Source organism: Leuciscus leuciscus (assembly GCF_965113295.1).
Source record: "Leuciscus leuciscus genome assembly, chromosome: 10".
NCBI classification, from domain to species: Eukaryota; Metazoa; Chordata; class Actinopteri; order Cypriniformes; family Leuciscidae; genus Leuciscus; species Leuciscus leuciscus.
In genome coordinates this window covers 8,721,754-8,865,932 of record NC_138734.1, presented here as the reverse complement: position 1 = coordinate 8,865,932, position 144,179 = coordinate 8,721,754, and the positions used below count along the sequence as shown (strand labels likewise).

Genomic DNA, 144,179 nt, shown 5'->3' with positions numbered 1-144,179 from the left:
ACCAGAGGTGGCAGGGTTGGCAGAACGGTCCCCTGAGGGCACCGAAGAGAGACGGGCACCGTAAAAAGAGGTGTTAACCGCTCTGCTTCGGGGGGACTACCCTCATTTGTCCTGAGCCCTCAGACATCAGGACTTTTTCCCAGCAGCCTTCTTGGCGGTAATAACGGTCCGCAGATCCGTTTTACCCCTCGAAGACTGCTGGGTTTGAGAGCGCCCTCCGTGTCCCCGAGATTTTTGTGGGGGAGCACGAGAGGACACACTCTGTTTTTGAGTGGCACGATGTTCAGCGCTCTTTTTAGAGGAGTGAGGCTGCTCCCGCTCAGCAGCCTCAATGAAAGAACGGCGGGGGAGAAGTTTTTGTAATGCAGCTGCCTGTTTAGCAGCTTCCTGAGATTTAGCTACCGCACTGCCAAATAACAAGGACAGATTCAACACAGAGCGCAACTGAAGACTCAGAAAGCTTTCGTTTTCTGTTTCGGGCCGGCTTTTATAGCTTCCTGGTACGTGACGTCACCCGCCTCTGACGTTCCGCCACATCATTGGACTGATTTTACATGTGCTTCAAGACGTCATCACGCAAAGCGTTCCCATAGCGTCAGCTTTTCGACGCAACGGGAGTTCCCTTGAAAGGGAACATATATACTGTACCTGTTTCAAACTTTTTTGTTTGCCGTATTTCACACATTATTTGCTTGTTTTACTGTTTTAACTTTTAAATGTAAGAACCAGCTCTCAAGGATACACATGGACTTTTTCCAAAACATAAAGTGATTTTACCCTAAAGTCACTGATGTTTGTTTCTACACAAAATACATTAAAACATTTATGTTTGGTGATCTGTTCAGCTGATCTGTTATGCATGCCTCTGGATCACACAGAAACCTTGTTTAAATGTTAAATGTTTAAGTGTTTAAAAAGCTTACTTTTAAATGAGCAAGCATTCAACATTACCCGCATTACACCTTGAAACTATGGAGAGAGAGATTTGGTTCTCACAGCTGAGCTCCAGATGTCTTTCTGTTGTATTTTTGGACTTTGTTTGTATATGTTCAAGTGCCGTGCAACGTTACTGTGATAATTTATAATGTAGTGAATTGCAATATGTTCACAAATGGAGGTAACAGTAAGTTACTAGAACATTCTGTCCAGCTATGTATGGCTCTTTTAACAGTAGGTACTGTATTACCTTTCCAGGACCGGTAAAAGGAAGGAAGGAAGGTATGTCATGGGATTTTAGACATGGCCTGGAGATTTATATTGTCCAGAAAATTATTCTGGAACACAGTTTGGACATGAGTCAGATGGAAGAATTGTTCTCTATCATATTTTTTCTTGTATATTGCACCCATGATGCAAACCTGTGGAAACGGTGAGGTTATTTGCCTTAAAAACACATCTTTGTCCACAACCTGTTTGTTTTTTTTTTTGTTTTTTTTGTACCAATACATGTTTACCGGTGCTCCTGGCCTGCCTGACATCAGTCAGATATTGGTAGGCATGGCGGTGCATGTAGTGAGTGAAGTTACTGCTGACAGGGTCTAACCTCTCCACTTCACCTGCAGAGTCAACAAGCCCACGATACTGATTAAGTTACTAGCATGGATTTGCCAAGCTGCCCTTCTGTGCTGATTCCTGCAAAATGCAAACAAACTTCAGCCCTCACAGACTCCGGTCCCTTTGTTCCCAGAGAGCTCAGGGACGCTCAGTACATACTGCATTATTAACTGTGGTAGAACAGCAAAATATAAACAAAGTTTATCATAGAGCTCATGTACACGCTATGCAGGCTAATTAAATGTATTGTCTGTGGAAATTGTTTCTCCTGTCTGTTTAATGCCCAGAGACAACTTCAATTTAGTCATAGTTTGACTTTGTGAAGAGTGGAAACACTGTGGCTCACTGTGGTGCTTTCTAAGCATTGGTCTCTGTGTTAGAGCGTTCTGATATGTTGTTAATTTGGGGCAGAGCTAATCCAGAACTACTTTGTCTGACCAGTGGACCATAATAATAATAATAACAACAACAACAACAACGGCTAATGCATAATTTTTTTTGAAACGTGTGAATTCTCCCAGCCCCATATGTGAATATTCAACCGTCAGACAGTAGGCCCTACATGTAATGTATTTCAATCAAAACTATGTTTAAAGTGAAAATTAACAATACATGATTTTTTGTTATTTCTATAAAATTCAATTATGAATAAGAGTTATATATAACTATCAAATATAATGTGTATACTAATAAATAAATAAATAAATAAATCCACAATATCGATAATAAACTTTTGAGTATTTTTTAATACTTAGCTTACATCTAGATGATCAGGTTATTATTATTATGATCATCATTATTAGTAGTAGTAGTAGTATACATATTATTTGAACAAATACCATAAAACCAATATATTTTTCATCCATCTAGTTCTGCTGTGCAGCCCCTAACTTGACAATTAAATAAAACTATAATGTTGTTTGTTGTAAATTAATTGGTTTAAATTAAAACAAAAATATTTAATTGTTAATCTTATTAATTTATTTATTTAGACATTAATTTTGATGACACATCTGTAATCATAAAACAGAAAAAAAAGAGAAAAAAAAGGAAAACAGAAAAAAAAAATACATATATATATATATATATATATATATATATATATATATATATATATATATATATATATATATATATATATATATATATTATGGAGCCCTAAATTAAATGGTAGCTTATTCAAGTTATGTTTCCATTCATTCTTGAGGTCTAACAAACATGTGGAAGGCATTTTCTTCGCCATTAATGGTATAAAATGAATAATCAATGTTGATACATTTTTGGCCATATTGCCCAGTCCTACCAACCATCATCATTTTCTTCAGAAAATGAAAAATCCTATTGGTTTCACTTTAGATTAGGGTCCAATTCTCACTATTAACTAACTACTATCTACAACTTTTGCCTCAATAAACTCCTAATTACTGCTTATTAATAGTTAGTAAGGTAGTTATTAAGTTTAGGTATTGGGATGTAGAATATGGTCATGCAGAATAAGGCATAAATATGTGCTTTATACGTACGAACAAACAGCCAATATCCTAGTAATATGCATGCTAAGCAACTAGTTAATTGTGAGAATTGGACCCTAAACTAAAGTATTACATAATACAGTGTTATTTAACCTCAATGACCACGACGCTGTTAAATGAATACAGTTGTATGAGTGTTATGTATGGCGATCGCACTTGACAATGTGACATGCAGACATGTGTTCAATAGTTTAGACAGATTTTGAAACATCTGCATGGACCAATATTCACGTTCCAGATTTTCTTCTGGAACTCTTATGTGTCGAGTCAGAGAATATGTTTCCTCTTTGTGGATTACAATTGTATTAAGTTGACATGGTCTGATCAGAATCCCTCCAGGGTTGTATTTTTCCAGGCTACGCTGCACAAATAAAAGCAGTCAGGAAACCTCTAAATGGAGTCCCTGGGCGAGGGAGAGCGCAGAGAATAACAAAACAGATAGCGGCTTTTTAGCTTAGACCTTGATAAACCCCAAAAGACCTTAAACAGGAGAATATTTGTTTCTGGTGATTTATGAGGATTTTGACCTGTTGTGGCTCTTAACTCTGACAACAAAGGGAAAAGGATATATTTGTTTTTAGCCGCTTTAAAGGATAAACCGAGCTAGCTAAAAGCCACCTATTTTCATGCATGTCTGAGTACAATAGTTAGTGTCCATCAGTGAATGGAGATCCGGTCTCCAGACTGTGTTGTTCGGATCTATGAGTGACACAAGACAAATGCCGCTCTTGTTAAAGGAATGTTGAGCTCGGCTTTTAACTTAAAGGTGAGTTAAACAATAGAAGAAGGGGTCAAAGGTCGCTGTGTATCTTGTTACGCCTTTTGTTGTCTTTATTTCTGTTTTGACTGGCTTTGATTATCTCTTTATCCTTCCCTTCATTTCATGTGCCTGTTTTATGATTTTTTTAATTACTGTTGTAGGAAATACCTATAATGTCTATCAAACTTTGTAAGTCGGAGGTGATAAAAACCTATTTGAATGTATTTTTCCTTGCTGCAGAAAGATTTTTGGCTTCATCTCTGCTGTTCTTTATTACGATAAACACAAGCCGTAGGAGGCGATGGCAGAGCGGGGCACGCTGCCAGAGGACAGGCATGTGTGTTAACATGCCATGTTAAACACAGCAAACAGACTCTAGACCTCCTTGTTCCCTTCTTACTAAGCTCTGCATGTCCTAACACACCTTTGCACTAAGATCAAGGGCTAATGCTATGCATGTGTGCTAGCAGGCTTATAGCTGGATTTGTATGTATACTAATTGTTTTCCACTAAGAGTATTACTAGTCCCATGCCACCACACTTTTGACCTCTAGCATGAAGTCTTGTCCACATTGCAGCCACTTAAACAGAACTGACTGACATGTCAAGCGCTAGATGATAGTTTATAGGTTATCTGAAATAGCTACAAAGTTTTATATTTAAAAAACGCCATAACATACAGATAGATAGATAGATAGATAGATAGATAGATAGATAGATAGATAGATAGATAGATAGATAGATAGATAGATAGATAGATAGATAGATAGATAGATAGATAGATAGATAGATAGATAGATAGATAGATAGATAGATAGACGGATACAGTAGATAGATTGGTCGACCGATTGGTTGATCGATAATTGATATTGGATTTAATTCAATGTGTTATTTTCAGTTTCTTTGTAATTATTTGCTAAATTTATGGTAACACTTTATTTCGCTAGTCCACTTCTAGACATTATACTAACTATAAGTAACTATGCAACTGCATGTCAACTACCAGTCGTTAAAATATTAGTAGACTGTCTGTTTAATATTTTCTAACACTTTATTTTGATGGTTCCCAAACAGACATTCTACTGACTATAAGTAACTTATATAGTTCTACTATCCTCAACCCTAACCCTAACCAGTCTACTGATAAGCTCATAAAAGTTAGTTGACATGTAGTTAGTTATGTAAGTGGATGATTGAAATAAAGTGTAACCAAATTGACTTGTAATTTCTGAATGGAAATTGTTTCAAAGTAAATCCTTCATCATTTCTTTTTTTTCATTTTTCTTTTTTTTTTCTTCACATTTGAAGGCAAATATCATCAATATTGTCCAGTCTTGAAGCTCGGTCACTGACCTGAACAATTAACTTATTCCTCACAGAACTATTAACTATCTTCAGATGAGCTATATGAAGGACATAACATGGAAAAAATACTGTTATCAGGTCTTTTGATGATGTGCTCTTTCAAAGCACTGAATCCAATCAAAACCACAGCACTTTTAAAGAAAGATTTCAGGTAGAACTGTCCGATGGACGTCGAACAATCTTTGATCCAATTGTGCTGATTTGCACCATTAGCCTGTAATATATTATCTGAGGTATATGGCGGCTCTTGTCTGTTTGAAAGGAAGACTAAATCAGCCTCTCTTTTCCTCCTGCTCTCCATTTTGACAACTGACAAAACTCATCTTCTACGGGGAATTGAAATAGAGGGTCCTGTTCTGTTCTGGCAGTTCTTTCAGGAGTCCCATCAATCAGACCTACTATTGTGCTAGACAAAGAGACCTTTTCTGTATTGAATTCAACGGAGGCTCCTTAAAATTGATAAAATACAGATACTGAACCTTTGATATACAGAGAGGTCAACGTAATCTCTGTACTATGATGGAAGCCAAGGGGAGTCTGTGTGCAGTAGAGCGGAATATCAAACCAATGGCTTTCTTAACATATGTTGATGTGAATGATAGTAAACATAATGCATATTATGTATTTCATTGTGTTTGTGTGTGTGTGTGTGTGTGTGTGTAGTAATGAAACTCTGATGGATATAATGTATGTTTCACAATCAGAATTAGCCTTAAGCAATGCTTTAAGAAACAATATTGAAGAAACATCACTATCAGACCACAGAGTGCCAAGAATTCAAAATTACAAGCACCCAGACGTCTTTAATCATATTATGTCGTGATGCAAAAGATACTCTCTCCTCCGTGGTTGATTACATCAACTCAAAATCTACGTTCTTACAGAGCCAATGAAAATATTGGCAAGATACACCTAGAGCAATGTTATATTTTATCATGGCTCATATCAACCTCATATAATCAGCCTATTAAACAGGCAATTTCTTATCACAGTTTTCTAGCGTAATCAAAGAATGATGCTTTAGGGGAGATTTTGATATACCCATACTGTAAGTCGCCAAATACACCAGTGATATGGAGTTCATCAAGTGGCTGTATTGTTGGTCACAGTGGGCGTTCCTATACTGCTGCAGCTGCACAACTGGCAATAACTTTTATTTAAATGATTAAAAATGGCAAATATTGCTGGTTAAATGTCATAATTTTTTTGAGCAATCATTTTTATTGCTACTAAAAATTAACTGCCTCGAATGGAAAGTATATTACTTGTATAATGGATGTCAATGCATGAATCATACTCTCTAAGAATGCAGATGAATGCATTTTGGTTTTACTCAGTATGTGCAAGCTTTTGTTGCAATAGTATTTTAGGACTTCCGATTCCATTGGCCCAAATTTAGTGGGTTTTTGGTTAAATGCCTGAAATAAGGTCTGTGGTTATAACACAAGCTCACAATACTCTCACCTAAAGTTGTTTCAAACCTGTATGAATTTCTTAGGAAGTCAATGGGGTACATCAACTCTTCAAACAATTCTTAAAAATATCTTCCTTTGTCTTCAGCAGAAGAAAGAAATGCATGAAACAACTTGAGGGTCAGTAAATTATGACAGTATTTTCTTTTTGAAGAGAACTATTCCTTTTAAGATCATCACACCAAAGAGGTAAACTCATGTAGGTAACACTTTATTTTAAGGTGATGTAGTTACACATTACTATATGTACATACTTAATTAATAACAGTAAATGATGCATAATTACCTACTACCTACTACCCTAACCATAACTCTATAGTAAGTACATGTAGTCAATTAATATTACTCAGTACTTATTTGAGTAAGTACAATGTAACTATGTCACCTTAAAATAAAGTGTAACCCTCATGTACTCACTAAACTCTTGTTGGTCACAGAGGTTATTTTCTGTAGCAATCCAAAAGGAAGTGAAAAAAACCTCTTAGGTTTTTTGTTGAGGGAACAAGGGTGATGCTAACTTCCGTGTTGGTCTACAAAAATACATCATCACTGCAGCGCTCTAGGCAATTGCAAAAATCAAGAATACCCATATAATCGTTTTGAATATGGATACCCTGCCTTGTGAAAAAAACTACTTTGTGTCTGTTCCTCTGTGGAACACAAAGTAAGAAATATCTGTTCCACAGAAGAAAGAGGCTTGGAATGGCATGAGGGTGAAAAAATGATGGCAGAATTTTCCTGTTTGGGTGAACATCCTTTTCATTTCTTCTTATTGCTGATTTGGATAAATGTAATCTTTCCCTAAATTTGTTGCATCTCCGGATATCCCCACATCGCATTGCCAAAGGTTGCTGACGCTCATGCCATCTGAAATCTCTGATTTATAATGAATGACTTGGTCACTTTGTTGCAACAAATCATTGTATATGTGTGAAGAATTGTAATAAGTGCACATAAAGTGGGCTGCTTTTAATTAAGTTACTTTCCTCCGTAATCTTTAGCACTGCCTTTTCTCATTCCCAGCCGTTAAACATATAAAGCTAAAGACACTGCTTCCAATTATGGCTGCCCGATTATTCTACCACTGTGGAGTAGATTTATTTCATTATTTTAGGGGAGAACAGAACCGGCACTGCAGCCCAATATTACAGCTTTACGTTGGCTTTTGGTGACGTGCCACCAACCACAGAGCAGGAGAAAGCAGATAGAGGTGCTTGGCTCGAAGGTGCCATTGATCGATGAGGAGCCTGGAGTTTTGGAAACACGTGACAGCTTTCGAACCCTGTCTGGTGAAGCTTGAAAAGAAATCAGAAGAGAGGCACTGTGTAAGTCTTAATTTGCTGACAGTGTCAGATGCTGACCGAGGGCGCTACTTTGCATTTGATGGATGATAAACAACGGGCATGTATTGCTTACGATTCCTTGGACTCACTTACATGTTCCCAACTGCTCCGTCTTAAAGATCCCAAAAAGGCACAGAACACAGCCGAGTCTAATTACTTTTTGTGCTGAAAATGAGAAAAAACAGTAAGAGTTTGTCAGCATGGGCTGCAATAGCAAGTGATCCATGCAGAGACGGGTGTTTATTTTTGCAGGTAGCAAGTGTGCAGTTTGATTAATTGTATTTAGAATGAGGCTTGTATGATTAAAATGTGCTTGGGGACCGAGGGCATAATATTTTGTTTTCATCCCAGAACAGTGACTCTAAGCGCTCAGCTGGTTGTCATTAGCTACAGAGATCTGATGTGGTTTCGGCAGTAAGGAGATGCCGCCATGGACTCCTAATATTGTTTGTCGTAGCCACATCTGTTCATGGAAGAGCTTGGACCCCTATCTGTGCATTTTGGAGCTCACAGCAGCACATTTGCAAGGTACTCCTAAAGGGAACAACAGCTGTACAATACTTGAGGTTTTAAACCCAGAACCATCTGCTCTTGTTTTTAAGATCTGCATCACACCAATCAAACTGCTCAGTTTTCCTGCACTTTCTCAGGAAGGAGGAAATACATGTCATTGCCTTTCCTCTATCCATTGTTTGGACAAATAGGAAGTCCCGCTCCACTCCATTTTAAGTTATGTTATTGTCATTTTTATTAGTTTTAATAAAACTTTTTTTTTTTTTTATCTAATTAATTACACGATGTGGAGATTAAATCACACATCAAATTTGGCGGAGAAGTTACCCCCAATATATCATTTAAAGTCATGATTGTGTTAAATAATAAAAGCATCAAATATAAATGACAAAAAGTAGCTTTAGAAAGAAATATTAGATTTGATTCAACATAGATTTTACTACACATAAACTTTTAGGCTACAACGGCCACGAGGGTGTGTAAATGATCACAATCATTTGTGTAAAATACGTAGATGATCTTTTTTTTATTTATGTTTTATTTTTTTTATTACCCTGATATACTCTAAATAAGAAACAAGTGCCAGTAGGTGGCGGTAAATGTCTTAATGAGTAAGTCATTGAGTCATTCATTCATTTGATTTGTTCAAATGGTTGATTCATTCAAGAATTCAGTAAATGGCTCTCTTTATGAATGGGCCATTGAATCATTGGTTCACCCGATTCGTTCAAAACGCTAATTCATTTAGAAACACTGCTGTGTGTTGCTTGGAGATGCACAAAAGTTCTGCTGTGGCTTTAAATGCTTTAAAAACAGACAATATTGTGTCTAAAATATAACAATATTATCCTAACTGAATCAGTAGCCTATCACATTTGCACTCGAGCTAATTGGGACAAAAACAACACTCGTGTGATATTGCACTCGTTGTTCGTGTGATATTGCTTAACTATATTGTGATGTAAATATGAGACAAAACTCATAGAGGGGCATTTTTGCCCTAACATCTTGAAATTAAGGTGCATATAACTGCATTATATAGGCTACAACACACAGTGAGTTGCTGCCCTGCTTCATGTTCCTCACCAATCAACTAGATAGAATAATCTAAAAAGATTTGTATATTTCACTATGTTTTGAATCTTTTTCAACTTGTACTTGCAGCACCCCGATGCATAATAATTGGGGTGGTAATGGTTGATAATGTTTACTCTTGACAGTTGCCGGAAGGAAAGCGCTTTCATCAAGCCTTATTAGGATTTGTGTCTCCATTTTTATAGTTCAGTAATTACGCACAACATCATCAAAGCCTCAGCGATGAGAGACAAGACAACCAGGTTCCATCTCATTATTGGCAGGCAAAGGCGTCTCTCAATCCTCACTTGGTACTTTAAGTACCTTTACAGCACACTCTAGATTCCAGCCCATCAAAATTCTACCCAAGTACCTCGAAGGCAGAACATTCTAGCTCACCTTGCGTTTTCAGTTAGAACAAGCTGCCCATTGCCTTATTATGGGAACTGGCTTTCTTGTTCTAGCTAGCGAAATTTCAGTGTAATGGAAGGTTTCAGGCAGGCAGCGAACATGGAGCCTACTGGGTGTCTGCTTTTATCAACTCCATCTGTCTATAACAGCTTTGTCAGCACCACAGGGCCAGAGTCAGGGATGACATTTCAGCTATAGTGCAGTGGCTATAAAAACACAAAAACGCTGAGATCTTAGCCAAACATGAGTAATGTGTTTATTCATTCATTGACATGCCTCATTTAAGAGGAATTATTGTAGCACACGCATACATGATAATGACAATGAGGTTTAGGACAGTTAAAATCCATACACCGCCAAATGGAAATGAGGATTTACACTTCGGCGTCAGGTAACTAGCTCAGTGTAGAGTATGCATTCATCACTCAGGGCTGTAAACAACCTTCTGAGCAGTGCTCGTGACCTTTAAAAGAATGTACCTCATTTCACATTCAGCATCTGCCACAATCTACAGCACATCAAACATCAAGAGCCCCGTCGACAACAGAAGAAGGTCTGTAAGCTTGAGAGTGACATGACGTGTGCTTTTTTTTTTTCTCTATTAAGATCAAAAGCTTGAGTGTCTACTGTCATGTCAAGTGTGTTGTTTCTGTTTATTTCTTGATTTTGATGATTGTAGTGGTGGGAATTTGAGAGTGACTGAAATATAAAGGCCTGATGCACACATGCCAGACTGAAAATTTAAAGGAACCAGTCCAATGCACACATTTATTTATTGTTTTTTGAAGCTTATGTGACAAGATAAACAAATGTATTCTAGAACGTCACACAAATGGTACAGACAAATGGTTAGTGTTGTGCTACACTGTAAAAAAAAAAGAAGAAAAAAAAAGATTTTGTGCAAAGATGTCTCTGGGCCAGTAACTTTAAAGAAACATTGTTGTACCTTATCTACTCCAAAACAGAGCTTATTAACACCTGTCCCTTGGAGTAATATAACTCTTAAGGTGCTATGGCTTCAGGATTAATGAATTATAGTGCTCTTTTTTTTGTCTGGATCTTTAAATTTAGAAATCAAAATAGATAGATACAAAATACAAATAAAAGAAAATACAAAATGCAATTCCCACAGAGACAATATGTCATAATATGTTTTTATTTTCAAAATTAAAATTGATATTTTGGGGGCAGACGTCAAAAACAGTCCTGTTATTTCTAAGACAAATGTCTTGTTAAAAGGACTGGACAACTGTATAAAGTTTAATTTATACAGATTTAAATGCATTTATTTATTTATTTTTCAAACATTAAATCAGTGGAGAATTGTACACACACACACACACACACACACACACACACACACACACACACACACACACACACACACACACACACACACACACACACACACACACACACACACACACACACACACACACACATTATTTAAAAATTACATTTAAATATTATGTTTTTATATTATAGAATTATAGCTATAACCATTGCTGCAAGTATTTTACTGTGGAATTATAGTACATCTGTTAAACATAAAATGGTATTGGTAATGTTGAATTACGTTAAACAGCTGGAATCATTGCTGCCAGTATTTTACTGTGAAATTACAGCACAGCTGTAAAATGGAATAATGGTGTTGAAACCGTAAAAGTACAGTAAATGGCTGGAACCACAGCTGGCAGTATTTTAGTGTAAATTTACGAATACATTTTAAGGAAAATATGTTTGTTTGTTTGTTTGTTTGTTTGTTTGTTTGTTTTTTCACATGTGACATTTAGCATTCCATTAAATATAAACTTGAAACATAAAATACAAAAATATAAAAAAAGTTTGTCATATCAAACCAACATAAAGCATAAGACATAAACCACATTTTCCAAGCTGTGTTTTTCACATAAAATCATTCTGCAGAATCTTCCCCAAAAACAGCACAGAAAATATTGGGGGAAAGTACATTCAATCTGATAATAATGCAAATGATAGTTGAATACGCTGTTAGATGTCTTTGGCTAGCAACAAACCAGCTACCATTTAGTCATACCAGTTTAAGGCGGTAATGAAAACAAAATAGCTCACTGATACCAGCTAATAACCAGCTTGAACCACGTGCTACCATTTCCCAAAGCATATCCACCAGCTTAGGATGGATGGATCCAGCAGGGTTTTAAGTTGCACGAACCCCATTTGGGTAATTAATTTGCCAGATTATATTAATTTACCCTCCCAGAACATATCCCATTCTATTACCCCCAACACGCTTCACCTCAGGTCACCCCATTCACCCATCATCCCCAGCTGATGTGACTGTGACATCCAAAATGGCTGCTATTCAAATCTGGCTGCATCCCAAATCTGCAGTGGTGACAAAGTAAATATCTTGTAGCTGCCAAGCAAGCATTACGCTGGTTACATGGTTAGACTTTCAAATCTAAAGAGATGCCAACCCCCACCTCTCATTCTCTATTTCAGTCTCTTGTCCTTCTCTAGCCTGGGTTTTTTCTCTCCCCTCTCACAATTGGTTATAAGCCCGGCAGGCTGGCAAAGTGATCATGATTAAATGTGAGACACAAGCCGCCCTGCCAAAGAAAAGAGTGAGGGAGGGGGATTGGGGAAGGGGATAGTTGGGGTTAGAGAGACTTGAGTTTGGAATTTCTTCGCTGTTTGTCACACATGCAGAGAAAACTGAAAACAGATGGGGATGAGGAAAGAGAGAGTGAAAGAGGGAGAAAAAAGAAAACAAATGCTGCCAAGTTTCGAGGTTCTCTCCGAGCAGGCCTGACATACAGGCACATCAGGCAGAACAAGATCTTGAAATAATACGGTGGTCATTGTTTTCCTTCATAGTTTTTCTAAAAAGGTTTAAGAATCCTTCTTTGTGTTTCATAAGCAAGCCTAACTTCTCAATTCTTCCGGAGTACCGCTCTCAAGAGATTTGTCCCTAGAAAATCCAATAGTGGTCCTTGGCTAAGTTTAATTTGCAGAGAGTTTGATAAAACTTCTCCAGCCGTGAATGTTTCTCATTTTAAGATGTTTTGGTTCATCTGTTCTCTCTGAGGAAAACATACCGAATGCCTGTAGATATGCAGAACAATGCTCTTTACCCCCTCGGAGGGAAAATGGAAAAGAAAGTCCTCTTTTGCAATATTGCTGACTTAGAAGTAAACTATATGATTCATATCCACAGATACATCTTTCAGTTAAAATGATAGTGGGTTCATTGAATGTACTTTTTGTCTTGTGTTTTAATATGAAAGGGATAGTTCATCCAAAAGTGAGAATTCTGCCATCATTCCAAAACCTGTATAACCTTATTTCTTCCATGAAACATAAACGGAGACATTTTCATCATAGGGTCATTGGAAAAATGTACAGCAACCAAAGTAATAAAATGTTGCCACATTCATGTTCATCTGTTTCACATAAAACTGAACACGCTTTTAACGCCACTCACTGGACTTTTCACTTTGAAACATGCAAGAAGCAATATAATATCATTTTGTGTAAATGCCGCTATAGGCACATTTTTACAACAAGGACTCTTGGTTTGAATGTTGCAAGAAGTAACATAATATAATTTTGCAGAAATGTCGCCACATGCAAGTTTATCCAATAAGCCTGGTAAGATGTTATTTTCCATACATGCAAAGAATATCTGTGAAGCTAAAAAAAACAAAAACAAACATAAAAGTAGTTTTCTGAATCAGTTTAGTTTGAGCAACAGATGAAATATATTAGCTCTACAAACCTTTTTATCTTAAAAATGAAGACAGTCATCAAAATAAAAATACTTACATTTTACATCTAAAATGTACACCTAAATTAAATCTGTATAGGCTACTCTGGGCATTCATTGCTTATATTTTTTTAATTCTTTATTTACTATTATTTTAAATAAATGCTGTATACTTGGAAAATACATGGAATTTAACCTGTCCTCATCACATATATATATATATATTTTTTTTTATTATTATTATTTAACAATGATGAGGTCTCTGCGGTCACATATTTAACATGTCAACTCCATCTTCCTAGTATGATCATTTCTCTTTGTAGTTGTGGGATAAATCTTGCCATTTTTGTTATGTTTATTAAAGCAGCTACAACTGAGGGGGAAAATGTTCCACTGTTAAACACATGGTTTAAATATAAAATAAATATACACTTGTATCAACTCCGACAGATGTCAACTCCGTCAGGTTTTATGTCTGACAAAGTTGACACAAAGTTTTATGCTCACAAAAATTATTTGTATAGTGATATAATTTTTTTTCATTTGTGGAATTAATGTAATTTCATGTATATTTGATGTAATGAACTTCTTCATTGAGACCGAACATGTCCGACGCCAGCTGCCCACTGCTTAAGTCATGCAGTTCAGGCACAAATAAAATGTATGTCATTAATTAGGTTTAAATATATCTTATAGTTAATTTATGGACACGATTTACATATGTTTCCCCTGCATGCCATGTGCAAAACTCTGTAGAGGTGGAAACAACTTACATACTAATCAGAAAAATAAAAGTACACCTTTCCTCACCAAGCTGCATGATTTAATGAATCATTCAGGTCAATTGCATAAAAAGTTACACGTTAAAGTTTTGTCAAAGACAAATAATTTCTTTTTCTTGATTTGTTGTCTTGTCAGTTGTTTGAAATTTTTTTTTTTGCCTTTTTCAACTCCGTCAGAATTTGTCAACTCCGTCAGTATTTAACAAATGAAGGTTTTTGTTCATTTCAAAATAAATGTTTTATTAATTTTTAAATGTATTATGTAAAAAGATGAAAACATCAACTTAACTACATGACATTGTCTTATTTACCTAAAAACTTGTATTTTTGTGTAATATGTATTTTTATCTCCTTTACTGAACACCATTATTACATTATTTAAAGACTTTACACAGTTGTTGGATGGATCAAATTAAAATAGCATGCTTTTTTAGTGTGTCTGACAAATTATGAAGTGAATAAATGCTCATTTAAAATAAAACAAAATCACAAAAACCTGTTCCCTTATATGGTTAGCATTTGGCTGATTAGCTTCAAACAAGGAGTCAATATAGGTACACTATGTGCTAAAACACTATGTACTTATACACTATGTACTCAACCATGAACTTTATGATGTTATTTTGTCATTCATCTTCAGAGTATGATACGCCCACCCACCCCCTTTTCGCAGTTAAAGCTGTGACAGTTGAGTGCATGAAGTGTCCAACATTCCACACTTCGTTTGTTCGGTTAATTAAGTGCATCATCCGGGTATTTAAAGTGCACTTTTTCTTTTTGGAAATTTCAGTGTGAACACACCACTCGCACTATTTGTACTACAAAACGGCATAGAATAGAGCATAAGTATGCAAATTGGGATGCAGCTAATGTTTGGTTAGCAGGGCTTCATCAGCCCCAAGTGGCAGATGTTCCTTCTCCTCGGATGGCCTTTGAGAATATTCTGAATATTGTAACACTGTATTCTGAGGTTGCCAGCTTGGACAAGTTAATAACTAGCTTAGACTGATAGAAACTAGCTACCATGTTTCAAAACACAGCTGCTAACTTAAGCTAGATTTTCCTTGCAGGAAACACTAATGAAAACCTGTTATGTAGAATCAAAATCTCAGTCATCAAAAATAATATAAACCGTGGTAACACTTTATTTCGATAGTCCACTTTAGACATTCTACTAATTATAAGTAACTTTGCAACTACATGTCAACTAACTGTCATTAGAGTATTAGTAGACTGTCTGCTTAATATCTGGTAACAGTTTATTTTGTTGGTCCCCCAACAGATATACTACCGACTATAAGTAACTTGGCAACTAAAGTCAACTTATTCTACTAACCCGAACCCTAACACCTAACCATAACCTAACAGTCTACTAATACTCTAATGAGAGTTAATTGACATGTAGTTGCAAAGTAACTTATAGTTAGTAGAATGTCTAAAGTGGAACCTAAACGGTTTAAGAGAACTGTGTGCTTTCAAAATTGACAGCCATTTTGCTGCATAAATTTGTGATTAGCATTTTAAAATACCTTGGTTTGCTTGTGTTTAGAGCTTGTGACTAAACCTGTGTGTGCGCACATTGTGATGTGAGTTTTGATCTTCATCATGCTTCTGGTGAATCTTTGCAACTTTGTAGAAAAGCTACCACCATCGTGCAGTTGGAAGGGAGGAGGGCTGGTGACAGGGGCCATCTCTGAAGAGCCTGATTCATTTGAGAAATAAATGAGTTCTGTGAGTAATTTGGGAGATAACCTCAGCAGTGGCCAAGAGTAAAGGAAGATAAGAAGCAGCCTCAAAATGAAGACAAGAAAACGAGACAATTTTTCACCTTGCCTCCTCTGAATTCAACTTCTCCCAGTTCACATGTAACTTTAATTAAAACACACACACATACACACACCTACACACTAGATTATCCAGCAGCAGCAATCAGTTAGAGTGCAAAAAGCAGTCTGTCAGAAATAAACTTCACATACCCTCAATTTAACAACACATCACATTGTTTGAAGGATTAATTGTTATTTTTGCTGCATTGCAGGCTGACAGAATTCTGACTGCTAGAGGCCCTTGATGTTTGAGAGCCTGGTTACTTCAGGAACTACTATCAAAAAAAGTAGAGATACTTGGGAAAAAAATTCAAACAACTACATCTTTAGAATTTTCTGATGAAAATGCTCTGCTGACAAAAACCATCGTAAAGGGATAGTTCACCCACAAATTTTTATTATCCCATGATTTACTAACCCTCAAGCTATCCTAGGTGTTTATGACTATCTTCTTTCAGACGGACACAATCAGAGATATATTTAAAAATATCCTGGCTCTTCCAAGCTTTATAATCTCGAATGGGGGGCAAGATTTTGAAGCCCAAAACAAATGCACCCATCCATCATAAAAGTAATCCATACTGCTCCAGGGGGTTAAAAAAGGCCCTCTGAAGCGAAGCGAGGCCTTTGTGTAAGAATTTTTTTTGCTATAATAACTAGCTTCTGGCAGATGACCGTATGCATAATGCGCAACCCAGAGTAACCCCTGACGCGAAGAATGATGTAGGAGTAGCATGAGCTTTGACGCTTCTTGCGGTTTAAACAAATAGGGCTGTGCAACAAACTCAAGCTCCTCTTCTCTTATATCGAAATCTTCCAACATTTCTCTTAAAGATTTCTCGTTTTAGACTTTTAGACTTTTGAGACTTTTAGACTCTAATTCGTGACCGGTGTTTTGTTTTGCTCTATCCTCTGCGATTCTGCGTTCGTCATTGCTTTATGCGTCGGTTCAGGGGTTACTCTTCTGTCGCAAATTGCAGTGTACAGCCGTCTGCTGGAAGCTAGTTATTATAGCTGATAAAGTTTAAAATATGGGTATTTTTCTTACAAAAACCCATCGCTTCACTTTAGAAGGCCTTTATTAACCCCGTGGAGCCGTATGGATTATTTTTTATGGATTATAGTTTTACATACTGTCTTATAAATTACGCTTTTGCATCCAATACAATAAATATTGATTTATAAAGAAAACAGATATGTACCTAATTATGAGTATGAGTTTTTGTGTAGACCACTGGTAGTGGACATAGACTGCACATATACATTTATTAATTTTTTTCACATGTTGTGAGCAAAACACCATAGAGGTGGAAACAACTTCCATACTAATCAGAACAATTGAAGTCCACCTTTCCTCACCAAGCTGCATGATGTAAGTTATCATCCAAGTAAACTGCACCAAAAGTTACAAGTTAAAGTTTGATACTCAGGGTTAGCACTTGTTCAAATCACTTACGCTAACTATGAGAAATAGTAATAGTAAAGCTTGTCTCACTTGTTCCTTTATTAAAATCCTTCAAGATGAATTACATGTCTGCGAATTCAAGTGCCGAAAAATGAAATTTTGAATCATTGCTGATGTCCTTACTTTGACTATTATACCTGGACCAATTTATTTTAATATGAAAATCAGAGCACGTTGAGAAATGAAATATTAAAAGCGAAATATATGATGATCAGTTCTCAAAGGTTGGATGCACTGAGAGTTTCCATGGTCACATTAAGCATTTACAGACAAAGGGAGAATGTGAGGTGCACATAGTGGTATTTTGTTTGGACGTCCTTGCCATAGCTCTGAGGACAAGGCTAAACCGCACTATTGGATTCCAGTGTCGCATTTTCATCCAGGCATTGCATCAGGAATTCATCTAAGTGTGTGCATGTGTATTTGTGTTTGAGTGATTGTTGTGTGTTTTTTGCATGTGTGTGTATTAGTTTAAGTATGTCTGTCTGGTTCCTGTAGGAAAGCTGAATTTGTTTGCACAGTGCAGATTCCACGCTGACAAATCAGGATGTGAATTCACTCAACTTCATTCAACTCAAGAAGTTTTCACGGAAGCCTAAACATTAGGTCCTTTATGTATAAAATGAATCTGATAGTAAAATGTCAAAACATAATGTATATTGTCCGGCTGTCACTATAAAAGGTACTGAGAAAGTATATTATTCTTCCACGGTGGTCTCTTTATTGAGGAAAAAAAGAAAAATGTCATATGTTACATTTTCAGGTTTCCCTACATGATTTCTATGCCCGATAAAAACGATTATTTTCTAAAAAAAACATCCTTACTTCCAGGACGAAAGCCAGTAATTTGCCCATGTTCGTTCTCTCTGTTTATTTGTGTAAGGTGTGTGTGTGTGTGTGTTCATGTTGGTCTGCATTGAGTTCTCAAACCCATAAGCCAGATCACAGCACTTTATGTTTAAAGAATGATTGCAGGCCTGGCATCCTGTAAGATTTGTCATAGCTTCCCAGCAGACTTAAATGAACGCCTGGAAAGGGTGTTTTTCTCATGTGTTTTAGCCATTTATACATGAAGTAGCTCTTATTGTTAATGTTGGGTCCAGCTCTGGAATTATTGGTCTATTTTAAACCGAAATTAATGGAATTTCCATATTTCTGCACCATAATAAAAACAAAAGCACTGATGAAAAATGCTTGTATATCCCAGGCACCTCAATTTTCACACGATAACATTTGAATGGCTTATGCGTTTATGTAAGGTTCATTAATTCAGACGGACCTCTCTGTGGGCATTTCCATCTGTATTAAGATGACTCTTGGCAGTGAGAGTTTTCAGATGCCACAGTGAAACAAAAGCCAGAATTTACAGATTTAACAGTAATTACATAAAATAAAATAAAATACTTTATTCATAATTTTACTGTGAAATCCATGTAAAAAATTATTGTGGAGCATCTTGTAAATAGCTGATTTTCATATCATATTTCACAAATATAATTAAATGTGTTTTTATTTAATATTATAGAATGTTATAGAATATACATGGACTAAATAAGAATAAACAATTTCAATAAAAAATTAAATAATAAAATCTAAATATTACAGAACAAGTAACCTAACTAAAAACTAAATCAACAATAACAGACAATTATTGTGATTCTACAGCAAAATGGCGTTAAAGCAAGTCATTTCCAGGTTCAATGTGATGTCATAGGACACAGTTGTCAAGTACTGTAAAGTACTGTAAAATTACTGTGGAGAGTAAAGGGACTGGATACCCTGAATAAAACTGTAGTGTTCATGCATTTGTGTGTGTGTGTGTGTGTGTGTGTGTGTGTGTGTGTGTGTGTGTGTGTGTGTGTGTGTGTGTGTGTGTGTGTGTGTGTGTGTGTGTGTGTGTGTGTGTGTGTGTGTGTGTGTGTTGTAACTGAGCAGCCTCCATGGCAAGACTTTTGACATTTCCATATATGTCTTGGCAGTGTGTGGACAGGGATTGGACAATCTGTGGTCTAGGCACCTGGTTCTACACATGGGATGCGTGTATAATTGCGATTGTCATCATTATTAAAGAGACCAGAGGCAGATCTAAGCTTAGACTCCCTTTTATTCTGACAGCAGATTCCCCTCCTCATTGTTTAAGGATGACCTTCTTCACCTCCCCATCTTTAAAGTCAGTGCACCGACAGCAAGCTGTGAAGTGAAATTAGGACGTGCATTAAATAGCCTCTCTTCACCTGCCCAAAAAGCATCAGGCAAGAAGAGAATTCCCAACAGGAGACCTTATAAACAATACGCTTTGTATTTGACTTTGCTAACTCATTTACATGGTAAAAGTTGGTATTTTTAACTTCTGAGTGAATCATCATCTGTCCTGGTAGGAAATGTATGGCCCTCTGCCATGAAAGTATCTGATTGCTCTCAAATCACCTGGTCAATTTATCAAGGATGTGGTGGAATTGATAGTCTATTACCCTCACTATCACATGTAATCGCTCGAGGCTGATCTTTTGCCCTGGATGGTTATTACCTGTCTTCGTGTGGGCTGTTCTTCTTCCTCTATTGTATTTACTCCCTGAGCACTGGGATTGTATGATCTTATGCTACTACCATGTCCCCTACTGAAATTTGCACTTTTGTCATTGTGTTCAACTTTAAAATGAAAGCCTTACATGGAAATGCTGTCATCATTTACTCACCCTCTTTGTAGTCATGTTGATTTAATATGGTTTTTTATACCATTTTCAACAAACATGTATATTTAAACAACTAAAATACCATGTAATGACCTCAAACACTTTTACCATCATGCATGATTTGCAAACTAATACATTTTGACATTTGCATCACATAACCAGCTCCATATATATGACTTTTCTGATGTTGTAAACTTGCTCGGGAGCTCAACTGTACACTTGTGGTGCAAAGAGCTAATGTACGAGTCCAACGAAACACGAGTCAAGATAAAAAAAATTCCAGGGCTCTCAAGTTTTGAAGACAAAAATACTTTTTGGACTTGCTGCCTTCCACCTGCACTGTCTCTTCCTCTGTCTACTCCTCTAATGGGCCTACCCTTTTCGCCACCTTCTCTGGGCCAGCATCCTCTAACCTGGCCTTTTTATGGGGGCTTTTCTCTCCGGGCGAATGAGAGGATGCTTAATTGCTTTTTACCTCACATCTTTGAAAGACAGATGCAATGATTAATGCATCCATGGGCAGGATATAATTATAAAATATGACATGATTTTAAAAGTGACCTAAAACATCGACTATGCAATACACTTTAATTTATTTAGTGCTAATACAATTATTAAGCCTATTTGGAGAGAGAGATGTTTATAATGTGACAATATGTCAGTCATCATGTGATAATGAAAATATGACTAGGCCTAGACTACTTGTTCTGAGCAGGTGTTGTCAGTGAACAGGCTGTAAAACTGTTGGCTAAGTTACAGAGACTCATGAAAAACTGATGCTAATTATCTGGGAAACATTATCTAACAGCAGTCAAGTTGTCACTGTTTGTGTCAAACAAGTTGTGAATTTTTTGTAACATTAAAACAGGAGATCATGGCTTACTCTGTGCTCAAAGTGATGAACGAAACTTTCGGAAGACGTTGTAGCAGAATCACGTGAACAATTCCAGGATATGCTTTTTTTTCATTGGTTGTTGCGTTAAATCTTACCCAGATACAATAGTGCTATTTTCTGATTGTCTATTGTGTAGCCCCTTTCTTTTTTTTTATTGGCTGATAAGTGGCAGGCTCGACTAAGAATTCCATGGGAGACGCGCTTGATTCCTGCCGGTTCCATAGTGAGAGCGGAGCGGACAGAGAAATTTTGGGCGCTGCGGCATATTAAATATATTATAAATAGTTTTTCCGCGTGAGAAATACAATGTGTGGTGGGAGTGCGTGACAAAAGACTGAAATGAGTGACTGTCACGCTCAATGCGTGATACTTGAGAGCCCTGAACAATTCAAAGAAAGACTTAGACTAAAATGGCATGTTTGCTTCAGCAAATGCAGTTGCTTTTGTTAAAGTCACCCTGAAGTCAATAATTGTATCCCTTCATCATTGATCAACAAAATTACATATTTAAATGTTTTTTTCCCTTGAAAATAAATTCTTCATGCCTTAAAATAGCTTGAAGTTAACTCTATACCCTTTCCTCATTTAGTCTACACTGACTACGTTTACATGCAGCCAATAACCCGTTCAAAACCGGGATATTAGCAATAACCCGGTCGCGCACGGCCATGTAAACACCGGCAAAAACCCGGATATGCTCATATCCCGGTTTTTAAAAACCCGGATATTATCCCTGGGGTACCCCTTTTCTAACCCGAATATTTGGTCATGTAAACGCGTATCGGCATATCCCCATCAAAAGGAACATTGATTTGTGTTCTGCACATGTTCTATTCGCAAGGAATCTTGGTCTTTTGAGTAGAGACGGCGCATACAAAAACCCACTTGCAGTATACCGGAAGTAAACAAGAAGTAGAGGTAAACATGGCGAGACGCAGCACAGCACCAGACTTTTGGAGCGAGGAGGAAAGCGCAAACAAAGGCGATCGCTATCTGCCCCGAACTATTCATTATCCGCGTGCTGCTGCTGTTGTTGTTGTCTTTGGGTACAGGAAGAAGAATCGGAAATGACGCACATTGCGTCTTAAGGTTGTCCGTACGTCCAGACGCTAACCGTGCGTCGCCGTTTACATCGGGATATTGCCAATTGATTACAAATTCCATGTATACAGGAGTAACTCTCTCTACTCACGCATGTAAACGGGTTATTCTGAATGTTTCAGAAACCCAAATAGTGACCTTAACCCGACCATAACCCGAATTTTAACAGCTTGTAAACGTAGTCAGTGTTCTGTGAATATGCAAATTAGCCCCGCCTCCACTCACTCACACCAGCTCAGAGATACACTCGTTGACGATCACACGTTGAAGTGATTGGTTACAAGGTAGTTTGTGATGTGTATGTGTCTTTGGTTCACTGCAGTTTTTAGGAGTAAATACTCTACAATGGTTTTGACTTTTGAATTTGTACATGGTTTGTCTTAAAACAAATTAAAAACATCACATAGACATATAAACAACATTAAAAGCTTGATGTTCACCACAGCGGGACTTTAACACTATTAGGTTTAGGGTACGGTTTAGTGTAGTTGGTAAGTTATTTTCAAACACGATAAATAATTAACCTTTAGTGCACCACTTACTGGACATTTCCTTTCTGAACTGCCGTGATACAACATTGAACAGATAAAATAAAACAAAACACTACCAGGTTCTCGATCATTTGTTTTGGATAATACCACTCACATTCATTTCTCTTTTTACATTTCAAGTGTCGCAAAACTTGCAGGAAGCAGCATACTATCATTTTGCAGGAATCTCGCCACAGGCACGTTTTTTCTTATTTTCTGTACACATAATGAACTTATGCAAAATTACTTTTATTTAGAACTGTAAAATGTGTTAATCATCATCCATCTTTTCATTTTTGTGTTTCCACAGCATGGAGGTAAGATCTTACAGATTTATGAATGAACCATTCATTTTAAAATATTCCCGGTCTACTGACATTTGTCAAGATATCCGCTTCAAACATTACAATGCTTATAATAACTTTCGTTAACTCTACAGTAAGCAAATCCACTTTACCAGCTAATTACTCTTCGACAAGCCATGCCATAGAAATATACAGAGCTATCGTAAAAACGGATGTTGAATCACAAAATTCTAAACATGGCTGCACGCCTGTTTCTCTGGTGCATAAGGTCTATAAGTTAACAGATTTTTTTTTAAGGAATACATCATGACAAAAACAATAACATCATGTAACCCATAACCCATCATGTAACCCAAATTGACCCATATTCATGACAAGTGATGTCAATGATCTCAAACACTATTGGTTCCCAAGTTGTTGATTCCCAGTGAAAATTACAGAAAGTCATAATGGGTTTGCAACGACACAATGATCAATGAAGGATGACAGAACTTTATTTTTTTGGGCGAACTATCCCTTTAATCGACAGACGTGGATGACATGCAAATTATGGCATTGCTGGTGCCCTTTAATGGTGTTGCAGCTGTTGTGAACATTTGCTTAACTCTGTTGGGCCATGTGTTCTGTGGTGCACAATTGCTCTTTTGTCTTTTGTGTTCCCTGGGACTCCACACCAACCTTCGGCTCATAATGTTATGTTTTTCTTCTTGCCACAGAGCCAAACTATTTCTCACATTCGCTCTCCTGCCTTGGCTTTAAGATCCATTCTTCTCTACTTTTCAACAGTCTCCCCACACATTGGCTCAGGTTGCAATCTTTGGCTGTGGACAGAGGGAGGGCTCTAGGGGAAATGCATTCTAGATTGGAGAGCACGCTCCAGTGTTTCCTTAACAATAACAGAAGGTGTGGATCAACCGTAGTGTTCTTAGGCCGGGGGGGAAGGGGCGCCGAGAGAAAGAGAGAACCAGGGTGCGCTAGTGTTTCACGCCATCAATGAGACGTCTAAGAGTGTGTTATCTGTCTCACTTGTGTTTTTGGAAGGGATGAAAGACCCCACACTCTTACTATGAATAGAATTCATGGCAGGCATTCTGAGGTTTGCCAGCTATATGAACCCTGTGAACAAATTGCTTCATAAACCTCAGTCTGCACTTCCCTTACGATTAAGGACATCTATATCACTTCAGACACAGGGGGAAGTCATGTGCCTCAAAGTTTGGCAAAGCTGTAAAAAAATTGCACTCAATCTCTTTAGTGCTTTATGAAAATACTAGGCAGAGTAGAAACTAGAAAATACACAAATCATTCTATTTCCATCATGAACTGTATGAGAGAATCCAAACTGAAGAATTTATTCAACATTGCAATGTGTTTCCACTTGAGTACCTGCTTAACCTGAGTGAGTTTGCTATATATTTCCACATATGCTGAAAAGCACTTCCTGTGTTGACATCTTTATGTATTTTTTTTCATCTTTAAGATAGCTGTTGGATCTGCACATGCATATTTTTATTTTTATTAACTTTGATAGAAAAAAAATTGGTTTGCAGATTTTTTTTTTTTTCAGTCTTCTGCTTACTGCCCTTATAAAAAAGTAGGCTACTATGGCTATACCATGGTACAGTAATGGTATCAGATTATAAAACCATAGTATATTGATATATATACAGTCCCTGCTTGAAAATCCTGCCAAATCAAGCCAGTCCAAGATGGTCATTAACTGGACTACCAGCTGATGGGGATCTGGCTGGACTGGAGGACCATGCTTGAACTATCAACAATGTTCCAAAAGAATCCAGCTCTACCGTCAATGGGATATTCACCCAAAATGTTTTCGTTCTGCCGTTATTTTCTCAATCAATATATTAACATTCTGTCATTATTTGCTCAACTAATATTGTTCCAACCCCCCAAAATAATTAACATTATTAAAACATGTTTTGCTATGGAACACAAAGGGATTTTGAAAGTGTTCTGATATAACAACAACAACAACAACAAAAAAACACAAAGCTCCGTTCCGAACACAAAGCTATCATATGTCTTCAGAAGTCTTGAAATGTATTTTTATGGACCACTTTATGGTGCCATCTTGACTCACTGATAGCCAGCTACCATATTTTTGCTGGATATTTCCCAATGTACTGAATGATTGCTACTGATTTTTCCCAGCAAGGTCACTGTGATTTTGCCAAGTAAGACATTCCTGTCCAAAAATGTTGTCCTAACCATTTCCCTACCCCTAAACCTAAACCTATTATTCCAAAAATCAAAGGGAAATGATAGGTGAATAATACTGATGTAGAAGCACCTAACCCTGGTTGTAAGCCTAAACTTGATATAAACTGTAAACTTGTCCCTCAAATCTGATTGGTTGATTTGAATTTTGCACTTGGTACACGTCTCAGGTTAGGCATGTAACTATGGTTCCCTGGGAAGGGGAACGAGATTGTGTCCTCTAGAGGTGTTCCCCTATAGTTTCCTCTAGAGGAGGCAGTGCGAGTTCCCATTCGAAAGGGAAATTATGTTCACCTCCCAACCAAGGCTCATTGGAAAAGGTTTTGTGATGTCCAGAGAGGGGCGCTAAAATCGTGTTCGTGTTTTATACAAAACAGATGAAAGTGAATCTGGCACATTTTATTACAAAGGTTGTTGTAGCAGTTTGGAAATGAAATGTCCAGTGAGTGGCACTAAAACGTTAATGCTCTATTGTGTTTGAAAATCAGAGGTGGAAAGAGTACTGAAAATTTGTACTCAAGTACAAGTACCGTTACATTGCTGAAATAATACTCAATTACAAGTAAAAGTACTGGTGTCAAAAAAGTAATTAAGTAAAAGTACAAATTACTCTTCTCAAAAACTACTCGGAGTACTAGTTACTAATTACTTTTTAGCTGGCGATAGTTAATGCATTACCAATAAAAATATACAACCAAATCATAGATTTATGTAGAAAATAGCTACTTTTAACACATTTTTACCTTATTGTCGAAGGACATTAATTAGTGGATACTGGAATTTCTAACTTCAATATGACACCTTGAAATATTTCAATATTCAGTAGGCCTAGCCTATAATTTTTAATACCATCGGGAAAACTACTACATACTAAATATTTTAATATCTACATTTTTGTCCATCCATTTTGTCAAGGCAATCATTATTTTCAAGCATTGAAAAGCACAACACTCATTGTAACAGTAATCTATTTGAATGGAAAAGTTTAATTCAAGTCTTCTGAAGAGACACGTCCACTTTATAAGGAGAGATTTTAATTCAGGCTTTTGTTTACATATTTAAACATTGATCAATAACCATTACAATAATCTAATATTTACTCACTCAGTGTATTTGTCTTTACAATAGGGTAACGTGAACTGTTGCAATAGCTCACACACAGCACGAGGAAGCTTGATTTCAATTCAAACTGAATTTAATTTGCAAAAAGACTAGATTTTTCATAACTTTTGACAGCGTTTAATTCAAGAGCATGGAGAGATTGGAGCTGGACGTCATTTGAGTCTGCAGTGAGAACCACTTGGAGAGATTCGCGATTACACATGATATGACACAGTCCGAGAGCGCACACTCAATATCCGAGTCCAGTTCATTCGTAGCCTACATTTGAGAGCTCGCGTCCAGTTTTCTGCGATTACATGAATGTGCCCTCGCGTTATAATATTGTTCGTGACATTTGCCATTAAAATATGCCATAGAAACTTGCAGGTATTAATAAAATTATGCGTAATAGGCCTACCTGCAATCCCGCGCTGAGGGGAGGCGGGTGTGTCAAACTCGCTGTCGTTGAGATGAGAGAATGAGAACACGCAGCTGGTATCGTATTGGTGTATAGGCCAAAATGAGTATTGACAGATATTTCAGTATTGATATGTATCAAAATATAGATATTTTGACAGTACTACTATGTAGTTTGTTGTTCCAAACTTTCAGTCCAGCCATTAATCACTCTGAGCTCCTCGCCTCCTTCATGATCAGCTCTTCAAAACCTGCTGCGACTGCGGCGGCTTTCATTCAATCCAAATATCAGGGGTTTTATTGGTCCGTTTACGATCGAATATTTTTATTGGCTACCGAAATGCCATTCAAAGATTTGAATATCAATTCAAATTGTACTCAGTAACGAAATGTGACTTTACAAGTAGCGAAGTAGATTACTTAGCTTAATATGTACTTGAGTACAAGTAAAATTACAGATTTCAAAATATACTCAAAAAAGTACAAGTACCCAAAAAAACGACTTAATTACAGTAACGTGAGTAGTTGTAATTCGTTACTTCCACCTCTGTTGAAAATAGCCTAAAACCTACACTAGACCCTACACTAAATCTAACCAAAAGTGTTAACAAAAGCAAACGTGAGATAAAAATGTATTTGCTGAAGCAACCATGCCATTTTAGATTCTTTAGAGAATGTTAGAGACATTTAGAAGTCTATGAGCTCTTTTATCACGACTCGTGTTTCACAGGACTCATACCTGAGAGCTCCACTTCGCAAATGCAATGCTGTACCAGATAAGCTACCAAGCAAATTCAATACACCAAAAAAAGCCATAGGGTAACACTTTATTTTGATCGTCCCTTTTGAACATTCTGTTGACTATAATCAACTTTGCAACTACATGTCAACTAACTCTCATTATAGTATTAGTAGACTGTCTACTTAATATCTGCCAACTCTTTATTGTGATGATCCTCCAACACACATTCTACTGAATATAAGTATATTTGCAACTACAGTACATGTCAACTTATTCTAACCCTAACCCTACCAGTCTACTAATACTCTACTTACACTATAATGCAAGATAGTAGACATGTAGGTGCAAAGTTACTTATAGTCAACAGAATGTGTTAAAGGGACCATCAAAATAAAGTGAAACCAAAGATATGGCTGGTATTAGTGTATTAGCTTGCAAATCGTGCACTATGGTAAATGTGTTTTGAGGTGATAATAGTGTACTGTGTGAGACACTGCACAAAAATAAGCCATTATTAATCATTAATCTGCCTCAGTAATCATAATTGTTGTGAAAAGGAATACTGAATTTTACTGAACATTTTACTGAAAATGGCAATGCATTTTGTGTACGATTTGGGTGTTTTGCAAAAATGTAGGTAGAGCCTATGTCACATTCCATTTCCATATTATAAATCTGGCACTCTGAGGTACTTCAGAAATGTATATGGTAATACTATTTAATACTTTTGTAAGTATGTACTGTATGTGAGATCTGTTAAATAGTGGAAAAGACCAAATAAAGACATTTCAGCTACAGGAAAGGATTTGTAGAAATTTAGAGGGCAAACATAAGTGAAATACCATTTACAAAGTCAGCTGCCTCTATGTAAGCTCATAATATTATAATATAATGAGTTCTGATTATTTGAGCTTGCAGTAGGAGTGCCACTACTCTACGCGCACTGTGAAGAAAGCAAGCATGCCTTATCTAGCGTATAGAGACATTGAAAACCCACACCGCACATATACACGGCACCTGGGTCTTTGTACAGCAAGCTGTTAACTGGAGTCACAAATTAAAGCGTTGACCTCTTGATGCTTACCGTGGAGACACTTGGCTTGCAGGAAGAAGTATTTGAGAGAGAGAATCAGAATATACCTAAGAAATTTGGTTTCCCTGTTTTGAGCTGATACTATAGATGCCCTAAATTAAACATGCGGCCCGGCACGGTGAGGGAAACGGCATTGCATCAAGGTAATACTAAAGCAAACTGTTTTGAATGAATTGAATTTTCCTCAATCGTATAAAAGACAACTGACCTTGGACCAGGAAAGTATTAAGGAGACGTATCAAAGCCTCTCAAGAACAGGAAATGGGTCTCACCTTGGAACATCCCATGATGTTGTAATATTTTCCCATGGTTTTGTGAAAGGTGTTACTATTACAGCACTTTATAATGACATGATTTTACTTGTGCAGAGCATAAAAGCATGTGTAACAATTCAATACAATCCTTTTAGTTTTAGTAAGCTTGTGTTCACTGCATTTCATTGGCTGAATTCATTTATGGTTCTTGTACTTGCTGCCAATTCGCTTTATATTGTATGCATATGCCTCATGACTCAAACAAACCAAAAGCTACACCCTCACCACATGTGTGCAGGCCATTCATATTGAGTCAAATTTGGACAGGAGGAGGCAAGACCGATTTTTTAAGGGCAGGGGTGTCCAATCCTGCTCCTGGAGGGACACTGTCCTTCAGAGTTCAGCTCCAACCCCAATTAAACACAATTGAACCAGCTAATCAAGGTATTACTAGGCATACTAGAAACTTCCAGGCAGGTGTGTTGAGGTAAGTTGGAACTAAACTCTGCAGGACAGTGACCCTCCAGGACCAAGTTTGGACATCCCAGGCTTAGATCATTCCATTGAAACACATTGCAAGGGTTCTGCCAGTAGTGGGCACTCATGCAACATAAGCAATGACGTACATCCGAGTGAGCGAGATGGGCGGAGGGAAGTTAGCGAGGGAAGGGCATAAAAAAATGGACTCAGCCCAGAACGTTACGAATGAGCAATTGCATCATTAATTGATTCAATCATTGAAACATTCAGGAACTAAACACCACTGCTACTTCACTTTTTATTCTGAAATGTTTTTGTTGGAGAAGCAATAACAAGCAAAGCAACTGGCTATATTGGGTCTAAAACATGTTACACCACAATAAACTTCATTTTTTATTGCACTTTTGTAGGCTATATAAGAAATATCACACAATCATTGCTAGTTTTCACATGACACGTGAGCAATGGCAGATTTTGAATATGTTGTAATAAAGAAGTTCAACACAAACTGAGTCTTTAAGACAATCATTGTTTTGTTTTTTTCCCTTACTTATTTACATGGCTGTCAACTGTACTGTATTTGCCAGGATGTCCTGTATTTCGAGCAACAACGACAACAAAAAAAACGTCCCGCATTAAAGTGGCAAAACAATAAATTGTGCTTTAATAATAAAATATAAATAAAATATTGCTTTAATTATAGATATTTCTAACTCCACTTAAATGGCATAGTAAGATCTTTGGTAAGACCCAAGACTATTGACATGAAATTCAAATAGTATTGTCAAAAAGTCAAGCAAGCTTTTGCAATGATGTTGTTAATGTTTTGACTGCAAAAGAAAATTTCTGAAACTATCAAAACATGGCAAGATTCACCTCATGGCTGATTGATTGGCTGGCAATGAGCATGTGAAACTAAAGTCAAAACTGTGGCAACAATCGTATGCAGTATGCAATATGCACTCAGCTATGTGCATTAAGACTTGCATGTCTGTTCATGAGGATATAAGCAAACCCTTTTTGTCAGCACATCTGAATTATCACTCTGTCAGGCTGGCGATGGCTGGTTAGATGTCTCTCCTTTGACAGCTGAAATCACACATACATTTAGCTCTAATTAAACCACCAGAGAACACAAGGAACTGTCATGTATTCAGCTGGAATAAATTGAAAGGCACTGCATAAAGATTATAATTTGATGGGGCAAATAATACTGTCAGGAGTTAATAAAGTATCGATAGACGTGCTACACTTCATTGTCCATACAAGGTGTATTAAGAGTTCAAAGTACATAAACGATCAAGCAAAGTTGTATGTACAAGTGGAAAACTCAGAATTCTAGATGATACACGAGTTGCAATGTTGAAAGGGATAATATAGATAACATCATACATTATTTCAGTAACACTTTATTTTACAGTGTCCTTGTTACACGTTACATGTAGTTACTGTAGTAATAACTAGTAATTATGCATGACTAACCCTAAATCAAACCCCAATCCTAACCTTAACCCTTTAGTAAGTAGTTAATTATTATTACTCAATACTCAAATGTATAATTACACTGTAACTCAGACACCTTAAAATAAAGTGTAACCATTATTTCTTTGGGTTTGTTGTTACACAATATAATTATTTTGTTTTGTTTAGACTTCTTCCACACTCTTAGAAGAAAATATCATTCAAGGGTTATGTCAGTTGCTTCATATATAGAACCTTTATAAGATACTTGTATGGATTTTGTTTTAATTTATTAATTTTGTTAAAAAAAATAATAATTCAATAAAATTTTATGATTTATAAATAATATTTACACTTGTAAATATGCTTTATCAAGAAAAACATTAAATAACACGTTAAACATGAAATAATTTGACATTTATCGTTATATAGATCCTTTTTGGCATGAAGGGTTCTAGAAACCAAGGGTTCTATATGGAACCCCATTGAACCTTTTTTTCTAAGAGCACATGTTATTTTTCCAACTTGAGTGAGTGACTTGTCATAATAACGAATGCCTGACTTGTATGTACGACTTTACCAGGCAGCAGTATTGCACAATCTGATAAGCAACAATTGTAAAGGACAACAAATTCCTGTACGCTCGGCTTTAGGAAGAGTCCAACCATTCTTGCTATTCCTCTCCTGCATGGACATCATGCTAAGGCTTGAATGGAACTCTCATTTTGAGCTAGTTAGTTGCACCCAGCCTGCTGGAAAGCCTTGGGTTGCCCAGTTTGTGGTATTTTAATGATCTATTTTATTTGGGGGATGATTACCTGTAGACAGAGATCTCCTGCTGGACCTTACTGGACTGACAGGAAACAATGGACACAATGGTCTATTTTTGATTGTGTGCCCGCATTATAGTGGTCACGCAGCTGTTATTTATTTATCCATCTCTGTTTTGTGGGAAGGAATGGGTTGTTCATAAGCTTCAAGTACGGATTTAATTACAAAAGTGTTACTCATTGTGAACAGAAAGCCCAGAAGCACTGTCGGGAAAAAAAAAAACACGGCTATGGTGCGTCTTTGTACAGTGTGTTACTGGAACAAAATGCCTTCATATTAAAACAAACTTGTAAAAGAAAAATTTCCGACATTATTAGAAGCCCTACCGTCTCGTAACAAGGGTATAGCAGCTGGGTGGTTCTTTTATTGCGATTTATTTGTTTATGGGCCGCAAAGAGGCTGAATGGCCTCAGGTGCTTCTCCCCTTGTACCAGAGGATTCAGAAGCCAATAACGTGGCTGGTTTTGTCTTAATAAACACATACCAGGTGTTAGCAATTTGTCCTTAATGAAGTGTTGCCCTCTGCAGAGTAGTGAAGAACAACTATCAAAAACAATCAGAGTCGCTCTCCCAGGAGGCCTTAGGAACTGAGACCGAAAGGGCAGGATGGCCAGGACGAGTCAGCCTGTCTTACTGCATGGAGAGTTAGTGGGGAAACGGCAGTGGAAAACAGGATGACATCAAGATCTTGTGGTTCTGAAGGAGACAGGCTTGAAAACGTGTAACTTTAATGAGAGCGTGGATTTAGCATGGGGTGAACGAGAAGGGAAGGATCTGCAGACGCTTTAAGTGGCGCTCAGAGTTGGCAGCGAATAACACAGATTTATGAACTTCATTAAACCACATTTCTGTTTCTTTATTGGGGCCTGTGGTATTTGGCCCACATGGGAAAAAAACAAGGGGAAATAAAAAGGAGCAATGCTACTCTGCATAAATTGCTTGCAGATCTTCTTCGTGCCCACACGATTCCTCACCCATGCTTTTTTTTCCCTCTCTTGAGACGGTTCTGTTTTTGATGGAGTTCTCATTGTCTTGGCACCAGGAGTGTGAGGTTGTAATAACATACCCATCACTGTAGTCTTTGGAAGGAACAGGTGGCTATCATTGGCAGACATATTCTCTTTTCATTGCCATGATGGCATGACTAAGTTACTAAACTTTCAGTCTGTTCACTCCAGGTGCCCAGGAGCTCTGGAGTGAGGTATGGAGAAGCCATTGGTTTAGTGTCTTGTGGTAAGCATTGGAGACGAACACCAGGTTCACCCTTTGGAAAACAATTTGAGCCAGCTGGAGCATTTTCCGTTGGCGATGTGCATGGCGCAGTATTAAAAGCTCAGAAAAAGCTGTTTTGTCTAATGTGCACCACATTAATCCAGATGGAAGTGTGTTTTTACACATTTGTAGATGCACCCTGCTATTTGATGGTGCATCAATGGAATAGAGCCATCTTGTGTCAAATATTGTGAAGATAGAATACAATATGCAACATACACTACCAGGCAAAAGTTTGGTATAATTAAGATCTTTTTTTTTTTGTTCTTTTTTTTTTTTTTTGAAAGAAGTCTCTTATGCGTTTTAATATATTTTAAAATGTGTGTTATTCCTGTGATGTCAATGCTGAATATTCAGCATCATTACTCCAGTCTTCAGTGATCCTTCAGAAATCATTGTTATATGCTGATTTGGTGCTGATTTATCAATAATCGTTTTTATTATCAATGTTGAAACTGTTTTGTTTGCTGCCTAATATTTATGGTAACCTTGATTGTTTTCAGAATTTTTTTATGTTTGAAATAGAAATATGTTGTAACATTATAATTGTTTTTACGGTCACTTATACGCTACTGTTCATAAGTTTGGGTTACTAAGATTTTTTTTTTAAAGAAATAACTTTTATTCAGCAAGGATACATTAAATTGATCAAAAGTGATTTAAATAATAGATAAAGGCATTTATAATGTTTAAAATAGATTTATATTTCAAACTAATGCTTTTCTGGATCCTTTAAAGACTAAAAAGTCACATATAATGTAATATGCTCTATGTGTGTATATATATATATATATATATATATAGTGCACATTTTACAGTCATTTCATGTTACAGTCAACATTTTGATTTCTGTACATGGACACAAATGAAAACATGTGAGAAAATAACATTCAGTAGATGAACAAACCGGTTTCCATTTAAGTCCACTGGCATGCCAGTCATGGTGACAGACTGTTAGTCAGTTGGAAGAGGTCTGGTCCAGGTGGGCCAAGCTGATTTCTGGGCCTCTCATTTTAATGCGCGACTCATACTAGAATGTGTGACTAACATGTTACAGTGGAGCCTTGCCACTTTGAACCTTTAAAAAATGTTAGCACAAGGGTAAAAGGCCAGGATGGAAAATACCCAGATGTAGGTTGACAGAACTCTTCACATAACAATTTAAATGCCTTCCTCCTCTCATTCTCACACCAAAGGTACATGCTCTGCATGAGATGTACTGACAAGGAAGTGTGCCTAATAATTCAAGATGTTTGCATGCATGTAGTGCCTATACTTAACATGATCTGACACAGTCCTAGGAAGAATAATAGCATTCCAAAGCCATGGCGGCATCCATGTCTATTATATAGTAGGCAAAAAACAGTATATAAAAAGAGTTATGTTCGAATTAGTATTCATAAAGCAGTAGGCAAAAAAACACGGATGACTTACTATTAGATTCTGAAGTGTGCATCTTATGGACACTTTACTATCCCATGAGGCCACAGGAGAGGATTTGTGAATGGCAGTGAATTGACGCAACTGATCCTGGTAGGTCACATGACAATGACAATGTGACGAATGTTGTACATCCAGATTAGCAGAGGTGTAAAGATAGGGTACAACGGGGCTAAAGGCGCATTTGACTTTATTCTCTTTTAAACCACTAGATGGCACATAAATTCATTTCAGCACTTTTGCACATTGTGCACGTGAGAATTTGGCTGATCCTTGACACGATCACGGACAGCAAAGCAAAGTTGATATGTAATAATATGTAAAAGTATTGGGGTAAAAGAAAAAAAAAATAACATGATAATACATAGCTGGCTGACTTTTACATTTGCTGGCATGACATGTTAGATTCAGATGGTAAATATAATATATCATATTGGGTGTCCACCTTATGATTTATGTCATATTTTTAAATATGATGGTTTCATTAAAAAATGGTGATTATCTCTATCACATAATAAAATATCATATTTATTGTTACTACTGTAAATCTATATTAAATTATCATGGTATCTCCTTCAATGCTTTCAGAATCTTTGCTTTTTTTAAAATTTTGTTTCTGTATTTTTAACATGGGCATATTTTAATGAGAGTATATTTATTGAACAAAAAGGAATTATTTTATTTATCTAAATAAAATGAAAACACTACAAACTGTGCTAAAGTGATCGTTTTAAGCAAGTATTAAAGGGTTAGTTCACCAAAAATTAAAAAATTACGTTAGTTCTCAGTAATTACTCACCCTCATGTTGTTCCAACCCCGTAAGTCTTTCGTTCATCTTCGGAACACAAATTAAGATATTTCTGATGAAATCTGAGAGCTGGCTCACTCCTTCATAGGCTGCAAGGTAATTGATATCTGCCAGCCCAGAAAAGTTAGTAAAGACATCGTTAAAATAGTCCAAGTGACTACAGTGGCTCAACCTTAAGTTTATCAAGCGACGAGAATACTTTTTGTAAGCAAAAAACTAACAAAAATAACGACTTTATTCAACTATTAATTTTCTTCCGTGTGGGCCTCTGAGTGAGTTCACGAGAGCGCCAGGACACATGCGCGAGAACTGAGAAGATGACGCTCATGATAATTTGATGGGAAAGTGTGAAAGGTAAGCCATTCATTTTGCGGCATTGGTAAGACACTTTTACGTTTTCTCGTTGGTTTCTCACGATTCGGACATCCAGGAAATGCACACTTTAGAACCATTTTAAACACTACACCAAGACCCATCTGCGTCATCTTCTCAGTTCTCGCGACGTGAACTCACGTCAGAGGCCCTCACAGAAGAAAATTAATAGTTGAATAAAGTCGTTATTTTTGTTAGTTTTTTGCTTACAAAAAGTATTCTCGTCGCTTGATAAACTTAAGGTTGAGCCACTGTAGTCACTTGGACTATTTTAACGATGTCTTTACTAACTTTTCTGGGCTGGCAGATATCAATTACCTTGCAGCCTATGAAGGAGTGATCCAGCTCTCAGATTTCATCAGAAATATCTTAAGTTGTGTTCAAAAGATGATCAAAAGTCTTACGGGGTTGGAACAACATTGAGGGTCAGTAATTACTGACAGAATTTTCATTTTGGGGTGAACTAACCCTTTAACTTAGACATTATGCAAAACATATTATTTTAGCTAAAGTATTTGTATCAATACTTTGTGTCTTTTACTCCATGTGTGGGGTAAAAAGCTCACATTGCCACCTCATACATTTATACGATTTTTAAACAAACAAACACAGTTTTTACAAACACACACGGTGATGCCTTAGAATGCAGCTGACTATGAAGGCAGTTGCAATAAGCCAGCTTACTAGGTTTTGAAAAAGGGGTAATGTGTTATTCATTAAGGATCTAACGGAAAAAGTGGTTGCCCATGATTATCTCGTTACGATCGTAATCACAGATATAATACTAAACAGGAAATACTGTTTATGTCAAAACCATATGATATCATCAATAATCAATCACAACTTGAAGTGGTCACAAACAGGAACACATTGCTAACCAGTGGCGGATTCCTTGCAGTGAAGTGGGATTGAGAATGACGGCAGAATTAATAACGCAGAAAGTTCAAATGATAAACAAATGCAAATCTGCTTGGCCCAGCCTTTGCCACCCTGGGAGAACTGTGACCGGCACTGGGGCCTGTATCACACTGAAGGGGAAAGAGCCTGCTGTGACCATCATACATTAATATACCAGCGTTTCTCCCTTGATCCAACTCCGTCGCAATCTGATTCTTCTCAGCATGATGTAAGATACAGAGCACAAGTTCACATCTGCAGAGTGAGAAACTGATAGGTCATGTGGTGTCTAGAAGCTGGATCTCACATTGATATCTGGCACACTGTGTGCTGTACTTGAAAGTGCCATTAGAAAAATGTTCATCTTTTAATATCTTTTAATAAACTATTTGTATCCGCATTTTTGTTGTTCATAGTTAGTTTTTTTTGGTAGCATACATCTACTGTGTGTGTGTATATATATATATATATATATATATATATATATATATATATATATATATATATGTCAGCCCAGGCTCATTAGAAAAACGTACCTGTGCTGTGGCAACATTTTTGCAAAACGCAAAATACGTTGTGCACGTTTCGCCACAGTTTCAAAGTGAAATGTCAACGTTTTATTACGATGGAGTTTATATGCATCACCTCAGTTCTGAGTTGAAATGTCCGGTGAGTGACGCTAAAAGCTCAATTATCCGTTATAAAATGACGTACTCCTACACTAAACCCTAAAACTACCCGATAGTGTTAACAAAAGCAAATGTGACATAAAAACGCAATCGTAACCATGACATTTTAGCTTGTTTTTGAACTCTTGTCTTCAAGCTCTTTTATCGTGACTCGTCTATCACAGGGTTCGTACCCAAGCGCTCCACATCACAAGTACAATTGAAACTACATACACTCGAAAGAAGGACATAAAGAAAGATCAATCACTCTCCACTTGAGATGGATTGACCTTACTCCGTATAACAAAGACTTGAATCTTAAAAATATACATTGTGTATTCATATACCATGTTAGGTACTTCAAAGAATACATTTGTCATTGTAGCTCATGTCCAAACATGGTATTACCATAGTATTTTTCTGGTAGTTTAGTCACACATGGACTAATATATCCATGAAACAATTCAGCCATGAAAACTATATATGTTGTATATACGAATGAATGTTAACTTACAAAGGGCCTTCCATGACGAAATGTAAAGGAGCTGAGGGCAGGAAGCAGCTCCGAGGGGTTTGACATGTGATGGAGGTGTCTACCATCCAGGAGGAGGCGGCATCACTAATCATCAAGGTCAGAGACATCACTCTGCTGCCAGGGACTACACAGGTCTATATATGGGTGAACTCTCTGCTCTCATTGAAAATCAATGGCAATTTTTCACCCTCTGAGACCGGTCAGAAGTGGCATTTCTTTTCTTTTCTTTTTCTTAAATACAATTATTTCTAGGAAAACAAATATTGGGTACATAAGTTCTTAGGTGGGTTTCTAATATTTACTCTCTTTTTTAATCTTTTGGTATAGCTTAAATGTGTCTTGAAAGCACAGACTGGGAATATTGTTAAAGCCTAGGGCGATGTAGAAAACATGGATGAAATCACGTAATTTACTGTATAATGCAGCTATTCACAGAATTTGGCAACATTTGGATGAGTAATTTGAAAGTAGGGCTGTACACTTAATCAAATTGCCATTATGGACTAGTGTCTGTGAGTATTAACCTGCAAAAAGACTGCAGTTTATATATGAAGTCTGCGTGTCTCAGAGTGAATGAGCGGCACAGTTTGGTCTGCTACTCATACTCATGCATGCATGATGCTTGTGGTGTTTTTAGCATCTGCTGTCTCACTATATGAGGACATGAACACACAAACTTTACCTCTACCTTTACCTTGAGATAGCACTTTACATGAGCATTTCACCATTTTATTTGATAAAACTATCATCAGATACACAGAAACTCATAGGCCTTCACTACAACCAAACGCCAAAATAAAGGTTTGATAATTAAAAATTAAAACAAACTTGAAGAAATGATGACAGAAATATGTTAATATTGTAGAATATACTACACAATGTAATAAGAACAAAAATAATAGCATGTGCAAATATCACACAATTTTCCAATCCATGTTTTAATTTAAACTTAGTTTATTACTCACTATATTTGCTATACAAAATGAAAGGAATTGTTCAAATTTCATTTGAATACATTTTAAAAGTTCCATGTATTAATTCGATTACCACTGTTTTGATAATACATTTGTATTACATCATAACACACAATCCGTAAAAATTAAAACAGACAACACAAATAAATAAAAAACAACTAAAAAACAAGTATTTATAAGTGAAATAGTGCCATATACCATTTGCACCTCAGTGTATTGTAGTATATTATAAAACAGTATAATAACATATTCAGTGTATATGATTATATTTGTTAAAATCATAAATGGATGCTGCCTCATTGGAACATTACTTGTCCTTGTCTTTGTCCCTGTCCTTAAAGCCCTACCCCTAACCCTACCCGTTTTATTCCCTCTATTAAATACTAGTTAGGCACTTGTCCACTTTCTTAATTATATTTATAATAAATGATTCTCCAAGCTGATATGCGATGGGAAAAGGAGGAATGAGTTTAGAAAAAGGCGGATTCAAACTCAGGTCAGTTGCATCAAAAGCTTACGTCAATCGCCTTACTCTTCACACCACTGCTCCAGTACCCAAGTGGATTTCGTTTGTAATTTTGTTTGGCTCAATAAGACAATGGTGGACAGAATTAGTATATATAGCCTCTGCCAACAAGACTGGATATTTGGTGGGCTGTAAACAGACAATCCCAGAAAAAAATACACTTTTCAAAGGCCATGTTATTGTAAAAAAAATTATAAATTCAATTGTTAAAATAAATTCAATTGATTAAAAATCCCTTTTGATTATTAACATTTAATTAAACCATCAAACAGAATCCAGAAATATTAAAGCGGAAAAAAGAGAACAGAGAATTTTATATATTTTACAGGGCCCTATACACAATAGAACATTTATTCACATTAAACCATAAAGGTTTTATAGAACTTTAAGAGTGTAGAAGAATTGTGAAGTGTGTTCCAGTAGTGCCATTAAAGTTCATCAGATCCTCTCTTGTGGTAACTCAGTTGTTACCACAAATGGACTTTCTATTGTTGTCTCATGGCTACAAATGTCAAAACAAATAGAATTTTCAATTAGTTTGCTCACCGAACGCCCATAACTGAGCAATCATAGCAGAAAGGCTGTCAAAAAACGGCCCCTGTGATTCTTCTTTTATGATCGACAAACAGGCTGTCGTGCTTTGGAGATGGGTGGGAGACCATTGCACTTGCTTGCCAGCGGCTTTTGAAAGTTTATAGCACATTACAAACCTATTGATCACAGCTCTGGGCAGGCCTGGTGCTCTTACAGCAGAAAAGAGAGCCTGTTGTCTGTAATGCAGTTGCACTGATAGGCCATTATTTAACTCCAACATAATTCAATGCCCTTTATACCGCATGCTATCACAACAAAGAATAATATTGAGTCCCTGGGGTTTGGCCTTAAAGTATTTGCAGTGTCATTTCTGCTGCTGTGAACTTTATGTATCTCTTCCTAGATGGCACTAAAGATTCAGGTTATGTGCTGATTAGAAAAGTTAAGTCCGATGTGCCATCCCATAGGAAAGCTTTATTGCTCAGAGATTTCATTGATGTGAAGACTTGATGGAGTTCTCAGCTGTGTTTTATTTAAGCAGCCACTGTGTTTCTCCTTAGAAGTTTAAATGATTGCTGACATGGAGTTTCAGTTCATAGGCCCTATAAATCTTTTGTTAAAACTTTTGTTTTAAAGGTACGTTTACACGACAACGATGTACTAAATACGGAAAAGTGTTTCCTTCTCATAAAGACGACACCATTGTCAAAACGATCCGTTTGTCATTCACACAGATCCGCAAAAATGACTAAAATCGCTGTATAATACTGCCAGGCCAGTAGTTGGCGATGTCACTTTGTAAAGAAACATTAAACACCTATAGACTGAACACGTTACACGTGTGCGCATGACTTCACCGTATTCACAGATTAGCATTTTTGTAGTTTACATGGGAATGATAACGTTGATGATGATAACGTCGTTTTCAAAAGGTTGCGTTTCCAGGCCCCAAAAGGCTGTTGTTGTGATTAAACGCTCAAAACGCATACATAATTTTACGTTTTTAAGTTGAAAACAGTGTCGTGTAAACGGACCCTAAGACTTGGGTCTCTTTCCATTAGTAAAGTCTCAGCAAAAAACTCAATTTTGCTCTACATGCATCTTATTGCTGTCTCGGAGAAGATTGGAGATATTCAATTTTAGATTCCTGGATCAATTACATAAGAGAGTGTCCATGATAAAAAAAATATATAAAAAAATTCATAGCAATTTCCAGGTTAAAACACACATTATTAGTTCTAAGTTTTAGTTCTCTTTGAATTCAAGTCGGTTAAAATAAAATAAATTAATGTAAACATCTTAATCATTATTCTCAAAAAAATAAAAATAATAATATATATATATATATATATATATATATATATATATATATATATATATATATATATATATATATATATATACACTTTTCAAAATATACTTATTATTATTATTATTATTATTTATTTTTATTTTTATTTTTTACAAACGTCAATAAATAATTCACAAATATTATTATGTTTTTTAGGGAGCAATATGCTATCATCCTGCTCATCATAGAAGACATCATTGTATGTATTAATTTCATTGTTAATGTATTTTTGAGTAGGAGAATATGAGCAACATATCACTAACTCTTTTTTGGGATGTCCCGCCTTATCTGAGGCAAGAAATCCCATAAGAAAGAAAAATCATCTTTTTAATATCTCGCATCTTCAAACCTGAAGCACAGGTGTTCCATAATCCAGATCCTCAGGCATTGATCAAAAAGATCATACCTTAAAGTTTAATGGAAAAAGTTGTTTCAATATATCCTGCGTTCCCTCTCCCAGCAATGCGTTCCCAAGTTTAATTGAATCTTCCAGCATGCATGGCTTTGCCACTGTAACACCATCCTGCAGGGGCTAATTGAATTTCCCTCTGTATGCTTAGCTATACATTTTGAGAACTGGATCGATTTTTCCATCCCTCATAGAGCTAGGTGTTGAACAAGGTAATTAATAAGAATTGCCGTAACAAAGCCTTGCTCCATCTCTCGCCAGGATGACAGAGTAATTTCAGCCTTTTCAGGACCATACAACTCTTTACACAACTGGACTTTTTGATTTGATATTTTTATCTCTCTTTAAAGTGAAAAGTTTATTTTGGGAATTAAAGGAGGAAAAGTTTACAAGTAGTGTTTAATTGCAAAAAGTAATTTCCTTAATGACTTACAATACTGAGTGCAATTTACTCTTAAAACAAGATTAATGATAACAAGTCTAAATACCTTATATAATAATATTTTAATTTATATCTAATACAAATACAATTTGTTACAGGTTACATTAAAACACCCAAGTATTGTCAACTTATGTTTGCCATTGCAAACATATGTTTGCTTATGTTTGCCATTATTTTACTAATACATTTAAATACCACATTATAAAAACCCTTCTCGAGGGAACCAGTGGCGGCTTTTGGCATCATCCCTGCACCACTCTATTTTAAAAGAGAATGTCAGAAAATCACAGTATCCACAGTGTATCTGAGGTTCCTTAACAGGAAAACTGCATTTGGAATCTTTTCTTCATTGTGTGTGTTGTGTTATGTAATACAAAATGATGTCTGGCTGCTGCATTAAGGCAATTGAAAGCAAGCCCAAAGGGCAACTACAGTTTTAGGAATAAAACTCGTTGTAGGAAAGCACTTTCTCTTTCCTTACTGTATCTTTTATGCCCTTTTTTCTCAGTATGTTGCCTTAAAATGATCTGCAGATTGGGTAAATCAAGTGCCAGGAAACAGAAATGAAAAACTCAAGTAATTTATTTACACAGACACACACACACACATGCACGCATGCACAAAAAAAAGGCCAGTGAACACACATTATTTATTTATTTTTCTTTAAAACTTCAGTTGAATGGTTGAGCTTTGTCAAAAACAGTATTTTTTAAAAACATTTATTTTCCCATCATGCTGATGAAAGGGTCCAAGTTTTCCTGATAAATAATGGCATCCAATTGCAACCAATCAGAATCAAGCATTCAGCAGATAATTACAATTTTGACTGTGTTTTATGGTTTTAGTTGTTTCTGTTGAGAACATCAAGAGGACAGACCATAATCGTCATTTTAAGGGGGGATAAAGACATTTGATATGTTTAAAACTATTTACTTTTCATAATAAGTTAATGTAATAGTGTATCTAACATATCTACACTGTAAAATATGACATCATTAATAAGTCATGAGGACATACATAAGGGATAATGTACATCCAGCTGGTTGTTATATATATGCACAGAATAAACCCAGACTGTGTGAACATGGTCTTGCATCACTCTGAAGGGGTTCATTATCCGATAACAATCGGCTGGATGTACATTATCCCGCTTATTATACGTCTACTTGCCACATAAGTAAATAATTAGACATTAAATATTGATCTGAGTCAAAATATTTTATTAGCTCTTTAAATGCAAAGCTTCCACAGACAAAGCAGTTGCTAAAAGAAAGTTCAAACTAGACTGACATTTAAGGGATATGGTACAGTCATACCACTTATTACATGGTATTTCACCATATAAATAATTATGGGGATGAGAGATATTGATTTGAGATGAAAATCGTTTTAAAATTGTACCTGTTTGTTATCTTATCTATTGCAGTGTACAAAACAATCGGAGCAAAATGGCATCAGCTTATTCCATTACTTTAACTCATCAAAATAATTTAACTAATTTCGGCGTAGTGTTTTTAAGCTATAAAAGATCAAATTAGGCAAAAAAATAAAAAAATTAAAAATTAAGGCAGCAGCTGCACTTTAAGTTGAATTAGTATGTCTCAAAAAATAAATAAATAAAACATTCATGATTTCTGCTTCCGATGCTGTTAAAAAATATCTGAAGGACACTGAAGTGTGGCATATTTGCGGAAAGTGGCAAGCATTTTTCCCTCCAATTGGAGGTTTCAGACAACATGACTTTTAAGTAGCCAGCAGGAAGCACAGCGTCTGAGGTCAGCGCGGGCCCCAAAAGCAGTCCTCCCAAAGTGACATGTAATTGCTTACACTGTCCGCGCTGAGTGTCAAGCACAAAGTGTGCGCCGGTGTGGGGCGGTTTGCGGGTTTGGGGGCATGTGCTGCCATTGTTTGATGTTATGTGAAGTGGTGCTCCGAATGTCCATCATTGTGTTCTAGAGAGAGTCAGCCAAGCGATCAGAGGCTGTTGGGGGGGAAAAAAACACCCCTGGGACAGATGCCTCGTCCTGTCAGGAGAGACAGTCATGGTCAGATAATAATGAAGACATCATGGGGGTTATAGATAGGAGTCTTACACAGTAGAGTCTTGGAAGTGTTTAGAGATTCTCACAGCACTAGGGGAGCAGCCATTGATTCTGCCCCAGGTTTGCATTATTGAGGTTGGCAGATTCTGTTTGAGGTTGGAATCCTAATGCAGCTCTGCCATTCAATTCGGGATCTCTGGAAGTCATTGTGCCTTGATGTTTGATGGAGTACTCAGCAGTTAAAGATTCATGAGAATGCATTATTCTATTTTCTGCCTGCCTTTCTAGTACTATTGAATCAGCGAGTATGCATACACATTTTTTGGGCAAGTGTGAAACTTTATAAATCTGTGTTCATGATCTTGGATCAGCCAGTGATTGAGGATTAGAGTTTAATGAAAAACACTGATTCATCCAAGGACAGATCCACCATTTCTTAGCAACAATGGTAGTCATATAATTAGATCATATCATATCTATATTTCATATCACATATTTGGGACATGCCAATTACTTGTTGAAAGGCAATAAAACCTTTTTTTTTTTTCTAGACACGTAATATTAGATCCAAATGTCTTTCTTGGCTTGAACCCCAGAGTTGGTCGCTAGACTTGCAAAGATAAATTAACTTTAACACCAGTCTTACATTTAAAACCAATAGAGTTAGAACTTGTCAATTGTTTCTTCTAGACAGCAATGAGAATTCAAAGAAAATGCAGACTCAAGTATCTAAAAAAACAAAAAACAACTCAGTAATCCCAAATGTTTCTCCTCTACAGCAGGGTCCCTCAAATCCAGCCATGTCCTGCAGAGTTTAGCTCAAACCATGATTTAACTCACCTATCTGTAATTTTCTAGCAATTTTGAAGACCTTGACAAGCTTGTTCTGGTGTTTTTGATTAGGGCTTGAACTTAACTCTGCAGGGCAGTGGCCCTCCAGGACTGGATTTGAGGAACCCTACTCTAGAGTTTCAGAAGAGATCTCAATAATGCTTCAAACTCTGCTCATATTTGCCAAGATACCAAATGCTACAATCAAAAGTCAGAGATTACATTACGAACTCCAGTGTTTCTCATCAAATTCTTCCCGAGACAACCATTTTAATTTTATAGCTCCATACCAGGGGTTCTCAACTCTGGCCCTCGAGCTCCACTTTCCTGCAGAGTTTTGCTCCAACCCTAATCAAACACACTTGAACAAGCTAATCAAGGTCTTCAGGCTTACTAGAAAGGTACAGGCAAGTAAATTTGATCAAGGTTGGAGCTAAAGTGGACCTAGAGGGCCAGAGTTGAGAACCACTGCTCGATACTCTCTTTCTGCGTGTCTTAGGGTTATGTTTAGTTCTGTTCAGTTTGATTGTGTTTTAGTTTGGTTCTCCCTGTTCCCGTTTGCCTGTGTTCTAGGGGTCGTTCACACGACACCGTTTTCAAATCAAAATGAATAACTTTTTTAATGTGATTTCATTAACTCGACAACGGCATTTTGGGTGTGAACCAAAGACAGTTTAAAAAACGGGGTTTGAAATCGCTGGTGTTTCTGACATCACAAACTACCTTGTAACCAATCACGTCAACGAGTGATCGTCAACGAGTGGATCTCTGAGCTGGTGCAAGTGAGTAGAGGTGGGCCTAATTTGCATATCCATATAGTACCACGTATACTAAATTAGGGAAGGGAGTAGAGTTAAATTTGAGCTATTTTAAGGCATGAAGAAACTGTTTTCAAGGAAAAAACGTTAAAATATGTCCTTTTGGTGATCAAAGATGAGTTTTAAGGTATTACATTATTGACTACAGGGGCCCTTAGTTCCCTTTGTTCAGTGTTCATTCTCTTAATAAAATTAAGAAACAGTGACAAATCTGATATTTCAGTGAATTGTACCTGAGGCCTCCATGAAGTCTTCTGAACTATGAAAGATCAACCACTGAGCAATACAATTTCCCTGGCTGCAAAAGCACTTGCATGTAAATCAATCCAACAACCCAATCGATTACACTCAGCACTCAGTGTATGACAGCACAATCACCCAGAAAGCCATGGAAGCACACAAATTCTTGCAAAACAAGCCAGAATACCATTAAACAGCAAGAATTAAAAGTTATTTATGACACGAGCGATAGAAATATATCACCCCAGCCACAAAGAGCTTTTCTTTCGCTTATTGTGTTCAGTTATATTACATTTCTTGGCCTGGTTCCTGTCTACAATAATTCTGTCATCTCCTGTATTTAGTGATTAAATCTAAGTTTTGCACGTCTGAACATAATTTGGATCGGTAGTCTAGTCTATGTAGACAAATTATGACGTGATTGACTGTAGCACATATGGTGCCACTGTGAACACTCTCACCCCCTGCTGGATATCAATCACATTGCACCACTTTTGTGATACCCTTGACAGTAGAATGTTGGCATTTTCTGCCAACATTGACTTTTTTTTTTACACAAACTAGAGGCCAATCATAAAGTCAGAAACAGCTGCCGCAGTCTTCACAACATATTTGCCCCAATATTCTGCCCAAAAAAAAAAAGTGGCTTAACACCCACGAACAGCTGCTCAGTTGGGTTACATGAGAGAATGTGCATTTGCTGGAATGCATTATGTCTTGATTGTTTTTGCTGGCATTTTTGCATAAACAGTACGAACTAAAAGTACAGTCCTATCAAGGGGAGCAAGGTAAGTTCATGCACTTTTACTGAGCCTACATGCTAAAAATAAAAATTCATAAACAACATGATTCTTTTAGCAGATCTTATACAATATTTATGTGGTTGGTTGACTGCATTCTCATAACAACCTTATTTACTTAGGAAAAAGTTAATGGTCCAATCTAGCTAGAAGCTAATATTATTAACCTGTGGGGATCACTGCACTGCAGTATAGCTTTTGTGTTTTATCCGCTGAATACAAAGGGAACTGCTGCTTTCAGCTCTGATGCAAGGATTACAGAAGAAACCTTTTTAGCTTCACACCTCAACAGCATTGACTGAAATTCACACATATATTTGCTCTCAGTCTCTAAGGTTGTGAGAACATAGCCTCTTGCAACCTTTGAGACAATGATGTTTTAAAGTGGTATTCATCTTGCCTTGCACACGTAAAACTGAAAATGTTTGTGAAAGGCGTTTCTTTTTGTAGCGCTCTGTTGCTGCATGCTTTACTTTCTATGGATAACTGGTTGAATAGTTCACCTATAGTTGTCACCCTTATGTTGTTTAATGACTTTATGAAGAATACATTTTTGAGTGCAACATTCACATCTTAAATTGCATAGAATCAAGTCCTTGCCCATTTTTTTCTCTTTCAAATAGACTAGGATACACGTCAAAATTCGGAAGAAAATCTCTGTCGCTATACTTCCTTTTCATTGTTGTGCTTCTAACACTGCCATCATCTTCTTTAAGTTCTAACCTCAAGTACCAGTTTTTGTATAGCATTGACTTGTATGCTGCTTTCATTGTGGAATATGTTGTCAATTGTAGGTCTAATTGTTTAGTAAATTATGTATCTGAGTAAAAGAAGTAAACAGAGAATTCCACCCTGCGTTTTCTTCATGCTGCAGTGTAAACACCGTGATGTTTTCATTATCTGTGGTCAGCTGGTGCTGTGTCCGCATGGATCCTCTTATATTTGTGATTGAAATGGTTTATTTCTGATGGGATGAATCAAGCACTAATTGAGATAATTCACAATTCTCTCTCTTTCTGTTCTCCTGCAGAAAAGCCGATGCCTCAGGGTCCTCCTGGCGGTATATTTGGCGTCTTGGGAGTGGTGGTGGTTGGCGGTCTGATTGTAGGAGTGGTGGTCACAATATGTATGGTGTACAGGAGAGGAAAGAAGCCCCGTACAGAAACAGACAACGATCTGTAAGTACTTCCCTCACAGGTGACATTGATTGTGGGCACTTTTTGCAATGGCCAATTTTGTCCCCACCACTTAATAAAATAGCTTGCACTGCTGCAGGAATCTATATAGTAACACAGGGGAAGCATCAAGTAGAAGTTGGATTTCATTTGTGGGATTTCAGTGAAATCACAAAGAAAAATGCAAACACATCTGTGCCTGATGCTGATCTAAATCCACTGACATACAGCTGCAATCCTGGTTTATAATAATAATAATAATAATAATAATAATACAATTATATAATAATTATAATAAAAAATATAATGTACATCAGAACTTGTACTTTAAATGATTTTTGGGCATTTTTCTAATCATATGTTTTTGTCTATATGGAAATTTATTTTATTTTATTTCGAAATTTTGATCACATTACACACACACACACACACACACACACACACACACACACACACACACACACACACACACACACACACACACACACACACACACACACACACACACACACACACACACACACATTTGTATTTGCTTTTGAAAAATTAAAAAGATCTGATCAGGATAGAAAAGCTATTGTTACAATGAACATTCAAATTGATTACTGCAAAATCAGCAGTAATGATAATCAAGTTATCTCGACCTCTTACTGCTTTTTACTATATAAACACAAAAGAAACATTTAAAAATCACTTAAAGGTAGCACAATTATTATAATTATTAGGCAGCAAAAAGAAAATTATACAACAAGTGCAATATCCCAAGACTTGATGCACGGATCTATTTTGAAACACAATATATAATATAATTTTTTGTCCCATCCGACATTTTTTGTCTCATCATCAAATTTAAAGAAAAAAATTGTCCAAGTCAAAACTGAAATATAGACAAAAACATATGATTAGAAAACAAGTCCTAAGGTACATTTTATTTTTTTATGTGGTGGATCCATTCATCACAATAATTTGATCATAACTGTCAATTATCGTATTTAAATGTGGTTGTCAATATGAGTGAAACTTATGAGTATATGATATGAGTGAAACAATTATTTGAGTGAACAATATGAGTGAAACTTTTAACATTACTATAAACATGATATAATGGAAGCTTGTTTCCTCATTAACTCATAATTGCTAGAAATAAAGTCAGAATTGTGAAATATAAACTTGCAATTGAGAGAAAAATGGTCAGAATTGTGAGACAAAACAAACAGTCACAATTACCTTTTTTTTTATTCCTTAGCTAAATTTTATATCGTCAGCAAAGATATTGCAATAATATTGCTAATATTTAATGTCAGACCTACTTGTACAGATTGAACCTGTTGGGTTCTTGGTAATTTCCATCACATTTACTATTTAACAAAACAACAAAAATGCATTTTAAATAATTTGTGGATAACCTTAATGAACTTTTATTGATGCAGACTGCTTTTGAGGGTTGAAGAAAGAGAAGGTTGAAACAGTAATGCAGAGCCTGTCATTGTCGCTAAGAAGATTTACACTCCAGAAATGCCAGTGACATTTAAGACTTCAGCGTTTGTCTCGGAAAGTAGGCCTATTACTCTGCATATCATCCTGCCGGGCTACTGGGTACCATAATGAAATAAATACCTTTGATACTTTGAGGTCATCACACTTACAATATTGAAGAAAGAAGCATTTATGAATGCGTCTCTCATTTTGCTATTAGTGGATGCACTTGATTGCTTAAGAGCATGTTACCTATTTGTTAAAGAGGCTTCCTGATTGCTATGTAGACCTGATTTGTCCATTTCTTGGTTTGAGAGACAGGTGTTTCAATCAGGGCTGATTGCAGGAGGCACATCAGATTAGCACCAGAACCTGTCAAATCCCAAAGCATGACAGATAAACAGAACACTTGACAGTCTGCGGTTTTTAAGCGCACACTTCACAAAACTCAAGGCTACATGGGAACTTGGAAAGACCGAAAACTTTGGCCTTGATGATCTACAGTGATTACCAGTATCTATGGTTGAGAAGGTTATTGTTATGATAAGTTACGATTCTGGGCTGTGTTTCCCAAAAGAAACTACTGTACAAATCATCTTAGAATTGCAGGCTGTTTCCCAAAAGTAAGTTATTAAAAATTGTTGTATCTCTTCAAGTGATCTGGAGTAATCGTAGAGCGCTGAGGAGACAAAAACATATGGGACATCTGCAAAATTGCATCTAATAATATTGCATTTGTTATGCATAGATGTATCAATTTATCTAGGCAAATTAGCAATATCTTACATTCTTACAGTATGTAAGATTTCAAATGATATTATTAAAGCAGTACTGACAGCAGATGTTGAATCAATCAGCAATATGTGCATCATATAACACTGACTTTTGACCTGATGTGGTCCAGGGTAACTCATCCCAAGGCGTCATATACTGACGCTTTTGACATTTCGTCTACATCGAACGCACATGGCACCCTTTAGCGTCAATATGAGACGCAGATAGATATGGGCCAGAAGGCGCCTCCTAGCGGTCTAACCCTAACCCTACCCCAGACCTAAACCTACCCATAACCGAACAAAGCTCTGTGCGTCTCATATTGACGCTAAAGGGTGCCATGTACGTTCGATGTAGACGAAATGTCAAAAGCGTCAGTATATGACGCCCTAGGATGAGAATGCGTTGCTCAGTCCTGACAATCTTTCCTACTTTTATTGTTTTAATCCGAGACTGCTGAAACATATGGCACAGGACTTGCAACCCATTCTCAGCTAAGTATTCCCTCTGAGACCCTTCCTAAAATGCTCAATTAGCCAGCCAAAATCCAATGTGGTCACTCTTCTTATATATAAAAAAAGAACTACAGGAGATGAATGTGTGGACATATGTCTTTCTTCTCTGTCATATTGAGACGTGGACACCCTGACTGCTTCCCGAGTGGGTCACATTAGCAACCTTCTTTAGTCATGCTTCAGAAAAAAACACTGAATCGTAGGTACAAATTTGTAACCCATACTGAGTCACTTGGATCAGCAAAAGCACCATATTACAGTTTATCCCCATTTTACTTGTGATTATTAAAGTTAGTGGTAATCTGTCCTTCTGAGAGGATAATTAATCCCTCGCAGGAGAGTGTTGGCTTCTGTCCTTCATGGGAATATCGCCCTGGCAAACCAGTGTGAGGGTGCATGAAATCTGGCACAGGATCCACCTGAGTTCTTAATTACATCAGTGATGAAATTATGATGCTCATTTGAGAGACCCTCTCAAAATCCATGCCATTTCATTTTGTGAATTATTTTGGTTTGGAAGCAGAACTAGGCATCAGATGCTCTGAAGAGCGCTGGTCTGTTCAAATGTGCGAAGCATCCTAACCATCCAGTTATTCAAGGACGCTTGGAATTAAATTACATGCAATTCATTTCTTGACTTTTCATTTTTTTTCAAAATACAATAAAAATGCATTTTGAGGGGCATTTAAATAATAAACCTTGAACAGAAACAAACTTAGGTTTCACTTTATTTTGATGGTCCCTTTAACACATTCTTTTGACTATAAGTAACATTGCACCTACCTGTACATGTCTACTAACTCTCAATAGAGTATAAGTAGAGTATTAGTAGACTTGTAGGGTTAGGGTTAGAATAAGTTGACGTAGTTGCAAAGTTACTTATAGTCATGTTCATAAAGAGTAATCAGATATTAAGCAGACAGTCTACTAATACTCTAATGACTGCTAGTTGACATGTAGTTATGACGGAAGTCATTGTAAGCTTTTGAGGCTTTTTTAAGGTTTTGGATAGTAATTGCTTCCGACATATTTAGTAACACTTGAGTCATTACTTGTGGGTTACCATGATCTTCACTGATACTGATCCAAATGACCAGTAATCCCTTAAGAAGAATGTAGTAAAACTTGAGTTATTACTATCCAAAACCTTACAAAAACCTCAAAAGATTACACTGACTTCAGTCATTACTAGAGTTATCATGCTTTTCACTTTAGAATAATGTTACAAATAATAAGTAATCCCTTTAGAATGATGTAGTAACATATGAGTCATTACTAGTGGGTTACCATGATCTTCACTTTAGAATGAATTATTCATTATGCATTATTCATATTAATTATGAACTTGTATATAGTAGTTCTCAGTAGTCCTCTGGGAGGTATATTCAGAAAATAGTTCATGTGTTTTAAACTAAATGGATGCCTTAGTTTCATCAGCCATTTGCTCCTGGATAACCAGCCTGATCTCATGAAGGGCGTATCTATACCACGAATTATATTTCTCGTGCCATTTATATCCCAAAAATATTTTTTGCTTGCATATGATACGCAAATTTCGCATGCATATGATACGCACTTTATGCCGTGTAATACGCAAGCACTCCACACCCCTAATCCTACCCAAGGGGTTTACAGTGCGTAGCATATGCACGCAAAAAAAATGTTTTGCCGTATAAATGGCACGAGAAATAAAATTTGTGGTATAGATACGCACTTTCATGAGACCGTGTTGGGATAACAGCACATGTAGGACTCTTAGCTGTTTGTTTGCTTCCTTCTGCTGTCCCTCTGTGATTTACTCAGGATGTGTTATTTTCCCTGCCTAAATGTAATTTCTTTTGTTTGCCATGACTGTCATTATTTATGAAGGAAAAATAAGGGTTTTTTCAAATCATCATAATTTAACTTGTGCTTTTGTTTTCCCACAAGTATCCTGAATTTACCACCCAGCAGTAAATGGAGCACTTGTGTTTGTCGGCAAATGTAAATCACATCGTGCAGCTGCAATAAGTGTCAAAACGAAGCGCTCTGCTGTAGCTCTAACACGCACCCAGTCGCACCCTTTATCTGTGTCAAGAGCCAATCCGCTTCAGCCGTCCCAGTGAAACGACACCTAAGATCGAGTAGTCTGCTGAAGACCTGGCATCTCTCTCGCAATCAATCCACAGGCCTAAAGAGACAAATAAAGCACACTGATTTTGTCTCAGAGGAATGAATTAGGAACAAATGAGGCTCTCTTTCTCTCTCTCTCTATCGCTCTCTCTGCCTGTATCGCTGTCTTTGTCTGCTGCTTTGCTTCAGTAACCACTCTTTCTCTCTCTCTCTGGATCCTAGCATTGCAGTGGCTGATAGCTGTGTGACAAAGCCAGAGGCCCCTGGGACTGAGGCCCCAGAGAAGCCTGAATCCCCCACCAGGAAAGTAAAGGCCACGGCCTACTAGTCAACCTCCTTTCCGAATTCCCCCTCATAGAGTCTCTGTGTGGCATGATGGCCTAGCAGCGTCCGTTGAGCTCTGTGTGAGCAGCATTTGAGCATGATTAGGAAATATTGTGATGAATTCCACAAAAGACCAGTGGGGGAGAGTGGGGAGTGTGGTAACAAGGGGTAATTCATAAGATCATCAGATGAACCAATTAGAAATGAGCTACTGCCGTGAAATCACTACTGTACGTGAGCATCGCCATACTGCATGGAGCGACAATAGAAATCGACAAAAGAGTCTTCGTACAAACCCAAGGATTTCAGGCCAAAAACAAAACAAAAAAAGATTTTGCATCAGCAAAGTAAAATTTCTAACTTTATAGGTGAGATAAAGTTTAAAAGGTTTACTCTTTACAATAAGGTTCATTAGTTAGCATTAGTTAACTACCATGAACTAAGAATGAACAATACTTCTTCAGCATTTATTAATCTTAGTTAATATTAATTTCAACATTTACTAATACATTATTAAAATAAAAAGGTTGTATTTGTTAACATTCATTAATGTTCTGTGAACTAACATGAACAAACAATGAACAGCTAGATTTTATTAACTAATATTAACAAATATTAACTAATAACAAAAGTATTGCTCAATGTTAGTTCATGTTAGTTAATACATTTGCTAATGTTAAATTAATTAACCTTATTGTAAAGTGTTATCATTTAAAATAAGAAAGTCACATTGCGAGATATACAGTACAACTGTGATTACAAAGTCACAATTGCAAGAAATAATCTATCTATCTATCTATCTATCTATCTATCTATCTATCTATCTATCTATCTATCTATCTATCTATCTATCTATCTATCTATCTTTGATGTGTGGTGACATAATGATTTAATTAATTTGCTAAATATAATCTGACGTTAAAGGTCCCATGACATGCTACTTTTTGTAGGCTTTAATATAGGCCTTAGTGGTCCCTAGTACTGTATCTGAAATCTCTTTCCAAAAATTCAGCCTCGGTGCAGAATTATAGCCACTACAAGCCAGTCCCAGAATGAGCTTCCTTCAGACAGGCCGTTTCGGTGTCTGTAGCTTTAAATACTAATGAGGAGGAGAAAGGCGGCGCGAGGTGGAGGGTGGGTGTGGCCTTGACCATCTTGCGCAACGGGAACGTGGCGTGCATGTTTACGTTGGATATAGCAATGGCAAGAAGACACGCAGTCTTTCAAGCATTTCAGTTTGACCCAGAATCTGATCCAGATGGAGAAGCAACGGATGAAGAAGTTGCAACTCAGCGGCTCCAGCAGGACGTTTCCGAATGGTCAGTTTAAAATATTATGTCTGGATACGGTACTTTATTCGGATGGTTTAGTTATTATCATGTAGCTAACGCGAACCTACTGTTGCCTTTTCATGAGAGATCTGTAACGTCGGTATTTATCTTATTACAATATCATCAAGCTCTGCGATCTTGAAATGCGGATATCGCGCGCGCCATATAACCAACAGGAAAACGGTTATCCAAATAACAAAGACGTGTACAACACTCGCGTTACAGTGTGTGTATTCACACACATAAACTGCATAGCTAATGTTACAGCCATATTCTACGTGTAAAATCTAGGTAACGTTAACCATAAACAGTAAAGCAACACACTTATATATCATTAGTTGACTTACTTGTCCGAGGTGTGTAGCTGAGCCAAAGAGAGTGATCCAGACTTTAGTTTCAGACGTTCAGCAAGCCCAGCTCTGTATTGACCCTTCGGTGTTCATTTGTACATCCAATTATTGAGCAATTGTTATGCTTCGCTCGCTCAAAAGCCATGATATCTCTCGTCTCGTGGACAAACTAAAATCGCGCGCGCGCGTTCCTACTTCCTAGCGCATTTTCTCATGGGCGGAAAATCTCTGGGCGGGCAAAGCAGAGACAGGAGAGGTAACATTTCCTCCTTATGACGTCATAAGGAGGAGATTCAAGATCAGCGCGTATGAACCTCCATTTTCTCAAAGGCAGAGAAAGATAGCAAAAGCTCGATTTACACCGATTGAAATTTTTAGAAACTTGGGGACCATATACAGGCTAGGGGAACTCATATTAATGTTAAAAAACCTCAGAAAGTGAAAATTTCATGTCATGGGACCTTTAAGGGATGAGTTGTAGATTTTGGTTTGTATCAGACAAATCAAGGAATTATATCATAGTCACCAGGCACAAAATTATATATAATATAATAAATGTTGATAAGTCTCAGAAGTTATTCCTTATACTTTCAACTAATATTTGTTCAACTTAAGATTTTACTGTTTTGACCAGACCTCAAACACAGTAGTTTTTGGATGACTTTGCAGTGACCAAAGACGAAGAAAGGCCTAAATGATGTGTGCAAGCTACAAAATTAAGCTTTTTGAAGTGTGCACTTTCATCATGCACTCTTTTGATGAAAAGTTATTTGTCTCACAATCATTTCTCGTTTAGTTTTACTTCTAAAACAAAAAGTACTTTAGTAAAGTACCTCACCCACACTGAAAACTCTGCTCAATATGCTAAAACATGTCTCCCTGCCTCCGTTGGTCTCTTTTCTCTCCTTGTGTTGCCTTGCAAGCATGTATTTGTCTGCATGTTCAGAATTCGTGTCCCTGGTGAACAGTAGTCCTCATCTGCTTGTTGCCGGTGTTTCAGTGATAGAGATGTTGCTTCAGTGCTTGTCTATGTTTGTACTTCTGTTAGGAACCTTTTTAACTTCATTAGATACAAAAAAATAAATAAAAATGAAACTTGCTCAAAAGATGTTTCAAAACATTGATCGCAAGTACAGTAGATTTTGGTGTGATGGTAAGGATATGAATGGTCGTGACACTTAAAAAAAAAAAAAAAAAGTTAATTAACCTTTAAATTATTTGAATAAAATGCAAATATTCTGATATGTTTTGTAATGACCTAATAAAGATTATTATCATTATTAAAGATCTTACAATACGTTTCTGATCTTCAAACTGTTACGTGGCTGTCCTAGTAGAAATGTACCCCCTTTACACTTCCCATGTTAATTAAAACAAAATGTATTTTTGGGGGGTAATCTAAAATGATTGTCTTAAATGTAATGACAGAAGTATTGGGGAAAGAGGCTATTTGTTAATTTTTTTAATAAATAAATGGCAAATTAACATTTATACATTGAAATATTTTTAAAGTAAAACTTTAAAAAAGTACAACTATTTAGAAAGTTTTCTCCTCTAAGTGAGACATTTCTCCTCTTCTTTATCTTGATCTTCTTTATGTTTCTTGATCATTTAAAATTAAGAGTTAATTCTATAGAGAGTATTGTGTCATTCAGTGTGATGTTTATGCACTGATTCAAGTTTAATAGAGTGGTCTTGAATCAAGGTGAAGTACAAATCATAGCTTTCCAAAGTCTTGACAAAGAGTCTGGCTATCTTTAAGAGTCTGGCACATCTATTAGAGTATGTGAACTCAATGCCTGTTGACAGCTTTAACATGACATGTGCAAGAAATAGTCAATTCCCATAATTTTCAGTCCTCATGGAGGTCTAATGGGCGCAACGGTTGGTTGCTGATCATGAAAAGCACTACTGGCAGTTCAAAGAGTCAATCACTGAGATTCAATTCTCAATGGATGGGTAGTCTGTGAAAACAGATAAAGGCACAATGCAATAAGTCATAATTTTCATCCCTAGGGATGAGTTTGTGATAATAATTCATTTTATGTTGACACAGAGGTATATAATCGATGCAGTCTATTTCCTTGATTCTAAGTGTGTTCCTGTGTACGATAATAATGTGGCACTATTTGATTTTAGAGAGCAGTGTGTGGTATTGACTTCTGACAACCAGAGCTGAAGTGATATTAAAGGCTCTGCTGCAATAATTTAACTTCCGGCCACTAGCAGAAAACATGTTACAGTGACAGGGCTATGACAGGGTTTATTATAAGCCCAAAACAACAATATGGATTGGGTTTGGGTTCAATAGAAGAAATTTCACAGCACCTGTAATTATACAGTATAGGCTATGTATATACTGTATATACACACACATACACATACATTTAGCTGATTCTAAATATATGATAGATTGACAGACAGACAGACCCGATCTCACGGCAATTCATACATATTTTACGAGGTGGCTAATTCGTATGAATTCATATGACCTTACTCGTATGAATTTGTACGATTTTTGGTAAATCGTACATATTTCACGAGTTGCCCATTTCGTATGAATTCGTACGAATGACCTAGCCCTGACCCCACCCCTAAACCTACCCATCACTGGGGTTTAGACAAATTGTACGAATTCGTACGAATTTGCCACCTCGTATTCACTCGTACAAATTTGTACGAATTGGTCATGAGATAGCGTTGGACAGACATATACTGTAGATAGATTAGTTAGTTAGTTATCGTCTAGTCTGATAAAGGAGACACATCATATTAAGATCCTAAATATAATTTCCTAACTCTTTTAACAGTAATTCTGAATCACAGAGGATCCTATCTGAGACAAAGAGCAGCACATCATTGGCTACTCTATATCAGATTGTGTTTCCCCCTGTTGCATGATTAGAAGTGTCATTAGCATTTAAATTACCAAATAAGATAGTGATCAACAGAGATCAATAGAGGTGCCGGAGACTGGCCTCACTTCACATCCGGGCCATGGAGATTTTTGGACATGAAGTCATGAAGAAACACAACATAAACTTGGCTTTAGCAACATGCTGAGCTGCAGTTCTGATTGTAAGAATAAAGGCAAACAAACAAAAAAAGACATCATATTTAAACCCTCTCTTCTTCTCTACAGATTTAGTCGCCCTCGACTGATAGCCTCACTTCCTTTGTCAAAGGATCACAGAAAGTAATTTTCCTTCTTTCTCCGTTTCTCCGCCCTTCTTCCTAACCCTTTCTCATAGATTACTCTTTTCAGAGCAGGGATTAGCTATGTTTTTCTCTCTATCCCTGTCAAATCTCCCCTCTTAAGCTGCCCTGAGCTTTTCGTGGCCAACAGACCAAGAAGAAGGGCAGGTCGTGAAGGTGGCCAGACCTGCACTTCTATGTTTCCTGGCAAAAATGGCTACATCATCGTTCTTGTGGGTTCAAGTATATGGATGCACCAGTCAACCTGTAGGGCTATTCATGTCAGAATACTTTAAATCCTTCCTAATGGTAAACTGGATTCACATTTGCATTAGACATAAATCCTCAGTTTGTTTCTAATGCAGTCTGGCATTATAATGCACTGTGTCCAAGAATGTGTTTACTCTGAGATTTACATTGGCTTACTGTACATAATTACTCAGACATTGGCAAATCGTTACTTAGAAAGACATGCTGTCAAAAAAAAAAAAAAAAAAAAAAAAAAAAAAAAAATCTAAATATGTAGGATTTCTATTTCCCCGCCATTGACAGAAATTGCTGGACTTCTATGTTTTCACTGTTATATGGTAGGAGGCGTTGTGACACATCTTCTGAAAGAGTACTGAATCTCCTGATCAAAAGACATCTAAAGAAGAAGCAGAAACAAGCGATAGCATATTTAAGCAGCTTGATAAATATAGGGTGCTTCTCAATACTCAAATTTATGCTTTCTCATTTCCTCGCTCCTCCGTCCTCCAGCCTATGACCCGGAAACCGATTGAATTCAGCCATCTTGAATTACATCTCAATTCTTTATTTGCACCGTGAGGAGGCGAGGAACGAGGGGTGAGGAGGCTTCCAGAGGACTCATGAGCGAGGATACACAGGTGTCAAAGTCTTCCTTGTCGAGAAACCTGACACACGTATAAATTCTCCTCCCCCTTCACACCTGTCACAATAATTTGAATGTATGCTTCACCTTTGCAGTTTAAATAAACCATATATCACACATGTATCAACTTATCTTATCTTTATCTTTTATTTATTAATTTCTTAAATAACCATAGTTTGACAAAATAAGGGCAGATCCTTTGAGCGCAGCTGATGAGTGAAGTGACGCTCGAGTGATCAAGAATATTCCAATATACAAATAAGCTTTCCTTCGATTCCCCTGTCCTCCACTGGCATCCTACAGGGGGTGGAGCTGAGACGCGAGGAAAGGAAACGAGGATGCACAAATAAGAAATCAGAAGCACCCTTAGAGAGAGAATCGAAGGAAGTGATGTCATGAAGTCTTTGTCTTGAAGGTGGCGTATTTGTGCACTTAATTAAAATATGTTGATAAAAGGAATAATTTGGCATGTTTACACCTATGTAGTGGTGTAAAGTCAGCAGTGTTTTTCAAATAACTTTGTGTGTGTGTGTGTGTGTGTGTGTGTTTGTTTGTTTATGTAATCTAAATGGTTTAATTACATCTAAGTGTCAAAGTCGATAATGATTTTCTTTCTAGGTGATCAACTAATTTGCTAAAAGCTATTTTCCCTTTAATCCATTTTCCTTCTTATTTAAAGAATAATTAAGAATCATTGTCTTAAAAAAAAAAAAAGGATTATACAGAATATGGTGTACAACGTGTGCCATTTAAGCCAATGCAGTTGAAATGCAACAGACCTGATATCACTGAGCAGAAACATGAGTTATGTTCCACTTGCTGTGTCTGGGGCCTTTCTTTCCTGGTGGATTTTAGTTGCCAAATCAATTTTTTCAGCTCTGTGATTCATTCCTGGTACACATTTGAATTAAAGCACTATTCTGTGTCTCTGCTTGATGCCTAATAAGGGAAAAAAAGGTAAACCACTGTGTACCTCATAAGTCTAATTGGATCAATAATTAGATCAATTTTCTCTATAGAGCGAGCGTGTGAAATTCAGAATGGGATCAAAGAGGGAGCGATCCTTTTCTGCGAAAAGAGATGCTGGAAAGGAGAAAGTTTCTGAATTATTTAGCTGCCTTTCATTATTCTGTCCCTTTGAAGAAAGATAATGGTGCATCTGGAAGTGACGCTGTCTGTCAAGGCTTATCCCTCAGCAGATCTCTGTTTCTCCATCTCTCTCTCACACACAAACACTCCCTAGCTGTTCTGAAACCTAGTGAGCTTCCTATATAGACAGCATTTGAAATTGTCTTAAAAATTAAAAATCTGTCCTCCATATGATTTTTATTTTTTTATTTTTTTGGAACACAAAAGGATCATTTTTGAAGAACATTGTGGCTAGTGTTTTCAATATCATGAAAGTGAATGAGGACTGGGCCTGGGAAAGCTCCAAAATGACAACAACAAAAAAAAACCTACAAAAAAAAAAAGCGCCATGAATGACTCATTCATAAGTGTGAGAAATAGAGGGACATTTAAGTTGCCATTTATCTAAAAACTAAAAATTCTTCCTACCCATTATAAATGCATAGAAAGTAGTGTACATGTTTATTTTCGGTTCCATGGAATAAAGACTTTGTTGTGAACTATTCCATTAAGGCTTCATGGGCCCATTCCCAGATGTATTTTGGGGGAGAACCTTAAAGCTACTCGTAATGTAGTGTAGTTAGACTACAGTCAAGCTACTCTTTTGCAAAACAAGTTGGCTCTACTACAAGTTACTAACAAAATGTAGTTAACATCTTACTTGGGAGCCCCAATCACCTCTGAGTTGTCAATAAACGACCAATGAAATTGGCGAACTTCATCTTCTTCTCCAGAGGACAATAGCCCACACTCTGATGCAGCTATCAACAACTGATCCTCATCCAGAACGCCGAATGACACTATGGGCCCTATTTTAACGATCTGAAACGCAAGTGTCAAAGCGCAAAGCGCAAGTAACTTTGTGGGCGGGTCTCGGCGCTGTTGCTATTTTCCCGGCGGGATAAATGACTCTTGCGCCAGGCGCAAATCTAAAATGGGTTGGTCTGAAGTAGCTTCATTATTCATAGGTGTGGTTTGGGCGTAACGTGAAATAAACCAATCAGAGCGTCATCTCACATTCCCTTTAAGAGCAGATGCGCTTTTTCCATAGCGGATTGCTATTGTAACGGCGGATTTGCCAGGCGCGCGCCAGCAGCGGTTCACAGCCAAGGAGAGCAACGCTCTCGTCACGGCCGTAAAAGAGAGAAGTTACATTGAAATGGAGAAACCCACCCAAATTAACTTCGGTTAATTTGGGTAAATGTGTAAGCTAGATGTATGCTTTTATAATAAATTGTTTATCTATCTATCTATCTATCTATCTATCTATCTATCTATCTATCTATCTATCTATCTATCTATCTATCTATCTATCTATCTATCTATCTATCTATCTATCTATCTATCTATCTATCTATCTATCTATCTATCTATCGTAATAATGTATGATTTGCAAAAATGAAAACTGCTGCTTCTGTGTAGATGAGAGAATCAAAGTGCGCGTTGTGCACACGCTACATTGATTATGGCCAAGCATGCGCCCTTAAAATAGCCTATGAATAACATGCGCAACGCGCCACTGACTTTAAACTATTTTTTCCTGGTTAGTGGCGCAATTGTTTTCTAAACCTGCAAAATAGCAAGAAGGAACGTTTGCGCCGGAACACGCCTCCTCTTTGCGCTGAACCGCCCCCGGGAGCGCAAGTGTATTTCTTAGTTAACCGACGTGCTTCTGTGGAGGGAAAAGTCCGCTTTGCGCGGGTGCAAAATAGGAATGATACATGCGTCGGTGTACAAAGTCACTTGCGCTGGGTGCAAGATAGGGCCCCATGTGTCCACGAGAAGGACCCGTGCCATCATCCGGCATTTCGGCGAGCTAGAGAAGAGCATGAGCATGAGCTAGAGTAGAGCATGAGCATGAGCTAGAGTATGCTAGAGGAGTCTATGGGGACTGGCCCGGAGGAAGTGCTCCGTGTCAGATACTGGACTGGGTAACAGCAGACCGGATTCACGACCACAATGCCGACATGGTCATGGCTTTATGACCTATCCTGGGACCAGCCACCGGGGGGCGATCAAGACGCTTTGGCTTCACTTTTCAACACTTGTGTGGCACGCTTGGCATGAACCATCCACGAACACCAGACATGTGAGATGTACGATTTAGATGAGGAAATGACTATATCCAGAAACACATGGATGGAAAGACATCTTTAAAAAAACACTCGCCGTCCGTGCTTGCTCTGTTAGGGAAATCTGGGGAAGCGTTCCTAGTCAAAAGGAGAGGGACTTCAGAAGCACCCAATCGCCGCACTTAATTGTGCTAATGCTCTTTTTTTTTGGAATGGCGAATCCGCAAAACCACTGAATGCGGCCTTTCACCATCAAGAGAGACTTCCTCTCATATACAAGCTCTTTTAGATCAGGAGAATGCTCTTTGTGAGGCGATTGGAAGAGATTGATCACTGTGCGCAACCACTCGGCTCCGAAGCAAAAATCTGAATGAGTGGATGCTTGCAGCCATCTTATATACCCGTATGTATGGGGGAGTGGCTTCGCATGGAAAAGCCACTCACTATTTCCATTGGCCGTTTTCTACAACTCAGAGGTGATTGGGGCTTTCAAGTGAGACCCGATTTTTTAGTTTTCGAAAAAAAATTGAACTTGACTGACATATAGGGAACTCCCTACTTTATACTATGTGACATTAAAAACAGTGATGTTTTGTAATGCTACACCAACTTGAGTTGCTGAAAATGTAATGATGTTCGGTGTGTCATTAGCCTGGTTAAAACTAGACCATTCTCAGTAGTAACTGAGTTATGGTCTGGCAAAGCTCCATTAATAACTCATTTCCAAAGGGGCGTCACCAACGGACATCGCTCAAATGCCTCTGGGCGCAATTGGATAGACCTAAAACCAATCAGAGCGATTGTCATCGTGTAAAGCCATATGCTGCGTCCCAATTCGCCTAAGTTACACTACGCCATAAAAGTATGTACTCTTTTTGTGAAGAAAAGGTATTTACTTTTGAATGTGTAGCAAAAAAGTAGGCAAGCTTTGGGACATACTACTTCGCCATCTTTATCGGACGGATCTGTCGCGTGCATCCTGTCACGTAAACTGCCCTGTCAATCATCTTGTCACAGTTAAAATCCTCTATTAAATCTAATTTCATTTCCTACCGTTTCGGAGAGAAATGTAGTAGCACGTTCATCTGCCAGTGGGTCTTTCGTGGAGACTGTCCTCGTGTGTTTGCAATTTTAATATAATAATGCATTTAAAAGTTGCTGCGCTTCACCAACGGACGTCGCTCAAATGCCTCTGGGCACAATTGGATAGACCTAAAACCAATCAGAGCGATCGTCATCGTGTAAAGCCCGCCCCAACGTTTCTGATTGGTGCCGCGATTTCGAGGGATTAGAAATGGGCTTGAATGGGCTCTTTGCCAGACTACTTGCAGAGCAAATCTAAATTTGCCGGAAGTTGTCTGGGTTTTCCCAGGCTAGTGTGTCGTAGTATCGTGGAGCCAGATCTTTAGACTGACGGCAAAAGGTCTGGACTCCATGGCAGCTTTCATTGGCAAGGACTGATCAGAAGATGTCTGACTAACATGTAAAGCAACCTATCACAGTTTGTTTTGTTCCACGTCATGTTTAGGGGTGTGAACATGCAACGTCAATGTCCCTTCAGCAACAGACTGCCAAGTAAAACAATTGGATGTATTTTATGAGTCTATGCCATGAGCTTCACATACATTTGAAAATACAGCATTAAGCTGATCCCAATAAGCGCTCATTGTCGCAGTCGTAAACATAAAGGCTTTTCTTCTTCCATGAGAGGGTTTGGGGTCAGGGCAGCTTTGTTTTGAGGCGCACCATTAGAGCACGTGTCAGACACATTGACCAGACAACCTGTAGAATTTAACCAATCAGATGATGACTTTGAAACTGCTGAAGTGATTCCAATTATGTGTGCCATATGCATTAGACATTCAACCAAGTCTTCTGTTCAGTTCATGTTAAAATACTGTTTCTGTGCTGCATTGAGCTGCTGCTTATGGAGAATGTTCCAAATGTTTGGACGCTCCCTGGAAGTTAGCATCACTTGACATTTTTTTTATTTTATTTTTTGGCTTTTGGATTACTGCAGAAAATAAGCTTTGTAACTAACAAAAGTTTATAATTCTTAGACAACTTATATTCATTTTAAAGCATTATTACAATCACCAGAAAAAGCTAAACATAGGCTAAAAACAAACTACACCACACTAGCATGACTTCAACATCACCACCATTAAGCTTCCAACAAACTATTTCTATCTTTATTTTATTTATTTATTTAAGTAAGAATAGTTTGCAAGAGCACAAATATAAACACAATACGGCTGTAAAAGCAGACTAGCAAGTAGATGTGTTTACCTGTTCAGATTAGTGTTGTCAAGATACCAAAATTTTGACTTCGATACGATACCAGACCAAAATACCTCGATACCGATACTGAATCGATACCACAGCAAAAAAACTAAAACGGTAAAAGTAATTGAAAAATATCACAGAACTTAATCATTGTTTTATAAATTAATTTAAAAAAGCTAAAAACTCACATGACCAGCATGTTCCTGCCCTTCTTTATGACCATTCCCTCCCCTTTATTAAAAATAATAATAATAATAATTATGTCAGTGTGAACGTCCTTACCAAGATGTTTGCAACAATCACATTATTATCAATCATGCTAACATTTGCAAACCTTTCACAACTCTGAACAGGTTGGGATGATCAAAATCTTATTTCATGATACGAGTCATTTAATATTTTTTAAATGTAATTTTATAATTATAATACAGATATTTAATTTAATTGTATCTTTGTAATTAAAAATAAGCAAAAAAGCAAATTACAAACAATATGACAAATACTATAAGAGACAAATAAAATAAACAGTGCTTAATTTCTTTTTTGAAAGCTATAGACCTTCTGTAGCTGAAACAATAAGGTCCTCACTCTATAAATTAACTATAGACTGATTCTTAATAAATAGATTAAATTTATTCAGTCAAGCATTGGGTGACTGACTGTCTATTTTCTTTTGTTGTTGGATTAACATTAATCACACAGAATATTACGCTGCCGGTCCGGCCCTTTAAGACCTGCACGTATCCAATACATTGGAACATAATATGATTTCTTTTTACAGACGGTTTACGTTCACTAAAGACATACCCGACTGTGTTTATGTGAATACTCGCCAGGACGTGCATTTTTACATATCATTTTGACTATTCAAACCTAATAGTCCGCGAAAGAGAACTGAAGTCGCGATCGTATGCTGTCTGAACGGCGTGTGCGCGCGCTTCAGGAGTGAGCCCGGCAGCGCGAACACGTCCCACGCTTTATTTTCTCATGCATGCACGTTTCTTTGTCAAGTGCTGCGCGTATATATTTTACTGTTCTGCTTCCGTTGTTTGGTAGTGAATGTACACGTCCTGACTCCTGCTGTCACACAGCTACGCAAATTAAGAAATACTCCTCTTATTATTTACTATCTCTCTTAAAGTACCGGTACTAATAAAAGTTAATATCGTATCGTTTTTAATAGCAGGGTATCGCGATACCTTCCTAGTACCGGTACATCGTGCAACACTAGTTCAGATGATGGCATTTAATGTCTCTGAAAGCGTCTGCAGTCTCATTTAGCCTCTTGTTAGCAACCAAAGACAAGTAGAAGCTTTACAAAATCATGAGGGTGTATTACTGGTGTATTTCTTTCTGTCGTAGAATAAAACGTGCAACTATATTGAGCTTGTTTTAAGCACAGATCTTATTTCATGCATGTAACCAAAATCCCATTAAAAATACCTATTTACTTCAGGATGCTGGAACCGGATGTGCTAAAATGCTAACTCGTTTTGGGTTTTGGCCTACAAAAATACTTCATCCCAATAATGTTTTTAGAATTTCTCAAGCCAGTAATTGACCCTTCGCAGGGAGTTTGATTGACAGGCGATCTGACCAATCATAATCCGCCATCCGCCATTTTTGTCCAACAAAGCAGTCAGGAGAGTTAGTAGATTAACATTGGAGGATTTGAACTTGAAAAACTGAGTGTACTGATGTCTTTCCGTGGTTAAAACAACATTCCTTCTTATGTTCTTTCATGTTTATTTGATGCTATACATTAACTAGAAGTAAGAGATGATCGGTTCACGAGCAGCTTTAAGAGGCTCTACAGCGATCTGTCAGACACATTAAAGAGCCACAAAACAGTATTTATTGTTTAAATTTCTTTAAAAAATGACCAAATTCGAAAGGTGAGACTTTGTTTCATATCAAAAGTAACCTGGTCTGTCCTGTCTGTCAGCGCGTTGTCAGTGTCCTCTCTGCTCCGCAATGTATTTTTCACTGAGTGAGAACATGGTGTGGCGCGAGAGCGGCGTTGCTTTGTCGGACATAGCAACAGTAACTAAAGGGGGCGGGTCTTTGCGAACGGTCAATTAAAGAGCAACTGTTCAGACGATCTAATGGTCTTGTAAGATCTTAAGATCTTATGGTATATCTTATTTTACATGGCTTTCAAGTTGTGTTATTATAGCATTGGTGAATGTTTATTTGAGTCCGGTAAAATCCAGAAACTGACATCTTCTGGACAGATGAACATGTCAGTGTTAGGACTGCAGGCAGCTGCTGATTGGATGCAGTCTCACTGCAGTACATCTGTCTCCAGCTGTGGCCAGATGTGAACGGCTTCTGAGGACACAGGTCAGGAAGACCCAGTCTGCTCTAATTGCACTGTGAGTCTGTATGAAATTTAAATAGATGCAGGTCAGAAACACATGAGGCCCTTTTTGATCTTCAGTTGTGATGTTATTGCAGAACATCAGCTTATTCTTCACTAGACTTAGGAATACATTTAAAAAAAAAATTTACTAGAAATTTAGGGGTGAGAGAATCTGATGATGAATGGGATATATGGAAGAAAATTAAGGACAAATATATTTGGAACAAAAAAAGCTTGCTGAATTGCACTAATGCTTGCATTTTAATGCATTGTATTTTTACGGCTTGCTGAAATTCAACATGGTCGAATTATTAAGCTGTGAATATTTCTTCATTATTTGAAGAATTTTTTTTTCCATTATTTTACTTCCATAGTGATACCACAAAAACAAAACAAACGATAACAATGTATCCTATTTTCTTGCAACTTATTGCACACAATTATATACAGTACAAACTCTACATAAAAGAGTGTTCATTTGTTGAACAGCAGAGAGTGAATAAGAGGTGGTATAAGGTGATAGCACCTCACATGGTAATTGTAAAAGAAACTGCACATTCTAAAAGCTATTCATTGATCCTTTCACCACAGCACAAAGCAGTGTTTAGACCGGCGGTTACATTACTTATATTTAGAGCAGCTTAGAACAACTTCAGTCATTTGCACGCTTATGCAGATTTGTGATTTGCTAGAATGATGGACGCTTTTATGTTAATTATAATGCATCATCATTATCCTGTGTAATTGTTGTCTGCGTGAAAAGTGTGCACGCACGTGTTCCATTTCTTCAACTATTTATCTTTTTTGGATATTTCTTCATTTTCATATGTTATGTATGGATGAGTGTGTCTGTAAGAAGGAAATAATACCTGGAGAAATCATTCGGGTTTCCATTGCAATGAACATTTCATGACCCACATGGAACAATGTGATTAATATATATATATATATATATATATATATATATATATATATATATATATATATATATATATATATATATATATATATATATATATATATATATATATATATATATATATATATATATATATATTCTTTTTATTTTATTTTATGCTCATAGTGCATTTTCTTTCAAAACAATGCCCTAGATCATAAACGTCATTACAAGATCTTTTGAGATAAAATCCGAAACATATTCTCTAGTGTAATAAGGCCATTCAATAAAACTGAGCGACTCATTACACATCTTTGAGGATCAATGTATCAACACATGATTGCAAATATTTACACATTGATGCTGCCTATTAACTCTTTCCCCACCAGCCAGCATTTTTTTCTATTTGCCAGCCACTGCCAGCATTTTTTAGCATTTTCACAAAAATGAAATGGCCCCCAGAATATTTTGTTGTATAAATATCTGAACATGTAATATGTCAAAAGAAAGAACATAGCCTCTGCTTTTAAACCACCAACAACAAAAGTTTTACCTAAAGCACCTCGAGCACCTAGCTCGGGTTACCATCCTCCTTTTCCCGGACTTGTCCGGCGGGCGAGATCGTTCAAAATGTCCGGGATTCAGCTTTTGCTTTCTGCAGTCGCCATTCATTGTTTGCATGCACACCTCTTGTTTCAATCTAACTGAATTCATTCCGATCGGTGAATCTGAATGTAGTGTTTACATGAACGCTAAACAAGTGACCGGTTGATGTGCGTTTTAACATTGCTAAGAAAATTCCCGCACGCACCTCCGTGAGAGATGCGAGACCGGCGCGTCTCAGTAATCACGCCACCGGCCTCACGCCATTCTCCCGTGGCCGTCAGCCTCGTCCTGCTCGCCACAGTAAACATAATGAATGGCGACTGTAGAACGCAAAAGCCGAATCCCAGACATTTTGGGCGATCCCGAAATCCCAGGCAGACTCGTCACGGAGACTCACTGGTAGCCTAACCTTGTTGTTTTCAACTGCGCTCTCTTACCAGTAGGTGTGGCCTCCTAGGGCAGCGAAGCAAGTGCATTCTGGGAGTTGTTGTCTTTCATCCACATAAGCTAAAAATACATTTTCTGGCTTTTCTCAGTCTAGAAAGCTCCAAATAAAAAAAAATCTTCACATTTCTTCTACATAAATGACCTATTTTAAATACACATTCATCTTTCCAGAGGTGAAGTATCCCTTTAACATATGAAGAGGGTGTAGAGTGCTGCAGTGATGACGTTTTTTTTGTAGGCCAACCTGAAAGTTAGCGTCACCTTTCACTTGACAAACACCAAATAGGATTATTCCATTTGCTTTTGGATTATTGCAGAAAATAAGATCTGTGAAAAGTTTATGAGTCTTACATGTTTTGTTCTTCACAAATTAACACAACTTTCATGAATTTGGAAGCGAAGTTGTCAAAAAAACCTTCAGAAAAGCCATTGGGAGGATGGAAGTGGAAGTGATAAAATGCTGACACGTACTTGGGTTTTGGCCAACAAAAATGTAGTATGTCATAGTATGTAGCTGCAGAACTCTATTTACATGTAAGTCTTAAAGGGTTAGTTCACCCAAAAAGGAAAATTCTGTCAGTAATGACTCACCCTCATGTTGTTCCAACCCCGTAAGACTTTCATTCATCTTCGGAACACAAATTAAGATATTTCTGATGAAATCTGAGAGCTGGCTCACTTCTTCATAGACTGGAAGGTAATTGATATCTGCCAGCCCAGAAAAGTTAGTAAAGACATCGTTAAAATAGTCCAAGTGACTACAGTGGCTCAACCTTAAGTTTATCAAGCGACGAGAATACTTTTTGTGCGCACCCGATTCAGACATCCAGGAAATGCACACTTTAGAACCATTTTAAACACTACATCGAGACCCATCTGCGTGAAGGAGTTCAGCTTTCAGATTTCATCAAAAAATATCTTAATTTGTGTTCCGAAGATGAACGAAAGTCTTACGGGGTTGGAACAACATGAGGGTGAGTAATTACTGACAGAGTTTACATTTTTTGGGTGAACTAACCCTTTAAAGGCACAAAAACAGAAATAAACATTTAACATTTCAACAGTTACACGTTCCTACATGTACTTACTAGTGATAACAGTAAATTGTTAAGTAACAAACACTAAACCTAATCTTAACCGTAACGCTATAAATACACAGTTAATTATATTACTCAGTACTTATCTGAGTAACTACAATGTAACTACAGCACCTTAAAATAAAGTGTAACCAAAAATATTAAATTATTTATAATAGTATATATATATTATATAATCCCTTTTAAGTAAATTACTGCTCACTCATTTGCAGCACAGTCATTTAAGAGTGACTCTGGATTGAATGCTTTGCTTAAGGCCTTTAGTTACTGACTCACATCCTTTTTGTATAAACCTACAACCTTTGTATTGGCAGCCCACATATTAACCATTAGGCTTTAAACATGATGTGCGTGTGATTATGTCCGTGTGAATGTCAAGAAACCTGTCAAGAATGTGTTGAGTCTTTTTCAGCCCGACATCAAAAGAAAAATAAGTGCAGTTTAAAGAAAATCAAGGCATGTTTTTAGGCTCATGAAGATATCATTTTTACCCCATCCTCACCCATTCACATAACTGTAATGTAAAATGTTTGAGAATAGTGGAAATTATACGTACGTACGTACATACATACATACATGTTACTACAGTAATGACATTGTGATATGTTTTACACAATATTGAGAAATTTGCATAATAATGTTATTTTGCAAAAATCTTAATGGCTCAAACATTTTAGATTTTTCTATATGCAAATTTAAACATAAATAAAAACAATAATTTTGGTGTGAATTGTGTCTTGGAAATGTTCCAGAGATTGCCCTATGTGTGTGTGTTTATCTGCAGTGAGTGTTTGTATAGGTCGTCGTGTGCCAGTGCCATGCCTCTATCTAGTGTGATACAAGGTGATGTGATGTGAAGTGGAAGTGATGTGTATAAAAGAGGAAATGGAGAGAAGCTGCCCTGACTTTACAGAGCCCGTTTGGCCTCGTGGAAAGGTCATGCAACTCGACAGCGACATGTGGTGGTGTGTTTGCCAGTGGAAATGTGCATGTTTTAGTGCATTTGTGTAAAATTTGAAGAGCTATGTTGCCTGTATTTCCCTTGATCTATTATTTGACACACACACGCAGGCACGCATGCACACTCATGTTGGATTTCCATGTTTTATAGGGACTTTAAATAGATATATTTTAACATTTTTACACTGTACAAACTTATACGCTATCCCATACCCCTAAACCTATCCATCACAGAAAACATTCTGAAAAAAACTCATTCTGTATGATTTATAAGCTTGTTTCCTCATGGGGACCTCAATTTAGGTCCCAACAGTGACATGAGTCCCCATGAGTCTCCACCGGGATAGAAAAAAATGCACACACACATGCACGCACGCATGCACGCACACACACACACGCACCGTGCTTCATTATCTATCAACACAGACATCTTGTCAGAATGAGTGGGATGATGTCTGACTGCTAACATGCTTGAGGAAAGAGATTTCCTCTTTCTGGAAATTAGATGGCAACTCCTGCACAGCTCACCTGTCAGAGAGAATTATTTGGATCTCCTTCAAGCGATGCAAATAACAGCACCCAAAAACGTATTAGAGCAGTGTCTGTGTATGTATGCGTGCATATCGCATATGCACCCACATTCGTATAACATTTTGTGTGGGTGCGTGTGTGCTTACATGCGCGAGCTTGTGTGTACGTGTGCGTGGCAGTTTGACATCTGCTTTTGAGTTTTGTCTGAGTTCTCTTCTGGGAACTGGCTTTTATTAGAATTTTCGGGCTTTATGAATGAAATTACAGTGCAGAAAATTGGACAGTTTATGACTCACCAGATGCTGTTCTTCACTTTTTGCTAAACTCAGTAACTTGTGACTTATTTGAAGTAAAATTGAATATCGGGTGTTTGCATGAACTCTCCAGAAGCACATCAGCTGTGTGCCGAGGCCCGTGTGTGTTGAAGTGTCATGAGAGAGGTCATGAGTAGTGCCAGACAGCGGGTGATTGGATCTCTCTGCAGTACAACCATTGCATTGAGGAAGTTACAATTTTGGCAAAATGCGCTACAAAATATTTGTGCATTGCACATATGTATCTAAGACCCCACACATAGACTGAATATTTACAGATGCCTTTCCATGAAAGGCTTTTGACATCTATTGGTGACTTTGATAATTACCTTTGTTTACATTTTCAGCTTTATGTGCAAGGTGAACTTCAGCACAAAACCGTTCACCATTCTAATGGATTTATGGGATAACGGAATATAGACGTCCTTCGCGCTGGCTGATTCCGGAGAAACATACGATGTAAACTTTCGTTCCTACCAAAACATTAGTTCAGAGAAAATGGAGGAGAAACTGATAATCGTTGTTGCTGGGTTTCCTATCATTTATGATATGACGTTATTTTCATATAGGGACCAGTTACAAAAGAGAGAGAGCCCCGGCCCCGCGCGCGCACTCACCTTCACCGTCTTCAAACAATACGTCTTGCTCTCTCTCCCTCGCGCATATTAATCAAATTATTATTTTTTTTGACCAAATCGGTTATAAAAATGCTGTCATTATAAAAGGTTCCTAGTATCAATGTATTGCTTGTTTTTTTTTCTGTTTACATTTCATGGTGTGACACAGACTTCAGAGCGGCCAAAGCGTCAACAAGCTTCCCCGTACTTTTTTGACAAGCGTCCTTGACAGGGCGGCCAGAGCTTCTTTGCAGCTCAAGTCGGCGGCGGTGTGAACGTACAGTAAGAGTATTAGTAGATTTGTAGGGTTAGCGTTAGAATAAGTTAACATTTACTGTTGTTGCAAAGTTACTTATAGTCAGTAGAATGTCTGTTGGGGGATCATCACAATAAAGAGTAATCAGATATTAAGCAGACAATCTACTAATACTCTAATGAGAGTTAGTTGACGTAGTTGCAAAGTTACTTATTTTCAACAGAATTTTCAAAAGGGAGCATCAAAATCAAGTGTTACTCAGTGCACTGTATTATATTTGTGCATGATTTGTGTTTACTCACAGAAGTGTTGATTTTTCTAGTCTGTGTATTTATTTACTGACTTTGTCGGTCGGTCTGTCTTTATAAACTATCAATAGATGGGCAAAAATGATGAAAGAACTTTGATAATATCTTAATTTGTGTTCTGAATTTGAGTCTGAGTAAATGACGTGATTCAGAATTTTTGGTAAACTAACCCTACATTAATAGTTATTAATTAATTAATTAATTAATTAATAATAACCTATATTAAAATGTTTGTAAGAGGACAAAACAGGAAAAAAAAGTATTTTGGAGCAAGTACCTATTTTTTTTTATGTCTGTGATTATGAGCAGGGATGGGCATAAATACATGGAAATGTATTTAAAATAAAAATACAAAATACTGTGTGGAAAAATGTATTTAAATACAAATATAAAATACTGTGTGAATTTTTTTTTAAATGTAAATACAAATACAAAATACTGTGTGAAACAATGTATTCAAATACAAATACAGTATTACAAATACACAAAATACATATGAAATTGGCCATTCAGTGCAGGTAAAGGTCACAGTGAATGAAGATAGGCCTACTGACTTTTAATTCCTTACCTCATCTCTGCCCTCTCTGTCATTCTTTCTGTCATTCTTTCTTTCTGTCATTCTTTCTTTCTGTCATTCTTTCTTTCTTTCTTTCTTTCTTTCTTTCTTTCTTTCTTTCTTTCTTTCTTTCTTTCTTTCTTTCTTTCTTTGAATGTCTGAACTAGTTGATGCACGAAATCAGTACCCTGATAAAGAGGTTGACTGGTAAAAAGTATTGTTTGTATTTTGAAAATACAAAAATTATCATCTTAAATGTATTTATATACAAATTACATATGATTTTTTTTCCAATAGTGTTTTGTATTTCAAATACGTATTTAAATGCATCCCATCCCTGATTATGAGTGTCTTGCAATACCTAATACCACTTGGTACAAATATTTATCTACCATCTTAAAGTCAAAGTTGTTTCATCTATCCATCCATCCAAAATATATTATAAAAAAAAAAAAAAAAACGAACATTTGAACATCAACCGCCAACAATAACAAATATCTTTTCACTTCTACTACCTATCTGCAAATGTAAGGCTTTTTTGATTATAACATTCATTTGGACTGCTGTATGCTGAGAAAGTTTCCAGTTCCCTTTCATGTTGGTCACTCCAACGTTTGTCGGGGGGATCCGACAGAAATGGGATCTTCAATGGGAAATGGGAAGCCAGCTGCTTCTATCATGCAGCGCGGGTATAGAATGAGCAGCAAGTGCAACGCAACTTTGCATTTCGCTTCGGAGCCGAGCTTCTGAATGGTTCTGCTCTTCAATCTTCTTCAAGAAAATTCGACGAGCGCTCTTGGAAGATTCTCTTCTCTGTTCGTGTTGGTGAGACGCCGCATTGCAGCGAGATCGCCGAATCTAACAGCTGTTTTCACAGCTCTGCGTGCAATCAACTGTTGATTTTGGTTTCGGTTTGAGTGCCTCAGCGGGCTGCACTACATTCCCGCTGTTGGCCGCAAACATCCCCCTGTGCGCTTCAGCACTAAGAGAAGCAGATTTTTCTAAAAGAGCAACACGGGTGTGAGAGAGCGTCTTTTTCAAGATGTCATTCCGCCCATGTGTTTCTGGATGCAGTGACTTTTTGTCTTCGGTTGACGGTCATGATCGCTGTCTCGACCAGCTGAGGGTTACTTCGGCTAACAGCACTGGTGATCTGAGGGTGACAGTGTCACCGAAAACCATGGAGCTTCCGAGAGAGCGTGTTGGCCCGTCCTAGGCGGTGCCAGTCGTTTCTTTTGGGGCTCCATCGGATGACCAAATGTCCATCGCTACGGAGGTGCAGCTAAGGGGTACAATTGGAGCGGTCGGTTGCGATGCAACTGTGTCCTTAACTCCCCTATCTCCCAGGTCTGCCTCTTTGGCGACGCTGTCGAAAATTTTGCCGAACAGTTCTCGGCAGCCCTGAAGCAGACGGAGGTCATCAAACACATCCTGCTCCGACAGCCAGCTGCTGCCTCCACTCAGCTGTCTGTCGCAGCTCCTTCGTCTGCTCATCACCGAGGGCACACTCCTGCTGCCGCCTCCGCCCCTGCTCAGCCTCAGCAGCAGCCTCCACCCAGGCAACAGCGGGCCGGCAGCAAGAGGACAGCCCACCCCGTCCAGGCTCCTGTTAAATCCGCTGGGAAGAGAAAGAGCAAGCGACCCTGAGAAGAGCAACCCAGAGATGGAAGAAACTTATTTTTCGGGAGTTGATGTCCGCACATCTCCCTCCCCCGGAGGAGTGCCGGGTGGAGAATCCTTTGTTTTCCTTTCTTTTTGTTCCGCCGCTGGCCCCACAGCCAGCTGTACCCACTCCTTCAATAAAAGATCAGTTTCAAACTTCTCTGGGTTCCACGAGGGTGGGTTCGACAGCGCTCGTCGCTCTCGTTCCCCTCTCCCCAAGAGGACCAGAATCGCAGTCTGCAACCCTATGACTTGCAGCTCTCGTTCCCCTCTCGGCAGAGCGGGGAGGCTGACAGTGTTCGACGCTATGCCTTGTCGCTCTCAGTCTCCTCCTATCAAGAAGGCAAGGTTGACAGTGTGCGCCGTTACGTAACCTCGGCACTCTCATCCCCTTCTGCAATCGCCAGCGGACAGCAGTATGCGGTTCGGGAACACAGTCAAGCCTTCCCACGCAGACCGTCCCGCTGGCTCATCCGCACCATCAGACTTGGCTATGCGATTCAGTTCGCCCGGCGGCATCCGGTTCACCACAGTGATGGCCACTGGTGCTCCTGTCTAACAGGCAGAGATCGAAGTCCTACTGGCGAAGGACGCGATCGAGCGGTCCCTCCAGCCGATATGAAGTCGGGGTTCTACAGCCCCTGCTTCATTGTACCCAAGAAAGGCGGTGGGTTACGGCCAATCTTGGACCTGCGAGTTTTGAATCGGGCCCTGCACAAGCTGCCCTTCAAAATGAAAAATGTAACTTTTTCAGAGGCTCCTGGGGCATATGGCATCCGCAGCCACAGTAACGCCGCTCGGGTTGCTTCATATGAGGCCACTTCAACACTGGCTTCACGGCCGGGTCCCAAGATGGGCGTGGCAGAGCGGCACGTACTGGGTTTACATTACCCCACAATGTCGCCAAACCTTCAGCCCGTGGTCGGACCCTTCGTTTCTACGGGCAGGTGCTCCCCTAGAACAAGTGTCCAGTCATGCTGTGGTCTTCACGGATCCCTCTGCCACCGGCTGGGGGGCCACGTACAACGGGCATGCAGCTTCGGGTTTGTGGACGGGGCCTCAGCTGCATTGGCATATCAATTGCTTCGAGTTGCTAGCAGTACGTCTTGCTTTCAGCCACTTCAAGGTGCCGCTTCGAGACAAGCATGTACTGGTCCGTACGGACACCACAGGAAGATCTGGTAGAATAAGCTTCTGCCTAGTAAAGGGAGAGAAGTGAGGCTTATGCAGGGCACTGGAAGGGCCAACAACATGGCGTGTTGGTAGGCATCCCATTTCTGTCGGATCCCTCCGACGAACGTTTGAGTGACCGACATGTAAAGGAATGTCTCGGTTACGTATGGTAACCCAAGTTCCCTGAAAGAGGGAACGGAGACGTTCGTCCTGTCGCCATGTTGTTGTACCATTGCTGCAGACGACCGGGTCCCTGGCTCGGCTCCTAAGCGAAAACCAAAGTTACATTGCACCTTCTGCTCATTATATACCTGCGCTGCGTGATAGAAGCAGCTGGCTCAATTATCGCAAGCCAATGTGCATTGGCTCGTTTAATTTCTCTCGAAGTAGATTGGTCTCTCTGTGAAGATCCCATTTCTGTCGGATCCCTCCGACGAACGTCTCCATTCCCTCTTTCAGGGAACGTGGGTTACCATATGTAACCGATACGTTTTCTATCATGCCATTGTATAAATGTGCCATTCGGCATCATCCATTATTAATTTATTCCAAAAGCAAAATTGTTCAGTAACAGCAGAATTACCGACATCGAGTTGTATTCGGCTAATCAAGTGATTTCAAGATGGCGGCTCTTAAGAGCCACCATGTAAAAAAGCCCCACTCCATGTAAAAAAATAAAATAAAATCTGTTATTAGACTGCTAGTACAACTGGTCTTCATTTTAATGTGAGTGTACATGATTTTATAGGTTTGCGGCAAGGTTTTGGAACAACCAAATTAAGTGCAGTACTATTTACAAGCTAAGTTAATTTGATGCTAGTTATTTGTGACCTAGTGTTAACTGCAAATTGTGCTCAAATTCATGAGGCTAGGTAGGATATTTTTAGTGTTCCCAGTTGTATCCCAGCTGGCTCTGAATTTAATAATGTCTTGTTCAACCCTTCCATACTGGGCCTCACATCATGGATAAGACCCATGTGCTGTTTGCTGTCTGTCTGACACTTTATGGTATTGATGATAACACTGGTGGGCTAAAATTCAAACCCACCCTTGTCCGAGCACTCTCATTTTCCTCTCCATTTTGCCCATTATGATCTGGTTTCATTACCTCTCTCTCCATGGCTAGTGGAAGCCATTGAAAGGGCACGGCTGAAATGGTACTGGCTACAACAAAGGCATTGTAAAGAGATGCCTATCAACCCCCCGGCAGACGGGAGAGGCAGACGTGGGCACAACTCCTCATTACGTGTGCTCACACAAGGCTTAAGTCACGGCCCCATGGAAGCTCTCTCATGGTACCGGGTGTCAGTCCTTTTTCTTTTTCTTTTTCTTTCAACAGGACCGACCTCCCCCCTGCTCATAAGCCGGCCCCTCCGCCACCCAAGAAAAAGAGCAGCGACATGAAAGGAGGCCTGATGCCTGACGAGATCCAGGTAGGGTGTCTTCCTCTTTAACACACCGTAATGTCTTGAGTCTGCCTCTGAAATCACTACTTTCACATTTTTTATCTTCATAAAGTTTCAACTTTTCGAGGTTTATAGTGCCTGCGATCCATGATTTGTCCTAATTTAAGTTCCCCACGATCAAGCAATGCTAATGATAATCTAAAGAAACCGCTATCTTCTGTATGCAGTGTTTCTACACGCATCACTTTTGGTCATTTTAGCACAATTTTAATGGAGCGCTAATTTAAAACAGCTCATTTCCAATTCCACCCAAGAAACAGCTGCAGAGAGTTTGTTTGTAAATATTAATATCTTTAACAGCTGCTGATAAACTGTTGATTTAATCACCTTCAACACAACTGAAAAGCATGAAAAAATCTGGTAAAAAATCAAGTATCATTGTATCATAAACATCAGGTATCGAATTTTGTTGCACAAGCACCACAACAACAGCAGTGAGCATATTGAAATGATTGTGAAACCATGTAGAATCCAGCTAGTTGAACTTGAACGAATGATGACCATTATGCCAAGATGATCTCATGCTGTATACAGTCCAAAGTCTATGCAAGATGTAATTAGGGAATCCAGGGCAGCTATTTAACATTTCCCAGTCTGAAGTAATGAATTCTATCTAGTTTCCTGTGCTTCTTTTATTTCAGGTCAATTCTATGACATTTTTTATTCCACTCTTCTTCTTTTTTTCCCTTTTCCACATTTGTGGTCTTAAAAGTCAGAATTGATGCCGCATAAACTAATCGGTAACACTTTGAAACAAGGCTCCATAGATAACATTAATTAAGTACATTATTTAGCTTGATCTACAGTAAGGGATAATGTACATCCAATGTTATCGCAGAACCCCGACAGGTGGATCAGGGTGGTCTTGCATCACCCTTAAGGAATTTACATCCTGCTTATTACACGGCTACTTGTCACATAAGCAAATAATTAGACACAAAAAATTGACTTGAGTTAAAATATTTTATTAGGTTTTTAAACGCAAAGCGGCAAGTTCAAACTAGACGGATATTTAAGGGATACTGTATAGTCATACCACTTATTACACGGTTTCGCCACATAAATAATTATGGGGATAAGAGAAATTGATTTGAGATGAAACTGTTTTAAAATTGTACCTCTTTGTTATCTTAAAATCCATTACAGTCCACAAAACAATCAGCGCAAAATGGCAGCAGCTGTGAATGAAACAAGAGAGCGAGTCCACAATACTCGGATGACATAATTCAATTAAATATAGTTTAAATATTTGATTAGCTCACCAAACGCTAAAACTTCCGTGCCCTCGTAATCTTTAATAAAAATAACTTCCTCTTGGTTATATGAACGTTTAATTTTATCATTCTGGAATCATTATGGAAATGTTACGTTTGAATGCTCTCCCAACAGTAACAGAAGTAACAAACTACAATGTATTATTTTTTTCTCTGATAATGTTTGAGATTAATGACCAGTTAGCTTTGAATGAACGTTAACCAGTGCCGGCCCGAGCCTTTTGGGGGCCCTAAGGAGAATTTGATTTGGGGGCCCCCTCCCACCACGCAGAGTCACCTGTGCTTGACGATTATTGACACAATGTCACGCTATAATGTTACATTATAAATTAATACAATTAGGTTATGTATTAATACAAAATAAATACTTAATAAAAAATAGATAGGCTACTTAAAGTTTTAACTTTTTCTTTACTCTTTTACAAACTCTTGGAAACTTCTGAAAACAAACTGTCACAAAACATATTAAAAAAAATATTTGCAAAATATCCTCCAACGTTTTGCAACACTTTGCAGTTTGAATGATGTCTTGTATGAAACATGACGGAGTATGTTTTTATGTTTCCACTGTACGATCGCGCCCGCGACACACACACACACACACACACACACGCACACACGTCTGGTTCACTATCTTTGTGGGGACTCTCCATAGACTTAATGGTTTTTATACAGTACAAACTGTATATTCTGTCCCCTTACACTAACCCTACCCCTAAACCTACCCATCACAGAACACTTTCTGCATTTTTACATTTTCAAAAAAATATAATTTAGTATGTTTATTTACCCATTCCCCTCATGGGGACCGCTGGCTGGTCCCCACAATGGAGGTGATCTCAGGTTTTACTATCCTTGTGGGGACATTTGGTTCCCACAATGTAATATAAATCAAACGCACACACACACACACACACACACACACACACACACACACACACACACACATATTCCAGCTTTGTAATCTTCCACTGTGATGTTTCCAAGCACATTTTTTGCGCGTGTGAAGAGGATGATTTTTTCCGTCGATATTGGAACGTGAGTGAAGTAGGCTACAAAGCCTATGATAAAGAATAGTTTACCATCCAAATCCATCGCGAATGTTGAAACATTTTGAGTCTAATGAGAGAGATACGTGAGCCCAACGCCGCTTACTTTCACTTTCGCTTTAAATTATTTCGTTTTGGCTTGTTTATAGTTATTTTTTTTATTCTTGTTCTGTTCTGAATATCATTACATTTAAAGAATAAATAATTGATCAAATCAAATTTTTGTGACTTTGCGCACAAATTGTCTATGCACGCGAGGTTATGCGCATGACTCAAACACTGGCAGAGACAGCAGCAGTTGTAGGCAGGTATATTGATCATGAAATCAGAATTTTCTTGTCTTGAATTATTAATCCTTTCATTCATATATGTCACTTGTTTAAGTTAATTAATATGTAAAAAAAAAAAAAAAAAAAAAAAAATCGATTGGGGGCCCCCTGGTGGCGAGGGGGCCCCAAGCAGCCGCTTAGTTCGCTTATGCCTCGGGCCGGCCCTGACGTTAACCAAATTCGCTGTTAGCTGGGTTATTGTAAAGTGCTACTAAAACATCTACACTACTACAATTGTCATTTTGACATTTATCAAGCAGTTAAGCAAATTTTTACTTAAACAACGTTAATAAGCGCCACACCGATCCACTTTAATTTGTGAGATTACAAATGTTGACATTCCTCAGTCCGTGTGCGGTTCTGTGCAGATGTCCGATACTGTAATTAGCATTCATGACACAACAGCAGGTGCATTTGCATTTGTCTTTGACTATGTACACTAAATGAGGTATGTCGTCCTTGGTGGACAATGCTAATTTCGAACGAAGCCGCGCAAAAATCAACTTCCCTAAATCAATGGTGTCTTTTGAAGGTTACCGCGGTTCTACAAAATCTTCACAACCTTTCCGAACGCATTTGGAAACTGAATTTCTCTCCAGGTCTTCAGAGACATTTGGCTCTAGCTGTGCGCAGAATCCGTGCAGGTGCACGCAGGTGTGCAGAATTGTAAAAAACGTGTAAACATGTTCAGGCTGTGAGAGTGTCTGATCTGAAAGCACACAGGATGGAGGAGATCACAGGCAAGTTGCATTTATAAACTGCAGGTGTCTTGCCTTCCTCTTTCCTTTTGTACAAATATCCATCTCTGGCAGAAGAAGAAAAATGGAAAACAACTTTGTTTGAGTTTGTTTATGTGTTTGTTGTGCTTTTTAGAGTGTTGAAGGAGTTAATGATTTCTTTGAGTCATGCAGGGTCGGATGTCTGACCTGCGTGAATATGTGAGTGTGAGTTTTATCTGGTGCCCTGCTCAGATCTCATAACTGTTTATTTCATGTACGTTTCAATAAGATCAGGTCCTCTGCAGTAGATGGCTGGGTGTGTCGGAGAAGGGAAGACCTTTAGTTGGTGTAAACAAAGGACAGTTGCTCTCACAACTTTAGTGTTGCTAGGAAACTGCTTACAACAGACCTCTATAGAAAGTTGAGTGCGCATACATAGCCACTATTAAACCTCTTTCCTTGTTATTGTCACCCTGGTGTGTGCTTCAATTACATGGTACACACATCGTCAACAAATCTCATGGAACCATGTGTGTGCCCTTGAACTTGAAAAATGCTTCAAAGAAATACAAGTGGCTGCTTTAAAGTCAAAATGAAATCAAAGTGGACCCAGTTTTTCAAAACAGATCCTTAAGGCCTGTCATGAAGCAGGTTTAAATGATGGCTGTTATGTTTGAGAGTGTTTGGATCAATGGATCAATATTTATATTTGTTTTTTTTATGATCTATTATTTTTATTAAACAATTTGCTGACACCATTAATATGCATATCATTGCTTTGTATTATTGTTTTGCAAGTTACATACTTGCATGAGCAATTATATTGACATGTATTGTCAATTAATACTGAGATTTTATTTTTAATATAAATTTAATATGCACTACTGTTCAAAAGTTTAGGGTCGGTTGATTTTGTTTTTTTCTGAATGAATTCTCTTCTGTTCACCAAAACTGCATTTATTTGATTAAAAATACTGTAAAAACAGTAATATTGTAATATACATACATATACAGTATATATATATATATATATAAAAGTTTTAATATTTAAACATTTTCAGCAGCCATTACTCAGGTCTTCAGTGTCACATGATCATATAATTGTTGAAATCGGATGTGCTGCTTAAATACTGTTGTGGAAACAGTGATACATTTTATTTCAGGATTCTCTGATGAATAGAAAATTTTAAAGAACAGTATTTTTCTTTCTTTTTTTTCTTTTTAATAAAAGACATCTTGGGTAACATTCTAAATGACTTAACTGTCACTTAATTAATATTAATAATAATTAACACATAATAATAATGTGTTTCAATAAAAGTATCACAAAAATGACTGACCCCCAACTTTTCAATAGTGTGTAATATAATATAAAGGCTTTAGAATTAATACATAAAAAGTGATCCCAGTTTTATTTGACTATATATTTACATTTAAATTGATCATTTGATACAATGCACTTATTGTGCACATGCATGTTTTTACTTATATCTTATATTTAAAGAAGCTGCATGTATTTACAGCTGTAATTAATTTATGTAATTACTATATCTATAATTACACTGTAAGCAGCCCATTGCTATAACTTAAAGCTTATTGGTTATTACTTATATACTAAAATGAACACTCGCCAAGCACTGAATGCAAGTAAAAATCAGTGTTGGCATGTATTTGAAACGGTGTCAATCACTGGTTGGCCAGTAAAATTTTTATGAATTCTAACTATGCAATTTTGTGAGGACATGAACGTGAACAAACGTGAATGATGCTCGGAACAGTTGTCCGGCCAGTGCTGCTTTGTCACCAAAGTTTAAGTCTTGTCAATTAAAATATTCAAGCACAAGAAGACTGTTAGATCTGGTGCTGTTAGACCAACCTGAAAAGCACAGTTTATTTCATTTGTATCTTTGTTTGGTTGCATTTGTTTGTGCTATTACTGACTTTTTAATTGTCTTTAATAATGTTTTAAATTTATATTAGTTAGGCTAGTAGTTCCTTTTCGAGGAAACTCGCACTGTGTCGTAATGGCACTTTGGGGAACGCTCTTAGTGTCGTTACAACACAGTGTCTCGTTCCCTTCTTAGGGAACAAGGGTTGTAGTCGTAGCCCGAGACGTTTTACAGGTGGAATTAAATTGGAATAGAGAATTGTGAATTTTCACTGGTATCTAAAATTTAGATTTGTTTTTGGCCTGTAAAAAATATTAATGGCAGGTACATTTTCTTAAGTCACCAACCATTGGCAGGTGGGGCAAAAAGTTTGTTTTAGGTCCTGCTTATATACAGTATGTCCTGCCACAACTTACTATTTCAACAGAAATATTCAACACAGGTAAAAGAAAACTCCATTTGTCAAGCCACTTGATGGGGTCTTTGAAAGTGACAGTGCTTTATTAGAAAACATGACCCAGAATAATTATGCAATAAGTCTCGTGTACTGTTACATTTAGGTCAGAGGGACAGACCTGTTACAGAAGCAGCCAAAGCTGACCTAGAGGATACTGTACCTGCAACAATACGATAAGCAGCATGTACACGAAAGGCCACTAAAAGCCTGACTGACACCGTCCCCGTGTTACTTTTAGGTAATGAGGGAACCTGTGAAAGCCTCTGTGGCGTTTTCCTCCCTCCCATTCCCTCTCAGCACAGCCCCGGGGAAGAGATAACAAGAAACAAAATAGTTGGCTGCTGTAACAAAGAGCCAGCAAAGCCTTTTATTCTTCCTATAAATTGAATTTTTCCACTGTCTCAGAAATCTTCCGTAAAGCTAAAGTCCTCTTTACAGTGAATAGATATCCCTCAGAAATGTGACATAGGCAGGCGGTGATTGTTGGGAATTTTTACTCAAAGGCCATCTTTGCTGAAGGATTATCCCACATTTAAGCATTTCAATTCAGTCACATCAAACCACTAAAACAGCCCTCCGAGCCAAACAACCACCGGCTGCACATATAAGCGGCTTCGTCTTTTGTTTTGTTGTTGTTGTCTTCTCTCGCTCTTTGATTCGTAAGGAAATAAGAAAAGGTTTGCTGCTATCGCTTGATTGTTCTCTCTCCTTTCTTTCGAAGACAGTTGCAATTTCAAGCATCTCCAGACGTTTTATTTAGGTTTGGAAAAGACTTTCCGCTTTAGTACTTAAGGGTTGAAAAACTATCCCATTCCAAACTTCTAAAACCATTGCACTTGCTGCCAGTGAAGCGGCAAGCAAAGGAAGAGCTTCATGACAAGCACACTGTATAAGCCTAATGAAAATTGCTCTGAAAACAATGACACCGTGGCCTTTGCTGAGCTCGTTGGATGGGTTTGGGCATTGTTTTTCCGTCAAGCAGTTAGTTGGAAGAAGTTTTTTTCACACCCCCATTAAACATGATGGAATGAAAGCGCTCCTCTGCTGTGTGTATCTTCATAGGCAAGAGAGCGTATGTTGCATCTACAGCAGTTGTTCAGTGGCTGTTCTCGTGCGCCGTGGGCGAAAGATGATCCCGTCGTTATTTTTGCCCCCCTACGCATCTTGTATAACACTGCATAACCCATTTTCATGTTTTTGCATCCTCAAGTCTCTCTCTGGACCCCTAGAGAAACTCTGGGTGTGAAATATTTTCAAAACTTACATTTAGTCAGAAAAACATGTTTGTGTGCGTGTTTGAGACACTTTCTGTCAGAGCCCTTTTATTTCCATGTTTTCTCTTGCATGCGATATGAAGAGATCAGCAGGTGGCCAACAACCCTTTGAATGAAGCTCATCAGTTTCAGATAAAAAAGAATGCTGATATAAATGGCTCTGTGAATTCACAGGCATACAGACACAACATTAATAGCCTGTAGAACTAATTCTCTTTGACCAAATGGAGCTTAATTCAGTCGTGGCATTAGCAGTTCTAGCCTTCAAATCTCTTATAAAAAAACTATTGATGTCTATGAAGAGGATCAATAAAAAAAGTATTTTTTATTTTAAACAATTGTTTAAAAAGAAAAATATGATCATTTTATGTATTTTTGAGCATTTTATTATGATTTAATTTATTTTAATTGTTTAATACTGCTACTGATAATAATACTAATAATATTCATTCAAAACAAGTTACGTCAAACTGTGGCCCTTTAGAAGTTTGCTGAGGGCACCTAGTGGGTCCTGGACCCCATGCTTTGACCACTGCTTTAACAAGTACTTGGGATCCACAGTGACTCTGCTGTACAACTCATATAATTGGCCTATTCACACCAAAAATGTATTTTTTGTGTGATAACATTTTATAAAAAAAGTAATGAATCCATATGGGCTGCTTCACACCGAGGAAAAAAAAAAAAATTGTGAACTGTGATCCAACATAGTATCACAGCTAATTTTATTTTATTATATATATATATATATATATATATATATATATATATATATATATATATATATATATATATATATATATATATATATATATATATATATATATATATATATATATATATATAAACTTTTGGCTTATATGTCCAGAACCATTGATCTCCAGGTACAAGAAACATAAAAATAGCCACAAACAAGTAGAGTTCAAGTCCTGGAGGATATCCATTACATTTTCGATTTCTATTTTCTGTAATCTGTTAAGTAAGGAATAATGTAAAGCCAGCCATTATCCCAAAATAATCTTGACACGGTTCAAAGTCAGATTCTTTACATTAATACTTACCAAATAAATAAATAAATGGCCATGAACAATTGAAAATAATTTTGTTATGTGAGAAAAAAAGAGACCATGAGTGATACAAGAAACATACTAATATTACTTTACAGGATATAGCATTCAATCTTACTGTCAACATATTAATGTTCTTGTTTAAAAATAATGATGATAAAATTGCATATCTGATCAGAATTGAATTTCCCAATTGCATTTTCCTTTCATTCAAGTGATACAAATAAAAATCAGAAACTCATTTGCAGTTTGTGCCATTTTGTCGCATGCAAATAGGCTTTACGCAATTTCTGCCTGTTGAAGTTTTGTTTGGTTCTTTACAGAGTAAGTGGACATGTAGGCAGACAGATTAACACAGTTCCTTAGGTGGCTACCACTAGTCTGAATGGCGTCTTCATCTCAGGTTCTGTTGCCTTTGAAGGTTGTTCATCTGGACAAGGAGAATGAGATTCAGAAGATTCCTCTCCAGCCCCCATACTATGACATGGCGCAGTCTGAGTCCACTGCGTTCACCGATAAGCCGGTGAGTAGCGCTGCTAAACTCATTGCTGTTTTGTCCCTTCTCTTGCTTTGGTTAAAAACAGGCCTCTGGTGTCTGACTGTTAGGGAGCACATCTTCTTAAGCATGTTGCACAAGATGAATTGCCTTCTGAACGATGTTTAGATTAAAAGAGGAATCCAAGGGGACGTATTTTCCAGCTTGTATTGTGTCAGCTGGGAAAAGGGTTTGCAATTTAGCTGGCTCCCGCTGAAGATTTGGGGTTTCTCACATGTGCAAGGGAATCCGTTGCAGGAACAGAGCATTCACATCCTGGCTCTGTTCCGAAACATAGTAGGCAGCTGCCTTCAAAGGTAGCATCCTAGCTGAAATGAAACCTAACAAGTGACAGAATGGGAACAATCTGCATAGACAGCATTTCCTACATCGTACACGCAGCGCTCCTTACATAAAGTTCACAGAAGACTGAACACACCCTGCTGAAAATAGTTAGTTTGCTGGTCTTAGCTGGTTTGAAATCCCAGCTAAGACAAGCAAACCAGCTTAGGCTGGTTTAAGATGTGTGTTTTTTTTTAGTTTTTTTTTTAGTAGGGTCAATTCATTTCAATAGAGTGTTACTAAGCTTGTTGCTAAGCTAACAGTATAACACTCAAGTAAACAAAAATACTTTAAAAAAATAAGATGGTGCATTTTTAATTAGACTGAACTATTTTTCCAACGCATTCTCATCCTAGGGCGTCATATACTGACCATTTGAGATTTCGTCTACATCGAACGCACATGGCACCCTTTAGCGTCAATATGAGACGCACAGAGCTTTGTTTCGGTTATGGGTAGGTTTAGGTCTGGGGTAGGGTTAGGGTTAGACCGCTAGGAGGCGCCTTCTGGCCCATATCTATCTGCGTCTCATATTGACGCTAAAGGGTGCCATGTGCGTTCGATGTAGACGAAATGTCAAAAGCGTCAGTATATGTACTGAACAATTTATAATCGACATTCACTTCATCCTTCACCTAGGATGCATTTTTGACATTGTTACAATGCATTATGGGATTGTCTTCTCTGCAAATAACACAAGATACTAGGGGTGGGGGATATACCTGTAGACATTTGTGAATAGGTAGGGATTTTGGATTTGGCACTGCTCATTTTAGTCAATCACAGACATATTTGATGAGCGTGTGAGCACGTGAGAAATATCTACAATTCTGATATTGTAACAACATGATCTCAAGCATAAGATTACTCATATTGAGAAAAGATTTTGGTCATATTGCTCATCTCAATGTGATCTACATTAGAATTTGACTAAATTAATCTATGTCTTTCAAAAACCTTTGTAACTAACTATGTGTTGAGAGTTCACCCGATGCCTCAAAACTGGCCTATATAGGTTGCTCACTAGGTTTTGGAGACTTTGTTTCAGACAGTTATCTGCAGTGGCATGAATCAGTGCAGTCTGGAAATGCATTTACACAATGGATCCACATACTTGTTTCATGCCACTGAATAACAATAGTGCTACAATCTCCACAGCAAACCAAACACGTAATCTTGGTGAAATTTAATCTTAATGCTCTTCACACTGAGCTTGGTCGTCCTTGCTTTGAGGTCTTCTCTCTTCAGGTCACTACGCACCTCATTCTTTCTCATATAATGGTTCTCTACAGTGCAGGGCAATTAAGACACTAGTAACCCAGCAACCCTGTGTGGACATATTGTACAGTCTACATCATATTGCATTGTCTTTCAGCCCCATACTCTCATTTGCAGGCTGTGTTAAATTGGATGCATTTGCTTCTCTAGAACTCTGTGCCACATATCTCTTCAACAGCCACAATCTCCTGCCCGATATAGGCTGCTTGTTTGTCATCTTTTACAGTTTTGTTGGGCTTATTGTGTGTTAAAATGTCATATTTGTCAGGTTTGCGTTGACGGCATGACACAGCTGTGGAATGATTGTGAGTCTCATTCTCTTTAAACTCAGCAATGCACTAGCAGTGTGTTTGAAGGATGTGGCTTTTGTTGTTTGGGATTTCTTTATTGGAAGAAATAAAAAGCATGCTGTAAATGTGTCGCTACCAAAGAGAAAGAACACAGTGTGATGCACCTACAGTAGAATGTAACCAAAAAATTTACAAACAACCAATATTTCCAGTCTTTTGTCAACTCTTTTTTTTTTTTTTTTTTTTTACCTTGGCAGTTTACCAATTGCAGTAACACTAATACAAACATACAGAAGCCCACAGAGGCCATGCAGTATTATTGTTTTTCTGTGTTATTGTTTCTTGATATAACTTAAGAAAAATATATATAACTTACTTCCTCAGAATAACTATAAAAATATTTCAAGATCACAAGAAAACAGAAATAAATAATACAGACATATTAGCATGAATGAATGAGGTGACAGTAGAGCCTGGTAGAACCTACGCTAAAAGCTATAGTAAAAATACAAATATACGTAAAACAATATAAAGAATACTTAAAACGCCTGGGAGTAAAGATGCAGCTTCAGTCTAGTTTTAAAAACGATAAATTGAAGGTGCAAGGCGGATGTTAAGTGGCAGCTGATTCCATAAGCAAGGGTTTTTTGGCGTGATCGTGGGATATCAAATAATGCCATGTCAGAGTATCTTAAAGGTAGATGTATAGGATAAGAAGATCTTTAAGGCAAGATGGAGCTTGGTCATTAAGAACTTTAAAAACAAACATCAAAATCTTGAATTGGATCCTAAAGTGGACCGGAAGCCAATGGATAGAGACTAAATTTGGGGTGACGTCATATTTCTTTGCCCTTGTCAACAGCCTCTCAGCTGGATTTGGAACCATCTGAAGGCATGAAAAGGATGAATGAAGAAGACCAAAATCAAGGGAATTACAATAGTCTAGATGTGAAGTAATAAAAGTTTGAATAACATTCTCCAAAAAAGTTTTCAGGTTAGAAATAATTCATAATTGATCAAAACTATTCTTAACAGGTTTCTTACCTATGAAATGCCCACTGCGCCACACTGAGTAATACATGCCCTGGTGTGAAGCAATCTGGCACACTCAAGACGAGATAACTTGTGAACCCAGTGTAGAGGGCAGATCCAGACTGTAATGTTTTATGATGGTGTATGGGGAGGCCCAGCAAGCGGTATCACAGACCTCTTGAAGGGAGACCCCTACTAACAGGGCTTTAGAGGATGCTACTCCTCTAGTTGAGTGGGCTCTTATCAGGAGAGGCAAAGGCAAGTTGCACGCCTCGTAAGCTGAGTAAATAGCCTCTACTATCCATCTGCTTATAGTTTGTTTAGAAGCAGGGGAACCCTTCTTAGGTGACCCAAAACACACAAGCAGCTGGTCCGACTTCCTCCAGCCTGAGGACCTGTGTACGTAGGCCTCCAGAGCTCGGACCGGGCATAATAGATGTAGCTCAGCTTGATCAGCCGACACATATGGTGGAGGATGGAATGCCTTCAAGATTATAGACCGTGCTACATTTGTAGGCACCTTAGGCACATAACCGGGTCTAGGGTGGAGAATGGCTCTCACTCTGCCATGAGCAAACTCGAGGCAAGAGGGAGCAACAGATGGCACCTGCAGGTCCCCGACTCTTTTCAGGGACGTGATAGCTAGCAGGAAGGCTACCTTCAGGGTTACATACTTCTCGAACACCTCGTCCAAAGGTTCGAAGGGTGCCAGGGATAACCCTTCGAGAACCACTGCCAGGTTCCATGTGGGGACCCTGGTCTGGACTACAGGCCTCATCCTCCTAGCTCCACGAAGGAAACGTATAATAAGTGGGTGTCTCCCAAAAGTGCCCACCCCTTGAGGTGTGTGGAAGGCAGCTATGGCTGCCACATAGACCTTAGGCGTAGACGGGGAGAGCCCGTCAGAGAAGCGACTCTGGAGGAACTCCAGCACTGAAGCCACTGGGCAGTTAACTGGGTCCAACTGATGTTCTCTGCACCATAAAGTGAATACAGTCCATTTTAATGCATACAGTTTCCTTGTGGAGGGGGCTCTAGATTTTAAGATGGTCTCAACAACCTCAGTTGAGAGACCAGCATTTACGAGTCGGTCCCCCTCAGGAGCCAGACCTACAGCTTCCACAGCTCCGGCTGAGGGTGATATATTGTGCCCCCGGCATGAGATAGAAGGTCCCTCCTTATAGGAATGTGCCACGGAGGGCCTGCTAGGAGAGCTATTATGTCTGAAAACCATACTCGGGCCGGCCAAGGGGCTACTAGGAGCAAGCTGATCCCGTGCTGCCGGACCCTCTCTTGAACCCCTGGGAGCAGAGCAATCGGGGGAAATGTGAACAGGCGTGCCTCGGCCACGCCTGCACCATGGCGTCCAGTCCCATGGGAGCTCGTAGAATGCAGAGGAGTCCCATCCTCGTCTGCCCCCAAATTTTTGTCCCTGGGAATAAACATTGCCCTGATTGAGAGAAGTTTGCCCTGGGACCACAGAATAACCTGGTGCGCCAGTCTGCATATAGGGCGCAATCTCAGGCCCCCCTGCCGATTTATATATGAGACCACCGACGTATTGTCTGTTCGTACTAGAACATGATGGCCTCTGAGGTCCGGAAGGAAATGTCTGAGTGCCAGAAATACTGCCAACATCTCCAGGCAATTAATGTGCCAAGAGAGATGGTGGTCCTTCCATGAACCCCTGGTGTAGTGGCCCTCCATGACCGCTCCCCAGCCTGTGAGGGACGCATCCATGGTCACTATTTTTCTCTGACACGGTGCTCCCAACACAGGGCCTTGGGACAGGAACCATGGTTTCTTCCACATGACAAAAGTACGAAGGCATCTGCGCGTTACTTTGATCGTGCAAAATGGGTTCCCTCTCGGGGAAAACCCTCTGGTCCTGAGCCACCACTGCAGGGCCCTCATATACAGCAGGCCAAAAGGTATTAAGTTGGACACTGCTGCTAGAAGACCCAGAACCCTTTGAAAATGTTTGACAGTGATGGACTGGCCTAGCTTGATACTTGTGACTGTGGTCAAGATGGTGTTTATACAGGAGACAACTGTGTACGCATAGTAACTGAATCCCACACTACTCCTAGGAATGTTTTTCTCTGAAGAGGAATTAGTGAACTTTTCTTGACAATCTTAACCCCAAGTACTTCAGATGGCTCAGAACAACATCTCGATGTTGAACCTCCATATCCTCTGTGCCAGAATGAGCCAGTCGTCAATGTTATTGAGAATACGAATGCCCTGTCTCAGTGGAGCTAGAGCTGCATCCATGCATTTCGTGAAGGTGCGAGATGACAATGCTAGGCTGAATGGAAGAACTCGGTATTGGTACGCTTTTCCCCCAAAAGAGAAACTTAGAAACTTCCTGTGATGGGGAAGGCTGGATATGTGGAAATACGCTTCTTTTAGATCTATCATGACAAACCAGTCCTCAGACCTGATCTGACTCACGATAATAGGTATGGTTAACATTTTGAATCTGAACCTCCTCAGAGACCGAATCAACACCCTGAGATCAATTATAGGACGTAATTCCCCATCCTTTATGGGAACTATGAAGTACCAGCTGTAGAACCCCGATTCCCTTTCTTGAAGAGGAACCTGCTCTATGGCTTCCTTTGCTAAGAGGGACTGAACTTCTTGTTCCATAACCCGACCCTGCTCGGGGCTGGCCGAAAAGGCCAGAAGGCGAGAGCGGAGTATCTAGGAGGAAGGCCCTGTCCTTCTCCCCGATGCCCGACAGGTTCAACCACAGGTGTCTCTCCGTAGCTACTAATGCTGCCATAGAGCGGCCGATGGCACGGGCCGTCTCTTTAGTAGCACGGAGAGACAAGTCAACCACTCAACGAAGTTCGGTAATATCGTTGAGGGCGACCTCCCCACTGTCGTCCTACCTCTTTGAGGAGGTCGGCCTGGTATGCCTGCAATAACCCCATCATGTGCAGGCATGCACCAGCCCTACCTGCCGCCATATATGCCTTCCCCACCAAGGCCAATGTTGTACGGCAGGGCTTGGAGGGGAGCACCGGAACTCTCAGGGATGATGCAGCATCGGGTGAAAGATATGATGCAAGAGTTTCTTCCACCCGCTGCATCACCCTATAACCGTTCTCCTTTGAGCCCACAATCGATGAATGTAAATGAACTTTGGGGCTCGATAATTGGGAAGAGAACGGTTTACTCCACGTCCTCGACACCTCGGTGTGGAGATCAGTGAAAAAAGGGAGGCTCCGGCGTGAAGGCTGCGACCGGGTTTGCTGGAAGCGCTCATCGAGTTTACTTTTTTAAGTCGCTTCCTGTTTTTCAGATGGCCATTCAATATTTAATTTAGCCACTGCCCTGGTCACAACCTCCAGCAGCTCCTCGAAGGAGGAGAGAGAGGCGGCGAGGTCTCTCCTGCCTCGATGCCCACAATATCGAACTCCTCAGAGCCAGATAGTTTGAGCATCGGGTCCTCATTTTGGGCAGAAGAAGCCGCAGAGTGGGCTTCCAACTCCTGAACGGAACCGATGGAGCTGGCTACTGATTTCTGAGAAAGGGCCGAAGCCGTCTCAACATCATCCACCAGCTCCATCTGCGAACCCCATGAGTGAAGACGCCGCGCTGCCTCGACAGACCGGAGCGTCCTAAGAGGCAGCAAATCACCATTTGCACAGACAGCGCATGCTCCACTCCCAGACAAACAACACAAAGCGAGTGTGTCACCCTCGCTCAAATAACACGGGCAAGGGGACGCACACTGCCTGAATTCTTTTTCTTTATTTGCCATGTATATATATAGAGAGGGATGAGGGATGATATATTGTGACTTTCAGACAAAACAACACCAAATAAGACAGTACAGCACATAGAACGCTTGCTGAAGACCAGAAAGCTGATGCTGTTGTGATCCGGCGTCCTTTTATAGCTTCCACATCGCCGTCATATGCGACGTCACGAGTGACGTAATGACGCAACACCAATTGAGATTGGACTAGTTCCATATGGGCTTCAGACGCGTCATGCTGAAGGCGTTCCCCAATGTGTCGATTCTCGACGCAGCGCGAGTTCCCTCGAAAGGGAACAGAATAATCTAAAGTCAAAACAAACCATTGTTGTGAATTTTCACATGCTAGCAAGAGTGTTGAGGTGTTGTAAATTACCTGTTAAAATCATACAGCTACAGTGCGTCCTAATGATGTTGAGTGTATACTTGAGGGACTGTGGAGATGATTGTACTAATGAACAGCGGATAACTATTGCTGCGGAGCCTGCGGTGCTGCTAACTCACAACAGTGTGACTGTACTGACAATATCTAAGAAAAGATCTGCTAGATGTGTTTTGCTATCTGTAATATGGGCTGTAAAACCCTAATTAAACAACTACACAACAGTAGTAGCATTTATATGACAGCATAAAGTGGCGTAATTTCTATATTATAGGATTCAAAGTGCTCATGCTAGCAGATATATAATCTAATTCAATATATGACATCTTTGTTTGTAATACTGCAGTACATCAATATACATTGTCAACATGCAGAGAAAGAACAATACATTATATCCCAGCATGTCTATTGTGTTCACTGGAATGTACTTCAATTGTTGAAAAGGGCAGAAACATTGCAGAAGTGATTGGTGTGTGGCTGAAAAGCCATTTCAGATGGGGTCTCAAATAATCAACATCACATTTCTTAGACTTCACGCACCTCACTAGCCACCAATGGCTCTACAGTGATGCTGAGGTAACACTTCCTGTGTTATTTTCAGTGACTGGGGCTGAATTCCAATTTGCATACTTCTACTATTCAATAAAAGTATGTACTAGAAAATAGACAATAGAAGCAAAAATGTCAGTGTTATTATTATTATTTTTTTTATTATTTTTTTTTGTTAAATTAGTTATTTAATTCTAGTGGACTTAAAAAAAAAAATCTTAAATCATTTTTTTTTTAAAGTTAGTGTGTATGGATGATGATTATCAGAAGCAGGCTTTTGTTTTGACAGCTCTGTCAACGCCAAGCTTCTATTCTCCGTCTTCATTAGTTTATGGTCTTTGTTAAAAATAAGCCTGATAAAGTACTAGAAAGAACTTAAATAATGTCAACCGTATATGTGAAAAGGTTTTAAAGTGTCTTTCTTTAATCAGTAATTTTGTGAACATTGCAAACTTTGGTGAATCCAGCTGTTAAATCTTCTGAAGTGTGCTTTTGGTTCATAATTATTAAATCAAAAACAACAAAACAAAAAAACGTTGGTCGGGGGGATGTTCAAGATTACAGGCTCGGGGGCAGATTTGCTAACAGCTTGCTCCAGCACAAACCCTCTTTTAGCGTTAAAAAACTGTCAGGATTTACTAAAGACACGTAGTGTTTAAATCCAGAGAAATAAACAGTTTTAACCAGGACATGGACCGTGTCCGTGCGTCGCCTATCAATGACATCATACCCGCATTACCCTCGAGTTCCGGTTTTATTTTGTAGAAACCATTGAAACCCCAAAGACGCTTTAATATAGTATATGTTTTATTAGAAAGGTGAGCAACTGTTTGGATACATTCATCGACAGAAAACTAATAATTGTTATACAGCTCAACACAGTTTTTGTTTAAATCTCGTTTTCTTGATTTACCGCGAGTGCCATACGTTTTACCATACCTAATATCGATCTAGCTCACTGCAGCGTGCAACAAGTGTCTCATATAGTAGCCGACAAGCCAATGCACAGAATACCATTATAACAACTTTCAACACATTCAAATGTATCTAATATGATACTGTAAAACAGCGCTGCGTTACCCCACATACGCATGACCGGAAGAAGCGGAAGCAGCGTCTCCGGCATAATAAAAGCTTCACTGCTCTCGAGCTGTGTGTCGAGCTCGTCTCTCATTAGCAATCGCTCCAGCGGCCTCTTTCAGCTCCAACGGCTTTCGTAACGTTAATAAATCTTTAATATATCACCAGTCATCCATGAATATGATTTCTGGTCGCGTCCTGTCGTATTCTCCACCGGCTGTAGAGGTGATAACAACAACTCCCATGATTCCGCGAAATCAAGGTGTCATCAAGCTACGCCTTTGTTTTCAATAAACGACCGCTAGTGGCCAAAAATTACATAGTGTGCCTTTAATGTGCGCATCGTCAGTACATCACGCACAGAACTTTCCACTCCCATCAGCGCTTTTTTGGAATTGAGCTCTCATTATTCCTGTTTAGTAAATCTGGCACTTACTGTAAAAAAAATAAAAAAAATAAAAAACATGCCACAGAAGCACCTGCAGCTTGGCATTTTCAGAAGAACTCAGGCGTTTTCAGCTGGCTGAAAAATGCTTTGGTGGACACACGGCGTAACAGCCTTGTTGCTAGGAAATTTATGAAGGTATTCAGTTGCTCACTTTTGTTTGAATAGTTTTGCCTTTTTAAAAGAACAAAAATACCATTCAGAATTCCCCTTGATTTTTTTTTTTTGATTTTTTTTTGGGGGGGACTGGGGATTGGAATTGGGATGCGGCCCATGTCTTCCTAAAGCCTCTTGAACTCCAAGGACAGAAAAGCAGGGGTGGAGGCAACTCGGCTCTCTGTTCACTTTGTCATCTTAAGCAAAAAGGGCCAGGGAGTCACTCTCGCCATCTTACAGCACTGCACCAAAGGCACACCACACAGATACCGCAGAGCTCATCTCATCTCCTATTCACAAAGAGCACCGCCAACAGGAGATACCTTACACTCAACATCCCTTTGCATTACTATCACCGAGACATCAAAACCAATATCTACAGCATCTGTTCGCATACAATGACACCGGCTTACAAACCTAGTGAATTACTGAAGATTACAAGCCCCTTCCTCCGCTGCAACATCGCTCAGATGGAGAGTTTGTCATTTGAATGTGAATAAAACAATTATCTACTAGATGGTATCATGAACTATGGGATATAAAGAGGATAGGAACTGTCAAAGCAGAAGTGAAAATCCTGCTGCGCCAGAAAACGAAGGGAAAGTAATGATAAAGGAAGATGACAGTTTATGCTCCTAGTATGAATATAAAGTGCCACCACTGAGAGATTATAGAATTCCACCAGAGTGTTCATTAGCTCCTCAGCAGTGATTGGATAATGGCTGAAGAGCCGTCACATTAATGCGGCCTGCGGGTGAAACCCGCCGCATTACTCGAAGATTGTGAATTCTTTTATTACAATTCAACAATTTGTGGCCAGAACAAAGCAGATAATGACCTTTTTATGAGATTCAAGTTGTCTCATAAACATTTCATGGGCTGAATCATTTCAAAACATTGCCATCTCATCTTATCCAAATGTTTTTAGGTCCCGCGATTGCGTTTAAGTTTGTCATTTAGTGTGTGTGTTTATTTTGTTTTCCTGTTATGCTTGTCTTCTTTTATATCAGATTTTAAGCAGTTTATGAACGGCTGATTATTTTTTATTGTGGTGCTTTGTCATTATTGTTCTTCATGTGTCATTGATGTATGAAATACATCTTGTTACCTTCTGTCCTCTCCTGCTCATATCTAAGAATTGTTTTGTCTTACATTTGTTATATATGTGTTAATACAGTGGACCCAAAGAGTACAGTGTGTGGACATTTAAGATGCATGTTTGAATGTCATTGATAGAACATTTACATTATTTTAAATAAGTAATATTTTGAAATGTGCTGCAATGGCATTCATTGTTCAAATGCGATTTGGGCCTCTGTATGTCATCTTACAGATTCACATCATTGATTGTCTTTTGTTCAACCTTGAGGAGCTGTGTTCGAGTCCTTGGCCCATTTTGAACACAGGCTCATGTTTGTTTTTTTCTAGCTTGATTGATTTATGGGTTACACGCCAGGCCATCTGTCTCTTTATATGAAAACATCGCCACTTCTGGTTTCTGTGTTATCATTATCATGCTTCATAATGTCTGCCCATTCATCTCATCTCTGCTCTTCCATGTCACTTCAGTGGAGGAGTATGGTCATATTGCCTGAACTACATGATTTAACAGCTGTAGAGGCAGAAGGCAGTCATAGAGTCAAGATGGTGATACCAACACAGAATGAAAAAATCTGTCATTTACAGAGACATATATATACATTGTTAGAGCTTAAAATATACTCACACAATTAAGTGCATACAAATACATCTGCTGTTGGTCTCACTATCAGCACACAAGCCATAAATGTGGGGGTGAATCTCATTAAACCTGGCAAGAACATGCCCTGGCCATATTTAACTCCCAAAAAAAAAAAAATAGTGTGCTTCTATAGGACCAGTAAGATGTTTCTTTTTCTTTCTTTTTTTTCAGGATATTTTTTTCATTATTGAATTTCATAGTTTCAACCATGCTATTATCATTTTCATGATTCTTAAAAAGTACTATAATGTAAAAAAAATTAAAAAAATTATGACAATTACTACCCCCTCATAAAAAAACAAACATCTGCAAACGTCTTACAGTATGTTTTAGTATATTTTGTGAATGTAAAACTTATATTATAGAATTACAATTATAATTGTATGAATTTATATTTGTATAGAATATTTTCATGACAATTAAGCAACTCCCCTCCCCATTCTCATAACACCCCAAAAAACAATCATTATCATTAATGTAGTGGGCTATAAAGGTGCACTTAAAATTGTAAAGTATTTTTAACTTTTTATATGTAAATATACATAGTTGAGTGTGCTCAAAAATAAACAGTATATTGCTTCTTTTTTTTTTTACTGTAAGAGTAAAAATGACTCGCACGCATAGTATACAGTAATGAGATATAGATATAATGAGAATCACCATTAAGAATAGTGGGAAACATAATGTTTTCAAATAAGTAAATAAAGAAAACATCCTGATGCTTCACTTTACGGTAATGACAAACTGGGGAGAACATGTGCTTAATTAAAAGTGTCATAATGCAAAATAAATCCTAATGATACAAAAGTCATTTTTTTGTGAGATTCACCCTCAGTTAAAATGGCATTTTTAGTAAAAGGTTTTAGTAAAAAAAAAAAAAAAGAAGAAGAAGGTATTATGACTGGACTCCTCAGTGAAGTTCATTTCACTAACCTGGAGTCTGTGTGTTCTCAGAATGGAGTGACAGCTCTCTCTTTCCATTCTCCTCTACGCTCTCTCTCTCTCTCTGTCTCTTTTTGAGCTCCACTCCTCATACATCCTCTCCACCTCTCTTATCTCCAGAATTCTGGTTACAAGGATTGTGATGTCCAGTATGCGGAACTGGACACAGCAGCTTTGGCATCTTCTCCCAGCCCACGAAGCTCTGTGCACACTGGCGGGGACCTTGTCGAGTACGCAACCATCCAGCCTAGCTCACACTAACGCATGCCATTGTAGGCCTTTCCCCCTATGACTCTGGCCTCAAGGTACACAGACTGATGCACTCCTATGTTTCTTTTCCTCTGTTTGTCCCTCACTCTCTCTCACTGAGCACTAAATTCCCTCTGTGTCTCCTGTTTGTGCTTACTTTCTTCTGTTGTTTTCATTTTACCTTTATCTATCTATCCACTCTTATATTGTCCAAGGCTGCCCTCTAATTGGATAGACATTTTTATCAAACTTTATTTCGATGGTCCAGTTTAGATATTCTACTAACTATAAGTAACTAATAAGTCAACAACATGTCAACTAACTCTCATTGAAATATTAGTAGAATGTTAGGTTAGGGTTATGTATAGGGTCCGGGTAAGTGGAATAAGTTGGCATGCAGTGGCAAAGTCACTTATAGTCAGTAGAATGTATGTTGGGGTACCATCAGAATAAAGTATTAGCAGATATTATACCGTCTACTAAAATTCTAATGACTGGTAGTTGACATGTGGTTGCAAAATTACTTAAAGTGCTGGGTAGATTACACACAAATTGTAGTCAGTTACTGATTCCAAATTACAAGGCAAATTGTTGTTAGTTATGTAATCCATTACATTACACATTTAAGGTAATGTAATCTGACTATTTTTCATTACTTTTATATTACTTTTAACCTAACTCGTTTATCACATTGATTTGAATTGGATAATCTTGTACCATATTGATATAAAAATACAAAAAGATAGAAAATATATTCCATTCTTTATCAACAACATAAAGTGCATTAAATATTACATTATGTCAGGGTTTCCCAGACTGGGGATTATGGTGAAACTGCAGTGGCTTGTGAGTTTAATGAAATGCTATGCAATTAAATCATAAAAATTTTAAATTAGAATTAAAATAAAAAAATTTATTCAATTGGGAATTTAAAAATAATAATAATTTTCATTCAAAATTAAGCACTTACAATTTTTTTTTTTTACAAGATATTTTATTTGTTTACCTGGATGTCATTTCACCATTAACCTGTGGACTTAATTTGATTATTATTATTATTATTTACTTGTATTATTGACCTAACTTCTTAACTTCAAATCTCAGGGGGTCCTTCAAGTAAATATATTATGTCAATATAATAGAGGTTATGAACAGAGGTTCAGCTGACGAAAAAGTTGGGGAATCCCTGCAATGCATGTACAATATGAAATGATGTGAATTTGTATATTTTAATGTGTTTGAAAGACAAAGGCCTTCCAAAAACATTAATACGTGGTTAAATGACTCACTGAGTGATCATTCAAATAACAATAATAATCAATGTGTTCGCCAGGAGCTTATTAGATATGCAATGCTGCAGTGTTGAGAAAAAAACTTCTTAAAGGTTAAGTGATTTCTGTAAATCCAGTGATCAAAAGCTGTGTGGGTCTCAGTCTTCAGTGGCTGATCCGTGTGTGCAATTCCTCACACCTGGAAGAACTTCTGAATGTATATAAGCAGTATAGGCTTTTTTAGAAGGGAAAATGTAAAAGATAAAAAAAAAAATAATAATAATAGTAGTAGGTAGAATCAGTGAATTATGTATAATTTACTGCCATTGTGAGAATAACATGCAATCATGTAATCAATAAAGTAACTGTAATCTGATTACAAGTTTTTTAAAACGTAATATAATCTAATTATAAGTACTTTATTTTTGGTATCTGATTACGTAATCCAGATTACATGTAATCAGTTACAACCGGGTAATGATTACTTATAGTTTCTAGAATGTTTAAAGTAGACTTTCGAAATATTATGATATTGTTCAACAATAATAAATAAATACATTTAAAAAAAGTTTTTTTTTTAAATGACCAGTAACCTGGTAACTGCTAATGAGCAGTTGAACATGTGTACCTAATAAAGTAACCGGTGAGTATGTATTCAACTATGTAGTCAAGATAAATTTGAGTTATTTATGTATTGATTTATAAATAATGAATTAGTCAATCATTATCCAGTAAACCAGTAATAAATAAGTTTAAAAGCTGAACACAATGCTTTATACACAATGTTAAAATCAAAACGGCATCACTAGAACAAACTTGTCTGAAAGCTTGGAAAAGGCTTTATATTTGTTTTTAAAAGTGAACTTTTGTGTCTAAAACAAGAAGTCTGGTATAGTCTGCATTATCATGCATCTGGGGAATCGTCAGATTTTACAGCTGAGATTGATTATATTGCTGCAAATGGTTTATATATTATTCAATAACTTTAAGTATGGAATACTATGTTTAATGAGGATTTGGAAGAGATATATGAGTGGACGTTTGGTTAATTGCAATTTAAATTGCCATATGTTAAGTAGCTGTCTAAGATGTGATTAAATACTAAAGATTCTAATTAGAACAAATGAGCAACCATGATAGTGACGCGATAACATGTCACTAATGTCAGTTTGATGGGGTAGCCTACTTAAAGATGATGTGTTTTGATGTGTCATTTTTTCAGTCAAAAAATTATAATTTCACTGTTTAATATTAGAGACAGCTATAAGTTAGCTGTGACTCTTTGATGCTTTAAAATTCATGATTTTGTATGCTATTCATGGCTTAACCACTGGAGTGAGTGTGAGGTTTGGCCAACCAATGGCAGACAAGCAGATTATTCAGGAAATCTCTTTGAATACAGTCATTGTTTTTGCATTTATGTTGTCTAGTGGTGCAGAAATTACACACTTCAGCTTTAAGAAAGATGTGCATTATATAGTATGATGCAGTCCTAAATCACTATACTGTCAAAATTCAGTTTTGATATGGGTCAGTACGATATACAATATACAAATATACAAATATATATGTATATATATATATATATATATATATATATATATATATATATATATATATATATATATATATATATATATATTCTATTTTAAATAAATGCTGTTCATTTGAATGTTTTTTTCATCACACAATGAAAATCAATTATCACTGGTTCCACAAATATTAGGCGGCAGAAACTGTTTTTAGCATTAATAATAACAGATAATAAAATCAGCATATTAGAATGATTTCTGAAGGATACATTTTTATTATTTAATATTATTACATAATATTACTTAATCTCAATATTACTGTTTCACTGTATTTTTGATCAAATAAATGCTGCAGTTGTGATCAGAAAAGACTTCTTTCAAAACATCAAAAACTTTACAGACTCCAAACTTTTAAATGGTCGTGTTTGTACTTTTATCTTTTTATTAACATTTTGTCGTTTTACTTGCTCAGTAGGTTTCAGAGAGTTATTTTAACGTTATCTCCACTGTATAAGATATACACACAAGAGGGTCTGACTTGTGCCTGTTACCGTCCCAGTGTGCAGGAGATTTCCCATCGCTTCAGAAACCCATCTCTTCGTCTTCTTCTTCTTAGATAATAGCAGCCGAGAGGAAGACAGAGCAAGAAAAAAGCAGTTCTCAGGGGTAAAGTCTGAATGAGTCAGCCTCACTGTTAAAACAAGCAATTAATATCACAGCGTGGAGTTCTCAGAGGGCCACCACTGCAAACACTGCTGAGCAGGAACATCGTAAAACATGAAAAAAACAACTCGACTTCCTTTTATATTCAAAACGCTGACAGCCTTTCTTAGTGGATAATGTAAAGTTTGAAGGCAAAGGAGCAAAATCAACAAATGGAATTGTTAAATCAATGTCAGCAGCTATAAAGTGTTTTCAAAAAGAGGGAAGTGAAAACTGTGGATTATTTTTTTTTTCATAATGATGGGTGAATCAGGATTATAGAGGTCTATTTTAAGTGCTTCCACAGGCAAAAAAGTTTTGGTATCCTTTGAGTACCATGTAAATACAGATTATCAAATACTATCAATGGGTTATGGGCCCACCGAAGTACTTTTCTCTAATGGCTTACAAGCATAAGATAAGATTTCAGATCAAAATGATTTGTATCATAATATTACGTTTCTCTGGCATTTTTCATCAATGTTATGAAAACTGTATTTTTAAGCCAAGCATTAAAGTCAAAGTTTAATATTGCACTGTAAAAGAAAAAGTCTGTATCATATACAGTATGAGGACTGATGCTAAACGCGTTATAATAATAATTTATTTCTGTTCAAGGACACAAAGAACTTTATGTACACTAATTCATACATTTAACTTAAAACTTTCATGTAACCTCAATGTGAACACTTTTATTAGTAAACTTAGCTATCTTTAACATTTATTAGTATAAACCTAGCTAGCTTTAACACTTGCTGTATGAGTGCAGCAATAAAAAGATTTTATTTGCTCTCAAATCAAACTGCATGCACCACTTGTCACCATGATGGTAACTATCCTAAAACCAACATTAACAGAAATTCTTCTAAATTAGCATAACAAAACATTAATCACTACTAAATCTCCCACTTAACATTAATTTTGCGCACACAAAAAAACAAACAAAAAAAACAAACAAACATATTGCACTTAATTTGAGCATTTACTCTCCCTTTCGAGTGCCATCAGCAAAGCATGCTGGGAAATAGACACCCTAGCCATTTCAGTTAAACTTAAGTTCGTCTAAATTAAAATAAATAATTTCATAACACTCAAAACAATGAAACAGTTCAGTTTACTTAAAATATATCAGTTCTGTGAACTTGAATGAAAATAAAGTGCTAAATACTCATACAAGTTTATTTGACTGAACTAGTAAGTTTAATTTAAGTTTGTCCTACTCAAACCAATTAATTATTTTGAGCATTAAGTAGTGGCCAACAAGGTAAGTACATTGGTTAAGGTTAATTTTATGATTTGTAAACAAATATATTTTTTGGAGTTTTCATGACATACCAAGCCTGCTTGATAGCTCAGCTGGTGCAGAATAGTACTAATGATGCAGAGAGCTCGGGTAATCCTGTGAAAGACGAGTCACAATAAAAGAGCTCAAAAACAAGCTAAAATGGCATGGTTACGATGGCGTTTTTATGTCACATTTGCTTTTGTTAACACTATCTGGTAGGTTTAGGGTTTAGTGTAGATGTACGTTATTTTAAAATGGATCATTGAGCTTTTAGCGTCACTCACCGGACATTTCAGCTCAGAACTGTGGTGTTAGGTACAAACTCCAACGTAATAAAACGTTGCCATATTCATGTTCATCTGTTCCAAAAAAAAACAAAAAAAACATGCTTTTAGTGCTACTCACTGGACATTTCACTTTGAAACTGTCGTGAACCGTGAAATACGCAATGTCTTTTGCCTTTTGCAAAAATGTTGCCACAGGTACGCTTTTCTAATGAGCCTGGGCTGAATGTATTAAATGCCGATCGAATGATGGAGAACAGCATTCCCCAGGCATATATCCATGATGCACAGCATTTTAAAGAGTGACCCTGGATCGTAGTGGTTAAGTAATGCAGTGTAGTTCAGGTCAGAGCACACTAATCTGCTGCATCCTCCAAAAATTTGCTCTCAGGCCTGAAATAATTGCGACGTGCAAATAGCTTTTAGGACAAATTTTATGGGCACGTTTGCACTGGTTTTTGCATAATTATTTTAGTGAACTGAGTGCTGAAACAACACAGAGAGCGTTTGCTAAGAAACAATGCCATCAGCAGACTCAATTCAGTGAATTTCCCCCTTAGAGTGCTTTTAAGAGGAATCTGATTCCTTGAATACATCACAAAGTCATGGAGTTTCTCTTTTACTTTGTCTGGACGGAGGTGCATTTTCTCTAATTGCTTAAATGATGCAATTACATTTGCTTTGAATTGCAATTTCCAAGTGTTTTTATTTTCCATTAGTACTTATTAACATTAATGAGATTCAATATCATTTGTAATGCCATTCAAGCCCAAATGTGGCCTTTAAAAATGATAATTACCTCCTCAGCTTATGCCTCAAATGTGGCTTTAGCCATTTGACCCATATTACCATAATGATTTATGACTGACATTCCAATATCTGTCATTAGAGACCAAACATGTTTTTATCTCTCATCCCCTCTAAGCCGTGATGATTCAAAGGATTTACAGTCTCAGATGGCAACCTTTCTTCCAAAAGATCTTGCAGTATTGTTCAATGAGCATTATTTCTTTGTGTTCTGACCTCACACTTACACTCGTCCATTGTTTTTTCTTTGTAAATCTTGCCTCAATCCTCTTGTTTGTCTTGTTTGTGTGTGCGAAAAGATTAAAGATTAAAAAGAAAGAAAAGCCAGAGAGAGAGAGAGAGAGAGAGAGAGAGAGAGAGAGAAGACAAGTCCCAGCAAACGTATCATTTTAACTGGTGTTTTCTCACTGTTGTCCTCTTTGTTGAGTTTATTTTGTTATTAAGGGGAAAGCACGCAGCACATATATCTAAACGACACTCGCAGCAGTCTAAGCTGATTTTTTTTTTAAAGCCATTTCAAACTTCTTTTGATCACTAAGCGAAAAATGTTCAATAACTTTGCCACAAAGATTGCACAGTCCTATAGCTCGTCCTGGGTCAACATTTCATTCAGTAACATTGGGCAGTTTTGATTTATATGCTGTTTAATGTTGATGATTGCGTTATTTTACATATGCATCTGCGTACATATGCTATCGCTTGTTTCTGCTGCTTTTTCGCAAGTGTTTTGATCCGGAGATTCATTACTCTTTCAAAAGATATGGCATAGCGCCCCCTACCGTACAACAGTTAAAACAGGGAGAGCCCCGAAATTTCCGTCAATGGCGGGGAAAGAGCTAATAGGTTTAATATGCGTGTTTATGATACATTTGTTTCTTGTCATCTTTATATGTTCATTCAGTCATCATTCTTCCTTAACTTCTTTTGCTCTTAAGGCTCAATCCCAATTCACCCCTTGCCCCTACCCCTTGGCCCTACCCCTCCGTTTTGCGCGTTCCCGTGAAGGAGTAGGGTTGTCTCGATTCTCTTTTGGTTGGAGGGGTAGGGGTAGGGGGAAGGGCCAGATAGCCCTTGAAACTAAAAATTTTCGGAACCACATTTCAAATGAAGGGGTATGAGAAATGTACCTGCATACACCGGCTACAGAGGCAACATGACTGGCAATAATCATTTTCTTTATGTTGCATTCAATCTTGTGTTCATATTTACGGTCATGTTCTTCAAAGAAACGGTTGCAAAAAAAAAAAAATCGCTAAAGTTCGTTAACAATATGACGCGTGTAAAATCTTAAAAAAAATAGCGGATTCCTATTAAAACGGCGGATTTGCCAGGCGCGCGCCAGGAGCGGTTCACAGCCGAGGAGACCGACGTTCTCGTCAGGGACATTGGGAATGGAGAAACCCACCCAAATTAAATGTGTAAGTTAGATGTATGCTTCTATAATAAATTGTCTATCTATCTATCTATCTATCTATCTATCTATCTATCTATCTATCTATCTATCTATCTATCTATCTATCTATCTATCTATCTATCTATCTATCTATCTATCTATCTATCTAAGCCTAATAATGTATGATTTGCAAAAATGAAAACTGCTGCTGCGTTGTGCACACGCTACATTGATTATGGCCAAGCATGCGCCCTTAAAATAGCATATGAATAACATGCGCAACGCGCCACTGACTTAAAACTATTTTTTCCTGGTTAGTGGCGCAATTGTTTTCTAAACCTGCAAAGTAGCATGAGGGAACGTTTGCGCCGGAACACGCCTCCTCTTTGCGCTGAACCGCCCCCGGCAGCGCAAGTGTATTTCTTAGTTAACCGACGTGCTTCTGTGGAGGGAAAAATCCGCTTTGCGCGGGTGCAAAATAGGAATGATACATGCGTCGGTGTACAAAGTCAATTGCGCTGGGTGCAAGATAGGGCCCCTGGTCTGAAAACAAGGTGTGTTCTGGCGCATTGTTGGCGCGTTGCTATTTCGAGTCAACAGAAATAGACTGCGCCATTGACCAACTGAATCCTGGTCCAAAGTCAATGCCGCAATATTTTTTTTTTGTTATTTAATGAGCGCGTTAGTAATGTGCGCCTATAGGCGGGTCCACAATGTGCGTACACTCTGCTTATTAAACACACAGGGACGCACAGCAGCACACAAACATGCCAAATATTTAAAATAAAAGGATTACAATGTAAAAGATTATTATTGTGAACATAAAGATGTGGTGGAATCCGGATTGTCCCGTAGAGGGTCTGCTTGCGGACTTTTACCTCGCGCATGAGCAGTTCCGTTTGCGCTCTGAAGACACATTTGGTCTTTCCACTATGAGCGCAACTGGCATTTAAAGGGAATGGGAGATAAGATTCTGATTGGTTTAACGCACGTAAATCCCACAACACACCCATTACTCATTATGAGAAGAGGGACAACCCTTTTAGACCATGCGCATGGCGCAAAAGTGGATTCGGACACGCCCTAAGAGAGCTTGCGCTGTGTGCTTAAGACCATGCGCTTAGATCGTTAAAATAGGGCCCTTAGAGTTAATTTTAACATACTTCAATGTAGATAAGCTTATTATCTGTCAACCTTATCGCTCTTCCCTGTGTAAGGGTACTTGTCTGAGTGTTGATTTTGCCTTTTTAAACACACACCGTAGTGACCTTTCATATTTGAGTGTGTGGGTCTATGAATGAGATAACCAGTAATTAACCTGGCAGCGGAGAGAGAAGTATGGGTAAATGTGTGTGGGTAATCCTGGCTGGTGATGTGTCCTTGTTATTGAGCCCAAGAACAGATGTACTGAGATGAGAGATATCTAATGATAACACCCAGGTGTTAATCTTTGGTGTTATACTGACATTCAGTGAGATGGTGGGTGTATAATATAAAATTGTACTGTGAAAAATGTATGAAAAGTTTCTTTTGGAATTTGCAGAGAAAATGATCCACACATTTGTGTTATGTAACTCATGCATTTGGACTGTACTGTATGTCATACTATGCAGTGCAGATATCTACAGGATCTGAAATGCTTGTAATGCACTCAAACCTCAGTTAATAAGAAAATCATGTTTTTATCGTTAAAGATCTACGGCGACCCATTTGGATCTAGTTTTACTTTAGCTCCTCTATTATCATATGTCACAACAAGATTTCTCACAAGATTTCACAAGAAGTCACAAGAGATTTGACCGCATCAACATATCAACATATTTTCATTGTGTTCATTTTTCAAAACAGATTAGTTTTGATCATATCCAGAAATATCCCTCGCTTTTAGTGGTGATTGTTAAGGCTCTATTATTTTTCATACTTATGGATTGAGGATTTAATTTCCTCCTGTTATCCGCCAATAAATGTCTGGGTCACATTTCACACCAAAATCAAAATCAAATCAAAATAAATAACATGTTGCCAAAAGAAAATGAAGCCTATTTTAGGAACATTAAGATTTATTTTTTCATTGTGTCATTTACATTACAATTAAGCATGTCCTTCTCCAATTGTCATAGGCCTACTGTCAGTAAACAAGCAATTCATATCATAGAGAAAAAAAAAAAAGAAAAAAAAAGATCCTACTATTATATTAACTAGATCTCTCACTGTCAAAATAAAATCTGATTTTTTTCTGTTATTTACAATCAGTCAGCACTTTATCATGTTAACAATTGTAATAGCCGAGAGGCAGAGGAAGAACAGGAGACAATGATGTGATGATTAAGAATTGATCAGAAATGTTATTTTACAGTATATACAGTACACATCTGTGTGCATTTATTAGAATTATGATTAAGAATGCATGGTTAAAATTACAATGCAAAAAAAAGTCCTGATTCAAGACACACTCACGCACACACACACACACACACACAGAATAATAATCACAACAGATCACATCATTTATGTAGCTTTAGAAGGTTTGGTGTGTCTATCCAGGACCTTAGTTCTTCTTATGAGCTCCTGTTTTTCAGAAGGGCTTTTCCTGAAATAATTACTCCTGGAGTAAGCCAAAAGATATAAAACATTATGCTATGGCTTGAATATATTTTCTAATTGGCTGTGCAGTGTCTCTGTGGATCCTATACACCAACGTGCAGATAATTCCTCTGTTCAGATCAGTGATAGAGGCAAAATAGAGGCATGTTTTACATGGTCAAAGGAGCACTCAAGAATGACTGACAGATAAACTCTGGATTCCACCTTTCTTAAATGGGGTACAAAAAATAGGTCCATTTCAATCAGTACATATTATTTGAAAGCATTTTCAATCAGCTTTGTAACTGGCTTTATGTAGAGCCACTAGGCAGGCCAGAAGGTCAAATTCCTTCTCTGAAGATAGTGAAATAATTGCTTTGGCAAATTCCAAAGTTCTGGAACGGGGCAATGCTGCGATGGGGGAATCATTACATTGTCAAAGGAGATAAAAGAAGCCTATTTAGGTCGAATTCCCCATGGTGGACTATCAGAGAGACCCCTACACGCCTACCTCACTGTTGAAGGTATTGGAAAAAAGAAAGAAAAAGAGGGCTTCTTATTCGGCCAGTGATTTTCATTTAGATTAGTGCTGCATTTTATTCAGGAGTGAAGTGTCTCTCTGAATCTCTCCCTGTCTGTGAGGAAGGTGCTGTCATAATGGTTCACCTCCTCCATCTGTAGACATTTTATTATGTACGCTTGTTAATAAAACAGTGTTTTTCCTCCAAAGGAAGCAGCTGTTTTTGTGTTTGTGCATATGTATAGTAGTCATCTAATATCAGAGTTCAAAACAAGACTTTAAATTAAAGTTTACTTCCCTTTCAGTTTGGTCACGTTCGACTGCTGCTTTGGGGAAATTAAACAGAGAAAAAATGTTAGCTACCAAAAGACACTGCGGATCGTCTTAGTTACGTATGTCTACGACGTAGTCGGATGTACCGTACTGATTGGGAACACGCTTAGGGAGCCTGTCATCTTCGAGTATTGATAAAACGAGCCAATCCACATTGGCGTGCGAGCTTTGCATCTCACGCTCCGCCCCGCAGCGCGGAAGTGGGTGCACGCACCATTTGTCTTTCGCTTCGGAGTCGATCGGTCTTCACGTCGATGTCTGTGAAGAGTGTTGATATTTTCAACGAGCGAGTGTGTCGGTGCTTCTTCTGGAAGTCTCTCCCGGTGCTGTTCTACAGCGCAAGTGCAGTGGTGGTCGCGAGCCTTCTGAGGTCTCAACTGCTTTTTTAACAGCATTCCTTTTTGTGTTTGTTTGTCTGACAGTCGGTTGAAGGCGAAGAAAGTGAGTGCGTCACTGGTACAGGCTGCACCATTCCTGTCAGTGTTGCCGCGATCATTCCCCTGTGTGCTCCAGCACTGGTGAGAGTCCAAACTTCCTGAAATAGCAACACGGGTGCGTTTTCGTCTTTTTCAAGATGTCATTCCACCCGTGCGTTTCTGGATGAGGTCATTCGCTGTCCCCCTCTGACGGTCACAATAGTTGTGACCGATATCGCGTGTTTGGGCTTACAGCACGCTGAAGCAGCTTTTATGGATAGTTCATATTCCCATTGCGGGAACATGACAATCGTGGTATTGAGATCGAGACTCGCCTTCATGCGTGAAGGTGGAGTCCCCATTACCATGACCCGCTCTCGGGCGCCATGTGGGATGGGTGATCAAAGGATAATAGTGATGGCTTCCCCGCCCAGTAACAATCCCTGTGGGCCCCTCACTCCTCTATCACACCCCTCCAGAGGACAGGATGCTGATTGCAACATGGGAGAGTGAGCTGAGTTCTGGAGATGACGACTCGGCTGCTTTGTCCCCTTCAGGGAGTGTAACGTTGTCAGAGTCAGATCCAGAGATCTCAGCTATGCTGAAACGGGCCACCGAGGTGGTCGAGCTTGTGTTGAATCCTCCACCGTGTCCCGTACCGTCTCGTTGGATGATTGGTTCTCGGGGCGGGCCAGGCTGGTTCTCAGCCTACCGCCCCAGTACCTTTCTTTTCCAAAGCGCATGAAGAGCTTACCAGGTCGTGGATGGCACCTTTCTCTGCCAGAAACTGCCTGAGTAGCTCCTCCCCCCTCTCTACCCTTGACGGAAGAGCGGTGAAGGGTTATGAGGCTATCCCTCCAGTGGAGCAGTCTGTCACAATGCACATGTGTCTGACGGCCGCTACCTCTTGGAAGGGGGATCCTCGTCTCCCCTCTAAATCCTGTGAGTTCTCGTCCGTTCTTACGGGCAGAGCTTACAAAGCCTGTGGGCAAGCCGCTTCCTCCCTGCATGCCATGGTGTTGCTACAGGTCCATCAGGCCAAGGCACTCATGGACATGCACGATGGTAGACTAGACCGTGCGCTCATAGGTGAGCTCCACACTGCAACTGACCTCACCCTCCGGGGCACGAGCGTTGTGACGTGCGTGATCGGTCTGGCGATGTCCACCTTAGTAGTCCAGGAGCACCATCACTGGCTCAACCTGGCCGATATGAGGGTTGCGGACAAGGTTCGGTTCCTGGACTCCCCCATTTCCCAGGTTGGGCTGTTCGTCGACGCGGTGGAGAAATGCGCCCAACAGTTATCTGCCCCCCAGGTGCTGACGGAGGTCATCCAGCACATCCTGCTCCGGCGGCCCGCTGCTGCCTCCACCCCGCCGCCAGTGGAAGTTTCTCTGCCAGCTTGTCACCGAGGGCGTCCCCCTGCCGCCGCTTCCGCTCCTGCTAGGCCACCACAGCAGCCTCCAACCAGGCCTCAGCATGGAGCCAGCCGCAGGCAGGCCGCCCAGCCTGCTGCCAAACCAGGTGGTAAGAGTAAGACCACAGAGTAAGACCTGAGACAGACCACCCAGGGATGGGAGGACGAGCTCTTCAGATGGTTACCGTTCCGCTGCTGGCTCCCCGGAGTACCAGCGGCTCCCGAATTGTAGCAAATTCCTCCGTTCCTGGGTCCCAAGAGGGCCAGACTGTCCCAGCTGCCTCACCCCAACAGTGTAGCTGCTTCCTAGGCATTGACACAGTGTGCCTCGCTGACAGATATTGTAGAGCAGTGGGTTGGGCGACACCAACATGTATAATACGTGTCGAGCCGGTTGCTTTCCGTGTGCTTCCTTCACAAAGAAGCCAGTTACACTGTAAGCCCTGTTCGAAGTGTCAGCTTGCTGCGCCATTCCCCTCCTATGGGCCAGATACGTGCGCCATTCTTGCTCCAGTAGAGTTCCTCTTTAGCCGAACCCTGTTGAGTTCCTACACACCCTTCGGCAACGGACGTGGCAGAGTGTCTGATGCCAGACCTATCACTTGTATGCACTGGTGGAACCTGTGCTAGGCTGGGTCCATATGTTGTGATCCCTACGGCGATCCCATATGTGTATTCTTCCACGGTACAGCTCCCTGCGGCGAGCCCTTGTCTTACCCTTGGTTGTATTATGCCCGCTCTGCCATTGCTGTCCGGTGAGTCTTCCCCTTGTTATAGGCTGGAGCCACCTCAGTGACATTCCATATGTTGTACTGCCTGGTAAAACGCCAAGTCCATATGTGTATCCTCCACATGTTACCTCCCTTCGGGTAGGATGTGGCTTTCGCTGTGTCTTCCTTTCCTCGGAAATGGCACGCTTTCCCAGTGTTGTCCATGTCTGACTGAGTGGGTCTTGCGGAACAGCAGTGACTTCCCTGTCCTAAGCCCTGTCCTATCTCCGCCTCAGTAATGCAGGGGAAAGACTGCGGGGGAATAACGCCCCAAAAGCCTGGATGCTTTTGTCTAGGCACTGGAAGGTGGCAGCACTAGTGGCGTTTTAATGGGGATCCCAATCAGTATGGTATGTCCGACTACGTTGAACGTGACCAAACTGAAAGAGAATGTCTTGGTTAATTATGTATTTTAAAAAAAGAGGGAATGGAGATGTAGTCCCGTCACCACTATTGCTGGACAACCGCTGACTCCGGGCTCCGCTCGGCTCCTCAGCGGAAAAGAAATGGTGTGTGCATCCACTTCCGTATTTATACCTGAGCTGCGGAGCGTGAGATGCAAAGCTTGCACGCCAATGTGAAATGGCTCAATTTATCAATACTCGAAGATGACAGGCTCCCTAAGAGTGATCCCAATCAGTACGGTATGTCCGACTACGTCTCCGTTCCCTCCTTCAGGGAACGAGGGTTACATACGTAACCAAGACGTTCCGCAGTGTCTTTTGGTAGCTATTTTTTTTTCTCTGTTTAATTTCCCCAAAGCAGCAAATGAACCCCTTAGTTCTTAGCTGTGTACTGTAAGTGGCTATACAATTATTTTGTTTTATTCCTCTTTTTTTTTTCTATGAATCAACCGAATATATTCTAATTACATTTGATATTCATGACATTTATTTTCCTCATATTATTGTCTTAGTTTAATCAGATGAAGAAAATCAATATTTCTAATAAATGAAAACTTCGTTTTTACGTTCTTACTATTCATGTTGTTTTATATATATCCAAGGGTCATCTGTGCCTCGCATTATATGCATTCAAACATCTGTCATGATCAGTAGGCAAACTTCTTTCTGAAATAGCGCACTGAACGCATTGTTTAAATGTGGTTTAGCACTAATCCGACTTTCTTCATCTTTTTCCTTGACAACCAGTTGAATAAAAACTGATAAAAAAATAAAAAAATAAAAAAAGATTAATAATGAAATACTATTTGTCAGGTAAAAAAAAAACAATTGCCCAAGAACACGTTTTGAAGCTCCGTGTGCATGGTTAAACCAGTGTCTCCTCTTTTCCCTCCAGTAATTTTTGGCTTGATCTACAGAACTAATAAAACAAGACAGATGTTCATAATAGCCAGAAAGCAAATATTTGTTTGTCTAATAGCTACTGGGTTAACTATGCCACCAGAGGAAACAGGCTTTTGTGTGTGGGACACAAAAGGAAATATCTAACACAATGTCCAGCTGTCCCTGGTCCCCATTCAGTTTTTTAACAAATAGCAGAAAATAAATTATGTTAGATATATTTTGTGTTCAATGCGAGAAAGCATTTCATAATAGTTTGGAACCACATAAGAGTCAGTAAACAAGAACAGTGTTCATTTGAACTATTGCATTAAGTCAGCTCTCTCCTGTTGGGTGCATCTCATGATGAAGCCATTGAAGGTATTTATTACTGCTGAAAAATCATATAGATATTTAACTGTCTTTGTGCTCCAGATCACTTGAAGTCATTGTGCATCTAACTGAAGTAGCTATAATGCCACAAAGTAGCTATACATTTCTGTTCTTCAGAAAACTTAGCCCATGTTTAGTAATGTTACATCCAATCGAGAACATCTTGAATGAGTAAATATCACCTTAAATATTTAAAGATTCCTTTAATTATTATTTATATAATTTCCAAGCTATTTGTGCAGAGATAGATGTTACAAAATTGTAAATATTATTATACACAAAAAAATAGCCACTGCTGCATTTCATTTTGATAGATATGTCTTCATCTTCTCCATTCCCACTCTGAGTTCTGGTTCCACCTGTCATCTAAACCTCATGTGTCTAGCTTGCGTCCTTCACTATCAGCTTTGAGAAAAGAAAATGGCCCAGGGGTGACCAAAATTGTTGAAATTGTTGCTCCTTCCGTTACAATACTGCTGCTCACAGAGTGGGAATCATCATTGTCATAGACATAAAGATGCGTGGGGACTCTGCGTAAGTCACCTTTCCATTCACGTTTTTTTTACTCTTTCTCTCTGGTCCCATTTACCCTGGTGTTTACATTCTTCTCAAGCAATCCAATCACAATTGGTCTGTTCTAAATACAGATTTAAAAAGGGTCCAAAACATTTTTGCGATCCAGTCACTCATACCACTTTCAGGTAGTCAGGGAAACCATACATGACGCAAATACAGACTATTTTGATTTCACTAACTGTAACACCAGGTGTAAATATGGCCTCTCTTTCTGTCTGCTTGACTCTTTCTACACTGCATTTTCTCATTACTTCATTTCACTTTACAGTATGTCATATTCCAATCTGTTTTTCATTCTTGTCATTTTTGTAAACTTCGGGCTTGTTGCAGCAAGCTAAGTTTAGAATGGCCTTTGTCAACGGGTTTGCAGGACTTTTACTTTCATGATGAGTTGTATTAGATTGGAGTACCTGTCACACTGATCATCTAACTGAGAAGTTGTGGGTTTTATTTACCAATTTAACTGTACATATACATAAGCTGTTTGTGTCACACTATTGCGTGTTTGTCTCTACACTGGACTTCAAAATGTAGTATTGTAAACAGAAACAGAAGAAAAATTGATTAGTGGCATCAGACACCGGAACCAATATACTTTATAATATTAAACTTGCAGGGTAGAGGTGGAAGATTTAGATAATTGTTCAGCTTTTTTGACTTTGACTTTGTCTTTGACTTTTTTGACATTGAATTTTCAATGTATAAATATTGATGTTTTTGATCAGCAATTTGCTTCTGAGGTTTGCACTCTTGTTCACAGGACATTGAAGAATCATTTATCAAATCTGATGAAATACTTTTAAAGAGTTAGTTCACCCCCAAAAATTTAAATTATGTAATCAAATGTACACTCTCAAGTCCTTTCAACCCCATGAGACTTCCATTTATCTTCAAAACACAAATTAAGATATTTTTATTGTGTTGATCATAATGATTACTTTTAAGATGTCCTCATCAAATTTGGTGGAATAAGCAACCCGATCTCCTGGCACTGTGTATCTATTGCACGAGTTCATGCTTTCATTTGGTGTGCTCTTTATATGCAGAAATCCTCTTTAACGTACACTTTCTACGTGCATCTGATTCGCAATATCCATTTAAATTTTATTTTATTTATTTTTATCAATAGTAGAATTATTAGTAGTATTCTTCTTGATTTTGCTTGCTAAATTTTAGTTTAAGAAAGAAAATGAGAGCATATCCTGAAAATGTTAATTTTACTCCCCCCCACTTGTGCCTACAAAGCTTTTTGATTTTATTTCTCCTCTAGTTGAAGTCAGGAGATATTTGCCTGATTTCTGTTCCACTTGCCACTGGATATGAATACTGATCTGAGCAACTTTTTATCGGATTTTAGATGGGCAGTTCCATCGAGCAAAAACTGAAAAAGTCAAGTTGTGCTCACTGCAGAGTCAAATGATGTCCAGCTCCACCTCTCTGGACGTCTAACGGGGTGGAGGGATAGACTTGTGGGTAGGGGTAGGGTTAGGGTGTGGTTGGATATTCTAGTTCCACCCGTTAGGCCGAAATTACATTCACTCTTCCTCGCTAGAAATCTAGCGAGGGGGAGCTAGACGTAAACTCCATCCATTTGCTCTGCAGTGAGTAGCCTTTTGAAAAAGTTCTCAGCAGGCTTGAAGTGGATATATTACTAGTAACAGAAATGATTTGGACATTTACAGCCAAGGTTCCTGTTCATTCACGCTGTATGGAAGGAACTGTCTGGAAGGCGAGTCTTTTTGGATGAACCACGCCAATTGAGCCATTTCATTGGTTTTGCATTTTACAAAGTATTTTCAAAATGTAAGCTTCATAGAAAATGTTGCTGTGGTTTCTGAGACTGAATTTTTGGATGTTTAACTAAAATAAGTTATGGGTAGGTTTAGGGAGAGGTTTAGGGTGAGGTTTAGGAAAAGATTTATAAAGCTGTGTGTAGTTCAAATTTTGCAAAATGAACGGACAGATATAATTTTAAATACATAGAGATTGATAATACTTTTCTTAGATCTTTCAATTGGAGGAGCAGAAATATCTCAGATAAAAAAATAAATAAAAATAAATTGTATTTCGAAGATGAATAAAAGTCTAATGGGTTTGGAATGACATGAGGGTGAACAATTGGGTGAAATATCCCTTTGATTTCATTCAAATCTTTAAGATATTCACTGTGTTGCTTAATTTTATGTAATCTGTGAGATCATCTTAAATACATAATTTATATATTAGTATTTTCTAATATTTTTAGAGTGTATTGTATTATTTATATACTCTATGAATACATGTTTTGGAAAAAAAAAATTCTGGATATTTCATTTGCTGGATATTGTTTCATTACCGTTTAACGTTCTTTCACATGACTCACATCAGGGTTTCAACACAAGTGTCATGTCCACAAGAAAAATGTTTCAGATATGTTACTATGTATTAAGTTGCATAGAATGTTAATTTGTGTGTAGACGTGATCTGCCAACCCGATCTCACGGCAATTTGTACGTATTTTACGAGGTGGTTAATTCGTACGAATTCATACGACCTCACTCGTATGACTTCGTACGATTTTTGCTAAATCGTACATATTTTACGAGTTGCCCAATTCATATGAATTCGTACAAGTGACCTACCCCTGACCACACCCCTAACCCCACCCCTAAACCTACCCATCACTGGTGTTTAGACAAATCGTACAAATTCGTACGAGTGAGGTTGTACGAATTAGCCACCTTGTACTCACTAGTACGAATTTGTACAAATTGGTCGTGAGATAACGTTGGATCTGCCTTGTGTTGTACACAACTTCAGTGCGAATCATGTGAAAGGAACTTTACGTTGTCAAATCAATGTATCTTCCATTGGTTGCTTAAATTTGCTTGTTTCCACAGAACTCTGGGAACGAAGAGCTACCGAACCCAGCTGACTATGTGAGCTGCCATCCCCCGGGCAACCAGGAACAATTTGTTGAACCTCCGCCTCCTTCTTCCTACCCCCCTGTTACCTTCCTTCCCCAGATCCCTTACACCCAGCACCCTACCAACACCCCCATGTACACCTTCCAGCCCAATGCCGCCCCTCCTGCCCCCCGACCCCCATTTAACTTCCCCAAAGAGCAGTCTGTGTAAACCCATGACCCTCCGAGCTGGGAGACGCTCCTGTGACAGCTCCGTTCCCCTTCCCATACAGGATAGCTATTACGAGTCACACCTGGAGAGAACAACACTTCCTCCCTCTTTACTGTTGTCCTGCGCTGGCCACATCAGGATGCGGGCGGTCTCTCGGAACAATGAATAAAAGTGTCAGTAGTTTGTGGACCGTAAACCGTGTGTGTTGTGCACTGCATGTTTCACTATGAGGCTGTGGTTAGGTTCCCTTAGTCTTGTGCTGTAATTTTAGAAACACCGCACCACAACTCTACACCCTCCCTCCTCTCACAACAACACACCTCACTTCTCCTGAACACAGGGTATCAGCCTTCGCTTTTCCTCTCTTAGACCTTACCTTCCTTTATTTCAATTCTGCCAAGTGTCCATTTACAGTGTTTCAAGAAATAATCACCCGAAAATTCTCTCATTACTTATGCACGCTCATATTTCAAAGTGTATATGCTGATATGTTTTTCGTGGAACCCAAAAGATGAATTTTTCAAAGTACAGTTCAAAGTAATCATGGCTGTCAGGCTCCAAAAATGACAACAAACTCCATAGAAGTACCATCAACGTCATATGGAGTTTTATACTCTTTTTAACTCTTTCTCCGCCATTGATGTAATTTTCCGGCTTTTCGTGTTTTCACATTTTCTGAAAGAGTAGAGAATCAAAACAGAAGAAAAAAAAGAAAAGGAGCAGAAACAACCAATAAAAACATTGGTTATGCACGGTGTGGTCTTTTCTCAGCTTTTTGTTCAAAATGTGTTTTGTTTTTTGTTTTTGTTTTAATGAAAATTACAGTCAAGTGTTGATAGAAAAGAATGCATGGAGCTAGACAACTAGACAAAGAAGGCATGAAGCTAGATTTATTGATTTATTATTATTTATTTTTTTAAAGCAGATGCTCTTTTCTTTCTTTGCATGTTCATATATATATATATATATATATATATACAACAACATTTTATGGGGGCCATTACATTTTTGTGAAAATTCTCAAAAACGCTGGCGGTGGTTGGCAATTTTTTTTTTTTTTTTTTTTTTTTTTTTTTTTTTTTGAGCGTATATAGAAAAGAGCTGTGCGAAAAATATTTAAAAGTTCTCCAAACTCCATAGGCTACCATGAACGTCATATGGACCAGTTTTATGGTACTTTTATGTTGTTGTTTTTTGTCATTTTTGGAGCTTGTACACTCTTAAAAATAAAGGTTCTTTGTTGACCTTGGAGGTTCCATGAAGAACCTTTAACATCCATGGAACCTTAACATTGCACAAGAGGTTCTTTAGATTTTTTAAATGTTCTTTTAGGAGCTGATTACTAAAAGGTTTTTAAGGGAACCAAAAGTGTGTTTTTTAATGGCATCGCTGTGATTTTGGAACCTTCGTTTTTAAGAGAGCATAGAAAAGAGCTGTGTGAACAATATTTTAAAAATCTTTTAAAATTGGTGGAGGTGGGGTGGAGGTGGAATGCATATGGGTTTGAAATGACATGAGGTTGCATGAATAATGATAGAACTGTTTCTTTAACTTTGTGTCACCTTTTTTGGTTTCTTTTTGGTTGTTTTGATTAATCAATTGTAACTCTTTCATTTATCAGATTATATTTGCTTGCTTCTTGTTGTACATGCTTGAGTTGAGTGACTGTTAAAGTATTACATTTTATTTATCTCATGACATTTTGTCAAAACTATGACATGGCACAACATCCCTACAGTGATTCTGCTGCAACAGCATTATATGGGTAAATTGGCAGTGCCGTCTTTCTCGAAGATATCTGAATAGTATCAAGTATCAAAACGATATTTAGTTATTATAATCTGAAATGTGAATGTTCCCACTTCTCTAAACAAAAAAAAATGAAAGGGCTCTATTTCACTTCCTCTCATGAGATATCATCTGACACAACGTCACAAGTAAAACTTCCTTTTTGCTGACAAAAACACTTTCATCTCATTTTGCTCGTAGTTACCAAAGAAATAGAGCATTCTATATTTGCTTCCACACAAATGTTTACATTTGGTATTATCAAAGATTTAGAGATTAACGGATACTTTTCATCAGGCCACTCATTTCAAGCGATCCAGAAAATCATAACCTTCATGTATCAATTTGTTTCCTTGAAGGCTCGTTGTTAAAAGACAAAGCGTTTTATTTCCGTTGCTGCTGTATTTATATGTGTAGGTTGTCCTTGAAAATGCATGCGATTACATGCAGTCCACGTCTTTCATTTTCATCATCTCTGAATAGTCAGAATGCTTTTTGTTTAAAACTACTTTAAATGTACCATTTCATTTCACTGGTTGACCTACACACAACTTTTTCAGGGACAATCCACAACTTTCATCCTTATTAAGCTATTTTTGAAAGAAAAGCATATGTTGATGTATTTTTTTAGAGAACGATCCTCAATATGCCGTTACCTTCTAGAGCATATTTAGCGTCACATTCAGTCCTGAATCCTACGAAGAACCGATGAAAATCACTGCTGCCCTCTTTACAACCTCAGCCAGACCTCTGTAAGGAATGAGATCATCTGACAAGAATGACGCTCATTGTCAGGCCATGTCTAATGTATATGCTGGAAAAAAGAAAAAAAAATTGTGCTCAATGTTTGTGCTCAATGTGAAAGTTACAAGTGATAAAAGAGAAACCCTTAGAGTTGTTCGGGGTTGGTTTTAAAAATCTATCTTTTGCAGTGGTTTATGGGCTAGGTTACAATATGTGAAGCTACCTACTGTGCACACCTTTATGTCTGGCATTGATTTCTGTGTGTGTACTAGTGTAGCATTAGAATCATCTGTGGTTCCTGGGTTGCATTGCTGGAAAGAAAACCCTGTCCCCATGTCACATATTTTCCATTATTGCTGCCACATGTATTATTAATATTAACATTTTCAACACTGAAGATCATGCATTATTTGCCACTAGTTGATTTTTCTTTGTTGTCCTACTGCCTCAGATAATATGAAATTATTTTTCTTTTCTTTTGAAATTGTGATATTATTTTACTTAATTTCTATGTTTGCAATCCTGCCGAGTTTGTTTTATACACGTGAGCTGTAGCTTTTTTTGTTAATATTTTCTAATACATGCGATGTATACAATATATCTTCATGTTTGTAAAAGGAAAATCATCGTCTGAGTCATCGTGAACACATGAACTCAATCATTGTATGTGTCACTGCTAGTTATTATTCCATATGTGAAGCATTTTGACTTTTTTGTCTTTTTTACATGGGGATTATGTTTGATGTAAAAATGAACTATGTACCAGATGTGTGAAACAAAAATCATGCAGATGAACATTAAACCTCACAAAATCTAAATAATGTCCTTGTTTCGAAATATATATGATATGTATATTTCACTAAACTGCAAGATATATTACGATGTACATGTGCAAAACGGCACATTTTTGTCAAAAAAAGGTTGTTTTAAAGCACTTAATTACATTTTCCGATATTCGTGATTTAATCTAAAGTGAGAACTATTTATGGTTAATATTGTTAACAAAGTATTATCTAACTCTTTATATATGAGCTAATTAAACAATAATAATTTGTTAATTACAGTGACAATTAATGGACTCAGTTTGTATATAGTCTATTAATGTATTAACTACAGTTTATAAACTATTAATTAACTAAACTAATAGTTTGCAAATAATTTGTAAATACTAATTATAAAGTGTTACCTGTGTGTGTGTGTGTGTGTGTGTGTGTGTGTGTGTGTGTGTGTGTGTGTGTGTGTGTGTGTGTGTGTGTGTGTGTGTGTGTGTGTTTGCTTAATGTATTTGTAAACATTTTAAGGAACACTGAATATGAATGCAATTAATGTCTAGTAAAGGTTGGTTTAAAGCACTTAATAAACTACATTTTCCCATTTTCCGTAACCTAAAAGTGAGAACTATTTATTCCTAATAACCAAATTAACAATTCCTTTACCACTAGCTAATTAAACAATAATTGTGTTAATTACAGTGACAATGAATGAAGAACTCCCTATTGTAGCCTATTAATACATTGTAGAGACTACAATATATTAACCATGAATTTAATATAAACTAATAGTTGAATGATTTGTAAGTGCTTTATTGCTGTATGCTTATTATAAAGTGTTACCGAGATTACACAACAGCAGAAAACCTGAGCACAGTCAGAGTTTGTTTTCCAAAATATGATTTCATATCACTAAATTACATCATGACACATGAGGCTATAGTAAGTAGTGTACAAAGACAAATGGTTCAAAAGGAAACAGTATTTAATATCATACTCAGGAAAACTCAGAAGAATCATGGAAACACAACCACACAACATAGACGAAACAGGACAAGGAACTAAGGATAACTCGGGGCTTATAAACACAAGAGGTAATCAGAGTAGAAACAGAGCAGGTGTGTAGAACTAATTAACAACCAAAGAGATTAATTAGAGAACTAAAACAAATGAAATCACTGAAACTGAGCATACATGTTACAGTAGCTCCCCCTCCTGGAAGGCGTACTCTCACACCGTAAAGAGTCCATCTGCGGAGGCAGGGACGGGGCTCTGGTGGTGGGCATGGAGCTGATGGACAGGGACCAGGAAGAGTCAGTGGAAACAGACACATGGTGGATACGACAGTAGGAGGAGCCAGGGTGGAGCTTTGACTTCAGGGCTGGGTGGAACCCAGGGATTGACCTACGGAGACAGAAGTAGGGTGCATGGTGTATCCGGTGAAGCAGAGAGGTCAACGAACCAGGGTGACATCCAAGGGCCGGAAGCCCAAGGTGAAGCTGCTGGTTCGCAGGACCGAGGAGGAGACGGCTGCTCAGCAGACCGTGGCGACGACATACGGAGTGAGGACAATGAGGAAGCCGGAGGGAAGGAGAAGTGGTGGAGCCGAAGGGGTGGAGGGAAGAGGCGCAGCCGGAGACCCGGAAGTCAGTGGCGGATTCAGAACGACGACTGACTGAGGCTGAGCTGGAAGGACGAGTGAGCCCGACGAAGTCCTAGGGCTGACAGACCACGGTGGAGTCGAGGGAGTGCAGAGTTGGGGCGAAGTCGACGGACTGACTGGCCAAGGTGGAGTCATGGGCCTGCAGGCTTGAGGTGAAGCCAGGGAATCCTCATCATCGTGCCAAGCTGGTGATCGAGACGCCTGAGGTGAATCCGATGAGCCGTACAGGCAGAGCCGAGGAGAAGGACGACACCAGTGGAGCCGACGGAACCAGTAAAGGACATGAGACCAAGAAGTCGGGTGGGAACACAGGAGGAGGAAGATCTCTGGACGGGACAAGAGCATCCAGATTGCCGGATGGGACCGGCGTGGAAGGCGAAGACACGAGGGTGAGGACTCAGGAGGGAACTGGATCTGCAGACCACAGATCTATAAGGCAGTGGTCCTCTCCTGGCTCTGTGATGGAATGGACAGCACACTTAGACTCAATGGCGACCCAGGTGGCAGGATCTAACGCTCAGTCGGTGGCAGGCGTAGGTCCGGGCTCCCTCTCTGTCTCACTGATGGTGAACAGGGCATCACACTGCTGAAACCTCCACCACATATATTCCATCAGCAGCCGATTCTCACAGGTAGCAAGGCGAAGCATTGCTAGTATGTCCATCATCAAATTTTTCAGTATTTATGAGTATTTTGAGTATTTATCATACTCAGGAAAACTCAGAAGAATCATGGAAACACAACCACACAACATAGACGAAACAGGACAAGGAACTAAGGATAACTCAGGGCTTATAAACACAAGAGGTAATCAGAGTAGAAACAGAGCAGGTGTGTAGAACTAATTAACAACCAAAGAGATTAATTAGAGAACTAAGACAAACGAAATCACAGAAACTGATCATACATGTTACACATCAAGGGGCAAATCAAATATAAATAGCATAGTAATGTAACCACTTTTTTGTGTACACTGTACAGGTCTGGTATAAAGTTTTTTTTTTTTTTTTTGCTCAGGTGCCCAGAATGTCCACCCAATAGAGAAAACGTTTGTACAGCAAGAAAATATTTTTTTTGGAGTGAATATTGATCAGTCGTATAAATAGACTGTGCCTTCATAGGAGAAATCATTCAGATTTTATAACTCGCAATGCATTCATTCTCATTTGATTGTGAAGGCAGGATGATTTTCTCCGTGACCATGATGTGCCATTAAAATCCATCACAAAGCTGTTTTATCCCCTGTGTCCACTAGAGCAGCAGGTATTGCCAGATATTTTCTCTGTCTGGTTGGGCATTTGGTGGTAATGCTTAATCCCACATAGTCAAAATTGTTTCCTGTCCCAAATGGCCTGTCCTATTATGGCCCCTTTCTGACAGCTGACAGTTTCATGCATACTGATCCAAAATATTTAGGCTATTCACCATTTTCTGTTTTGGAAGGTTCGGGATTGGGTGAACTGACTGTAATAATCAACCATTGAAAAACACAAGTAATCCAAATATTGGAGGGGATGTGCTTCCCTCAATGTAGTCAATTGCGTTTGCGGCCATGTCTAGGTAAGTATACCCCATGGTGACACTTTTTAGTGTCCATTTTAGACATGCTATTAGCTATAAATAACTTTGCAACTACATGTCAAATTCCAGTCAATAGAGACTGTCTGATTTTGAAAGTCCCCCAACAGACATTCCACTGACTATAAGTAACATTGAAAGTACATGTCAACTTATTCTTCACAAACCCTAACCCTATAATAGTCTACAAATATTCTAATGAGAGTTAGTTGACATTTCAGTTACTTACTTAGTAGAATGTCTAAAGATTACTAGCAAATTAAAGTGTAACCTAACCTAAAATAGTTTATTAATCATTTACTTACACTTTCTAAGTGATCTTATGAAACACTGACAACTCCTAAATAACTGGTTTGTAGATAATGCAATCCTTCATTTAGAAAGGATAAATGATCATTAATAAAGTATTAAAATACAATTATTAAACACATTATAGATATGCTTATAAATCAAGAATAAAGCATGTATAGCTGTATTTATAAACTTCTTAATAATGTATAATAATGCTTTATAAATGCTGAATTAACTGTTTACTAATGCTTAACTAATAATTAATAGCGTGCAGTTATTATAAAGTGTTACCAAAACGTCAATAAGATAACTTCTCTTAAAAAGATTCAGGTCCTCTTTGAAAGATCTCACATACTAGAGCTATGATTGTGGCATTATTATGGTGACTGCTCAGTAAGGCACAGCAACAATCACATCAACAAAATTGGTAATGACACCACAGTAATTTGGCTAATCAACAACAATAAAACTGCATGCAGAGAACAGGTGGCAGTTTTGACAGTGTAGTGGGATAAGAACGACCTGACCGTGAACAACAACAAAATAACATCCCAGACTTCAAGAGACACGGAGGTGTCTAAGCTGAGAATGACACCAAAACTTCAATACTCTAGATAGATGGCCTACATTATGAAACATGTAGGTCTGTCAAAGCTGATATTACAACAGAAGCCTGAAACTGTGACAAATACTCTAGGATTAAGATTTATCAACTGACTGGAGTTATTGTAAATAGTTGAATTATTCATCAAATCTATTTACATTTTTCTACAAAATGTAGAAAAATTAGTTCACCCAAAAAGGGAAATTTGACTTCCCAGCCCCATATTATTTGCTTTCTTCCATGAAACATGCTTTTAAATACAATGAGCGAATGGCAATTCAGAATATGAAGCTTCACAAAAGGCAAATAAAACGTTTCATAAAAATATATATTTAAAAAAGATATATCATATGATAACATTAAACATACTTTCATTCATGGGGGAACAATTCCTTGTTTAGAAAGCCAGTTCCTGCCTCAGAGTAACAACCAAATTTAAAGACTTGCAAATTTAGGGGCCGTTCACATGACCTTTACACTTGGATTGGTAAAGTTTTGTAATCCAAACAGATCATCTGACTGATGTTAAGAATACATATATATATATATATATATATATATATATATATATATATATATATATATATATATATATATATATATGGGTGCAGAAATCTTTTCTCTATGAGTTCAGTGAACCTTTAGCTCACTTGTCATCTTGACACCTTTTAATAAGCATTAATTGTGGTAATTAGTAATCCAGAACACAACCCTCATTATATCATACTTCCAAAGTCATTACAATTTAGCAGGACATTAGGCAGCCAGTGACACAGACCAGCTACAGGAGCAGGGAAGGAGGATCTGAATGCAGATTTGGGTGAAGGTTTCAACCAACTTAGCACCTTTGAGATCAGGCCCACCTCCAAGGACTGACTCAAATATTCGTCCATGCCTGCAATGAAGACACACAAGCTGAGGAGAAAGATGATTTGTCACCTGTTTGGGTTGAAGTCATAGGTGCTTTCGCACCGGGTAGTTGTAGTTGTTAGTTGTAGGAACTACCCAACAGGGCGGTTCCCAGATAACTAAATGTTAATTCACACCGCCAGCAGTAACTCTAAAATGACGTAACCCGGCCCACATTGACAATTTAAAAGCAGCATTTAACAACATCAACAGCTAGAGAATGGAGGAACGACATGATCGGAGCTGTGTTTTTGTTGTGTGTCGTGGGATTTGTGATAATGGAGATGGAATGTAGAGGAGGGCTAGGAGACTAAATCTCCTACGACAAATTGCAGTGCTGCATATCATCGAGGCTGAGAAAAGAATACAACGCCACAGACAAAGGCGACAGGTAGATTCCGTTAACATTAGCTTTCTGTATGTTTAAAATACTGTTCCGTGTTTAATGAATAACTATAGGAACAAATGAATAAAGAAATAATACAATCATTAAAAATAAAAATATATAAGAGTTATTATCACATTAGAGATATCATGATTTTCCTTATTTTGCTGTTTTCCATCATGGTGTAAACAGTGTGTATTTACACAGCTTTTTAAAAATGGCGGGTGCTGTTTCATGTGGCACGCATTTGACCAATCAGTGTACGCTTATGTCACTGGCAGTTCCTATTGTGCTGGGTTAGACCCTACTCTTAAGTAGGAACTAATTTTGTTCTCCCAAAAGGCATTCCTAGAACTAAATTTGTTATCAGTTCCTGCGGTGCAGGAGCGGAGCGTTTTATCCAGGAACAGCATCTTGTCTGAACAGCAAACACTGGCATGAGAGGAGACAGACCCTGCTGCATCATGAAGGCCCTCAATTCAAGACGACGCTGGGGTGACTGGCAGAAAACACGCTTTACCAAACCACACATCCAGTTCAGTTCTTCAAATGTGTCTGGAAACACTGCTAAAGCTAACTGCAGAAGATGTGCAAGACAGGTGACATGTACGGCATTGGGAAAGAGGCCATAGAGAATCGTGTTATCTGCTTTTTTTCATATAACTTGCAGAATCTGTGACAAAAGCCCATACATCATTGAAATCAATGTTGTTGGAGTTAAGACAGGAGATGACAGCCTGCGATACGGTGCTGAAATTAACCCGATCCAAAAAAATAAAATCTGCTGCAACAGGTGGCTTGCCCACTGGCTGGAGGAGAATGGCAAGAGAACAACGGCCACAAGCATCTGTTGTTTCATCTGCAATTACATAGAGCGTAGGTGAGATGGAGCTGGAATTGACCCTCCCTGTTTGCAGTACTTTCGTAAAAATTTGGAAAATGTTGAGTTTTTTTCCAGAGGGATGTCAGCTTCAATTAAGGTCTTTATAAAATCATAAATGAACTCCTTTCTTTCAGCTGTAGATGGAGTTTTAGACGTACAGGAGGCGGGTAATATTTTAATTATAATTAAATTGAAAAAAGAATAATTGGTTCATTAGACATATTAAAGAATACAAAACATTCACCAAGCTCATAGTCTCTATTATTATACTATTCCATTATTTTAGGCTATACTTTCCCATAATAAAAGTTCCCCAAAAGTTCTTAAAGACAAATTAATACAATTCTCTGTAAAATGCATTTTGCTACAGATGACAGCAGATTTTACTCAATTCATCAATTGAAAATAAGGAGCCAAACCGCATGAAGAGTTCAGATGCAAAAGGCTCTAAGTGCCATCTGAAATTTTCTCATAGAATTATCATTTTTATCAAGCTTGTATATTTAAGTTAAGTAATTTCACTTAAATGACAATTAATAGGCAATCTTGCCATTTAAGTGAAATTATTGAATTTAAATATACGAGCTTGATAAAAATGATCATTCTAGAAGAAAATTTCAGATGGCACTTAGAGGCTTTTAAATCTGAACTATTCATATATATATATATATATATATATATATATATATATATATATATATATATTTATACTACAGGGCCGTTGAATGCTTGAATCTGATTGGTTGACGAACGTTCTAAGGTGTGCATTATTTTCAGGGAAACGCACGGCTAAAGTAGTTCCAGGCAGGTCTTGACCGCATTACAGTTCCATATCACTTTGCGTAGTCAACTGTAATAACGGAAAGTAGGATACAATTCATAACAAGAAAAAGCATTTCGCCCCGTGCGCTTGATCTGCAATTTTCAATGTCTAGCTTTACAATCAATAGAAACATGCAGTTTAATTTTAATAAATAAAGTATATAGTCCTATCTATAATCAATAGAAAATTAAACTGAATATATAGGCTAAATAAATGGATAGTCCTGCAGCACGGATTTTTATTGCAGATAATATAACAAATAAATAATTATTGATAGGCCTAGGCTACTTGTTAAAAGGGCTTTGTGTTTTTCATTTATAGTCTACTGTCATCTGTCAATAATGGAAAAAAAATGAACGAATTAATTGAAACGAATTGAATTAATAAATAAATAATAATATTGACGCACATGCTTTTCTGTCTCATTATTGCAACATCTCTCTCTAATAACTGCATTAATAACTGCATAATGAATGTAACTTGATACTTATGACTGATCATGTCCAAACGCGTGTTCAGCGCGTTCAGTCTGTGTTCAAAGTCGGTGTTTAAAATCTGCTGCAGTCGATGAAAACAGTCAGAGAATGTGTCAGCTAAGTCGTGTGTCCCCAGCATTAGTGGCTCAAACCTCCGTTACTAACTCTAAAATGACGTTTTGGAATTAGCAACGGAGGCATGGGATTAGATGCGTAAGAAATTAGTCCTTCATACAAGAGCATTTTAATGACAAAAACTTTACAAACGTCTTGAAATACATAATCTGAACAATGTTTAGAGGTGTGGTAACTGTAGTATAAGCGGAATAATTGACTTCAGGCCGTTGAATTATTAGAAAAATAATGCACACCCGAGGTGGTAATGCGGTCACGACGCGAAGCGGATTAACTTACTGAGTTAAAGTTCTATTCTTAAATAGAACTTTAAATAAAACTTACCAAGAGCACTCCCCTTTCTATTCTTGTGGCGAGCGGATTTGAGATGATCCAGTGCCGTCTGTCGCCTCAGGTAATCAACGGAGTGTTGACAGGCTTTACAAAACATAACTCCCCATCCTCATAAAAATTGTTCGCAAATTATTTTACTCTGTCCTGTGCCGTGATTTTTGCAGACAAGTGACGTTTCCTTAATTCCACCGCGGTCAGTTATATTTTAGACATTTTAAACATTCACTCTCTCATTAAAAAATGTAAACATCAATCAGCGCAGCCTACTACCCCCTCACAATCGCGTGCAGGTTGTAGCCTACTTGTCAAGGCACTACAAGGTTTCTGCGGGAGTCTGCAGGCGCGGATTCCATGCGGGCCTGGTCATTACTGATAATGGCCCGTGCTTTCAAGTTTTCTTTTTAGTAAAAATATTTATTATATATTATAATTTGTATCAAGCCAACAGACCAAGAGGACAGGAGCCGCCTCCACGAGCTTCCTAAAGACGAGAGGCGATAGGGACAGGCCAAAGGGGCAGGTCGATTGTTGCAAACCAATCTCGAGGACGGATGCATTAAACAATCCGATTCAAAACTTGCAGGTCCAAGATTGGCTGTAACCCACCGCTTTTCTTGGGTATAATGAAATAGGTGCTGTAGAACCCTGACTTAATATCAGATGGAGGGACTGGCTGGAGGGAATTGTGTCCTTCGCCAGTAGCACTGTGATTTTTTCCCACAGGACAGAAGTATCCTTGTCCAGCACATAGGTGAACTAAATGCCCATGAACTTGGGAGGGCACTGGGCAACTGAATCGCATAGCCGAGTCTGATGGTCGGAATGAGTCAGCGAGATGGTCTGAGGAAGGGTTAATCAAGCCTCCAGAGACCATGCAAGCAAGGTCAGAGAATCCACAGATGTATCCGCAGTGGGGTTAGCCAGGGGGGCGCTTCTGGACCACCAGGGTGGATATTGTCTGGCCGAGGGCCTGCACTGTGACTATCATCACGGTCAGTCACCGTGCGCAGTTCCTGCAGCAACCCCGGCTCAGAACTACCATTGTGCATTATGAGTGCTTTAGCCTCGTGGAACTGCAGGGTGGCCATCAGATGCAGCGGCCAGAGATGCTGCTGACCCACAGGTGCTGGATGGATTTGCGGATGACCCCACCAGGTGGCAGCACTTTGTGGGCAAGCACTGCAACAGCACAGTCCACCTGGGGAGTCGCCACAAACCCCTGACCACCCCACCATCGATGGTAGTGAGAGAGAAAAACGTAAGCAGACTTTGGTGCTTTCGGCCTTCCATACTGGAACAAATTTGCCTCCATACTGCCAAAGTTCTTTGCGCATCTCCAGGAAGAAAGGGATGGGGCGGGGCAAGGCGATTTACCCGTCATACTGCGCCCCCAGAAACCAATCAACCAGCCGTGTTCTCTCAGAGTGACGAAATCCCAATTCGTTAACTCTATTCTAACGTAACGTCGTGACTGACAGAAAGGGAACTTTAAATTCATCGCAGATTGAACCAAAGAGGTAATGTGAAAATCCTCCTACTGATAAGAATTAAATGAGCCAAAGAGGTAATGTGAAAATCCTCCTACTGATAAGAATAACATTTTCCACCATTAGAAAAAGAAAAGGGGAAAGAAAAATAATCATGTTAGTTTATGAATTGCCAGTCGTATGAGGTGAAATTTGTGGCCTTGTTCAGCACAGGCATTAATACAAATATCCACAGCTTAAGAAAAGAGGTGAGAAGGTGAATATTTCAAGGACATTGTTCCTTGTTGGGTCTGTATGCCTTTTTATAATCCCACCAGTTGTAGGTGAGACTGTGGTTGTAAGAAAAGCTTTAAACTCTAGCTAAAGGTAAAGTTGTTACTCTCAATAGTTGAGAGTGAATGCACCGACTGAACACTATTAATCTCATTAAACCAAAGTAAATTGAAAGTCAAGTAGCTTCATGCCATTCTGTCAAAATGTGCCGGAAGCTTCAACTCCAATTAGTTAAAAAACACAATCCATTTAAATCAGTGATTCATCCTGTGCTTCATCTAACAAACCTCAAAAGAACAGCCATTAACCAAATTTACTTGAGTCACGATCAAATGCTCATGTTTCAGCTCGTCAAGAACCTTAAAGGGATAGTTAATCTAAAAAGAACAATTATTTACTCACTCTCATGTCGTTCCACCAGGATCAAATTTACAAGAATATTCACACAGCTTGTTTCAATATAGTGACAGCCATGTTAGTCAAGCTGCATAAAATGCAAACAAATAATCCTCCTGTATTCAATACCAATATTACAGTATAATATTAGATTAATTTTGTCCTGTAAAGCACATAAAAAATTGGTAGCCAGAGCTTCTTATCTTCATAATCTCTTTTTAGGGCTTTGCACTCAACCTGTCTTTGACCCACAAGTTGAAATCAGTTTCTTTAACAATCAATAAATACACAATACATAAGCAGCACAGAGCTGAGAGTAGCCGGGTGAGACAATGTCTACTCATTCAGCCTAATTTGCTTTTCAGTATCTCACTGTGGCTAAACAGCCTGCAGAAAACGGACCCGTTGTCTAAATGTCAGCAAAAAGGAAAAAAAAAAAGAATGGATGTGGGAGCGTGTCACACGAATCGACATGGCGAAACATCGCTGTCTAGGGCACTATCTGTGACAAGGGCAACCAGCTGGGGTAAGGGCAAGGAGAGAGAGGATGTTTCAATTTTCTCATTTTGTTAAGTAGCATTGTTTAAAATAGAAAACGGAGGTACCTGTGCAGATCCCCAGGCCTCTTCAAATATAAAAACTGGCCTGTATATACAGTATGATATGACACTCTTATTGGAGCGGGAAGTGAAGCTTTGAAAAGGATGTTACAATCATTTCACTCTTGCAAAAACAGGACTTAGTCAGGGTAAACACTATGAAAAGGAAGACACTGAGGGCTAGAACCTTCAAACATATAAAATCCCACAATATGCAAACGAGGGATTTTTTGGAGGTTGGATACCAAATTTTTTTTTTTTTTTTTTTTTTTTTTTGCTTGATAAGATATGACAATTGCAGAATGTTTTAATGATATAAAAGACCTCTTAAATGTACACACAAAAAAAGGACATTTTGATTTATCATGTCATGACACCTTTAAATAACGAAGTGAATGACTTATTTAATGGTGATGGGGGTAGTGTTGACACCCTGTCATCTGGTCCATTGGTCCTTCACTTCTTGTCTGTGCTACGTCTAATCCAGCCTATCGAGTGTGAAAATGCTACATCTGGTCTATCGGGAAGAACTCCTGTTGATAATCTACAGTGGGGAGGTAAAGGTAGAGGGATAGGGTGCCAACTTGCCAAGTCCTGCAACTGCCAAGAGATATTTGTTCATCTTTATTGATTCAGACTTCAGTAATACTGTTTCTAATCTGGTGTTATCATGGAGCATCCAAGTGGATGCCCAGCCTCAAATAAATATTTGCTTTCAAAGCCTTTTTTTCTTGTTTTTAAACCTGCTCCTAAATCATTGCAAAGAAGTTTGAACTGTGGCCTCACACTTGAGTGGTGATCAAATAGCTTATAGTGCTGAAAGATCTTCAAATGTAACCAAGCAATTTATAAGTCAATGAAGATAACTCATTTACATTCCCGAGATGGAGGAGTTCATTTAGAGGTGGTTGAGAGCATCTGCAGTTCAAGATACTAGCTTAGCTTTGCCTCTGGTTGATTTAACACACAAGCAAAGGTTGAAGCTCAGAACTGTGTATAGCATCTATACAGTGATTCAGATCCTCTTTTCACCTCACCAGAATGCCAGTCACGTTGAGGGGGGTTGTTATAGAAGCATGCAGAGTTACTTTTGCATGTTTATAGTGCATCTTTATCATGCTCATATTTCCCCTGTATTTCACTCATGGATCTCAAGCAGATGCAATCGCTCATGTGAGACAGCAGTGTGTGTATGAAGACCCAAGAGGTCTTGGTTATCAGATGAAAATAACAATATGAACATCTAGTCACACTTTAGATTGGGTCCAAGTCTCACTATTAACTATTAACTACAAATTTTGCCTCAGTAAACTCCTAATTACTGCTTGTTAATAGTTAGTAAGGTAGTTGTTAAGTTTAGGTATTGTGTAAAATTAAGGGATGTTGAATATGGTCATGCAGAATAAGGCATTAATATGTGCTTTATAAGTACTAATAAACATACAATAGTAATATTCATGATAATAAGCAACTAGTTAATAGTTAGAATTGGACCTTAAACTGTTACCATCTATATGTTAGAGTGAACAAATTTGCTTTCCTTTTAGTAATATATTGACTTCTTTAATATTAAACTGTTGTGGTATGATTCACTTTAGAAGGCTGATTGCCAAAACATTTGATTGCTCTATACTTGCTTTGTTCCATAATAATAATAATAATAATAATAATAAAAGTATATTTAGAAGACACAAGCGAGAGTGGATCTTTTGTTTTTCATTTGAAAGCATTGCAATTTCCACTGATCTACACACCCAAAAAACGGTTGAGCGCTGTGATTCTATCTTTTCCGACCTACTGAGCTGTTGTATAAAAGCAATATCACAAAATAGTGCTTCTTTCTTGTGACTCAAATAATGCTGCATTCCATTTACCTCAGAAGAGGGATGTGGGGATGTGAGAGGATTTGGGAATGATGTCACACCTGAGGTCACCACATTCCATTTCAGAGGTCATACAACTAAGATAGACGTGTTCAGACAAAAAATTGTTGTGCTTGCTCTTTCGGAATACAGACACATTGTATTGATGGAGTTTGGGTTCCTTGCCTCTGTCACCTCTGGCTTGCTTAGTTGGGGACACTAGATATTGAACAATTATTAATCTGACTGAACTGACCCTATCGGATGAAAATTTAACCCAGCTGGACGGTGACAACACTGTTTTCTGCAGAACTGCTTTATAGATGAAATTAACTAATTTATTAATTGACGATCTTTACAGCAGAACTGAATCGACCCTGAACGGACTTCAGCTGACACTATATTATTTTAAGGTTGCCGTACAGCTGAAATAAACTCTGTTTACATCATTGAATCCCGTTATCACTAAAGCTGCTTTGAAGCAATCTGTAGTGTATAAAGCGATATATAAATAAAGGTGACTTGACTTGACTTGACATAAAAAACACAGATAAACAGAAGTGCTAATTAACAATATTGATGTGCTGAGCAACCATTTTGGAATCTGAAGTTGGTGTTGTTGCGCTTCTCTGAGTTTCCCAGTCGCAACTCCGACATGATGGCGTTCCAGTTTAAAGTTCCATTTAATTATTGCACATTCAGGATTGATATCATTAATTGGACACAGGAAAAAAAAGAGTTATCAGGGTTCTGTCACTTCTGTCTAGTCTATTTTTGTGGTTTTGTGAGAGAGCCCTGACACTCCTGTTTTGTCTTGTCTGTGTGCCTTGTTTCATGTGCTTTCGTGTCATGTTTTGTCTTGTACTGTGTAGCACGCAGCTTGTGTTTTACACTAGCTGTGTGCTTTCATGTTGTCATGTTTTGTGTGAACACGTGGCTTATAAGTGTTCTCATTGGCTGCGTGTTCATGTCTCGTTTTGGGTTAGCACATGGCTTGTGATTTGTTTTACTGGCCATGTGCTTGTGTTTTTGTCATGTTTGCTGTGAGCACATGCTTTGTCATGTGTTTCCTTGTGCCATGTGCTCTCCTGTCAATTTGTCTTGCCCCGCCCATTTTGTTACCTGATTATTGATTAATTTGCCTCACCTGTCCTCCCTCGTTACCTGCTTTGTTTTGCTCTCCCTATTTATTATCCTTGTGTTTTCAGTACTGTGCTTGATGTTCCTGAAAATGTTGAGCATGTCATCATGAAGTGTAGTAAATATGATTTTGAGAGGAACATCTTACGTGATAAGATATGTGAATTAGGACGGGGATGGAATTTAGAAGGGATACTGGGGATGAGTGAGGAAACATGGGAGTGTTGCAAAGCTCTTTTTAACTTTCTCAAATATACAGGATTAGACCATAACATATAGGTTTAAAAGGTTGTTTTGTGGGGGGGGGGGGGTTTGTGTTTTTTTTTTAATGGGTGCACTAAATTTGTAACCTGAAGTACTAAAACCTTGAATTACACACTCCGGTACAGTAGGTGGCGGTATGCACCTGAAAAAGTTGGTTGCGACCCGCCATTAATATTAGAGAAGAAGAAGAAGAAGAAGAAGAAGTACTGTGCTTGTTAGTCGTCTGTACACTGTGTGTTTCAGTCAAGGTCAAGGTCAAGGTCAAGGTCAAGTCAAGTCATCCCCCTCTGGGTAGTTTTTGTTTGGATTTGGTTTTAATTTTTTATTAATAAAGCCAAGTGATCCCCCTCTGGGTAGTTTTTGTTTGGATTTTGTTTTAATTTTGTATTAATAAAGCCAAGTCATCCCCCTCTGGGTAGTTTTTGTTTGGATTTTGTTTCAATTTTGTATTAATAAAGCCATTTTCCCTGCAATTGAGTCCTTGCTTCATCCCTTACCCACAACCCTGACAAGAGTAGCCCTCTTACTTGTGTGATATTGCTCTATTAAACGTATTCCTTTATAAAATCAATTGAATAATAAATCATCAATTATAACAAGTCTGATTAATTATTGAATACAGTTGGATATACATATTTGATGTTTAAAATGAATACCTTTTTAGCTATAGCTATGCTAGTTTTGTTACTTTTTCCTAACATGTTTTTTCCTAACACTTTTTCTACCAAGAGAGAATTTGTTTTTTAGATAGATAGATAGATAGACAGATAGATAGATAGATAGATAGATAGATAGATAGATAGATAGATAGATAGATAGATAGATAGATAGATATAAAATATCCTTAGTCTTCTTATCCTTTTTAAATACGATTTGAGTACACTGTGCGAAATAACAGTTTAAAAAGAACATTATTAAATGTTCTTTTTTATTCCGCTGTTACCAGTAAACATTTTAAAAAAGAGGCCAGGTGTTGGACCGTATAAAATAGCCTTTCTTCTCAGAATAGACCACACCATGGCTGTAACTTTATTCTTGAAAAAAAAAGAAAAGAAAAAAAGTTATGGGACTGCTATTTCAACACCATTCATGAAAAGTGCTTACAAAAATTGCCTGAGCAATAATGCTGAATCATTCCCCAGTGTTGGAAATGTGTGCTATGATGGTTGTAGCCAAAAATGTGAAAGTTAAAAGCTTCAAAGTAGCCATCTTTTTTATACTGAACAGAATTTCTTACACTCCATCCCTTGAAAGCAATAAAACAGACTCAATGCTCATGACGCAATTTATTTTTTTTTTATTTTTTTTTTATTTTTTTGCAAGCATGGTCGACTGATGCTGCACAGATTGCAAGTCCTTCACTTCAGAACTTCAGGGACAATATTGGAATAAGATAATATTGTTAAGAATTGCATAGTGCCCTGCTTTTATACTTTACACACAAGTCTGTAACATTACCAGAGAAGAACTGAGAAAGCTTAGATACAGATCTTTGGAAGCAGGGCTTGTCATTAACTTGTTTTGCTCACCAGCCACAGTGGCTAGTGGTTTTCCAAAGTTACTTGCCACTTAGCTTTTTCACTGGCCTCAATTTTGTTTTGGGGAAATTATGTTTTATATGATTAAAGTTGACTATGGCAAGCTAAAATTTACTTGAGCTAGATTTGTAACCCTTTTAAATTTAGTGAACCAGACATCTTCGCCCATTTAGTTGATATGCTGTGATATCACCAGCAAACATTTAATGTTCCTTTATAGCCTCGACTTTAAAATAGGTTGTCCCAACCACAAAATAGACCCCTTCACATTTTCAACGCGGCTATGTCCTACAATCTGCGCAGAGCATGATTTTCTTGGCTGGATCATATACCATCTAGTATTGTCACGATATAGGCTACCGGTATTGACGATAATCCCAATATTTAAAAAATGAAATATCCCTATCATGTTAATTAGAGGTGTCGCAATACACCAGTATTGGTGATAACCGTAATATTTCAAATGAACAGTACACATATGATAATATGACACGTAAATAATTGAGATCTAGACTGCAGAACTGCAGAACCACACAGCGGCGCCAGGCTAGCAATGTCAGACCGGACGTTAGAATGCATGATGCTGACGATCACCAATCCCGCTCCAACCACTAACCTTTCCCTTCACTATAACTATAAGCTCTACGTTAACAAATACCCAACCCCATCCATTCACTATAAGCTCCACCCCATCACGGGTCTGAGACTGCTGGCCTCAGACTGCTGTGACATATGGCTCTGTAGCCTATAATTGGAGAAATCCAGCGCCAGTAACTGTTTGACATCCCAAAGTACAGTTAGGTGGTGGTATAGCACCTAAAAAGCTGGTTGCCATCTGTCATAAAACAATAGCAGTCACAGTGCTACTGCCACGTAAAAGCATGTCGTCGTATATGACAGACTAGACACTCTACTCGCACTCCAAGAAAGTTAGCTCTCCAGTGTGGACGTTTTTTGGATTCCTCAAAAATTCCTCGTTAATCAGCCCGGTTTGCAGGACTTGCCAACCAACAGTGAGCGCAAAAGGGGGCAAAACCACCAACCTCATCACCCGTACGTTGCCATTAAATGTTAAATTAACCTGTTATAAACAAAGTATATTGTGATATATCGTAATTGTTCATTCTTTTGGCCACGATAATCATGTAGTAAAAAATCTGGTATTGTGACAGCCCTAATACCAACCAATTGAGCTGTTTTATTATTTTCAGTTATTTTCCTTATGAATTTGTTTTATGCACCATTCTATAGGCCTATGCTTAGGCTGTTAAAAATATATAAACAAATAATAATTATGAATATATCAAATATTACATATTAAAAGCACACAAATGAAAATGATAACAATACAGTGTACTGTAAACTATAACTATTAATGCGGTCAAATGTCAAAATAACTCAAATATCATACACATTACATACATTAAGCACGATCTGCTGTGACGTCACAATCACTGTGCATAATGGTCTATGGATCTGCCTGAAGTGTACATGTTGAGCAGACTCGATCCCTCTGTCAAAATCGAGGGGTCGAGGATCTTTCCAAATAAACTTCCCTCGTCCACTTGATGAAGTTGAACGCACTTCAAAATGGCGGTGGGGATTCCCCCGATGGGAAGTGCTTATAGGGAACTTTGCAAGTGTATGTATAGAAGTGAAGTAAAACGCAGCCTTAGTTTATTATTTCTGATGCCTTTTAAGAACACTACAATATAAATCAATTTTGCAGGTTGCTGGTTGTTGATGTTAAGCCCTGTTTGGAAGTGTTTTTTCTCACTCATTCCATCATCTGCCAGTATGTCAGTCTGATTGAGTGACATTCTCTGACCGTGAGGTTCTGTCTTTTACAGAGTAGCTGGGAGGTTAACGGCAGACACTAAGCCCATTGGTGTCACCTCACACGACACTGCACCTCTAATTGGCCCATCAGAGCAGTGATGTCAACAGGCTGGTGAAAGAGGAGTGGCCCCGCTCTCATCGAGCCTTTGAATGACAGGGACCTTTAAGGGTTCTGATGACAGATCACAGGATAACAGGGTGGAAGTCTCTGCTGTCTCTTTTCCCACTCAATAAGTTTTATTTATGCACTCAGAGGGATGATGAAATGGTTGTTGGTTGAAAGTCAACTTCACTTTGACAGATAGTTTATCTCCTGACACTAGTGGGTACTATCATTTAATGTGAAGTTTGACTTGGGAAATAAAGTAGGACAAGGCACAGGGTGGAGTCGTGGTTTGGCTTGATTTGTTCAAGGAAAATTTAAGGTACAAAGCAACTCCATGCTCTACGGTATTTGTTGTATGAAGAAAATGATTTATTTATGCATTCATGCACTGTACAAGGGAAGCAGGGGCCAAACATAAACGGGCGCTGTACATGCGGCGACTGGCTGAGCTGCGTGTGTGCCTCAATTGTGTACGTTGGTTTCTGTCCTGTTTTAAATCTTTTTATTATCGTTCTTAACTTGTTCTTATCACTTTCTAAGAAAATGATAAGTTTGTGGAAGTTAGTGTTCCTTATGCTACTGCTGATTAACTGGGGAAATGCGACCGTTTTTGTGAATGGCGGAGTTTTGGTGGAGAGCGTGCCAGTGATGACCAGGGAGTTCCTGCTGGGTCTGCGTTCTAATGCCGGCTTTGTCGACCCTGCCTGGGAGGTTCCCGAAGAAATTCTCCAGTCTTCTGCAAACACTCAGGAATCGAAAAGGAAAACTAGGAGGAAACGCGGGAAGCGAGGTGGAGTTCGACGCAGATTAAAGCGATCTCAAAGATTCATCCCGCTGCCTGGAATACTCCTAAGTAATGTACGCTCGCTTCGCCACAAACTTGATGAACTACAAGCCAATGTGAGTTTTATGCACGAATACAGAAACAGTCACATGATGGTATTCACCGAAACCTGGCTGGATGATTCAGTTGACAATAGTACTTTACAGATTGAAGGTTTTGGAACACCTATTCGACTGGACAGAGACAAACATACAACAGGCAAAAGTCGAGGAGGAGGTGTGTGTGTTTATATCAAGGAAAGTTGGTGTAAAACAGCAATGGTGCGTTTTAAGATTTGTAATTCAGATATCGAACTCGTTGCAATATCTGTACGTCCTTTTTATCTCCCTCGTGAGTTCCCTCAGCTGTTTTTTATTGTGGTATATACTCACCCACGCGCCAATTTTGATGTGGCTCTTGAGACTGTTAAAAATACCCTAGATAAACTTGATAATTTATCCCCAGACGCACCCAAATTTGTTTTAGGGGATCTTAACAATTGTATTATGGACAAACATCTAAAAGGCTACCATCAATATGTTACCTGCGCTACTCGCGGTGATAAAGTCTTGGATAGATGTTATGGTCCCATCCCGGGAGCGTATCGGTCTCTGTCGTTACCTCCTCTTGGTTCAGCCGATCACAATATGATTTTACTGACTTCTGTATACATTCCCATTGTGAAGCAAGTGAAGAAAGAAATACGATATGTGAAAGAATGGACACCTTCTAATATTGAAGTTTTGAAGGGATGTTTCGATTGTACCGATTGGAATATGTTTTTGAATACATCTTCTGATTTGAACGATCAGGTGGCTACCATTTCAAAATATATCACTTTCTGTGTTGATTCTGTTATAACTACGAAAAAGATCACTCTGTATCCTAATAATAAACCTTGGATCACGAAGGAGTTAAAATGTATACTGAACGAGAAGAAGAGAATATTTCTTGTGGGGAGCAATGAGGAGAAAAAACAGATAAATAGGGAAGTTAAAAGAGCAATTAAAATCGCTAAAAATAATTATAAAAATAAGATTGAGGATGTGTTCATGCAAGGTAATCTTAAAGCTGCCTGGAAAGGAATTAAGAGTATGGCTGCAGTGAGTACATTAGTACCAAAGCAACATATACCAATTGGAAACACTGACAATGATTTAATTCTATCTAAAGAGTTTAATGACTTTTTTTCTCGTTTTGATACATCCTCAGTCACTGATGAGATAACCATTTTTAAAAAGACCTTGAGTATTTCTAATCATTTTAAAATTAATTTATCTAACATATCAAGACAGCTGAAGGCCACACCGCTCAACAAGGCCCCAGGTCCAGACGGTATATGTAGTAGAACACTGAGATACTGCGCTGACCAGCTCAGTGAAGTTCTCCAGTTACTTTTTCAGTCATCCTTAGATCAAGGGTTGGTGCCTGATTTGTGGAAAAGTTCAATCATTGTACCAATACCGAAAAAAACTAAACCAAATACTTTGAACGACTACCGTCCAATCGCCTTGACTTCTTTAGTTATGAAGATTTTTGAAAAAGAGATGAAGAGGTATATAATGACAATTGCTGGACCACTTTTAGATCCACTCCAGTTTGCATATCGCACTGGAAGAGGCGTAGACGATGCAAAACTGTTTTTGATAAATACTCTTAGTCGTCATCTGGAAAACAGAGGAGCTTTTGCGCGGCTTTTGTTTGTAGATTTTTCATCTGCATTTAATCTATTGCAACCTGTTACTTTGGGGCAAAAACTTATCAGCCAGTTTAACTTTGATCATGGATTAGTTTTATGGATCATGAACTTTTTATCAGACAGACAACAGAGGGTTAGGATTAATGAGGTGTTATCAGATATTGTAAATATCTCCACTGGTACCCCACAAGGGTGTGTGCTCTCTCCTATCTTGTTTATATTATATACAAATGACTGTCAGAGTTTGCAGGATAATAGTTACTTGGTAAAATATGCAGATGATACTGTGTTGCTCTCCTTGCTTTCACATTCAGATCAGGAATATGGTTCTGTTTTGAATAATTTCATCTCTTGGTGCAGAAATATGAAACTAGATCTGAATGTCTCAAAAACTAAAGAGATGATTATTAATTTTAGCAGGAGGACATTAGCACTTCAACCGATAGTCATTAATGGTACACATGTGGAGGAAGTAGAACAATACAAGTACCTGGGCACGGTTTTTGACAACAAGTTAAAGTTTGATCTGAATTCTGAGGTAATTATCAAAAAGTCACATCAAAGATTGTTTGTGCTAAGAAAGCTCAATTCTTTTAATGTACAGAGAGTTGTTCTTAAGTCATTTTATAATTCATTTGTTGAAAGTATTCTGTCTTTTTCTTTTATTTGTTGGTTTTCATCATTGTCTATAAAAAACAAAAATCGGTTGCAGGGTATTGTCAGCACGTGCTCTAAAATCATGGGTGTTCCCTTAAGAAGCCTTACTTCCTATTATGAACAGCAGGTGCTGAGGATGGCACACAAAATATTAGGAGATAGTACTCACCCGCTGCACTTGGACTTTGAGAGGATGCCCCTGGGGCGACGTTTAAGAGCAATTAAATGCTCTACAAATCGTTACAAATTTACTTTTGTGCCTGAAGCAATACGGTTATGTAATACACGTAGGTGATTATTTTTTTTTTATTTTTTTTTTTTTTTTTTTCTCTTCTTGTTCTATGTGTTTAAATGTATATTTGTGTATGTTAAGTGTTTTATGTGAGGCACCATGTAAGCTTAAATCAATTACCCCATGGGGATTAATAAAGCTTTAAGCTTTAAACGTAAACAAATAAATAAAATATCATTTTGTACTAGCCAAAGTTACCGGAATATAAAAACATTAAGCTAGTCATATATCTAACTGGCCAAATGTGCAAATATTACACACACAAATACTATTCCAAAATTTGGGGTCAGTAAGAGTTTTCAAAGTTTGTTAAAGAAGTATCTTATGCTCACCAAGGCTGCATCAAAAATACTATTTTGATTGATTTTAAAATATGATTCCTGTGATAGCAAAGCTGCATTTTTGATCAGCCATTACGTCAGTGTAACATGATGATCCAACAGAAATCATTCTAATATGCTTATCTGGTATTTAAGAAACATGTCTTATTGTTATCAGTGTTGAAAACTGATCTTTTTTTTTTTTCAGGATTCTTTGAAAATGTGAAAGTTAAACTGAACAGTGATATATAAATATTTTGTAACATTATGAATGTCGTTACTATCACTTTTTATCATTCATACATACATACATACATAACATTCATAGATACATACATACATACACATTTGAATGGCAGTTTGTGTGTGTGTGTGTGTGTGTGTGTGTGTGTGTGTGTGTGTGTGTGTGTGTGTGTGTGTGTGTGTGTGTGTGTGTGTGTGTGTGTGTGTGTGTGTGTGTGTGTGTGTGTGTGTGTGTGTGTGTGTGTGTGTGTGTGTGTGTGTGTGTGTGTGTGTGTGTTGTTCATATTATTGTCTAAGCATTTCATCCATAAAAATGTGTTATTTGTGCTGCCAAATCTGTCGTTTTTTTAAGAGCCTCAACAAAGGCTTGTTGTCATGCATTTAGTGTCAGGCAAAGATGTAACAGACAGCTTTTGTTTGAACTGTTTGTTTGAACTGTTTTCTTTTTTTGTATCACACCATATGACATATGCAGGCAATAGGAAGGAAGTTTGATAATTTAAGACAATGGTCTGGCAACCTCCTCAGCTCCATGTAAAAATAGAAGTTACATCACTTCTTGATGTCACTGCATGAACATCATGGGAAAGTAGGATTCCCTTGTGAAAAAGAAGTATTCTTAATTGTGTTGAATGCACACTTGTAGTGTACTACTTGTAAAGTATATAACAATAAAAATAAAAACTGCACATAATACTAATGAAATAAAAAGCCACTTAAGTGTACTCTTTTTTTAATGTCAAGTTTTACTTTAATGTACATTTTAAATCATTCTGTTTTAATTATTGTTGTGTTATAGTTTTGTTATTTGAGATTACATTTAAAGTTAACATTGAACTAAATTGCAACAAAATACAAATTAAAATACATGACATACAAGTTTCAATAGAAAGTACATTCTTGTTCATTTTAATTTACCATACATGCTTGTCAGCAGTCAACATTACTATTTAACCATATTTCAAAGACAATAATGTACAAGTAAATATGAAATGACATATAAAGATACTTAAAGCTGCAGTCCGTATCTTTTGGCGCTCTGGTTAATAAACATAACTGCATGCGTCTTGCGGAAGAACACTTATTTCTCTAAATTGCATTTAAAATAAAACAATAAAACAGTTTCATTTAACTGCAAATAGTCTATTAAGTGTACAAAATCATTACATTCAGTTGGCCCTGAAGTATATTATTTTAAAGTATATTATTTCTGTAACAAGTAGCCTACTCTTTATAACAGTAAGTTTACTGTTGTTCTTTTTCACAAGGGTTGAGACTTCACCAGTATCAAATTTTAATCTGAAAGATTTCATGGTTAGTGATTTTGCCATACTAGTCTAATGTTATAACACGTATTGTATAACATTGAAGCATGGCTATTGCTGTTCCTGCAGCTAGACCAGCACCAAAACAGCACATTGGAAGCATGGACATTCATGTATTTTGAACAGCGACACTCTTGGGAAGAGAAAGGTTAAATGGGACACCTTAAAACTTAACACAGCGTGCCCTCTGTCATTGCTGAGGAACAGGTTAAGTCTAGCGTTTGTTCTTCAAAGACACCAGGATTGCTTGAGAGCTCATCCAGAAAAGCCCATGTTGATTGGGTGAATTGTTCTGAAACAAATCCTCAATGTAACTTTTATATAAGTGACTTCTCTCTTTCTTTGTATCTATCACTCTCTGTTGTTGCGTTATCGCTCCATCTTCATATCTCAGTCTAACATCAGTGCTTTTAACTTATAATGGAGTTGCTCTGTGAATGTATAGAGCATTTTCATTTTGGTGAAGGACATAGATCCAGCATTTAATGGGGTCTGGATCACAGCAAAGGCCTTAGACCTGCATGAAAGAATAAAATGGCAACAGAGCGCAATCATTTTCCATTTCCTGAGCGTGAT

At 38.1% G+C, this 144,179-nt stretch overlaps 1 protein-coding gene across 2 annotated transcripts; it reads left to right on the top strand.

The window, feature by feature from the left end:
• Positions 1-47,983: 47,983 nt before the first annotated feature.
• On the top strand, positions 47,984-118,394 carry LOC309508477 (uncharacterized protein). Of its 2 annotated transcripts, XM_082183124.1 has the most exons (5): positions 47,984-48,124; positions 77,703-77,796; positions 86,309-86,410; positions 98,549-98,733; positions 117,122-117,244. In XM_082183124.1, the coding sequence occupies exons 1-4, from the start codon at positions 47,985-47,987 to the stop codon at positions 98,687-98,689; spliced, it is 477 nt and encodes a 158-aa protein (XP_082039250.1). In that variant the 5' UTR covers position 47,984; the 3' UTR covers positions 98,690-98,733; positions 117,122-117,244. The 2 variants fall into 2 exon arrangements, with proteins under 2 accessions (XP_082039250.1, XP_082039249.1); XM_082183123.1 differs by lacking the exon at positions 98,549-98,733 and having other exon boundaries at positions 117,122-118,394.
• The last annotated feature ends 25,785 nt before the right edge of the window (positions 118,395-144,179 follow it).

Excerpts from the sequence above, each read along its gene's own strand:
- LOC309508477 (XM_082183123.1), top strand. The coding sequence starts at position 47,985 with ATGCCTCAGGGTCCTCCTGGCGGTATATTTGGCGTCTTGGGAGTGGTG. Across the intron at positions 77,797-86,308 it reads TGATGCCTGACGAGATCCAG|GTTGTTCATCTGGACAAGGA; the intron begins GTAGGGTGTCTT and ends TTGCCTTTGAAG. Across the intron at positions 86,411-117,121 it reads CTGCGTTCACCGATAAGCCG|AACTCTGGGAACGAAGAGCT; the intron begins GTGAGTAGCGCT and ends TTGTTTCCACAG.